At 43.5% G+C, this 144,179-nt stretch overlaps 1 protein-coding gene across 1 annotated transcript; it reads right to left on the bottom strand.

Annotated features, from left to right (window-relative positions):
- Positions 1-37,941: 37,941 nt before the first annotated feature.
- Positions 37,942-110,038, bottom strand: sdr16c5b (short chain dehydrogenase/reductase family 16C, member 5b). The gene is made up of 6 exons (XM_072570581.1): positions 109,638-110,038; positions 91,838-91,969; positions 68,397-68,496; positions 59,039-59,183; positions 46,367-46,492; positions 37,942-42,979 (listed from the first exon to the last, which is right to left on the bottom strand). Exons 1-6 carry the CDS (start codon positions 109,956-109,958, stop codon positions 42,886-42,888), a joined length of 918 nt encoding a protein of 305 aa, XP_072426682.1. The 5' UTR covers positions 109,959-110,038; the 3' UTR covers positions 37,942-42,885.
- Between the last annotated feature and the right edge of the window lie 34,141 nt (positions 110,039-144,179).

A 144,179-nucleotide genomic window follows, 5' to 3' on the forward strand; every position in this document is an offset into this window, starting at 1 on the left:
AAGGAGACCAGAGTTGCACGTTGAGCAGGGAAAATGAATGAACTTCAATCTTATTAATGGAATTTGAACAAATGTCTTATTAAGTAAAATAGTTAATGTAGAAATATTTAAATTAGGGTCAATAAATTTCATCTTAGAACCAATCTCCTGTTTAAAGCACACTTACAGACAGCATGTGAATAGAAGGAGTTATAATTGCAGCTATAAGATAGAGGAGCAGTGTTTGTTTGACATTCCAAGGTCAGGTGAGAAAGAAGCTGCTCACAACTCGTTAGCTAAAGAATTCTAACGTTAGGTGTAACCATATAACTTTATATATAAATAACTTAATATTAGAATTTAATATTATGAATTTAGTAGCAATTGGTAGGAATTAGCATCTTTTTCTTTGTCCTATAATAAGTGCAAGGATTGCAATGTAAAATAATCAGATATATTGTAAGATTCCAAGGACTGGGACTAGATTGGGTTGGGATATCTGGTCGGCATGGACGGGTTGGACCGAAGGGTCTGTTTCCATGCTGTACATCTCTATGACTCTATGACTAATGATAAAGCTGTATTGTAAACATTATGAGTTCATGGGAGAACCCAAGGCTGTCAATAGGAGTGTCCACCATTGATTGGGTATTTACAAGATTGGGTGCATTTATTAGGAGGATGGAATCATGACATCAATGTTGTATTTTATCATTGTAATGGTATATGTATAAATATCCTATACTTTATTGGGAAAGGTAGAGTGTCACTAACCTCTTCTTCGCCCTGAGGTGTAACTAATAGGGCACCTGGGCACCACGTGAAAGCTAGATTCAGAGCAGTCTCTGGCCTGAACTATATGTGTAGTAAAGGAGCTGTAAATAAAGATCAATTTACGCTAGTGAACACAGGACTCAAGAGTCCTCTTTGATATCTCTCCCCAACAGACTCCCTTCAAGGAACAAATACAATGAATATTTATTTTCTTTAATGCAAAAGGTAAGACAGACAAATCCAGATGTCCAAGAAGGTAGAAATTAACAATAGATACAATAGGTGTGCTTATGACAGATGCAAGGAATCTGTCCTTGCAGACAGATATATTGAGAATCAACTGAATGCAGAAGGTTTAGAAGGGAGATGGAAAAGCAAAAATGTGGAAAGGAGCTGTGAAAAAAGACTAGCAGACAACATCAAAAGAAATTGCAAAGTCTTACTGGCAAGTAAGAGCGAAGGGATCAAAATTAATGAGGAAGAAGTTTTGGATATATTGTTGACACTTGACAAGTTAACAAGGCACGGGGAACAGATAAATGCATCCAATGATTTTGAAGGAAGTGAGAGTAGAAATTGCAGATGCATTGGCAATAATATTTCAACCTTTCCATGGACTTTGAGGAGGTGTCAGAAGACTGGTCCAGAAACGATTGGAAGGCTTATACTGGCAATTACAGAGCAGTTAGTTTAATTTCAGTAGTGGGGAAAAGTTTGGAAACAGTTATTTGAGGTAGAATCAGAAGTGGAAAATAGTAGGTTCATAAGAATGAGTCAGTATGGTTTCCTAAAGGAATTATTGGAGTTTTGAAGAGGTAATGGAAAGGGTTGATGAGGGTAATGTTCATGATATAGTATACATGTATTTCCAGAAGCAATTAGATATAATGGCTCACAGCAGACTTGTGTGCAAAGTCATGGTATGAAAGGTACAGTGGCAACATGAATATAAAATTGGCTCAGTGATAGAAAGCAGAGTAATGGTCAATGGATATTTCTCAGGAGAGAAGGAAGTTTGTTATGGAGTTTGTCAGGGGTTGGAATGGAGACCCTTGCTTTTCCTGATCTATATTAATGATCTGGATTTTGTTGTGCAGGACAATTCCCAAGTTTGCAGATGACGCTAAACTTGATAAGAATTATAAATTGTAAGGAGAATAGTGTAGAATTCTAAAATGACATTGTCAAGTTGGTGGAGTCGGCCAATAAGGTTCAATGCAGAGACATGTGAGGTGATGAACTTTAACCAGAAGACAACATAATAGGTAGTACGATTCTAAAGAAGATTCCTACTTTTGCTCTTGGTTCCTATATCATAGAATCCCTAAAGTGTGGAAGCAGGCCCATTGAATCCACACCAACCTTCCAAAGAGCATCCCTAAATCCATCCCCCTATCTTATCCCTGTAACCCTGCATTTCCCACAGCTATTCCAGCTTACCTACACATCCCTGGACACTTTGGACGTTTGAGCATTGCCAATCCACTTAGATTACTTACAGTGTGGAAACAGGCCCTTCAGCCCAACAAGTCCACACCGACCTGCCGAAGCGCACCCACCCATACCCATTCCCCCACATTTACCCCTTCACCTAACACTACGGGCAATTTAGGGTGGCCAATTCACCTAACCTGCACATTTTTGGACTGTGGGAGGAAACCGGAGCACCCGGAGGAAACCCATGCAGACACGGGGAGAACGTGCAAACTCCACACAGTCAGTCGCCTGAGGCGGGAACTGAACCCGGGTCTCTGGTGCTGTGAGGCAGCAGTGCTAACCACTGTGCCACCGTGCCACCCACCAACCTGCAGACCTTTGGAATATGGGAGGAAACTCATGCAGACACGGGGAGAATATGCAAACTCCACACAGGTTGGAATCAAACCCAGGTCCCTGGTGGTGTGAGGTAGCCATGATAACCAATGAGCCACCATGCCGCCCTCATATATATGGCAGATAATATGAATAAGTATTTAGCTTCTTTCTTCACTTTAGAGAGACAAAAAAATCCATTCTATAAATAGCTATAAATGAGGACATGGAAAGAAAAGAGTATTGTGGTGAAATTGCCATCACTAAAGAAATGGTACTCAGAAAATTGATGGAGCATTTGTCCTGTGATTTTAAAGAAGTGGCTAATAATGATGTAGCAAATGCATTAGTGCATTTTTACAAGCTGTGCAAATTTCTGGAATGATTCCATCTAGAAATTAACAATCATAACTCCTTTAGTCAAGACAGGAGGGAGCAGAAAATAAGAATCCATAGATCAGTTATCTTTATTTCCATCATTGGAAAGATGTCAGCAATCATTAAAGAAGTTGTAACTAAGCACTTAGAAAAGCTTAAGATAATTGAGAATTGTCAGCATGGTTTTTGAAAGGGACATCATGTTTAACAAATTTATTAGAGTTCTTTGAGAAAGTAACAAGTGCTGTGGATAAAGAAGAGCCAGAAGGCATTTGAAAATATGCTATTAGAGCTGCACTCACCTAGGTAAGAGAACATTTCATCAGACTCCTGATTTATGCTGCAGAAATTCCTTGGAGAGTGAGTGGCACATTTGCCCTCTCTAGCCTACTTTGCTGTTCAATGAGATCATAGCTGATAATGTTGCCTAATGCCATATGCTTGCTTTTGTTGACAAAAATACATCAACCTCAGATGTAAACTTGCTCATTCTAGCATAAATTACAGTTTGTGAAAGAGAATTCAAACCACTAACATTGTTTGTGTATTTCCCAATTTCACTCCTGAAAAGTTTGGCTCTTGACTTGTGCGCAATGGTCCCTAGTCCTAAATGCTTCAAACAAAGGAATATCATTTCTCTCAAACTACTATATCTGTTCCTCTTTATATGTTGAAAGTTTTGATGAAGTTATCTTTTAACTTTCCACATTTCTTATGTGACTTTGATACATATACTCTTTTGTGATTAATTCTTGAAACTTAGATAACATTCTGGTAAATCTGCTTCATGATTTTCCAAGTCCAATGTATCTTTCCTTAAGGTGTAGTGCTCTGAACATCATAATACTCCATATTTAGCCTATTGCTGAAGTATGACATCTATTCCTTTGTATTCTAATGGTCTAGGTACAATCTACTGGCTTTTTTGATTATTTTCTGCAATGGCCTGTAACATTTTAAAGACCTATGTACCTGCACTACAAGTCTCATTAACCGATAGTGTTTCTATGCTTTGATAATTTAGGAAATCCCTATTGTCTCCTTATTAGATCCAAGGTAGATGTCTTCATGTTTGCTTTCATTTAAATCTATTTGGAGCAATTTTGTCCATTTGTTTATCAAATTTGTTTCTTTGTAATGTTTACCTTTTTAAATTTCTGCTTAACTTTCTATATTCTCCCTTCAAAATCTCATCCTTTTCCCTTCCTATGTCATTGATTCCATTGTGTACAACGATCTCCTGCTGGTTCCTCTCCCCTTTGAGAACATTCTGCACCCTCTCTGAGACATCCTTGATCCTGACACCAGCGAGGCAACACACCATTCTGATTTTTCGTTGCTGGCCACAGAAACATCTGTCTGTGCCTCTGACTAGAGAGTCCCCTGACACAATCGATCACTTGGAACCTGATGTACCCCTCATTACATTAGAGCCCATCTTGATACCAGAAACTTGGCTGTTCATGCTAAGGAGAAAGTGAGGACTGCAGATGCTGGAGATCAGAGCTGAAAATGAGTTGCTGGAAAAGCGCAGGTCAGGCAGCATCCAAGGAACAGGAGAATCAACGTTTCGGGCATGAGCCCTTCTTCAGGAATGAGGAAAGTGTGCCAAGCAGGCTAAGATAAAAGGTAGGGAGGAGGGACTTGGGGGAGGGGTGTTGGAAATGCGATAGGTGGAAGGAGGTTAAGGTGAGGGTGATAAGCCGGAGTGGGGGTGGGCGCGGAGAGGTCAGGAAGGAGATTGCAGGTTAGGAAGGTGGTGCTGAGTTTGAGGGATTTGACTGAGACAAGGTGGGGGGAGGGGAAATGAGGAAACTGGAGAAATCTGAGTTCATCCCTTGTGGTTGGAGGGTTCCTAGGCAGAAGATGAGGCGCTCTTCCTCCAGCCATCGTTCATGCTACATTTCCCTGAGAATCCATCACCCCCTACATTTTCAAAAACAGCACACTCGTTTGAAATGGGGATAGCCACAGAAGATTCCTGGTGGTAAAAACAATAACTGCAGATGCTGGAAACCAGATTCTGGATTAGTGGTGCTGGAAGTGGGCGGCACGGTGGCACAGTGGTTAGCACTGCTGCCTCACAGCGCCAGAGACCCGGGTTCAATTCCCGCCTCAGGCGACTGACTGTGTGGAGTTTGCACGTTCTCCCCGTATCTGCGTGAGTTTCCTCCGGGTGCTCCGGTTTCCTCCCACAGTCCAAAGATGTGCAGGTCAGGTGAATTGGTCATGCTAAATTGCCCGTAGTGTTAAGTAAGGGGTAGATGTAGATGTAGGGGTATGGGTGGGTTACGCTTCGGCGGGGCGGTGTGGACTTGTTGGGCCGAAGGGCCTGTTTCCACACTGTAAGTAATCTAAGCAGTTCAGGCAGCATCCAAGGAGCTTTGAAATCGACGTTTCGGGCAAAAGCCCTTCATCAGGAATAAAGCTGATTTGATTTCGAAGCTCCTTGGATGCTGCCTGAACTGCTGTGCTCTTCCAGCACCAGTAATACAGAAGATTCCTTCACTACCTGCCCAGTCTCTTACCTTTCCTGGTGTTAACCCATCTATGTGACTGTATCTGCAGTTTTTCCCCCTTCCTGTAACTGCCATCCATCACACCCCCTTGCTCTTGTAAATTCCTCATTGCCTCAAACTGTTGCTCCAACCGATGCATTTGATCTGGTAGGATTCACATCCAACAGCATTTATTGCAGATATGGTTCTCAGTAACACGTAAACTCTCCCCAAACTCCCAGATCCGACAAAAAGAGCATATAATTCTACTAAATGTCACTTTTGCTTCTTCCAGTCTACAGATCCAGAAAATAGCACTGTCTTATGCCTCTATAAAACACTGCTCAGGCTAACTTAATACTTATGACTTAAGAGACATACCTGAATAAACATATAATCACGAAAGAACCCACGCTTCCCACTATTGTAGATTTATAGCAAAGTTATAAAAGTATTCACTTATCAGTTTCTGTGCTGTGACAGGTTTCTCCAAGAGCAGTTTTGATTTTTGCTGTTTGTTAAGCTTTCATAGACAAACTCCGACGTCCAGCGACACACGAACTCTAATGGATGTCTAGGTAAATATACATGCAAAGCTTTGTGCATACGGTGACTTCTATTAACATCACTGCATATGAGGCTTGGCGTCTGTAAGTGTTTTATTTCCACTGCCCATGAACTCTCCTCAGAAAGCCCACATTCCGTGGATATCAAATATTTTCTTTTTCAATGTAAAGGCTTGGTGCTTAGCAGTATGTAAGAAAAAGAGATTTCTCTGTATAAACCTCCAGGTCATGATATTATGGTCATCTTGATGAAAGGATGGCTTTCATCTATGATACGAAGCTCTGCTGTCTTCTGTGCAGTATGAGTATATCCTGGCAGGACACAATCATGAATAAAACTTAATTTCAAAATGCTTCGATGCAAGACATAAAGATCCTATCCATCAATCATCCAGAACTTTCAAACAGTTTGGCTGATGGTGAGACGGTATGCATACCATGTCAGATTGTTCATGCACACCCAGACTCTGCACCACTGCACATTGCCTTCAAGATGGCTGCAGTGGTGAAGAGGCCATAGCACATCTCCTTCTGGAATGTGCATTTGTACAGGAAGTCTGGAGAGAGATCCATTAGTTATAGGTGAAGTACATCCTGTGCATCTCCATGAACCAGGGTTAATCTAAAGGGATGTGTATCGAGACAAGCATCAACTACAGCTACAGGACCATCAACTCAGCGAAATACACTCTTTAATCTATCTGAGTCACACTAGTCTTCTAGTGCTCTTCACTACTACTCTTCCTTGAATGAGTGTTGCAGACTGGTGCATGCCAGGATGATGTGCTAATAGACATACAAAAGCTTGGCATAGCTGCTAGCAAAGTGCAGTGGGGAAAGCCACTGTCTAAGGCATTTCAGTCACAGTGTGCTGAGGCGCTGGTAACTTATAGAACACCTTGGACTATGTCTGTCACTGAATATATACAGTGAGTGTTACATATATGGCAATTGTTTTGAGGCTCTTACTTGTCAACAAAGTTGTATACTGCACTTTCTGTAATTCCCATTGAAATGTTTTGGAATGTACTTTTCGATATTTTATGAATGAAGTATACTTTTACATGACAAACATTATGGTATCTGAGAGTCACCATCCGATAACAGAGGGATATGGCAACATCTTGTGTGAACTGGAGCACACCATCTTGATGACCACAAACTTGAGAACAGAAGTCAATTCTGAGAAAAACAAATCCATCAAAATTTGATTTCAATTTCATGTGCCACTTGAGGCAGAACCTACCTCTCAAGGATTGAACTTTTCAGTTATCAGCAAAGCTATACCATATGGAAATAGCTCACCTGAAATTGATTGCTTATTACGTGTTCAACAATAATACAAAGGAAGAGGAGCGAGTGGAGCTAAATTCATCTATTTAACTTCTTGTACCACCCCACAATCCTAACCATTGTAACAGCCAAACTGCTGAGTTCACACCTATTTTAGTTGGATCAGATTTCAGGATGAGAACAAATTAGAAAATTTGATTCGAGGCTGATAATGGTTTGCTTAAGTGGTACAACAAAGTAGATTCTTAGATTCTAGTGTGCCACAAATAGTCATTGAAGTCCAGACCTGCATCACCCTCTGGGAAAAAAAAATCTCCCCAGTTCCAATTCAGATCTTCTACTAATTATTTTAAATCAATATTCCCTGGTTTTTGACTTCTCTGCCCTCAAAGACAGGTCCTTTCTATCCATTTTTCCCTCATGAGTTTAGCCACCTCAATTCAATTTCCACTCCCAGCCTCAGGCTAGTATTTCATCATTCTTTCCAATATCTTCATAAAGATACATCCTCATAAACTGTCTCTCTGTTACATGACTCTATGCCCTTGTAATGCACTGCCCTGAAATGAAGCAATTATCTGACTGAAGTCTAACTTGTGTTTTGTATAGGTCTAGCACAATGTACTTGCTCTTATATTCTAGGGCCTCAAATCATAAAACAAAGTATTTCATATGCTGGCTTGACCACTTATGGAACATTGAACATAGAACAGTATGGCACAGAACAGGCCCTTCAGCCCACAATCTTGTGCCGACCATTGATCCTCATGTGAGGAAAACCTAATGTATGAACCCTCAAATTTCTGTGACCATATGCATGTCCAGCAGTCTCTTAATTATCCCCAATGACCTCGCTTCCACAACTGCTGCTAGCAATGCATTCCATGCTCTCACAACTCTCTGCGTAAAGAACCCGCTTCTGACATCCCCTCTATACTTTCTGCCAAACAGCTTAAAACTATGACCCCTCATGTTAACAATTTCTGCCCTGGGAAAAAGTCTCTGGCTATCAACTCTATCTGTGCCTCTCATTCTCTTGTACACCTCAATTAGATCCCCTCTCTTCCTTCTTTTTTCCAATGAGAAAAGTCCGAGCTCAGTCAACCTCTCTTCGTAAAATAAGCCCTCCATTCCAGATAGCATCCTGGTAAACCTCCTCTGAACCATCTCCAAAGCATCCACATCTTTCCTATAATAGGGCGACCAGAACTGGATACAGTATTCCAAGTGCGATCTAACCAAAGTTTTATAGAGCAGCAACAAAATCTCACGGCTCTTAAACTCAATCCCCCATTAATGTAAGCCAAAACACCATATGCTTTCTTAACGACCCTGTCCACTTGGGTGGCAATTTTAAGGGATCTATGTACCTGCACACCAAGATCCCGCTGTTCCTCCACACTGCCAAGAATCCTGTCTTTAATCCTGTACTCAACTTCCAAGTTCGACCTTCCAAAACACATCACTTCGCATTCATCCAGGTTGAACTCCATCTGCCACCTCTCAGCATCCTGTCAATGTCATGCTGCAGCCTACAACAGTCCTCTATACTGTCAACGACACCTCCAACCTTTGTGTCTTCTGCAAAATTGCTAAGCCATACTTCAATCTCCTCATCCAAGTCATTAATAAAAATTACAAAGAGTAGAGGCCCAAGAACAGAGCCCTGTGGAACACCACTGGCCACTGACTTCCAGGCAGAATACTTTCCTTCCACTACCTTCTGTCGCCCAGCCAATTCTGTATCCAGACAGCTAGATTTCCCTGTATCCCATTCTTCCTGACCTTCTGAATGAGCCTACCATGGGGAACCTTATCAACTGCCTTGTTGAAGTACATATACACCACATCCACCACTCGACCCTCATCAACTTGTCTAGTAACATCATCTAAGAACTCAAGAAGATTTGTGAGGCATGACCTGCCCCTTACAAAGCTGTGCTGACTGCATTTAATCAAGCCATGGTCATAAATCCTATCCCTCAGAATCCTTTCTAACACCTTGCAGACGATAGACATGAGACCGACAGGTCTGTAATTGCTGGGGATTTCCCTATTTCCTTTCTTGAAGAGAGGAATTACATTTGCCTCCCTCCAGTCCTCAGGTACGACTCCAGTGGAGAGCAAGGATGCAAAGATCTTCGCAAGCGGCGAAGCAATCACATTTCTCGCTTCCCAAAGCAGCCAAGGACAAATCTGGTCTGGCCCTGGCGACTTGTCAATCTTGATGTTTGTCAAAATTTTCAGCACATCAGCTTCCTCAATCTCTATCCATTCCAGCATGCTTATCTGCTCAATGGTTTCATTCATGACAAGGTCCTTTTCTTTAGTAAAGACAGAAGCAAAAAACTCATTTAGGGCTTCCCCTACCTCCTCAGACTCTATAAACAAGTTCCCAATGCTATCCCTGATCGGCCCCACTCTTTCTTTGATCATTCTCTTATTCCTCACATACGTGTAAAATGTCTTTGGATTCTCCCTAATCCTTCCTGCCAGCCGTTTTCGTGCCCCCTCCTGGCTCTCCTCAGACCATTTTTGAGCTCCTTCCTCGCCTGTCTGTAATCCTCTAGAGCTGAGCAAGACCCTTCCTCCACCTTACGTAAGCTGCCTTCTTTCTTTTGACGAGAAGCTCCTCCGCTCTCGTCATCCAAGGTTCCTTTATCTTACCCCTTCTTGCCTGTCTCAGAGGACCACATTTATGCATCACTCGCAACAACTGTTCCTTAGTCTCCACATGTCTGTAGTGCCCTTTCCATGGAACAATTGCTCCCAGTCCATGCTTCCCAACTCACGTCTGATAGCATCATAGTTTCCTTTTCCACAATTAAAAATCCTCCCATTGTGCCTGCTTCTCTCCTCCTCCGTACCTTTTAGAATGTGAGGCAGTTGCGGTCACTATCACCAAAATGCTCTCCCACCGCAAGATCTGACACCTGCCCCGGCTCATTGCCGAGCACCAAATCCAAAATGGCCTCTCCCCTTGTCAGCCTGTCAATGTACTGAGTTAGGAAACCCTCCTGAACACACCTTACAAATATAGCTCCTTCCAAACCATCTGCTTGAAAGAGGTTCTAATCAATATTGGGAAAGTTAAAGTCACCCATTACAACAACCCTACTACATTCACACTTTTCCAAAATCTGCCGACCTATGCTTTCTTCAATCTCCCTGTTGCTATTGGGGGGCCTGTAGTAAACCCCTAATAAGGTGACTGCTCACTTACTGTTCCTAATTTCCACCCATACTGACTCAGTAGGCAGACCTTCCTCGACAATGGTAATTTCCATAGCTGTGATACCCTCTCTGATTAGCAGTGCTACACCCCCTCCTCTTTCCCCCCCCACCCCCATTCTTTTTAAATGTTCTAAACCCTGGAACATCCAGCAACCATTCCTGCCCCTGAGAAACCCACGTCTCTGTTACGCCCACAACATCAGTGCACCAGGAACTGATCCATGCTCTAAGCTCATTACTTTTATTCCTGATCCTCCTTGTATTAAAGCAAATGCACTTTAATCGATCTCTTGGTTATTTCCCAGGAAATTCCTTCCCACTGGCTGCGCTACCTCTTGCTATTGCCTCATCTCCATCAACTCTCACCACCAGTATATAGCTCAGGTTCCCACCCCCCTGCCATACTAGTTTAAATCCTCCTGAACCACTCAAGCAAACCTTCCACCCAGGACATTGGTCCCCTTCCAGTTCAGGTGCAACCCGTCCTTCATGTACAGGTCCCACCTTCCCCAGAAGGCATCCCAATTATCTACATATCTGAAGCCCTCCATCCTACACCAGCTGTGCAGCCACGTATTAAGCTGCGCCCGCTCCCTGTTCCTTGCCTCGCTATCTCGTGGCACCGGTAGTAAACCCGAGAACACTACTCTGTTCGTCCTGCTCTGCAGCTTCCATCCTAACTCCCTGAAATCACTGTTTATATTCTCGATCCTTTTCCTGGCTATATCATTGGTGCCAATATGTAACACGATTTCTGGCTGTTCGCCCTCCCCTTTCAGAATCTTATACACCCGATCAGAGACGTCCCAGACCCTGGCACCAGGGAGGCAACATACCTTCCGGGAATCCCGATCCTGACCACAAAATCTCCTTTCGATTCCCCTAACTATTGAGTCCCCTACCACTAGCGCTTTTCTATTCTGCCCCCTTCCCTTCTGGGCCACAGTGTCAGACTCAGTGCCAGAGAACTGACCACTATGGCTTTCCTCTGGCAGGACATGCCCCCCAGCAGTATCCAAAACGATATACTTATTGCTGAGGGGAATGTCTCTCCCAAAACGAAACAAAGTAAAACAGACTCTCACATAGTAGACTGATAGCAAAGGTAAGAGCCCATGGAATCCGAGGAAATTTGATAAATTGAATCCACAATTGGCTGAGTGATAGGAAGCAGGATGTTGGCTGAGGGAAATTTTTCTAACTTGAAGTCTGTATCTAGTTAGGTCTTACAGGGGTCAGTGTTGGGGCCCTTCTGTTTGTGGTTTAGGTAAAATTATTTTTAAAAATATTTATTCGTTTGTGGAATGTGGGCATTGCTGGCTGGCCAGCATTTATTTGCCCATCCCTATTTGTCTTTGAGAAGGAATTGGTGAGCAGCCTTCATAAACCACTGCAATCCACCTAATGTGGATTGACCCACAATGCCACTGGGGAGAAAATTTCAGGATTTTACCAGTGACAGCGAAGAAATGATGATATATTTCCAAATCAGGATGGTGAGTGACTTCGAGGGGAACTTGAAAGTGGTTGTGTTTCCATATATCTGCTGCCTTTGCTCTTCTAGATAGAAGTGCTTATGGATTTGGAAGATGCTGTCTGAGAACCTTTAGTGAATTTCAGTAGTGCATCGTATACATAATACTCACTGCTGCTACTGAGCAGCAGTGGTGGAGGGAGTGGATGCTTGCAGATGCAGTACCAATCAAGCAGGCTTTGATTTTGTCCTGGATAGTGTCAGTCTACTGCAGTGTTTTTAGGCTGCACTCACCCAGGCAAATGGGGAGTATTCTGTCACACTCCTGACTTGTGCTTTGTAGATGGTGGACAGGCTTTGGAGACTCAGATGAGTTACACGTTGCAGTATTCCTAGCTTCTGATGTGCTTTTACAGCCACTGTGTTTATGTGGTGAGTCTAGTTGGGTTTCTGGTCATAGAGTCATAGAGATGTACAGCATGGAAACAGACCCTTTGGTACAACCCGTCCATGCTGACCAGATATCCCAACCCAATCTAGTCCCACCTGCCAGCATCTGGCCTATATCCCTCCAAACCCCTCCTATTCATATACCCATCCAAATGCCTCTTAAACTTTGCAATTGTACCAGCCTCCACCAATTCCTCTGGCAGCTCATTCCTTACTCGTACCACCCTCTGTGTGAAAAAGTTGCCTCTTAGGTCTCTTTTATATCTTTCCCCTTTCACCCTAAACCTATGCCCCCTAGTTCTGGACTCCCCAACCCCAGGGAAAAGACTTTGCCTATTTACCCTCTTCATGCCCCTCATACTTTTTTAAACCTCTATAAGGTCACCTCTCAGCCTCCGACGCTCCAGGGAAAATAGCCCCAGGGTGTTCAGCCTCGCCCGATAGCTCAAATCCTCCAACCCTGGCAATATCCTTGTAAATCTTTTCTGAACCCTTTCACAGGGTGATATTGGGGGATTCAGTGATGGCAATACTATTGAGTGTCAAGGGGAGGTGGTTAGAATGTCTCTTATTGGTGATGGTCATATATGTGGCATGAATGTTATTTGCCACCTGTAAGCTCAAGCCTGAATATTGTCCAGATCTCATTGCATTTGAACATTGTGCAATCATCAGCAAACATCCCCACTTCTGATCTTATGATGGAGGAAAGGTCATTGATGAAGCAGCTGAAGGACACTACCTTGAGGAACTCCTGCAGAGACATCCTGGAGCTGAGAAGACTGACCTCCACCAACCACCACCATCTTCCATTTTGACTTGATGTAGGAGGGTTGATGTTTAGGTTTGTAGATGATACAAAAATTGGTGCGGTGATAGATATTAAGATGGATAGACTTCGATTACAGGAGGATTTAGATAGGCTGATTAGTGGCAAATGGAACTCAATTTGGATAAATGTGATATATCTGTGATATATTTGCCTTTATTAGTCAAGCCATAGAGTTTAACAGCAGGGAGGTTATGCTGCCATTGTATAAAACATTGGTTAGGCAACAGCTAGATTACTGTATGTAGTTCTAGAACCACTTTATATGAAGTATGTGATAGCACCAGAAAGAGTGCAAAACAGATTTACGAAGATGCTGCCTGGGCTGCAGAGTTTCAGTTAATGGAGAGATTGGACAGACTAGGGCTGTTTTCCATAGGTCAGAGGAGATTGCTCAGGTGCATGATTGAGCTGTATAAATTAATGAAGGCCATAGACAGGAAGGGACTTTTCCCCCTTGGTGGAGGGATCAATAACCCTCTCTTCACTCTCTTCACAGAAAGAGCGGGAGCAGCAGGGGGAAGTGACGACGACCAGAGAGGCAGCCGAGACCCGGAAGCAGGTAGTGCGTAAGCTTACCTGGGTAGGTTTGTTTCCCCTTTAAAAGCGCGCAGCTGAAGAACCCGAGGCACTACGGAGGTAGTGCCTCCCACCCGCCCTCCTCCTCTAACCTAATAATAAGATCCGTTGTGGTAAGGAGGTAAGTGCCGAATTTTGCTTGTTGTATTCTTTAGACCCAGTTTTTTGTTTAAAATAAAAGTTAGCTTTAGAGGGATGGCAGTGAAGGCAGTGCAATGTTCCTCCTGCAACATGTATGAGGTGAGGGATGCCATGGACGTCCCTGCTGATTACACTTGCAGGAAGTGCACCCATCTCCAGCTCCTCCAAGACCGTGTTAGGGAACTGGAGCTGGAGTTGGATGAACTTCGGATCATTCGGGAGGCAGAGGGGGTCATAGATCGGAGCTTAGATCGGCGATTGAGAGTTATAAGGTAGCCCGGAAGGACCTGAAGAGAGAGCTAAGAGCAGCAAGGAGGGTACATGAAAGGTCCTTAGTTGGTAGGATTAGGGAAAACCCTAAGGCTTTCTATAGGTATGTTAGGAATAAAAGAATGACTAGGGAAGGAATAGGTCCAATCAAGGATAGTAATGGGAAGTTGCGTGTGGAGGCTGAAGAGATTGGGGAGGCGCTGAATGAATACTTTTCGTCAGTATTCACTCAGGAACAGGACATTGTTGTCGATATGAATACTGAGGCACGAATAAGTAGAATGGATGGCTTTGAGATATGTAGAGAAGAGGTGTTGGAAATTCTGGCAAGGGTGAAAATAGATAAGTCCCCTGGGCCTGATGGCATTTATCCTAGGATTCTCTGGGAAGCAAGGGAGGAGATTGCAGAGCCATTGGCCTTGATTTTTGTGTCCTCTTTGTCGACAGGAGTAGTGCCAGAGGACTGGAGGCTAGCAAACGTGGTTCCCTTGTTCAAGAAGGGGAGTAGGGATAATCCTAGTAACTATAGGCCAGTGAGTCTCACTTCTGTTGTGGGCAAAGTCTTAGAGAAAATTGTAAGGGATAGGATTTATGCACATCTGGATAAGAATGATGTGATCAAGGATAGTCAGCATGGTTTTGTGAAGGGCAGGTCGTGCCTCACAAACCTTATTGAATTCTTTGAGAAGGTGACTAAGGAGGTAGATGAGGGGAAAGCGGTAGATGTGGTATATATGGATTTTAGTAAGGCGTTTGATAAGGTCCCCCATGGTAGGCTACTGCAGAAAATAGAGATATGGCATTGAGGGTGAGTTGGAGGTTTGGATTAGGAATTGGCTCTCTGGAAGAAGACAGAGGGTAGTAGTTGATGGCAAAGGTTCATCTTGGAGTGCCGTCACTAGCGGTGTTCCGCAAGGATCTGTTTTGGGACCATTGCGGTTTGTCATTTTTATAAATGACCTGGAGGAAGGGTTAGAAGGTTGGGTGAGCAAGTTTGCGGATGATACGAAAGTCGGAGGAGTTGTAGACAGTGAGGAAGGATATGGCAGGTTACAGCGGGATATAGAGAAGCTGCAGAGCTGGGCAGAAAGGTGGCAAATGGAGTTCAATGTAGCTAAGTGTGAAGTGATTCACTTTGGTAAGAGTAATAAAAAGATGGATTACTGTGCTAATGGTAGACTACTTGGTAGTGTGGAAGAGCAGAGGGATCTTGGTGTCCATGTACACAGATCTCTGAAAGTTGCCACCCAGGTAAATAGTGCAGTGAAGAAGGCATATGGCGTACTGGCTTTTATTGGTAGAGGAATTGAGTTCCGGAGTCCTGAGGTCATGCTGCAGTTGTATAAGACTCTGGTGCGGCCGCATCTGGAATATTGTGTGCAGTTTTGGTCGCCATACTATAGGAAGGATGTGGAGGCACTGGAACGGGTGCAGAGGAAGTTTACCAGGATGTTGCCTGGTATGGTAGGAAAATCCTATGAGGAAAGGCTGAGGCACTTGGGGTTGTTTTCATTGGAGAAAAGAAGGTTTAGGGGTGATTTGATAGAGGTGTACAAGATGATTAGGGGGTTAGATAGGGTTGACAGTGAGAACCTTTTTCCACGTATGGAGTCAGCTATTAAGGGGGGGTAGATATAGGACTGATGTTAGGGGTAGGTTCTTCACTCAGCGAGTCGTAAGTTCATGGAATGCCCTGCCAGTAGCAGTAGTGGACTCTCCCTCTTTATGGGTATTTAAGCGGGCATTGGATAGGTATATGGAGGATAGTGGGTTAGTGTAGGTTAGGTGGGCTTTGATCGGCGCAACATCGAGGGCTGAAGGGCCTGTACTGCGCTGTATTCTTCTATGTTCTATGTTCTATGAAATAGATTTCAAGTAAGGGGCACCAGATTTAGAAGAAATGTAAGGAAGTACTCTTTCATCCAGAGGGCGATGGGAACCTGGAATTCACTGTCTGTAAGGATGGTAAAGGCAGAAATAATCATAATAATTAAGAAGCATTTAGAAATGCATTGGTGCTGACAAGACAGACAAGGCTGGAGGCCAAGTGCTGGGAAACAGGATTATAACGGTTAGGTGGTTGTTTTTGACCGATATGGACTTTTTCTTTCTGTAGCTCTCTATGACTTTAAAGAACTGCAGTTGCTGGAAATCTGAATCAAAAAACAGTAAGTGCTGCAGCAACTCAACAAAACTAGCAGCATCAGTAAAAAGAAAAACAGAGCTGTCTTTTCGAGTCCAAACTTTGCCAGAACCGAAATGGTGGTATTGATGATTTGGGATGTATGAATGAGGTGAGTTGAACAAATGGAGACGGTGTTAAGAGAGAAAGGAGTAAAAGGGAAGCAGACAAAGGGATTGCTGCTGGTAACTGGGGAAGAAGTAAATGATGAATGCTTAATATGGGAAGCATAAATATGTTGGCTGTGCTGGTAGCAACCTGTACAGAACAGGATCTGCGGACGAGTCATGAACATGAACTGTTTGTGCTGATAAACTCAATGTTCAGTCCTGAAGACTATAAGGAACCTAGGCAGAACATGAGATGTTGTTTCCCATTTTATTTTGCATTTCAATCATGCCTGGAAACCAATCCCATCCCATATCATTAGCATAAATACCACCATTTCTGAATTGTTTTCAGTTCTGACAAAGGATCATAGGACTCAAAACATTCTCTCCACTGATGCTGCTAGACCTGATGATATTTTCTGGCACTTCATTTTTATTTCAGTTCTCCAGCATTCGCTATTCTTTATTTTATTTTAAGGACTGAACACAACATAACTGTTGCTCTGAGGTGTGTGTACGTTAATGCAAGGAGAATGACAGATGACTTTATAACTATAATGTAGTTGTTTCAAAGAAGGACAAGATTGGCAGCTTAACATTCTGGGATTTAGATGTTTCGGACTAGATAAACAGGGATGTAAAAGAGGTGAGGGAGTCACATTACTAATAAGGGAGAATTGAGGGAGGACACCTTGTAGGGCTCATCCAGTGAAGTCATATGGATAGAGCTCAGGAACAGGAAGGGTACAATTTCTACCAGTACTTCAAAGGATACAAAAACAGGAACTAAATTAAACATTGGTCTATGCATATCATGTACCGAATTAAAGGTGTAAGTGTTGACAGGTAGCTTGTGTTTGTCATCTCTGTAGAAGATACATGACATGCCAGAAGTACTTGTAAAGCAAGAGATGACAGGGAGGAATTTAAAGCAATAACAATCACTGGGCAAAAGGACTGAGGAAACAATTAAAGTTAAAAGGTTGACATGTCCTTAGGATTGATGGCTTGTACTTTGGAGGCTTCAAAAGAAATAGTGGATGCATTGGTTGTAATATTGAAATTTTCCCTGCATATTGGAAAAGTCCGATCAGAGTGACAAATATAACATCATTATTTAAGATAGGAGGGGACAGAAAGCAGGAAACTATGAATCAATTAATGCAACATCTGTCATAGTGAAAATGCCTAATCTATTATTAAAATATTATAGCAGGGAACTTAGAAAATCATAATGTGGGCGGCACGGTGGCACAGTGGTTAGCACTGCTGCCTCACAGCGCCTGAGACCCGGGTTCATTTCCCGCCTCAGGCGACTGACTGTGTGGAGTTTGCACGTTCTCCCCGTGTCTGCGTGGGTTTCCTCCGGGTGCTCCGGTTTCCTCCCACAGTCCAAAGATGTGCAGGCCAGGTGAATTGGCCAAGCTAAATTGCCCATAGTGTTAGGTAAGGGGTAAATGCAGATGTAGATGTAGGGGTATGGGTGGGTTACGCTTCGGCGGGGCGGTGTGGACTTGTTGGGCCGAAGGGCCTGTTTCCACACTGTAAGTAATCTAATCTAATCTAATCTAATGTGACCAGATAGAGACAATACGATTTTGTGAAAACATGCTTAGAGTTTGAGGAGGAATATTTTTAAGGGAGAGGGGATTTAAAAAAAGACATGAGAGGCAACTATTAACTTTTACACAATGGTGTGGGGAATGAACTTCCGAAGAAGTGGTGGATGCTGGTACAGTTACAACGTTTAAATGACATTTAGATAGGTACATGAATAAGAAATGTTTGAAAGGATATGGGCCAAGTGCAGGCAGATTGGTCTAGTTTAGTTTGGGATTGTGGTTGGCATAGACTGATTGGACTGAAGGGTCTGTTTCTGTGCTGTATGACTCTGTGACTTTATAAGTAACAGGCAAGGTAGGTAAAAGGGGATATATAGTGCACTTGGATTTCTAAAAGGCATTTGATATTATGTCAAAAGTTACGGCACAAGATAAGAGATCAGAGCATATGGGTAATAAATGGGACAAGGAAAGAGGATTGGTTAACCAACAGGAAACAGAGTTTTGACACATCTGGTGGGAATCGACAAGAAGTAACTTAAAGTTACTCAGACACTGGACTGGGGTAACCCCTGATGTTTTTTAATACCCTACCTGATCCTGAATTAAGAAGGCAACTTTCTCATGTGATAGCCAGGAGTAAGTGGCTGCCATAAAGATGATGGTGGAAACTTGGTAGTGAGAAGGATGCAAAAAGAACAGTGGACACACTAAAAAAGTTAGTACTAACAGAGGCTGGTGGGTCCAGGGGACTTTGACTGGATAAGATTTCTCCAACAGTATGTGACTGACCATGGGAAATGGGCGAAGTACTGTGGGTATACCAGTAGGACTGGAGTGGAAACAGAATGCATGGAGATGCTCTCTGGAGCATGGTAAAAGATGATATTGGCAAAAGATGATACGGGAAAAAGGCACATTAAGAAACTGCAGAAAGCTGTAGCAATTGGCTGTACATTGGAAGAGCAGTGATGAGAGCTGCAGCTGCAAATAGAGGTAGCTCAGTTGAGAGATGAGATAGAGAGACTGACTGAGAAGGCCAGGAATTTACAAAACCACAGAGATGTAGATCTCATGCATACGAACCAGTATCAAATGCAGTGTGTGAAACTAATAAAGGAAAATGAGAAAAATGAAGAGGAAACTAAAGAGACACACACAGACAGAAGAGTTAAAGAGACAAGGTAGTGATTTGAAAACAGTTATGAATGTAATGCATAAGTCAGCGTTGGAGTGAAAGAGGTCCTCAGACAATTGTACAAAGTGTATGAAGCAGATAGTGAAGTTTCAGAGGCAGGTATCATCACAAGGAGGGATAATATGTGCATTTGCAACCCCACCCTTTGAGGAGGGATGGGAGGAAGATAATGACATTGACTGGGGAGGGCTAGTAGATGAGGTTGCCAGATAGAGAGAAGAACGCAGGGGAATGGGGCTCCCCTCTGGCGGGAGGGACAGGAGAAAGGCCCATTGCCTTTAAGGCCCACCTGACCATTAGGAGAGAAGAGCAAGAGCCAGCTCCCGACATCACAAATACCTTTAATTCAGGGTCAGGCAGGGTGTTGAAAAAACCAGAAGTTACCCAGTCTGGTGTCGGAGTAAATTAAAGTTACTTCTTGTCAATTCCCACCAGGGATGTTTACAGCTAAGAGTGTAAACCAAGTGTATAAGGGATTGTCAGCCTGGTGATGAGCCCTGGGAGCTGTTCCAAGCTACCCACAAGCAGCAAACCATATACGTTAGATAACAAGGATGAGAAAAAACTAATACTGGTGTGTCTACATCCCACTATACCTTCAGCTTTGCCCGAACCAGAAAATGCGGGAGAGAAAACATTAGATGAGTTAAAAGGGGCTGTACTGATGACCTTGGGAGCTAATAGAGGGGACCCAGAGGAAGCCCTATATTAGTGTTGATTGAGGAAAAGGCAGCACCCAACTGCATTTTCTGCAAGGCTATGGTTAGTGTTCCAGAGTGTATACAGCCCAGGGCTAGACCGAACAAATTTGGAAGCACCTTTTGACAAATCGGTGGGTCTGTATGCTGGTGTCCCACGGGAGACAATCAAGTATTAACCAAGGTTCTCAACTAAGGAGTATTGAATCAGATAAGGGACACATCTTACAGCGCAGGTCATGACACAGCTACGGATAAATCAAAGATTCCATATATTCTACAAGCTCTAATCCAGTGGGATAATCAAAAGGATGAATCCAACTTTGAAGAATATATTGGCCGAAATGGTGCAGCAGTGCAAGATCACTTGGCTGACAGAGCTTCCTTATAGCCTGATGATAATGAGGCACTGTAACTTTCTCTGCAGGATTTACCCCTTATAGGCTGATGAAGGGGCGAGAGATAAGTGGCCTGGAGCCACTGTGGGATTAGACCTACCTGAGCCAGAAGTAGATGCAATAATGAAAAATAAATGGGTACAAGAACTAGTTGAGAGTGTAAAGAAGCAAATTATCGGGTCTCAAATAATACGGGAAGGGAGAAACAACAAAGTAAAATCCCATTTTGACTTCAAGACAAAGCCAATGGAGCTGCAGGTAAGGCAACAGGCGATGATACCTGCACATATATCTAAAAAAAAACCTTCCTGGCCCCTTGTTTTTCAGGGACATATTGAGTGATAGACAAACCAAGTCCATCAGTACAAAAGGTACCAACAGCCCCTAACAAGAGTGGTTGGTATCATATTAACCAGCTAAAATCAGAGATGGGAGCAGGACAATTATCATCATTTTCATACCATATTGGGAGACTGTGAGGCCCCAAAGTTAGGAAACTTAGAGTGGAAGTATTTTGGAACCCATTCCAGGGGATTGCAGGACCAGAGCAACATGAGCAAAATGGAGATCTGGCAGATATACCACCATCTCCTAAAACCTTAGGGGTCACCTCAGGCACACTAATGGAAATGAAAATGAAAGAAAAAGAAAAAAAAAGGGAATAAAATGGATGAAACATCTACCATCTAACTGAAATGGATGAGGGGATGAGGAGATTAACAGTATAAATGTAATAAAAGAAATAAAATCAGATTAACTGCACATATGTGCAGAAGTTACATTTGTTTTTTTTGGAAGAAGAAACATGATCAGAATGTGGAGATCATTATCATTTTCTTTGGAATGAGGGTCCCATCTGTGGCGAACACGGATTTATTTTACATAAATGAGAGAAGTTAACGACACATATTACATGTCTGAGCAAATGTTACAGTAATGATCGCATGTTAGGAGGAAGTGTGGGCTTTTCTGTCATCATTGCCTGTCCTGGGCAGTTTCAACCCTATCTTTTAATCTATGCTCTAGTGGCCAAGAAAGGCATACTTCGAGAAGGATCCAGAAGTGGGGGTGGGATTTGTCCCAATGCCACCAAGAGGGTAACTGCTGTGTTTGTCTGTTCAAAATTATCAAAGAACTCCTCACTCAGTGTGGACTTGCCTCTTATGAGAACTACTGGTGGTCTATGCTGCTGGTGAACAACCAAACATTTAAATATGCCTTGGTGGGACATTTGGAGGTGCCAGTGTTGGACTGGGGTGCGCAAGTTAAAAAAAACACACACCAGGTATACACAACAGGTCTATTTGGAGGCACTAGCTTTCAAAGTGCTGCTTCTTCCTCAATGGGCTATGCATGAGAAGGAGATTAAAACTTACGCTCAGCAGGCAAACAGGAATTTGCAAGATCCAAGTTTTAGAACCAAAATTTGGAATTCAGGATTGAACACACAGGTCTACCTCATAGAGTCATAGAGATGTGCAGCATGGAAATAGACCCTTCAGTCCAACCCATCCATGCCAACCGGATATCCCAACCCAATCTAATCCCACCTGCCAGCACTCGCCCTTATCCCTCCAAACCCTTCCTATTCATAGAACATAGAACATAGAAAAATACAGCGCAGTACAGGCCCTTTGGCCCTCGATGTTGCGCCGATCCAAGCCCACCTAACCTACACTAGCCCACTATCCTTCATATGCCTATCCAATGCCCGGTTAAATGCCCATAAAGAGGGAGAGTCCACCACTGCTACTGGCAGGACATTCCATGAACTCACGACTCGCTGAGTAAAGAATCTACCCCTAACATCTGTCCTATACCTACCACCCCTTAATTTAAAGCTATGCCCCCTCGTAATAGCTGACTCCATACGTGGAAAAAGGTTCACATGGTCAACCCTATCTACCCCTAAACATCTTGTACACCTCTATCAAGTCACCCCTAAACCTTCTTTTCTCCAATGAAAACAGCCTCAAGTGCCTCAGCCTTTCCTCATACGATCTTCCTACCATACCTGGCCTCCACATCCTTCCTATAGTATGGCGACCAAAACTGCACACAATACTCCAGATGCGGCCACACCAGAGTCTTATACAACTGCAACATGACCTCAGGACTCCGGAACTCGATTCCTCGACCAATAAAAGCCAGTACACCATATGCCTTCTCCACAGCACTATTTACCTGGGTGGCAACTTTCAGAGATCTGTGTACATGGACACCAAGATCCCTCTGCTCATCCACACTACCAAGTATCCAACCATTAGCCCAGTACCCCATCTTCTTGTTACCCTTACCAAAGTGAAATACTCCACACTTACCCACATTGAAATTCATTTGCCACCTTTCTGCCCAGCTCTGCAGCTTATCTATATCCCGCTGTAACCTGACACATTCTTCCTCACTGTCAACAACTCCACCGACTTTCGTATCATCCGCAAACTTGCTCACCCAACCTTCTAGCCCCTCCTCCAGGTCATTTATAAAAATGACAAACAGCAATGGTCCCAAAACAGATCCTTGCGGAACACCGCTAGTAACTGCACTCCAAGATGAACCTTTACCATCAACCACTACCCTCTGTCTTCTTCCAGCCAGCCAATTCCTAATCCAAACCTCCAACTCACCCTCAATGCCATACCTCTGTATTTTCTGCAGTAGCCTACCGTGAGGAACCTTATCAAATGCCTTACTAAAATCCATATACACCACATCTACCGCTTTACCCTCGTCCACCTCCTTAGTCACCTTCTCAAAGAATTCAATAAGGTTTGTGAGGCACGACCTGCCCTTCACAAAACTATGCTGACTATCCTTGATCACATTATTCCTATCCAGATGTTCATAAATCCTATCCCTTACAATTCTCTCTAAGATTTTGCCCACAACAGAAGTTAGACTCACCGGCCTATAGTTACTAGGGTTACCCCTACTCCCATTCTTGAACAAGGGAACCACATTTGCTATCCTCCAGTCTTCTGGCACTATTCCTGTAGACAACGAGGACATAAAAATCAAGGCCAATGACTCTGCAATCTCCTCCCTTGTTTTCCAGAGAATCCTAGGATAAATGCCAACAGGCCTAGGGGACTTATCTATTTTCACCCTTTCCAGAATTTCCAACACCTCTTCCCTACATACCTCAAAGCCATCCATTCTAATTAATTGTGACTCAGTATTCACATCGGCAACCATGTCCTGTTCCTGAGTGAATACTGATGAAAAGTATTCATTCAGTGTCTCTCCAATCTCTTTAGCCTCCAGACGCAACTTCCCACTACTATCCTTGACTGGACCTATTCCTACCCTAGTCATTCTTTTATTCCTGACATACCTATAGAAAGCCTTTGGGTTTTCCCTAATCCTACCAACGAAGGACTTTTCATGTCCCCTCCTTGCTGCTCTTAGCTCTCTCTTCAGATCGTTCCTGGCTACCTTATAACTCTCAATCGCCTCAATTGAACCTTCACGCCTCATCTTTACATAGGCCGCCCTCTTTCCTTTAACAAGGGACTCCAATTCCTTATTAAACCACGGCTCCCTCACACGACCCTTTCCTCCCTGCCTGACAGGTACATACTTATCAAGGACACTCAATAGTTGCTCCTTGAACAAGCTCCACATATCAATTGCGCCCTTGCCTTGAAGCCTACTTTTCCAAGCCACTCATCCTAATCATGGCTCATCGCATCATAATTTCCCTGCCCCCAGCTATAACTCTTACCCTGCAGTGCACACTTATCCCTCTCCATCACTAGAGTAAAAGTCACTGAATTGTGGTCACTGTCCCCAAAGTGCTCACCTACCTCCCATTCTAACACCTGGCCTGGTTCATTACCTAGAACCAAATCCAGCATGGACTCACCTCTTGTTGACCTGTCTACATATTGTGTCAGGAAACCCTCCTGCACACATTGGACAAACACCGACCCATCTAACGAACTCAAACTATAGCTTTCCCAATCAATATCAGGAAAGTTAAAGCCCCCATAACAACCACCCTATTACTTTCACTCTTCTCCTGAATCATCCTCGCAATCCTTTCTTCTACATCTCTAGTACTATGAGGAGGCCTGTAGAAAACCCCTAACAGGGTGACCTCACCTTTCGTATTCCTAACCTCAGCCCAAACTACCTCAGATGGCGAGTCTTCATCCATCGTCCTTTTCACCGCTGTAATACTATCTTTGACAAGTAACGCCACACCTCCCCCTCTTTTACCCCCATCTCTGACCCTACTAAAACATTTAAACCCTGGAACCTGCAACAGCCAATCCTGTCCCTGTTCTATCCATGTCTCCGTAATAGCCACAACATCGAAATCCCAGGTACCAACCTACACTGCAAGTTCACCTACCTTATTTCGTATACTTCTTGCATTGAGGTATACACACTTCAAGCCACTTTCCTGTTTACAGGCACTCTCCTTTCAGATTGATGCCATGTTCCTAACCTCCCTACACTCCAGGTCCTGCACCCTAATGCTACAGTCTAGGTTCCCATGCCCCTGCTGAGTTATTTTAACCCCCCCCCCCCCCCAAAGAGCACTAGCAAACCTCCCCCCAAGGATACTAGTGCCCCTCAGGTTCAGGTGTAGACCGTCTTCAGGTGTAGACCATCATATACTTATCCAAATGCCTTTTAAATGTTGCAATTGTACCAGCCTCCACCACATCCTCTGGCAGCACATTCCATACCCGTACCACAATGTGTGTGAAAACATTGCCCCTTAGGTCTCTTTTATATCTTTCTCCTCTTGCCCTAAACCTATGCTCTCTGGTTCTGGACTCCCCCACCCCAGGGAAAAGACTTTGTCTATTTACTCTATCCATGCCCCTCATAATTTTGTAAACCTCGATAAGGTCATCCCTCAGCCTCCGACACTCCAAGGAAAACAGCCCCAGCCTGTTCGGCCTCTCCCTATAGCTCAAATCCTCCAACCCTGGCAACATCCTTGTAAGTCTTTTCTGAACCCTTTCAAGTTTCATAACATCTTTCCAATAGGAAGGAGACCAGAATTGCACGCAATATTCCAACAGCAGCCTAACCAATGTCCTGTACAGCCGCAACATGACTTCCCAACTCCTGTACTCAATACTCTGACCAATAAAGGAAAGCATACCAAACGCCTTCTTCACTATCCTATCTACCTGCGATTCCACTTTCAAAGGAGCTATGAACCTGCACTCCAAGGTCTCTTTGTTCAGCAACACTCCTGAGGACCTTACCATTAAATGTATAAGTCCTGCTAAGATTTGCTTTCCCAAAATGCAGCACCTTACATTAATCTGAATTAAACTCCATCGCCACTTCTCAGCCCATTGACCCATCTGGTCAAGATCCTGTTGTAATCCGAGGTAACCCTCTTCGCTGTCCACTACCCCTCCAATTGTGGTGTCATCTGCAAACTTACTAACTGTACCCCTTATGCTCACATCCAAATCATTTATGTAAATGACAAAAAGTAAAGGACCCAGCACCGATCCTTGTGGCACTCCACTGGTCACAGGCCTCCAGTCTGAAAAACAGCCCTCCACAACCACCCTCTGTCTTCTACCTTTGAGCCCATTCTGTATCCAAATGGCTAGTTCTCCCTGTATCCTTGTTAATCAGTCTCCCATGGGGAAACCTGTCGAACGCCTTACTGAAGTCCATATAGATCACATCGACCCTAATCAATCCTCTTTGTGACTTCTTCAAAAAACTCAATCAAGTTTGTGAGACATGATTTCTCATGCACGAAGCTATGTTGACTATCCCTAATCAGTCCCCGCCTTTCCAAATACATGTACATCCTGTCCCTCAGGATTCCCACCAACAACTTGCCCACCACCGATGTCAGGCTCACTGGTCTATAGTTCCCTGACTTGTCCTTACCGCCCTTCTTAAACAGTCGCACCTCACCTGTGACTATCGATGATACAAATATCTCAGCAAGAGGCCCAGCAATCACTTCTCTAGCTTCCCACAGAGCTCTCGTGTACACCTGATCAGGTACTGGGGATTTATCCACCTTTACCCATTTCAAGACATCCAGCACTTCCTCCTCTGTAATCTGGACATTTTGCAAAATGTCACCCTCTATTTCCCTACAGTCTATATCTTCCATATCCTTTTGCACAGTAAATACTGATACAAAATACTCATTTAGTATCTCCCCCATTTTCTGCGGCTCCACACAAAGGCCGCCTTGCTGATCTTTGAGGAGCCCATTCTCTCCCTAGTTACCTTTTTGTCCTTATTGTACTTGTAAAAATCCTTTGCATTCTCCTTAATTCTATTTGCCAAAGCTATCTCATTTCCCCTTTGTGTCCTCCTGATTTCCCTCTTAAGTATATTCCTACTTCCTTTATACTCTAAGGATTCACTCGATCTATCCTGTCTATATGTTTTTTTCTTTTTCTTAACCAAACCCTCAATTTCTTTAGTCATCCAGCATTCCCTACACCTACCAGTCTTTCCTTTCACCCTGACAGGAATATACTTTTTTCTGGATTCTCATTATCTCATTTCTGAAGGCTTCCCATTTTTCAGCCGTCCCTTTATCTGTGATTATCTGCCCCCAATCAGCTTTCGAGAGTTCTTGCCTAATACTGTCAAAATTGGCCTAATTTAAAACTTCAACTTTTTGATCTGGTCTATCCTTTTCCATCATTATTTTAAATCTAATGGAATTATGGTCGCTGGCCCCAAAGTGCTCCCTCACTGAAACCTCAGTCACCTGCCCTGCCTTATTTCGCATGAGTAGGTCAAGTTTTGCACCTTCTCTAGTAGAAACTATCCACATACAGAAAGTTGTCTTGTACACACTTTAGAAATCCCTCTCCATCTAAACCTTTAACACTATGGCAGTCTCAGTCTATGTTTGGAAAGTTAGAATCCCCCACTATAACCACCCTATTATTATTATAGATAGCAGAGATCTCCTTACAAGTTTGTTTCTCAATTTCCCTCTGACTATTAGGGGGTCTATAATACGATGCCAATAAGGTTATCATCCCTTTCTTATTTCTCAGTCCCACCCAAATAACTTCCCCTGGATGTATTTCCGGGAATATCTTCCCTCAGTACAGCTGTAATGCTATCTCTTATCAAAAATGCCACTCAGCCTCCTCTCTTGCCTCCCTTTCTATCCTTCCTGTAGCATTTTTATCCTGGAACATTAAGCTGCCAGTCCTGCCCATCCCTGAGCCATGTTTCTGTAATTACTATGATCCCAGTCCCATGTTCCTAACCGTGCCCTGAGTTCATCTGCCTTCCCTGTTAGGCCCCTTGCATTGAAATAAATGCAGTTTAATCGATTAGTCCTACTATGTCCCTGCCTGCCCTGACTGTTTGACTCGCTTCTGTTCTCAACTGTACCAGTCTCAGATTGATCTCTTTCCTCACTATCTCCCTGGGTCCCATCCCCCCACCTTACTAGTTTAAATCCTCCCGAGCAGCTCTAGCAAATTTCCCTGCCAGTATATTAGTCCCCTTGCAATTTAGGTGCAATCCGTCCTTCTTGTACAGGTCACTTCTACCCCAAAAGAGATTCCAATGATCCAAAAATGTGAATCCTTCTCCCATACACCAGATCCTCAGCCATGCATTCACCTGCTCTATCCTCCTATTCCTGCCCTCACTAGCACGTAACACTGGGAGTAATCCAGATATTACTACTCTCGAGGACCTCCTTTTTAAATTTCTGTTTAACTCGCTGTCATCTCCCTTCAGAATCTCAACCTTTTCCCTTCCGATGTCGTTGGTTCCAATGTGGACAATGACCTCTTGCTGGCCCCTCTCCACCTTGAGAACATTCTGCACCCTCTCTGAGACATCCTTGATCCTGGCACCAGGGAAACAACACACCATTCTGCTTTTTCGCTGCTGGCCACAGAAATGTCTGTCTGTACCTCAGACTACAGAATCCTGTAACACAATTGATCACTTGGAAGCCGACATGCCCCTCATTTCATTAGGGAGAGTCTCAATACCAGAAACCTGGCTGTTTTTTCTCTCTCTCTCCTGCACCATGTGCTTCCTTTGTCTGTTCTTCTCCCTTTTAAAACTGCTGTTGTTTTGACTTTTTTTTTCCAAAGTTCCAAAACAATGCAACAGCATTTGAAACAATAATTGCTGCTCCTGGAATTTGAGGAAATCACCTCCAGCATCTAAAATACCTAAAAAAAAGGGGCAGCTGTTACAGCCAGAAATTTTTCCCGTCCTCAATCTTGGATTACCCAGAATCCTGTGGATCAGAATTGTGTCTCGTCATTGCTGTACTATAATTTGTTATACTTATTGTTTTAATAGTCTTTTGTTTTGCTAAAGTGGTAAGTTTAAAAAGGGAAGGAACTGACAACAGAGATTGGTCTCAGATATCAATAGATAACTCATTTGGTAAAGGTTTTGTAAGGATCATACAGCACAGAAACAGACCCTTCGGTCCAATTAGTTCATACCGGACATATTCCAAACTAAACTAGTCCCACCTGCCTGCACCTGGCCCACATTCTCAAACCTTTCCTATTCATGTACTTTTTCAAATGTCTTTTAAGCATTGTAATTGTGCTATGTCCATAGGAAGTTTATTCTACAGGTGAACCACTGTCTGTAAACAAATTGCCCTTCATTTCGTTTTTAAATCTCTCTCTGTAAAAATATGTCCCCTAGTCTTGAAATCTCCATGCAAGGGAAAAGACACCTACCATTAACCCTATCTATACCCTCCTGATTTTATAATATTCTATGAAGTCTCCTCGCAACCTCCTATGCTCCTGTGAAAAAAAAATCCCAGCCTATGCAGCCTTTCCTTGTAACTCAAACCTTCCATAGTTGGCAACATTTTGGTAAATCTCTTCTGAACACTCTCCGGCTTTATAATATCCTTCCTATAACTGAGCAACCAGAACGAGACACATTACTCCAGAAGAAGCCTCACAAATGTCCTGTACAACCTCAGAAGTCACACGACACCAGATTATCATCCAACAGGTCTTTTTTAAAATCACAAGCTTTCACAGCACTCCAAAAACTTGTGGTTTCAAATAAACTTGTTGGGACTATAACCTGATATCGTGTGACTTCTGACTTTGTCCACACCTGTCCAACACTGGCACCTCGACATCACTGTAAACCTCAACATGACTTCCCAACTCCTATACTCAAAGGACTGAGCAATGAATGCAAGCGTACTAAATGCTCTTTTAACCACCCTGTCTGTGACACAAACTTCAACAAATTATGTACCTGAACCCCTAGGTCCCTTCACAACACTACCCAAAGCCCTACTATTAATTGTATAAGTCCTACCCCTGTTTTTTTGGTACCAAAATGCAATACCTCAGATTTATCCACATTTAATCGAACATTTTGCAGCCCATTGGCCCATTTGATCAAGGCCCCTTTGTAATCTTAGAAGCCTTCGTCTGATGGCCACCAATTTTGGGGTTGTCCTTTAACTTACTAACCATTAGATTAGATTAGATTCCCCAGTGTGGAAAGAGGCCCTTCGGCCCAACCAGTCTACACTGACCCTCCGAAGAGTAAACCACCCAGATCCATTTCCCTCTGACTAATGCACCTAATGGGCAATTTACCATGGCCAATTCACCAGACCAGAAAATCTTTGGACTGTAGGAGGAAATGGGAGGACCCAGAGAAAACCCACGCAGACACAGGGAGAATGTGCAAACTCCACACAGACAGACAGTCACCTGAGGCGGGAATTGAACCTGGGACCCTGGTGCTGTGAGGCAGCAGTGCAAACCACTAAGCCACCGTGCCGCCCTAAATTTCATCCGATTCATTTATTGAAACAAAAGATGATACAGTACACATCCCTGCAACAGGCCTCCCATCCAAAAAACAACCTCACCACTCATTTAAACGAAAGGTGTAAACAGAAAAATCCAAGACCCCCTGACACTGCCCCCATAAGACAATCTCGGGATGGAGACATTAGTGGTGAAACACAGAGCAAAGCCCACTCTCTCTTTCAAAACAGAAAATAAAGTTGCCTTGATGCCTTTAAACATACATTAAAACCCTACTACTCTGTTTATTTGTTTTGTTTTTCCCCAAAGAAAAAAGGACTTTCCCTCGACACCATCCCCACCAACCTCTTCGGGCAGGGATCACAAGGGGCCAAAAGAAACTCAAATCGAATCTAAGAAAACAAACAAGTAAACCAACAAAGTAAATAAATTCCTGCTGCTCCATCCTCATCCAACACTCCTGAGACAGGGTCAACCATGGGTTAAAAATGCAGAATAAGTTCCACAGCTCATTTCAACTAAAAATAAAATTCTCCTCTCACTGATCCCTATCAAGTATATCGGAAACAGGGACATTATGGGGCTGATATAAAAGTTGCCTTGATTCTTCCAAAGGGTTCAAACTCCAAACAAATGGAAAATAAAACAGCCTTCTTCTGGACGCACCAAACTGAAAACAAACTCAAATGGCAAAATGGAAACTTACATAACAGAAATAAATTAACTTTGGGGCGGCACGGTGGCACAGTGGTTAGCATTGCTGCCTCACAGTGCTTGAGACCTGGGTTCAATTCCTGCCTCAGGCAACTGTCTGTGTTGAGTTTGCACATTCTCCCAGTGTCTGTGCGGGTTTTCTCCAGGTGCTCCAGTTTCCTCCCACAGTCCAAAGATGTGCAGGTTAGGTGAATTGGCCATACTAAATTGCCCGTAGTGTTAGGGAAATGGGTCTGGGTGGGTCGCTCTTCGGAGGGTCAGTGTGGACTTGTTGGGCCGAAGGGCCTGTTTCCACACTGTAAGTAATCTAATCTAAGCCAGAATTTCATTAGTCAATCCCACGCAGCACTAGGTGTTCTCAAAAGGCCTTGACCAGACTAGTGAGCACTGTGTTCTCCTTGTCCAGGGATACCCAAGCACAGATGTAACTGTGAAAGTGGGACAGACAGACAGGAATGATGAGCCCATCTTTGGCCTACTACCTGGATGCGTTAATGGCCATCTTGGCCAGGCCCAGGAGCAAATCCATGAGAAGGCTCATAGACTTATCTGCCCTTCCCCATACTGGGTGCCCATAAATCAGGAGTGTGGGACTGAAGTGCAACCAGAACTTTAATAGAAGTCACTTCAAAAAACTAAAAAGAGATTGCAGACAAACACTTTGGTGGGAGGGCGGAAATCTATCTGCCAGGGACCAAGCAAAAGTCCCGAATACTTAATTCAGTTGATCTTTGCGGAGGGTGCTACAGAATTGACCTCCTTGCACATGTACATCCTCCGCAGGTCAGCTGGGTCTGTGAACATTACTGACAACATGCTCCCATATGCTGAAAGAATCAAATCCAGCCTTGGCCAGGGCAGAGCCAAACCCAAAAGCTGATGAAGCAAGAGATGCAGGAATGGCTCCACGCAGAAAGAATAAAGCTGCCCTGACAGGCTCATCTCCCAAAGTGTAGCAGTGGCTGTCAGGGATCTGTTAACCCTCACTCAGCACTCTGCAGTGGTGTACAGAGGTCAGATCCAGGCGACCAACTGTGTACTGAACCCGGAAGCTCAGAGTCCCAAGCAGATAATTGTGATTCACTCTGTTGAATACCTTTTCCTGATCAAGAGAGAGAAAGTTGGTCAATAGGCCAGCCCTTTGGGGATAATGGATCATATCCCAGGCCAGGTGGATGTTGTCGTGGAAGCTCCATCCTGGGACAGTGGAGGACTGGTTTGAGTGGATTATGTTGTCCAGCAGAGCCAAGGTGAGTTGGAAATGCCCTGGCAAAGACTTTGTAGTCAGTGTGGAGGAGGGAGACCAGATGCCAATTTCTTTAACAAACAGAGATTTCACTTGTTAGGCAGAGTGATGACAACCCTGTGCCAAGAAAGGGGTATCTCTCCGGTCACAATATATTTCTCCAGGATCCGCATAGTCACCCCAGGATGTTCCAGAACACCATGAAGAAGAACTCCATGGTCAGCCTGTCTGGCCCGGGAACTTGCCACTGGAAAGGTAGTTGAGGGCAATGGTCAGCTCCTCCAAGCTCAGAGGGGCGTCAAGCCTCTCGGCACCCTTGGGGATGACTTGCAGCAGGTCCTCCCACAGGACTTTGCACACTTCCTCGTTGTATGGATCCAAAGGGAAGACAGCCTGTAACAGTCTGTCAGTTGTGCCTTGAAGCGGGCCAGTTCCAAAGTGAGGTATCTTTTGCTGGCTAGCAGCGCAAGGAACTGCTGGTAGATCTGGTGCCTTTTTTCAAGCGAGTAGAGGGAGGACTTGCGGCCAAGCTCCCAACTGGACCCACAATCTCATGTATACAACCTCGGACCCAACAAGATGCAGATCCTGGAGCACTGCCTTATTCTCTTCGTACACCACCGCACAGCTGGGTTGACACTGTGCTTACCGAGATGAGACTGCAGGTAAAACACCTCCTTCTCCAACCCCTCGAATCTGGATTTACAACTCTTCATTCCCCACCCGCCACCCCAGCCCATGCAAATTGCTGACAGAAGACATAGTTGTGATTCTTGACCACATCGCACCATAGCCTCAAGGAGGGGAAGCTCCCCTACTTCCTTCTCCAGCCAGTCCAGAAATGACAAAAAAGTCCTGGAACAGCTTGTCCTCCAGGAGCAGGTTGTTAAGAGTGCTAGTACACCGACCTTGCTCTGATGCTAAACGAAATGAGCTCCACCCACACCATGTGGTGATTGAAGATTGGCACTTGCTGCATGGAGGCCTTCAGAACACTTGTGGTGTACCCCCTTGAAGTATTGAGGCAGTCAATCTTGGACGCTCTGACCCCAAGCCTCACAAAGGTAAAGGCAATGGAATTGGGATGGGGGTTTCGCTGGACATTTATCAAATCAAAAGTCTTAACCAAGTCTCTCAATTTTCCCACTGATGCTGACCTCTTCTGCGTACTGCCACGGTCCCACCTTTCAAGGGCGCAAATGAAATCTGCGCGAGAAGGATAAGTTCACCCTCACCAATGGAGTTAAGAGCAGACACTTCTTCGAAGAAGCATGTCTATTCAGATCCTATCCATAGCGCTTGTATGTCCACAAAGTGAAGCATCATGCCTTTGAAACAATAGCCTGGTACATGCTCTTTTACCCTCAAGATCTCCAGCTGAAAAAGGGGCGAACAGGATAGCCACCTTACCAGAATTGGAGGCCAGGTGACTTAAAGACCCTTCTCTATCACTCCAGGAGGCATGTAGCTTTGTCTCCTGAAATAGTATGGGATTCTTGCAGGAAGCTCAGCATGTACTTTCATTCCTTGAGGAACAAGAGAATATGAAATCTGTGCTGGGCCTTCCCACTGCTGTTGACATTGAGGCTAGCTATGGATGTCTTCATGACTGAAGTATATGTCATCACCACCAGTTAATACAATGAAACAGAACTTAGTGAGCTGGGGAGAGGGACTCTTCACCCCTTCCACTCACTGAAGATGATGCAAAGGAATCCCTGGCACTGCCAGTTTACATTCTTGTCCATTCCTAGGACCACCAATAGCTGCCAGGCAGACATGACTAGAAAAGGAGAGAATTCCACTGGCCCATAGCCAACTGGAGCCAAGCATCTTCAATGTCTGGGAAAAAATCCCCAGTAAGGGCAATGGTGCATGACATAAAGGCATTGGGGGGAAATCAAGGAGGTCTGCTCCTTCATTGCTATTATCCAGGGTGCCTTCAGGTTAGCTTTCCCTATGGCAGTCCCCAGCCAGTGCAGGCAGCATCTCGCAGCCTTCCAGTTCTTGAGGCATGTTCAAGACCTTAGTGTCCATGCCGACCTCAGCCTCTGAGGTGCCTGGCCCATTTGTGGAGGTCTGTGGGGGTGTTTCCCGTCCCCCGTCCTAGTGAGGGGGGAAAGAGGCTTCTGAGGCATGCTACTCCCTCACCAGTTGTAGAGATATTTTCAGTCGACTCTCCTGTCCCTGAGGAATTGTGCCCTTTTTGGGATAATGAGGGAACAACAAACACCTCCATTTCTCCACTGTCCTGCTGCCACCTTACCCCTAACAGTCCTCCCTTTTACTTTGTCCCTCATGGGTTTTGGGGCATGCGAGGAGGCAGGGGAATTGGGGGCACCACCGGCTGACTCTCACTTTCATCATCAGTTGGGCTCCAAATCTCATACATTCCCGATGGGCCGAAGACCATTTTACTGTGTGAGGAATCCTCCTCTCCATTGGCTGGGAGCCAATGATCTTAATGTAATCCAGAGAGTATTCTTGGGAGGCTGCACCCAAATGTTAGGTCTTCCTTGGGGCTTCTTCCCCTGCAGATGTTTTCAATCCATCTCATGTGTATGTAACCATGGTAGCTTCCTCCTACGAGGCCAAGGGGTGTTGTGAGGGGAGCGGCGCTGCTGCCAGTTGCAGCTGCTTGGGTGCTGGCAGCAGCCTTTGAGGCAGGGCAGCTCCTCCCGAGGTACCCCACATCCTTCTAGGCATGACATTGCACACCCTCCACTGACCAGAACACCCAGTAAGCAGCACCTTGTACTCAACTGAGAAAGTGCCCTCTGTGACCTCCTGCTGGGCGAGTCAGATGAAAACCTATTGCTAGACGTTTTTCAGGCAGACCTTCTTCAGATAGAGCAGTAGCAGCACCACACCTGACCTCACCTTCCCAAGCTGGCTGAGGTGGGAGGAGAAGGAACTCAAATGGAATCAACAGTGGATGTTAAAAAATTACCGTCTGAGCAACCACCTCCACAGAGATGAAAGGCAAGAACGTCCCACCTTCTCCAGAGTAAGCTCCTTCTCCAGAGCAAGATGCACCACCCACTCAGTCTTCAGGAAGAACACTGCCTTCTTGTACATCTTCGATGCTGTGACAATAGTGGGGGTGCCAACTACCCTTGCCAAAGTTGTACATGCCTCAATGGTCATATCAGAGTGAATACAGAGGATGCAACCACCTCTGCGTAGGAACGAATGGGCCCCACCACAATTGTTTTAGAGGATCCCGTGGTCACCAGCACTCATCCCTCACACAAATCACATAGTCTTTTTCAGCTTCACCAGCCAGCACAGTCCATTAGGCTGTCATGTTCTAACCCACAGATACCAAATAACAGTTTGCCCAAAGTCCAAAAGGCAACTACTGGCAGAGGATATAGGTCACAGTCAGCTAGTAGTAGCAGGGAGAGTGCCCATGCTCTGAACAGTTCTGAGTCCTAAACTCCAGGATGCAATCACTCACAAATAAATCTTCGGGCCTCAAGCAATTAATGTCCAGGCTGACTCCCCCAACTGAAGTAATAGCCCAGGCTCAAGGAACAAGCCTCCCTAGCAGAAGACACAACAGAGAAGTCCAGGCTTCAGGAACAGATGCTCCAAGGCACTGGTTGAGTAGAAATACAGGCCATGACTCTTCTCAGGGCAGCGGCAGCAGCAGCAGCCAGTCCCAGGTGCAAGTCTCGGCAGGCAGCAGAACCCAAGGCCCCAATTTGCAGCAGCTTCGTCACCACTGGTGTCATAACAGTAGTTTTCAATTCACCAGGTAGAAATACAAGCCACCAGTATTCAAAGGTAGCAGCAAAGAATCCCCGGTTCAAATGCCTCCAGGCAAACAAGTCGGCTACAGTACCCAAGGTTGCAGGTTCTCGTCCTCAATTAGCTTCAGCTGCCTTCAGTTGCAACAGGTGTTGTCACTTCAGCCTCAAAGTTACAATTACAACAAAGTGCAGACTCCTGATACACTGTCCTCTACAGGGAAAGCAACCACCACCAATCTGTTTCCTGCCATTAATCCCATTATGTATCCAATTGGCAAGCTCACTTTGAATCCCACGTGACCTAACTTTACTAATTAGTCTGCCATGTGCAACCTTGTTGAAGGCTTTACTAAAGTCCATGTAAACAAAGTCTACTGCTATGCCCTCATCAACCTTTTTTTGGTAACTTCCTCAGAAAACTCAGCCAAGTTTGTAAGATACGATTTTCCTCACATCTGACTATCCAGAATCAATTTTTGCCTGTCAATAAGGCCAATCTTTTAAAATCACCTTCAACAATTTACCCACAACCAAAGTCAGACTCACAGGTCTATAGTTTCCTGGTTTCTCCTTACAACCCTTCTGAAACAAAAGTAAAAAAATTAGCTACCATCCAGTCATCAGGCACTTCACCTGTAGTTATGGATGATGCAAATATTTCTGCAAGAGGTCTCACAATTTCCTCTTTTACTTCCCACAACATTCTCTGATCTGATTTAATGTTTCCCAGAGACTTAATCACCTCTATATTCTCTACGACCTCCAGAACTTCCTCTTCTGTAATGTGAACCATTTTTAAAACATCAAGATTTATTGCCCTGTATTCTCTAACCTCCATTTTTTTCTCCACAGTAAAACCTGACTGGAAATATTCAGTTAGTAAGTCTCCCATCTCCTGGGGTCCAACACGAAGATGATCTCCTTAATCTTTAAAGGGGATCTACCCTCCCTCGACTTACCCTTTTACTCTTGTAGAATCTTTGGATTATCTTTAACCTTATCTGTCAATGCTAACGCATATCCTCTCTTTGCCTTAATTTCTTTCTTAATGCTCCTACACTCTTTATATTGATTAAGAGATTCAACTGAACCATTTTGTCTATATCTTAAGTAAGACTCCTTTATTCTTGACTAGAACTCAATATCTTGAAATACATTGTTCCTTAAACTTACCAGCCTTATCTTTCATTCTACCAGGAACGTAATGCCTCTGAACTCCCGTCATCACACTCTTGCAAGTGTACCACTTGTCAGACATCCTTTTACCTATGGACAGTCTACTCCAATCACCTTTTGAAAGTTCTTGTCTCATCATTAAAATTTGCCTTACTTCAATTAAAAACTTTAATTTTTTTATGGAAAGCTTATTCTTTTCCATAACCATTTTGAAACTAATAGAATTATGATCACTAGACCCAAAGTGTTCCCACACTTTTACTTGTCACTTGCCCTGCCCTATTCCCCAAAAGAGGACCAAATTTTCCTCCTTCTCTTGTAGAAACATTCAAATATTGATAAAGAAAAATTTCTTAAACATATTTGACAAATTCTTCACCACTCAAACATTTCATACTATGCAAGCCCCTACATATTTGCTCTCAATTTCCTTCTGCCGTTGTCCAGGATGGGGGGGGGGGGGGGGGGGGGGGGGGGGGGTGATTGTAATTGTAATTGTACAATTATTGAACTTTCCTTTGTTATTTCTACCCATATATTTTCCCTGGATGACTTTCACACATATCTTCTCCAGTTACAGCAGCAATGTATTCTTTAATTAAAATGCCATTCCCGCTCCTTTATTGCCTTCTTTTCTATCCAATGTAAAACCCAGAATATTGAGCGCCCAGTCCTGTCCATCTCTTAGCCAAATTTCTGTAATAGCAATGATGTCCCAATCTCATCTTCCTAAAAGGCCCCGAGTTCATCAGTCTTACCTGCAAAACCACTTGCATTGAAATAAATGCAATTTAGCTCTTCAGTGTTACTACATAACTCTGACACTCTTGTTGCTTATTATATGGTAGGAATAATGTTAGTCCATCCTATGTTTTACTATTTGTTCATTTATTATTTGTATTGATATTATGCACATCTTACAAGATGTGGAAAACATCTAACAATGTATTTGCCGCAGAATAAAACAGATTTTAACTTTGTTTACATTTGTGACTTTGGCTTTGCTAAGTATGATGACATAAATGGCATTTCAAATAACACAAATAATGTTATGCTTTGCTGAGTAATACATTACTGTACAGAGGTAATGCCCACCACTGTCTGGAGTTGCTCTGAAGGATGCAGCAAATCCAATAGGGATGATCCTCAAATTGGATCAAAAGGCTGATAAACAGCTTTACAATAGGCTATTATGTGAATGGAATTATGCTGGGTTATGCAGGTCTGTCTAGAGTTAATACTGCAGGGAATCCGTAATTGCTGTCTCTTCCAAGTAAGGCATACATTTGGCCAAAACATTCAGAATTGGTGATGTGCACGGATAATTCCAAGTAAGGTATACACTTGCACAGAAACTTGTGGATAAAGAGTCTGAAGAAATTCCTTTGTTCAGCAGCACTTAGAAGATTTGCATTGTAAGAAGGTAAGATGTTGAGCAGAGTTTCATCTTGGTCAGCTGCCAACTCTCTTGGGTAAAATTGTTTCGGGTTAGTTACAGAAATCAGGGTAATGAAAGACAGTGATTGAGATATCAATAGATCTTAAAAAGCGAGTGTTATTTGTTGAACTACTTAATAAATTAATTGCGTTTTATCAAGCTCTAAGTGTCTCCGCTATATCTTCGTCTATACATGTACTTTGTCTCTCAGAGACGGGCAATACTAGAAGCAGTTTAGATAAGTTTAGTAAGCTGTGCCTGAATCAAGATATTCTGATGGGACTTGACAGTGTAGATGCTGATAACATTTTCTCCAGTGGAAGAGAGCAGAGATAGGGGACACAATTTAAAGTAAACGATCATCCATTGAAGACAAAGATAGAAGTACAATTTTTAATGTCCAAGGGTTGTTAAACTCTCATCGGAGGGCAGGAGGGAGGATCATTGAATATTTTTGAGACAGAGTTAGATTCTTCATTGACAGGGTAGTCAACAGCTATAAAGGATTCACATCAAAGTTAGAACAGAATTGGGCTACAATCAGATCAGCTATGACCTTAATAAAATGGTGGGGCACGCTCCAGGGACCAAATGGCTTATTCTTAACTTGTAAATATGGTTTACATGTTTTTTACAAACTGTGGTGTTGCTTAACTGTAAGTCATCTATGTCAACAAGCAGATGGATAATAGATGAATAGAATGTAGGGAGCATAAGGACGTAGAAAGAGTTTTAAATGATGTTAGAATTTTAAAGGGTAGAATGTGGGAGGTCAGTCTGGATTGTGTTGCTCTAATCAAGTCCTACAGTTTCAAGGTACCAATGAGGATTTCACCAGCAGAGCTGCTGAGACAAAGGCAGATTCAGATGAGATTACTCTTATGGAAATAGGCAGCCATAATAGTGGTGCCTATATGTGGTCAGTAACTCACCCTGGATCAAATATAATGCAGTTACACAATATATTTACCAATGCTGATCTTGCACATAATTTTAAAAGTTTTTCACCAAAACCTTTTAAATTTGCAAGCTCATTAATCACCATCTGAACATCTTTGTTGCAATGTGCAAAAATGCAATGCAGGAAAGATTCTTGTGCTTTCAACTTTATCCTCTGCTTTCTCCTAAATTTAACATGTATCCTTGCAAACTTCATTGTTAAAAATGGTGAACTATCTTCACACCAGTCTACCATCCAACAATCTAAACAGTTACAATTGCAGATTTTACATTTGATTTTCTCAACATGTCATTATTTAAAAAGTATTGAAAAGTTTATTTAAGAAGTTTCAAAGATTATTAGAATTAACATGTCACACCTTCTCCTGACTTCAATACTATCTCTAGATAATTACACTCTTTATTGCCTGGAATAAAAGCATGAATAGTGTGCACTGCTGTGAAGCAATGGAGGAGGATTCTGGGAGGAGTCAGCTGACTCACCAGTGACTGCCCAGGAGCAAATAAAAGTGAGGTAAGCTATAGTGGAGTGGTCATTTTGAGAAGGATTGCTTTGTGGTTGAAGTGCTACTGGAGGTTTAAGTTTGGGCTTTGGTGAATACCAAGCTTCAGTGAGGACAGCGATCAGCAATGAAGTAAGGTAGTTGGAGCAGGAGCAAACTACTGCTGCTGTTAACCCTACACAACAGCACTAGCAAACACTCCCCCAGGACACTGGTTCCAGTTCTGCCTCATGCAGACCATCCAGTTTGTACTGGCACCACCTCCCCCAGAATCAGGTTCCAATGTCCCAGGAATGTGAATCCCTCCCTCTTGTACCATCCCACATATTCATCTCAGCTATCCTGCCATTCCTACTCTGACTAGCACAAAGCACTGGTAGCAATCCTGAGATTACTGCCTAACTCCTTAAATTCAGCTTGTAGGACCTCATCCCATTTTTTGTACCGATAAGCATATGATGTAATTGGGATCATGGAGAACTGGCTACAGGGTGACCAAAGATGGGAACTCAGTATCCAGAGGTAATCAATTTTCAGGAAAGATAGATCGAAAGGAAAGGGAGGTGGGGAAGTGTTGCTGGTTAAGGAGGAGATTAATACAACAGTAGGGAAGCACATTAGCCTGAATGATGTGGAATCTATATGGTGGAATTGTGGAACACAAAGGGAAAAAAAAATTCATGGGAGCTCTGTGTAGACCACCGAATAGTAGTTGTGATTTTGGGGATGGCATCAGACTAGAAATTAGAGGTGCGTGCGGGAAGGGTACAACAGTTATTATGGGTGACTTCAATCTACATATTGATTGGACTAACCAAACTGGTAGCAATGTGACAGAGGATGATTTTCTGGATTGTATGAGAGATACCTTTCTCGACCAATATGTCAAGGAACCAACTAGTGAGCAGGTCATCCAGACTGGGTATTGTGTAATGAGAGAGGATTAATTAGCAACCTTGTGAGAGATCCTTTGGGGAAGTCACCATAATATGGTTGAATTCTTCATTAAGTTGGAGAGTGGCAAGTTAAATCTGAGACTTGGGTCATGAACTTAAAGAATGCTAACTTTGATGGTATGAGGCATGCATTGGCCAATATAAGGTGACCAAAGATACTTAGGAGGTTGATGCTGAACAGGCAATGGCGGACATTTAAAGAACATATGGATGAACTTCAACAATTGTATATCCCTATCTGGTGCGACAGTAAAATGGGGAAAGGTGGCTCATCCCTGGCTAACAAGGGAAGTCAGGGCTAGTGTTAAAGCCAAGAGGAGGTATATAAATTGGTCAGAAAATGCAGCAAACTGAGAGAAGTTTGAAATTTAGCAGAGGACAAAGGGTTTAATTCGGAAGGTGAAAATAGAATAAGCTTGCAGAAAACATAAAAACTGACTGCAAAAGCTTCAAATCGATATGTGAAGAGAAAAAGACTGGTGAAGACAAATGTAGGTCCCTTACCGTTATAATCAGTGAATTCATAATGGACAAAGAGTTGGCAGACCAATTGGATAAATAACCCTTCATAAATGCTAAGGGACAGGGGGTCAAGCATGAAGGAGAACTGAAGGAAATCATTATTAGGTAGGAAATAGTATTAGGGAAATTAATAGGATTAAAACCCAGTAAGTTCTCTGGGCCTGATGCTCTGCATCCCAAAGTACGAAGGAAGTAGTGTTCAGTGTTGGGAAAAATGCTGGAGTCAATTATTAAAGATGTAATAACTGAGTATTTGGAAAGCAGTGACTGGATTTGTCCAGGTCAGCATGGATTCACTAAAGGAAAACCATGTTTGACAAATCTGGAATTTTTCAGGATGTGATCAGTAGAGTGGACAAAAGTGAATCAGTGGATGTGTGTGTATCTGGACTTTCAAAAGGCTTTTGCCAAGTTCCCACATAAGAAATGAGTAAGCAAAACTAAAGTTCATGGTATCAGAGATAATGTATTGACATGATGGAGAACTGTTGGCAGATAGGAAGCACAGAGTTGCAATAACTGAGTCCTTTCCAGAGTGGCAAGGAGTGATAAGTTGGGTACCGCAGAGTTCAGTATTGGAACCCCAGCTGTTCAAAGTATACATTAATGATTTGCACCAAGAAACTGAATGCAGTATCTCCAAATTTGCAGATGATACTAAGTTAAGCCAGCAATGTGTCCTATGAGGAGGATGCTAAGAGGCTGCAGCCTGTCTTGGATAGGCTGGTTGAGTAATCAAATGTATGGCAAATGTAATATAATTTGGATAACTGTGAGGTTATTCACTTTGTTGGCAAACACAGAAAGGCAGATCATTATATGAATGATGACAGTTTTAGAAAAGGTGAGCTACAATGAGACCTAGGTGTCATGGTAGAACAGTCGCTGAAGGTTGTCATGCAGATGTAGCTGACAGTGAGGGAAGCTGATGGCATGCTGACCTTCATAGCGAGAGGATTTGACCTTCGGAGTAGGGACGTCTTGCTGAAGTTATACTAGGGATCACAGTCTAAGAATAAGGGGTAAACCATTCAGGACTGAGATCATGAAGAATTTCTTCACTTAGAGTTATAAATCTGTGGAATTCCTTACCATTGAAGGCTGTTGGCACCAATTTGTTAGACAGAGCCCTCGTGGATAAAGGCATCAAGGTGTATGAAAAGAAGGTAGGAGTGGGATACTGAAATTGCATAATCAGTTAAGATCATTATTGAATGATGGTGCAGACTAAAAGGCCAAATGGCCTGTTCCTGCACCTGTTTTTTTATGTTTCTATCACATTTCCGCAAGCTTGAACTTATGTTTAGAAAGTAAACATGGAATGCAAATATTGCAATCTGATAGACATCCTGATCACAGAGTTAGACCAATTACTGTATATTATAACACATGTACTTTCACAAATTTCACTTTATTGATTCTGCAGATCATCTCAATCCTTTTTAACTCGACCTTTGAAGTGATCCATAACGTTGAAAACACCAAAGTAGTGTCCAAGTAGAATTCCCAGTTTCACAGGAAGCAAACTATTTTAGAGGAAAAAAGATAGATTGATGATTATATGATTTTGTTATGGCAACATTTAACGAAGAAAAAAAGGTGTAAAAAAAAAGTCCATGATTAGTTTGCCATACATTTTACCAAAACAAGAATTAAAACAGTGCATAAAAATGATTAGATAAGATCGTTTCAGCACAATCACTTGTTTCAATTGCAGCCAGTTCTTTAAACTTGACTTTAGTCTGATAAACATATTGGAGTTAGAACCAAATTTCTTTTGGCCTTATCAGCTCTGGCCAGAGACCTCACTCTTTTTAAAAAGATTTTAGATGACATCAATGCCAATTTTTAGAGTCATAGAGATGTACAGCATGAATCAGACCCTTCGGTCCAACTTGTTCATGCCGACCAGATATCCCAACCCAATCTAGTCCCACCTGCCAGCACCCGGCCCATATCCCTCCAAACCCATCCAAATGCCTTTCAAATGTTGCAAGTGTACTAGCCTCCTCTGGCAGCTCATTCCATACACGTACTAGTCTCTGAGTGTAAACGTTGCCTCTTAGGACTCTTTTTTTTATCTTTCCCCCCTCACCCTAAACCTATGCTCTCTAGTTCTGGACTCCCCCACCCTAGGGAAGAGACTTTGTCTATTTACCCTATCCATGCCCCGCATGATTTTCTAAACCTCTGTAAGGTCATCTCTCAGCCTCCGACACTCCAGGGAAAACAGCCCTAGCCTAATCAACCTCTCTCTATAGTTCAAATTCTCCAACCCTGGCAACATCCTTGTAAATCTTTTCTGAACCCTTTCAAGTTTCACAATATCTTTCCAATAGAAAGGGAGACCAGAAATGCACACAATATTCTAACAATGGCCTAACCAATGTCCTGTACAGTCGCAACATGACCACCCAACCCCTGTACTCAAAACTCTGATCAATAAAGGAAAGCATACCAAACATCCTCTTCACTATCCTATCTACCTGTGACTCTACTTTCAAGGAGCTATGAACCTGCACCTGCACCAAGGTCTCTTTGTTCAGCAAATGCTCCCTAGGACCTTACCATTAAGTGAATAAGTCCTGCTAAGATTTGCTTTCCCAAAATGTAGCACCTCACATTTATCTAAGTTAAAGTCCATCTGTCATTTCTCAGCCCATTGGCCCATCTGATCAAGATCCTGTTGTAATCTGAGGTAACTCTCTTTGTTGTCCACTACACCTCCAATTTTGGTGTCATCAGCGAACTTACTAACTTTACCTCTTATGCTCACATCCAAACGATTTATATAAATGAAGAAAAGTAGTGGACCCAGGACCGATCCTTGTGGCACTCCACTGGTCACAGGCCTCCAGTCTGAAAAACAACCCTCCACTACCACCCTCTGTCTTCTACCTTTGAGCCAGTTCTGTATCCAAATGGTGAGTTCTCCCTGTATTCCACGAGATCTAACCTTGCTCAGCAGTCTCCCATGGGCAACCTTGTCAAATGCCTCAGTTTGCAAAACAACACAATTATCTGTTTGCAAAAGATTTTACAGAGTCAAAGAAGGTGGCACTGGAAAAGCGCAGGTCAGGCAGCAACTGCGGAGGACAGTTGACGTTTTGGGCATATATCCTGTTGAAAAGCTTATGCCTAAAACGTCGACTGTCCTGCTCCTCAGATGCTGTCGGATCTGCTATGCTTCGCCAGCGCCACCCTTTTTGACTCTGACTTAGAGTCACAGAGATAAATAGTTTCGGGCATGAGCTCTTCATCAGGAAAGCTGGTGGTGGGGGGGGGGGGGCAAGCGACAACCTTGGTAATTATAGACCGGTGAGCCTTACATCAGTTGTGTAAAATGTTGGAAAGGATTATAAGAGACAGGATTTATAATCATCTAGAAAGGAATAATTTGATTAGGTATAGTCAACAAGGTTTTGTGAAGGATAGGTCGTGCCCCACAAACCTTAGAGTTCTTCGAGTAGGTGACCAAACAGGTGGATGAGAGTAAAGCGGTTGATGTGGTATATATAGAATTCAGTAAAGCATTTGATAAGGTTTCCCATGGTAAGCTATTGCAGAAAATACGGAGGCATGGGATTGAGGGTGACTTGGCGGTTTGGATCAGAAATTAGCTAGCTGAAAGACGACGGAGAGGGGTGCTTGATGAGAAATGTTAATTCTGGTGTCCAGTTACTAGTGGTGTACCACAAGGATCTGCTTTGAGTCCACTGCTTTTTGTCATTTCTATAAATAACCTCGATGAGGGCGCAGAAGGGTGGGTTAGTAAATTTGCGGATGACATTAAAGTCGGCGGAGTTGAGAACAGTATGGTAGGACGTTGTAGGTTACAGAGGGACATAGATAAGCCGCAGAGCTGGGCTGAGAGGAGGCAAATGAGTTAATGTGGAAAAGTGTGAGGTGATTCACTTTGGAAGGAGTAACAGGAATACAGTGTACTGGGCTAATGGTAGGATTCTTGGTAGTGTGGACGTACATAGATCTCTGAAAATAGCCACCCAGGTTGATGCAGCATGACCTCGTGGCTCCAAAACTCAGGGTTGTTAAGAAGGGAGTTGAGGCTGTTTTCATTAGAGAATAGTTTCAGAGGTGACTTCATAGAGACATTCAAGATGGTCAGAGAATTAGATAGAGTGGACCATGAGAGCCTTTTTCCTCGGGTTGTGATGGCTAGCATGAGGGGACATAGTGTTAAATTGAGGGGTGATAGATATATGACGGATGTCAGAGGTAGATTCTTTACTCAGTAGTAAAGGCATGGAATGCCCTGCCTGCAACAGTAGTAGACTCACCAACTTTAAAGGCATTTAAATAGTCATTGGATAAATATATGGATGATAATGGAATTGTGTAAGTTAGATGGGCTTCAGATTAGTTTGGTAAAAACAGATCAGTTCAGGTCAGTGCAACATCGAAGGCCGAAGGGCCTGTAGTCTGCTGCATTGTTCCATGTTCCACCATGGACTCTAACAATTCTCTAAGGGACAGTAAATTCCAAAGCTAGTGATCTGTACTGTAGAAGGTTAGGTGTCGCTGATGCATGGGAATTACACCACCTGCAAGTCACACACTATCCTGCTTTGGAAATACATTCCCACAATTTGAATATTGCTTGGTCAAAATTCTATTGCCTGTGTATGTATCTACACAACACTAACCGTAGCAGTTAAATAAGAGGCTTAACACCATCTTCATTGGCAATTAATAATAACATTGAAAGCTGGTCTTCCTTTCCATGAGGAAATTAAAAAATAATTATTTTTATTTAGTTATTAGGTTTGAAATCTTTAAGAGATACTACTATTTCTTTGTATTAATGAACATTTTTACTGAATAGAAGTGTATATAACAGAAAGAAAATGAACTTTTATTCCTTGTCTATAAAATGCATGATAAATTATACTTACTTCTTAATAGCAAACATAAAATATAGACTTCGTGGCATCACAAGTAGTACTTGATCCCGTAAAATGGCATCTGTAATCTTTTTAGCAGCATAATTCACATCCAATATAGGAAGGAGGTGTGGCCACCTGTATAGAAATTAAGTATAAATTGAGGTTAAAAACCTGAGTTTGATTGCTTGCAATGTGTCCAAAAATAAATTACATGTGTTTTGAACAGTAAGAAATGTTGTCAGCCTCTTAAAATCGCTAACACAAGTTTTCTCCAAATTTTTTCTTCAGGTCCTCCCTGTTAACAGTTAGACTTAAAAATAATCATAACAGCAACTGTCTGCTGTTTGCAATATCTGTAATAAATATCTGATTGTACTAGATCATAAATTTTCATTCAATGCAATGAAGGCTTCTCAGCACTTTCATTGGAATTGTGTCAGCCATGGCTTAGGTGATGACACATTCACCGCTAAAAGACAAGGCTCTGGCTTCAAGTACCAATCCAAGAACTGAAACTAAAAAATAAAACAAGGCTGATCCCCATGTGCAGTACTAAACATGCACCAGACTGTCAGAGTCTTTTAACGAAACATTAAACTGAAGCCACATCTGCCTGCACAGATGGATCTGACAAAATAAACCCATGGTGCTATTTTGAAGAGGAGCAAGGAAGTTATCTTCAGTGTCCTAACACTTAGCCCTCAAACCACATTTAAAATTTTTTTCTTATAATAAGCATTTACTGTTTATGGGAGTTTGCTCTGTGCCAACTTTATAGCAATAATTAAACTTTTTAAAAGAGCCTAGAACAGGAAGCTGAACTAATTCTTGACAAGATTTTCAATCAAATCATCGAATCCTTACAGTGCATACAGAGGCCATTTGACTCTGAATCTGCACTGACCCTCCAAATTACATCCTACTCAATCCTCCTAAACCCATATTTATCACGGCCAATCCATCTTTGGACTGCGTGAAGCAATTGGGAGAAAGTGAGGACGACAGATGCTGATGATCAGTCAAAATGTGTGGTGCTGGAAAAGCACAGCCAGTCTGGCAGCATTCAAGGAATAGGAGAGTCAACGTTTCAAGCTTAAGCTCTTCATCAAGAGCTGACCAGCTGTACTTTTCCAGCACCACACATTTTGACGGTGGGAAGCAATTGGGACACCTGGTGGAAACCCATGCAAACATGAGTTGAATGTGCAAGCTCCACACAGATTGGAAGTTTGGAATTGAATCCAGGTCCCTGGTACTGAGGCAGCAGCGTTAACCACAATGCCACTGTAGGAGCACCATTGAGGCAAGCGAATTTACAGTAAACAAAAAACTTGTCTATATGTTGTTTTGGACTGTTTCAAATATAAAGTCAGAAAAGGATTTTCCGAATGTTTTACCATCCTTGGTCTAGTTTTTGTCTGCTTTGGCATCTCTCTTGTGTAGGCAAGAGAGACACAGGGGTTTGGGGGACAGTCATAATGCACCAGGAGTGTGTGAAGCAGGGTTGATGGAAGATTGGATTATTTTCTGACTGTAATTTTCATTTGATAACCATTTTTAAACTTTCAATTGCATATAAGAATGAACATTTTGTTGACTGCCTTTAGAATCTGGAAAACCTCAAACTCATCTTCATGCCAAACCTCCTTTTCTTTCACCTTACTCAAGGACAATAAATCATTCTAGCACGCTGTATTCCACTCATCAACACACCTGATGTTCTTGGTATTCCCTCAAAAGGCCAAAGTTCCTCTAGACCTATAGATGGACAGCGAAGTGGGTTATCTCAGATTACAACAGGATCTTGACCAGATGGGCCAATGGGCAAAGAAGTGGCAGGTGGAGTTAAATTCAGATAAATGTGAGGTGCTGCATTTTGGGAAAGCAAATCTTAGCAGGACTTATACACTTAATGGTAAGGTCCTAGGGAGTGTTGCTGAACAAAGAGACCTTGGAGTGCAGGTTCATAGCTCCTTGAAAGTGGGTTGCAGGTAGGTAGGATAGTGAAGGCAGCGTTTGATATGCTGACCAATAAAGGAAAGATTATTGAGTACAGGAGTTGGGAGGTCATGTTGCGGCTGTACAGGACATTGGCTAGGCCACTGTTGGAATATTGTGTGCAGTTCTGGCCTCCTTGTTATCGGAAAGATGTTGTGAAACTTGAAAGGGTTCAGAAAAGATTTACAAGGATGTTGCCAGGATTGGAGGATTTGAGCTACAGGGAGAGGTTGAACAAGCTGGGGCTATTTTCCCTACAGCTTCGGAGGCTGAAAGGTGGCCTTATAGAGGTTTATAAAATTATGAGGGGCACGGATAGGGTAAATAGATAAATAGATGGGTTCAGGGAGTCCAGAAATAGAAAGGGTGAGAGGGGAAAGATATAAAAAAGACCAAAGGGGCAACGTTTTCACACAGAGGGTGGTATGTGTATGGAATGAGCTGCCAAAGGAAGTGGTGGAGGCTGGTACAATTGCAACATTTAAGAAGCATATGGATGGGTATATGATTTGGAGGGATATGGGCCGGGTGCTGGCAGGTGGGACTAGATTGAGTTGGGATATCTTGTCGGCATGGGTGGGTTGGACCAAAAGGTCTGTTTCCATGCTGTACATCTCTGACCATCTCTGCGCACTCTACCTTACTCCAATTTTGACCCTACGTACATTCCAATTTCCTTCACCTCTCTACTGATGACTCTGTATTTAGTTGCTAATGGCACACATTCTTGGAACTCCCTCCCTAAAGCTCCACATTTAATTCCTCTCAAAATTTCTTCCTTAAAATCTACCATTGCCAAACATTTGGTCACTTGTCCTTATGTCTCCTTATGTGCTTCAGTGCCAAACTTTGTCTGATAACATTCATTTGAAGTATCTTGGGATGTTTCAAAGAGTTGAAAGTTGATATATCAAACGCAAGCTGTTGTAATGCTCCTATTGTGAAGGCACTGGGTTGAACTTTTCAAGATTGGGGGAAAAAAAGCAATAATGTTTTTATTGATAAGGATATCAAAGAATAGACAAAGAATTGTAAATACATTTGACATAAATTAATTACTTACAGTGTGGAAACAGGCCCTTCAGCCCAACAAATCCACACCGACCCTCCGAAGAGCAACCCACCCAGACCCATTCCCCTACATTTACCCCTTCACCTAACACTACGGGCAATTTAGCACGGCCAGTTCACCTAGCCTGCCCATCTTTAGTGCTGTGGGAGGAAACCGGAGCACCTAGAGGAAACCCACACAGACACGGGGAGAATGTGCAAACTCCACACAGACAGTTGCCAGAGGTGGGATTTGAACCCGGGTCTCTGGCGCTGGGAGGCAGCAGTGCTAACCACCCGGCCCATATTCCTCCAAACCCTTCCTATTCATATACCCATCCAACGCCTCTTAAAGTTCAACTATTATCTGATTTATTGGCATACTCCTGTTCCTGTAACTGGGATGTAAATATTAATTTGAATATGAAGTTTAAATACTATTACAGCAGCCCTTTCTCCATGGATCTATAGAACACTCATTTAAACAGAAAAAAAGTAGTGCAATCTTAATCTTATGACTGCGGCTCTTAGTTGTTGGAGCTAATTTCCTGGAAGTCCAGGAGTAATTCCTGCTTTATAAGCTGTTACATTGTTTTGGAACTTTGGGGAGAAAAAAAATCAAAACAAGAGCATCTTTAAAAGGAGGAAGAGAGACCAAGGCAGAGACCACATGGTCAGTGTAGGAGAGAGACAAAGAAACTTGCATTGCTGTCTGACTCTGCACAGAGTGAGTGAATCTGCACAGCTACTGCCTTTGCTCTTTGAGTTCAAGTATTTCTACACATCAGAGCGTCTCTAAGAAAAATTAACAAACAGCGAAAATCACAGCTGACCTTGAGGAAACCTTTATGGGAGAGCTCACAGCACAGGAACACATAATTGCATGGTTTTTAAGTGTAACTTGGCTTTTTTGTTGTATGTCTACAATCGTGAGTAGAGTGGGTTATTTTTGATTTTATTGAGATCAGTCTCTGGATTAAAATTTAAAAATGGAAAACTCAGGTACTAAGTTAACCTCGAACAGTGTATTTTTAAATTTCAGGGTGTGTAGATTGTTAAGGTGCAAATATGGCTTTTAGTACAGTGACGTACTCTTCCACTCAGATATGGGACATTAGAGAGAGTTTCCAGGTTATTGACTATTATGTAGGCTTATGCGGAAAGTCAGGAGGCATGGGATAGAGAGAAATTTGGCCAATTGGATAGAAAACTGGCTAACCGGTCGAAGTCAGAGAGTGGTGGTAGATGGTAAATATTCAGCCTGGAGCCCAGTTACAAGTGGAGTTCCGCAGGGATCAGTTCTGGGTCCTCTGCTGTTTGTAATTTTTATTAATGACTTGGATGAGGGAGTCGAAGGGTGGGTCAGTAAATTTGCAGATGATACGAAGATAGGTGGAGTTGTGGACAGTGAGGAGGGCATTTGTCGTTTGCAAAGGGACTTAGATATGATGCAGAGCTGGGCTGAGGAGTGGCAGATGGAGTTCAACCCTGCCAAGTGTGAGGTTGTCCATTTTGGAAGAACAAATAAGAATGCGGAATACAGGGTTAATGGTAGGGTTCTTAGTCAGGTGGAGGAACAGAGGGATCTTGGGGTCTATGTACATAGATCTTTGAAAGTTGCCACTCAGGTTGATAGAGTTTGTAAGAAGGCCTATGGAGTATTTTCGTTCATTAGCAGAGGGATTGAATTCAAGAGTCATGAAGTGATGTTGCAGCTGTACAGGACTTTGGTTAGGCCACATTTGAAGTACTGTGTGCAGTTCTGGTTGCCTCACTTTAGGAAAGATGTGGAAGCTTTGGAGAGGGTGCAGAGAAGATTTACCAGGATGTTGCCTGGAATGGAGAATAGGTCGTACGAGGATAGGTTGAGAGTTCTCGGCCTTTTCTCGTTGGAACGGCGAAGGATGAGGGGTGACTTGATAGAGGTTTATAAGATGATCAGAGGAATAGATAGAGTAGACAGTCAGAAACTTTTCCCCCGGGTACAACAGAGTGTTACAAGGGGACATAAATTTAAGGTGAAGGGTGGAAGGTATAGAGGAGATGTCAGGGGTGGGTTCTTTACCCAGAGTGTGGTGGGGGCATGGAATGCGCTGCCCGTGGGAGTGGTAGAGTCAGAATCATTGGCGACCTTTAAGCGGCATTTGATTAGATTAGATTACATTAGATTAGATTACATTACAGTGTGGAAACAGGCCCTTCGGCCCAACAAGTCCACACTGACCCGCCGAAGCACAACCCACCCATACCCCTACATTTACCCCTTACCTAACACTACGGGCAATTTAGCATGGCCAATTCACCTGACCTGCACATCTTTGGACTTGTGGGAGGAAACCGGAGCACCCGGAGGAAACCCACGCAGACACGGGGAGAATGTGCAAACTCCACACAGTCAGTCGTCTGAGGCGGGAATTGAACCCGGGTCTCAGGCGCTGTGAGGCAGCAGTGCTAACCACTGTGCCACCATGCCGCCCATTTGGATAGGTACATGGATGGGTGCTTAATCTAGGATAGAAGTTCGGCACAACATCGTGGGCCGAAGGGCCTGTTCTGTGCTGTATTGTTCTATTGTTATGTCTGCAGTAAGTGTGCTTGGTTGCAAATTCTATCAGATTTCATGGATCGGTTGGAGCAAAGCAATGAGGAATTTACAGGAGGTATGATGGATGGCAGTTAAAGGAAGGGGGGAAAGCCTCAGGTAGATGGGTTGCCTCCAGGAAAGGTAGGCGAGGCAGGCAGGTCATGCAGAAGTCTCCCGTGGCTATCTCCACCTCAAACAAGTACAGAGGAACCTCAATTATCCAAAGGACACAGACGTGGAGTATTTTGCTTGGTTAATCGCATTCCGGACAACATAGTTTAGCGGAGCATTGGGATATTGCGATCTTACTGGACAATTCGATAATCAGATAATCAAATTCCCGATAATCGAGGTTCCTCTGTATGCTGTTTTGGAAAATCTACGGCATGTTGGACTTTCATGGAAATAGAGCACGAACAGTCAAGTATTTGGTACCGAGACTGGCTCTAATGTAAAAAGAGGTACGTCATGTTCCAAGCGATCGATTGTGATAGGGGATTTTCTAGTCAGAGGCACAGACGGACGTTTCTGTGGCCCACAGTAAAAAATCAGAATGGTGTGTTGGCCCCCTGGTGCCAGGACCAAGGATATCTCGGAAAGGGTGCAGAATATTCTCAAAGGGTAGTGGGACCAGCAAGAGTTCATTTTACACATTGGAACTAACAATGTTGGAAGGAAAAAGGATGAGAATCTCAAGGGAGAACACAGCAAGTTAGGCAGGAATTTAAAATTAGGTCCTCGAGGGTTGTAATAACTGGGTTATTCGCAGTGCCATGTGCTAGTGAGGGTAGGAATAAGAGGATACAGCAGATGAATGCGTGGCTGAGGAGCTGGCGCAGAGAAGGGTTCACATGTTTGGATCATTGGAATCTCTTCTGGGGTAGAAGTGACTTGTACAAAAAGGACAGATTCCACCGAATTGGAAGGGGACTAAAGTATTGGCAGGGAGATTTGCTAGAGCTGCTTGGGATGATTTAAACTAATAAGGTGGGGCAGGGTTATCAGTGAGATAGTGAGGAAAGAGATCGGTCTGAAACTGGTGAAATTGGGAAAAGGGACAAATTAGTCAGCCAGGGGAGGCAGGAACAAAGCAGAGAACAAGGCAGGACTGACAAATTAAACAGCATTTATTTCAATGTAACAGCCCCAATAAGGAAAGCAGATGAACTCAGGGCATGGTGTGGAACATGGGACAGGGATATTGACTGGCAGCTGAAGGTTCCAGGATACAAATGTTACACAAAGGATAGAAAGGTGCAAAAATGGATGGGGAATGGCATTTCTGATTACGGCTGCACCTAAGGAGGATAGTCTTAGGAATATGTCCAGGCAAGTAATTTGTGTGGAACTGAAAGATAAGAAAGAGACGATCACCTTATTTGAATTGGGTAATAGACATTACCCCCCCCCCTCCCCAAATAGGCAGCAGGGAATTGAGAAACAAATTTGTAAGGAGATCTCAGTTATCTGCAAGAATAATAGGGTTGTTAATGTAGGGGATTTTAACTTGTCAAATATGGTGTTAAGGGTTTACTTTTAGATTCCCTACAGTGTGGAAACAGGCCCTTCTGCCCAACAAGTCCACACCAACCCTCCGAAGAGCAACCCACCCAGACCCATTCCCCTACATTTACCCCTTCACCTAACACTACAGGCAATTTAGCCAATTCACCTAACCTGCACATTTTTGGACTGTGGGAGGAAACCGGAGCATCCGGAGGAAACCTCATGCAGACATGGGGAGAATGTGCAAACTCCACACAGACAGTTGCCTGAAGCGGGAACTGAACCCAGGTCTCTGGCGCTGTGAGGCAGCAGTGCTAACCACTGTGCCCATTAGATGGAGAGGAATTTGTTAAGTCTGTACAAGAAATTTTCTGATTCAGTGTATGGATGTACCTACTAGAGAAGGTGCAAAACTTGACCTCCTTTTGGGAAATAAGGCAGGGCAGGTGACTGAGGTAACAGTAGGGGAGCACTTTGGAGCCAGCAACCATAATTCTGGTTTTAAAATAGTGATGAAAAAGGATAGATCGGTTCTAAAAGTTAAAGTTGTAAATTGGAGGAAGGCCAATTTTGATGGTATAAGGCAAGAACTTTCAAAAGTTGATTTGAGGCTGATGGGAAAGGGACGACAGGAAAATAGGAAGCCTTCAAAAATGAGGTAATGAAAGCCCAGGGACAGTATGTTCCTGTTAGGGTGAAAGGCAAGCTTGGTAGGAATAGGAAACGCTGGATGACGAAAGAAATTCAGGTTTTGGTTAAGAGAAAGAAGGAAGCATATGTCAGGTATAGACAGCAGAAGTGAATCCTCAGAAGAGTATAAAGGCAGTAGGAGTATACTTAAGAGGGAGGTCAGCAGAGCAAAAAGGGGACATGAGACAGTTTTGGCCAATAGGGTTTTAAGGAGAATCCAAATGGATTTTATAAATACATTTAGGACAAAAAGGTAACTAGGGAGAAAATTCAACCCCTCAAAGATCAGCAAGGCAGCCTGTGTGGAACAGCAGGAGGAGGAGGATATACAAACGGATATTTTGCATCAGTGCTTACTGTGGAGAAGGACATGGAAGATATAAGATGTGAGGAAATAAATGGTGACATCTTGAAAAATTACACCACATTACACAGGCAGTGGTGCTGGATGTCTTAAAACACAAAGATGCATAAATTCCCAGGATCTGATCAGGTGTACCCTAGAATTCTGTGGGAAGCTAGGGAAGTGATTGGTGGGCCCTTTGCTGAGATATTTGGATCATCGATAGTCACAGGTGAGGTGCCTGAAGACTGGAGGTTGGGTAACATGGTGCCACTATTTAAGAAAGGTGCTAAGGACAAGCTAGGGAACTATAGACTGGTAAGCCTCCCATCAGTGATGGGCAAGTTGTTGGAGGGGATCCTGAGGGACAAAATTTACATCTATTTGGATAGACAAGAAATGATTAGGGATCATCAACGTGGCTTTCTTCATGGGAAATCATGTCTCACTAACTTGATTAAGTTTTTTGAAGAAGTAATGAATTGGATAGAGCAGTGCAAGTGATCTATATATGACGTTCAATAAGATTCGTCAGGGTAGACTAGTTAGCAAGGTTAGATAACATGGATACAGGGAAACTAGCCATTTGCATGCAGAACTGGCTCAAAGGTAGAAAAGAGGGCGTTGGTGGTGGAGGGTTGCTTTTCAGACTGGAGACCTGTGACCAGTGGTGTGCTACAAGGATCAATGCTGGGTCCACTGCTTTTCATTATTTATACAAATATAACATGAAAGAAGGAGGTGTAGTTAGTAAGTTTGCATATGACACCAACATTGGCAGTGTAGTGGACAGCAAAGAAAATCACCTCACAACAGGATCGTGGTCAGATGAGCCAATGGGCCAAGGAGCAGCTGATGGAGTTGAGTTTAGATAAATTGAGGTACTGCATTTTGGAAAGCCAAATCAAGGCAGACCTTATACACTTAATAGTAAGGTCCTTGGGAGTATTGCTAAACAAAGGGACCTTGGAGTGCAGCTTCATAGTTCCTTGAAAGTGGAGTCACAAGTAGATAGAATTGTGAAGAGGGCTTTCCTTTATTGGTCAGAGCACTGAGTATATGAGTTGGTGTGGTCATGTTGGGGCTGTACAGGACATTGGCTAGACCACTTTTGGAATATTGTGTGCAATTCTGGACTCTCTGCTATAGGAAGGATGTTGCGAAACTTGAAAGGGTTCAGAAATGATTTACAAAGAAATTGCCAGGACTGGAAGATTTGAGCTATCGGGGAAGACTGAATAAGTTGGGGCAGTTTTTTCGCTGGAACACGAATGCGAAGGGGTGACCGTATAGAGGTTTATAAAATCATGAGAGGAATGGATAGGGTAAATAGACAAGGTCTTTTCCCTGGGTTGAGGGAGTCCAGAACTAGAGGGCATAGGTTTAGGGTGAGGGGGGAAATATTTTAAAGGGACCTAAGAGGCAGCTTTTTCATACAAACGGTGGTGTGTGTATGAAATGAGTTGCCAGAGGAAGTGGTGGAGGCTGTTACAATTATAACATTTAAAAGACATCTGGATGGGTGTGTGAATAGGAAGAATTTAGAGGGAAATGGGCCAAGTGTTGGGAAATAGGGTTCGATTAATTTAGAATATCTGACCAGCATGGATGAGTTGGATTGAAGGTTCTGTTTCCATTCTGTACATCTCTATTTATTATCATTATTTTGACATGCTAATTTCTCTTTCTTTCATGTATAATTTTAATCAATGCAACTTTTAAAGTCCTTCTATCGGCATTTGTTATGGACTAAGCCAGACCCCTCAAAACATATTTAAGCAGATAGCCTAGATTGCAGTTTTGCCGTTTGTTCAGCTTTCCTGATGAAGGGCTTATGCCCATAATGTCAATTCACCTGCTCCTCAGATGCTCCCTGACCCACTGTGCTTTTTCAGCAACACACTCAACTCTGATCTCCAGCATCTGCAGTACTTACTTTCTCCTATTTGTTTAGCTCAGTGTAAAGTGGATAACCCCAGAGTAAATTAGCTGACTCAACTGCTAAGTTTCACACAAACAAAATTTATTTACAAAATTATGTAATGAAACACCAAGAACAGAAAACAGAATACCAGATAACTTATCTTCTTCAAACCCAACTTAATGATGCTGTTCTGAAAATACTTGCAACAATCCCAATACACATATCCCTGAGCACAAACAGTAAAACAAAAATTAACAAACTAGAGCTTACAGGCTTGAAGTTAGGAGAGAGAAAAGCTTCCAGTTTCCCCAGTCACTCTGACTTAACACACTCCCACACTGAATCGAACTGCGCAAGTAGAGAGCTGGCCACACTCCCTTGACTATACCAGTTTTTGGAAAAGCGCAGGTCAGACAGCATCCAAGGAGCAGGAGAATCGACGTTTCGGGCACGAGCCCTTCTTCAGGAATGAGGAAAGTGTGCCAAGCAGGCTAAGATAAAAGGTAGGGAGGAGGGACTTGGGGGAGGGGCGTTGGAAATGCGATGGGCGGAAGAAGGTTACGGTGAGGGTGATAGGCTGGAGTGGGGGCGGGGGCGGAGAGGTCAGGAAGAAGATTGCAGGTTAGGAAGGTGGTGCTGAGTTCGAGGGTTGGGACTAAGGCAAGGTGAGGGAGGGGAAATGAGGAAACTGGAGAAGTCTGAGTTCATCCCTTGTGGTTAGAGGGTTCATAGGCGGAAGATGAGGTGCTCATCCTCCAGCCGTCGTGTTGCTATGGTCTGGCGATGGAGGAGTCCCAGGACCTGCATGTCCTTGGTGGAGTGGGAGGGGGAGTTGAAGTGTTGAGCCACGGGGTGGTTGGGTTGGTTGGTCCGGGTGTCCCAGAGGTGTTCTCTGAAATGTTCCGCAAGTAGGCGGCCTGTCTCCCCAATATAGAGGAGGCCACATCGGGTGCAGCGGATGCAGTAAATGATGTGTGTGGAGGTGCAGGTGAATTTGTGGTGGATATGGAAGGATCCCTTGGGGCCTTGGACTGAAGTAAGGGGGGAGGTGTGGGAGCAAGTTTTGCATTTCTTGTGGTTGCAGGGGAAGGTGCCGGGAGTGGAGGTTGGGTTGGTGGGGGGTGTGGACCTGACGAGGGAGTCACGGAGGGAGTGGTCTTTTCGGAACGCTGATAGGGGAGGGGAGGGAAATATATCCCTGGTGGTGGGGACCGTGCCCACCTCCAAACGGACACCACCACCAGGGATATATTTCTCTCCCCTCCCCTATCAACGTTCCGAAAAGACCACTCCCTCCGTGACTCCCTAGTCAGGTCCACACCCCCCACCAACCCAACCTCCACTCCTGGCACCTTCCCCTCAACCACAAGAAATGCAAAACTTGCGCCCACACCTCCCTCCCTTCCTTCCCTCCAAGGCCCCAAGGGATCCTTCCATATCTGCCACAAATTCACCTGCACCTCCACACACACCATTTACTGCATCCACTGCACCCGATGTGGCCTCCTCTATATTGGGGAGACAGGCCGCCTACTTGCGGAACGTTTCAGAGAACACTTCTGGGACACCCGGACCAAACAATCCAACCACCCCGTGGCTCAACACTTCAACTCCCCCTCCCACTCCACCAAGGACACGCAGGTCCTTGGACTCCTCCATCGCCAGACCATAGCAACATGACGGTTGGAGGATGAGCACCTCATCTTCCGCCTAGGAACCCTCCAACCACAAGGGATGAACTCAGACTTCTCCAGTTTCCTCATTTCTCCTCCCCTCACCTTGCCTCAGTCCCAACCCTCGAACTCAGCACCGCCTTCCTAACCTGCAATCTTCTTCCTGACCTCTCCACCCCCACCCCCACTCCGGCCTATCACCCTCCTTCCACCTATCGCATTTCCAATGCCCCTCCCCCAAGTCCCTCCTCCCTACCTTTTATCTTAGCCTGCTGGACACACTTTCCTCATTCCTGAAGAAGGGCTCATGCCTGAAACGTCGATTCTCCTGCTCCTTGGATGCTGCCTGACCTGCTGCGCTTTTCCAGCAACACATTTTCAGCTCTGATCTCAGCATCTGCAGTCCTCACTTTCTCCTATACCAGTTTTTCAAAAGACCTTTCAAGCTTTTGGTTTGAAGCATTATCTCTTAGCGTAAACAAGACCCCAATGAACCATTCAATCTTCAGACACGTTGGAGCCTGGCCAATTGCCCCAACTCTCTGAAAAAAACCTCAAGGTCAAAGTAACCTTGTATAAGACCAGCACTGTGACACATTATTGACTTTATTGATGACACTGGTTTCTTAGCTTTTTTGCCATACTTGCTACGAATATCTTCAGTTTGCAATCTCCTGGAAATGATTCTTGGCTTGAGCATTTAGAATCGTCATATGCATCAGTAGTCAGTATACTTTTACTTGGCAGAATTCAGACTCATTAGTTAAGCTGACAAATACTAAATTATCTTGTAAAGAACATTTATTAGAATGCTACAACAATACCTATTTGAAATCATGACATGCTGTTCAAGCTTAAATAAATAAATTTGCACATATACCATAGTAAATTTAGTGAATTAATGTGTACATACTTAGTTTTACAGCCATCAAACATTCCAGTGTTTATGAAGTATGGGCAAACGATCGTAGTCCTTATACCGTTTTTCCCTGAAACTAACAATTCTAGTGCAACAGACTCTGCAAAACCAACTGCTGCAAATTTGCTTGCACAATAATCTGTAAAAGAAGAACAACGTCCAATCACCAAAAATACGTGAGAGCTGGTTTGACAGAAGTCAACAGTGTTAGAACAGGGGGACAATTTAATGAAATTTGCTGTAAACAGCTTAGCATTTAGTTTCCCTGGCTGAATTGGTTGAACATAGAGTGCATAAATACTTTTAAACGCAAAATACATGTTTTTTTTTTTAAATAAACAACTCTTCCCTCAGGTTTAATATCTCAGACAAAGCAGATGACAATTATAGTAACTAACTTTGCTTGCAAGTCAATATGCATAATATGTAATGAAAATTACCCTCATCAGACTTTCCTGTTATCTCAGCAAAACAAAAATTAAAAGATGCTTAAAGGGAGGTAGTGGCCTGGCGGAAGTGTTACTAGACACCGTGGGCGGCACGGTGGCACAGTGGTTAGCACTGCTGCCTCACAGCGCCAGAGATCCGGGTTCAATTCCCGCCTCAGGCGACTGACTGTGTGGAGTTTGCACGTTCTCCCAGTGTCTGCGTGGGTTTCCTCCGGGTGCTCCGGTTTCCTCCCACAGTCACAAAGATGTGCAGGTCAGGTGAATTGGTCATGCTAAATTGCCCGTAGTGTTAGGTAAGGGGTAGATGTAGATGTAGGGGTATGGGTGGGTTACGCTTCGGCGGGGCGGTGTGGACTTGTTGGGCCGAAGGGCCTGTTTCCACACTATAAGTAATCTAATCTAATCTAATCTAATCTAATCTAACCCAGAAACTTGGGTTAAGACCTGAGGGTGCATGGACTTAATTCCCATTATGATGGTGTGTGGAATTTAAATTCAGTTCATAAATCTGGACCCAACCATTGTTGATTGTCAGGTACACTAATATTCTTTAAAGGGAAGAAGTTGGTTCACTAATATCTTTGAAAGGAAGAAGCTGTGACTCCAGATTCTCAATGATTTGGACTGTCTAGGTGTACCTAACACTTTGTGGAAACCTAGGCAAGTGATTGCCAAACCCCTTGCTGAGATATTTGTATCATCGATAGGCACGGGTGATGTGAAGGAAGACTGGATGTTAGGTAACATGGTGCCATTACTTTAGAAAGGTGATAAGAAGTAGTCAGAGAACTATAGACTGGGGAGCCTAACTGGAGGGGATTCTAAGGGACAGGATTTACATGTATTTGGAAAGGCAAGGGCTGATTAGACATAGTCAACATGACTTTGTGCATGGGAAATAGCATCTCACTAACTTGATTTGAGTTTTTGCAAGAGGTGATGAATAGGATTGATGAAAAAAAGAGTGGTGGATATTGTCTATATGGACTTCAGTAAGGCATTCGACAAGGTTCCGCCTGGTAGACTCTTTAACCAGGTTAGATCACATGGAATACAGGGAGAACTATGCAATTTTCTATCCAAGTGACTCTAAGGTGGGAGATAGAGTGTGGTGGTGAAGGATTGTTTTCTGGATTGCGGGTCTGTGACCAGTAGTCTGCCGCAAAAACCAGTGTTAGGTCATCTTCTTTTGGTCATTTATATAAATTATTTGGATGCGAATGTAGGAGGTATGGTTAGTAATTTTGCAGATGACATCAAAATTGGTGGTATAGTGGACAGCAAAGAAAGTTACCTCAGATTACAAGGGACCTTGATCAGATGGGCTGAGGAGTTTAATCTAGATAAAGGTGGGGTGCTACATTTTGGTAGGGCAAATTAAGACAGATCATATACACTTAATGGTAAAGTCGTGGAGAGTGAAGCTGAACAAAGAGACTTTGGAGTGCAAGTTCATTGTTCCTTGGAAGTGGAGTCACAAGTAGATAGGGTCGTGAAGGTGGCATGTGGTATGTTTGCCTTTATTGGTCAGTGCACTGAGTATAGGAGTTGGGAAGTCACGTTGTGGCTTTATGGGACTTTTGGAATATTGCATTCAATTCTGGTCTCTCTGCTATATGAAAGATGTTGTGAAACTCGAAAGGGTTCAGAAAAGCTTTGCAAAAACGTTGCCAGGATTGGAGGGTATGAGCTTTAGGGAGAGGCCGAATAGGTTGGGGCTGTTTTCCCTGGAGGCTAAGGGATGACCTGATAGAATTTTATAAAATCATGAGGGGCATGGATAGGATGAATAGTCACAGTCTTTTCCCCAGGGTAAGGGAGCCCAATTTCAATTCCAGACTCAGGCGACTGACTGTGTGGAGTTTGCACATTCTCCCCATGTCTGCGTGGGTTTCCTCCGGGTGCTCTGGTTTCCTCCCACAGTTCAAAGATGTGCAGGTCAGGTGATTTGGCCATGCTAAATTGCCCGTGGTGTTAGGTAAAAAGGGGTATGGGTGGGTTGCGGGTCGGTGTGGACTTGTTGGGCCAAAGGGCCTGTTTCCACACTGTAAGTAATGTAATCTTAAAAAAAAACTAGAGGGCACAGGTTTAAGGTGAGAGGGGAAAGATTTATAAGGACCTAAGGGGCAACTTTATCATGCAGGGAGTGGTGTGTGTAGAGAATGAACTACCAGAGTAAGCTGTGGAGGCTGGTACAATTCCAACATTAAAAAGGCATCTGGATGGGGGTATGAATCGGAAGGGTTTAGAGGGATATGGGCCAAATGCTGGCAAATGGGACTAGATTACGTTAGGATATGTGGTCAGCATGGATGAGTTGGACCAAAGGGTCTGTTTCCACATTGTACCTCTCTAAGACTCCTTGACTCTATTACCCAATGATATGATCGAGCAAGGCACTCAGCTGTGTCAAACCAATATAACATCGAAAAAGGAGGAATAAAAGCAGGCATTGACCTAGACACCACAAATTTCAACTGCTAACCCTGCAAACATCTTCCTCACATGTGGTGAACTGTCAAAACTGACAGAGCCATCCCACAAGCTCATTAACCAACATCATGATATTGCCTATAAAGTATGATTCTGTAAATAATAATTTTCCAAATACCAGCATTACCATCATTGTCCCACTGGCAGAACAGACCCACCAGAAGTAGTGGCGCAGTGATATACATTTGGGAGGGAGTTGCCCTGCAAGTCCTCAATGTTGACTCTGGACCCAATGATATCTCATGCCATCAGGTCAAACATGGATCAGCTAACCTTCTGTTAGCTGTCATCTCTCTCTCTCTCACTTATGAGGAAAGGCTGAGGGACTTGAGGCTGTTTTCGTTGGAGAGAAGGAGGTTGAGAAGTGACTTAATAGACATAAAAGATAATCAGAGGGTTAGATAGGGTGGACAGGGAGACCCCTTTTCCAAGTATGGTGATGGCAAGCATGAGGGGGCATAGCTTTAAATTGAGGGGTGATAGATATAGGACAGATGTCAGAGGTAGTTTTTTTACTCAGAGTAGTAAAGGTATGGAATGCTTCGCCTGCAACAGTAGTAGATTCGCCAACTTTTAAGTACATTTAAGTCGTCATTGGATAAGCATATGGACGTACATGGAATAGTGTAGGTTAGATGGGCTTCATCGCAAGACAGGTCAGCGCAACATCGAGGGCCGAAGGGCCTGTACTGCGCTGTAATGTTCTATTTCCCCTCCCCAAACTAATGAATCAGTATTCCTCCAGATTGAACAGAAATCCGAGGATGTATCAAGGGTGGCAAGGACACAGAATGTTCTCTTGGGGGAGACTTACAAGTCCATCCCCAGGAGTGACTCAGTTGCAGCACTAGTGACTAAATTGGCTGAATCTTAACAAAAATAGCTGCTAGCATGGTTCTGCAGCAGTTGGCGAGGGATCCTGTAAGAGGTAAATTCTATTTGACTTCGTTCCCACCAAATCATCTACTAAGATCTGTCCGTGATAGTACGCACAGGAGTGACTGCTGCATAATTATGAAGATCTCACAATCTTAAGACCATAAGACATAGGAGTGGAAGTAAGGCCATTCGGCCCATCGCGTCCACTCAGCCGTTCAATCATGGCTGATGAGCATTTCAACTCCACTTGCCTGCATTCTCCCCGTAGCCCTTAATTCCTTGTGACATCAAGAATTTATCAATCTCTGCCTTGAAGACATTTAGCATCCCGGCCTCCACTGCACTCTGTGGCAATGAATTCCACAGTCTTGTTGAATTCTTTGAGGTTGTGACAAAATACATTGATGAAGGTAGAGCAGTGGATGTGGTTTACATGGATTTTAGCAAGCGTTTGATAAGGTTGATAAAGTAACAATGCATGGGATATAGGGAACTTTGGCTGTCTGGATACAGAATTGTCTGGCCCATAGAAGACAGAGGGTGGTAGTTGATGGAAAGTATTCACAGCCTGGAGCTTGGTGACCAGTGGTGTTTCACAGCAATCTGTTCTGGGACCTCTGCTCTTTGTGATTTTTATAAATAACTTGGATGAGGAAATGGAAGAGTGGGTTAGTAATTTTGCCGATGACAAAGGTTGGAGGAGCGGGGGATCGTGGGGTTGGCTGTTGTAGGTTGCAACGGGACACTGACCAGATGCAGAGCTGGGTTGAGAAGTGGCAAATCGAGTTCAACCTGGAGATGTGTGAAGTGGTTCATTTTGGAAGATCGAATTTGAGTGCAAATTACAGAGTTAAAGGCAGGATTCTTGGCAGTGTGAAAGAACAGAGGGATCGTGGGGTCCATATCATTAGATCCCTCAAAACTGCCACACAAATTGATGGGTTAAGAAGGCATATAGTGTGTTGGCTTCCATCGGCAGGGGGAATTAAGTGTAAGAGCTGCAAGGTTATGCTGCAGCTCTATAAAGCCCTGGTTAGACTACACTTGGAATGTTGTGTTCAGTTCTGATCGCCTCATTATAGGAAGGATGTGGAAGCTTTAGAGAGGGTCAGAAGAGATTTACAAGGATGCTGCGTGGACTGGAGGGCTTGTCTTATGAAGAAAGGTTGAGGAAGCTAGGCTTTTCTCATTGGAATGAAGAAGCTTGAGAGGTGACTTGATAGAGGTGGACAAGATGATGAAAGGCAGAGATATAGTGGATAGCTAGAGATGTTTTCCCAGGGTTATTACAAGCAGGCATGATTTTAAGGTGATTGGAGGAAGATTTAGGGGAAGTGTCAGAGGTGGGTTCTTTACACAGTATGGTGGGTGCATGGAATGCACGGTCAGCAGTGGTAGTGGAGTCAGATACATTAGGGACGTTTAAGCGATTCTTGGATAGGCGCATGGATAATAGTAAAATGTGGGGTATGTAGGTTAGTTTGATGTTAGTGTAGGATAAAAGGTCAGCACAACATTGAGGGCTGAAGGGCCCTTACTGTGATGTACTGTTCTATGTTCTATAAAAGCCCTGTCTTATACGGAGTTGCCGGACGGCATCTTCAAAACTGGACATCCATGAGGCATAGGGCATACCTACACTAGGTACGCCATCCAGGAACAACGCTAGACATCCCTTCAAATCCTTACAAAATGAGGTTTCAATGTGGTGAAGTAATATGAAACATTTTGAATAGTGGACACAGCATGCATGCAACAAAGAATTAAGTGATCCCACAACTAACATATTAGACACCAAAATTCTGCAGTCCTGTTACTCGGCTCCTCATCACATTACAGCCTAGTGAAAACTTGGACAAAAGATTTGAACACCAGAACTGTGGTAAGTGTGACTGCCTTGGTGTTTCCTACATATCTACTGCCATGATAGAGAAAATTGGTTCAGAATGAGGTGTCAAAGGAGCCTTGGTGAGTCGCTGCAGTGCATCTTAGGAGAGGGTACACACTGCAGCCACCTTGTGCATTGATGATGAAAGGAGCCAATGTTAAAGGTAATGGATGGATGCCAGTCAATTGGATTGCTTTGCTTGGAGTGTTGATGGAGCTGTGCTCATTCAGCCAGCAGATTACTCCATCACACTCATGACTTGTCATTGTAACTGTGGACAGGATTTGGAGAGCTGCTCCCACATAATTCCAGTCTGTGACATCCTCTTGAGCTACTGTTTTTAAGATGGTTAGTCCAAATCAGCTTCTGGTCAATGGTAACTATTCCAAATGATGATAGTGATGTTTCCGCAAATGGAAATGGCACTGAATGTCAAGATGGCTGTGGTTAGACTCTCTCTTATTGGAAATTGTTATTTCCAAGCACTTGTTCATCATAAATGCCTCTTGTCACTTATCAACCCAAGACCTGTTGTTCAGGTCTTGCTGCACAGGGACAACAGCATCAGTCTATGGGGAGTCATGAATAGTTCTGGACATTTTGCAATAATCATCAAGCATCCCCATTTGTGACTTTACGATGGAAGATTATTGATGAAGTAACTCAAGATGGTTGAGCCTAGGACACTACTCAAAAGCAATGATGTCCCAATAATCATAAACGACTTCCTCCCTGTTGGATATGACTCAAACTAATGGAGAGTTGTCCTCTAATTCCCTTTAAATCCAGTTTTGATAGAACTCTTGGATGTCACACCTGGTCAAATACTGTCTTGATGAAAACGGCAGTCATTCTTTCCTCAGTTCTAGTGTTCAATTCTTTTGTCCAAGTTTTCACTAGACTGTGATGACATGAGGAGCTGAGTGACTGGACTGCAGAGCTTAAATATCTGATATGTTAGTTGTGGGATCACTTAACTGTTTGTAGAACACCAGTCCCTCAAGGCAATAGAGATAAGTGGATAAAATGGTTAAGGGTGGTATATGATTTATTAGCCTTGATTAGCTGAGGCAGAGAATTTAAGAGCAGAGAGGTTATGCTGGAACTTTTTATTTGTTTGTGAGATGTAGACGTTGTTAATTGGCTAGGATTTATTGCCTGTCCCTAGTTGCCTTGATAAGGTGGTGACAAGTTTTCTTGAATTGCTGTAACCCACCCACTGTGGGTTGATTCACAAGGCTATAAGGGTAGGAATTTCAGAATTCTGGCCTAGCAACATGATGGAAAGGGGATATATTTCGAAGTCAGGATGGTGACCATCTTGGAGGGGAACTTGCAGGTGTTGGTGCTCCCATGTATCTGCTACTGTTGTCCTACTAGATGGAAGTGGTCTTGGGTTTAAAGGTGGTATCTGAGGATCTTTGGTGAATTTCTACTATGCATCTTGTAGATTGTACACATTGCTACTACTCAGCATCAATGGTGAAAGGATCAAACTGGCTGCTTTGTCCTAAATGGTATCAAGTTTCTGTGCTGCACCATCCAGGCAAATGGGGAGCATTCCATCACACTCCTGACTTGTGCCCTGCAGATGGTGGACAAGGTTTGGGGAGTCAGGGAGTTAAATTACTCCATGTTGAATTTCTAGCGTCTGACCTACTCTTGTAGCTGCTGTATTTATATGGCAAATCCAGTTGAATTTCTGGTCAATGGCAATCCCAAGGATGTTGATAGTGAGGGAGCCCATGATAGGAACACCATTGAATGTCAAAGGGCGGTTGTTAGACTGTCTCTTACTGTTGATGTTCACCACCTGGCTTTAGTGTGACACTTAGCCCAAATCTAGATATTGTCCAGAAAGTGTTATGAACATGAACTGCTTCAGTATGAGGAGCCAGAAATGATATTGTGCATTGCACAGTGAACATCTCCACTTCTGACCTTGATGGATGGAAGGTTACTTATGAAGCAGCTGAAGGTTATTAGGCCTTAGATACCTGCAGAAATGACCTGGAGCTGAGATAACTTATCTCCAACAATCATGATCATCTTCCTCTGTGCCAGATATGACTTCAACTAGGGGAGAGTTTGCTCCCGAATAATGAATGATTCCAGTTCTGCTTGGGCTCCTCGATGTCAACACTCATTCGAATGCAGCCTTGATGTCAAGGACTACCACTCTTATCTCTCTTCTGGAATTCAGTTTTAGATTAGATTAGATTAGATTACTTACAGTGTGGAAACAAACCCTTCGGCCCAACAAGTCCACACCGCCCCGCCAAAGCGCAACCCACCCATACCCCTACATCTACCCCTTACCTAACACTATGGGCAATTTAGCATGGCCAATTCACCTGACCTGCACACCTTTGGACTGTGGGAGGAAACCGGAGCACCCGGAGGAAACCCACGCAGACACAGGGAGAACGTGCAAACTCCACACAGTCAGTCGCCTGAGGCAGGAATTGAACCCGGGTCTCTGGTGCTGTGAGGCAGCAGTGCTAACCACTGTGCCACCGTGCTGCCCTGGGATGGGATGTGTAAAATTATGATTGTGTATAGATAGGCTAGACAGGAAGAGATTCTCCCCTTGATGGAAGGATCAATAACCAACAAAATAGATTTAAAGGTAAGATATAGAAGATTTAGAGGTGGTGATGTGAGGAAAACCTTTTAGCTAGAGGATGTTAGGAATCTGGAACTCATTGCCTGTAAAGGTGGTAGAGGAAAAAACACTCATAACATTTAATATTTAGATGTGCGCTTTCAATACCAAGGTATACAAGGCTATGGGCAAAATGCTGGCAAATGGGATCAGAATAGTTAGGCAGTTAGTTTTGGCCAATATTGATGTAATGAAAGGGCCTCTTTCTGTGATACAGATCTCTAATGACTCGGACTTGCATCAAGCATTTGTGAAAAATACCTGTACACAGTGCATGTTTTTGGATTTAAAAATGTTTCTCTTTATTAACATATGCAGTAGTTTTTTGTAGAGCAATTAGAATTGTTAGATGCCACCTAAAGAAAATCTCCACCAATGTCTAGGCAGTTATGATTAGATTAGATTAAATTCCCTACAGTATGGAAACAGGCACTTCGGCCCAACAAGTCCACACTGACCCTCCGAAGAGTAATCCACCCAGACCCATTCCCCATATTTATCCCTGACTAATGCACCTAACACTATGGGCATTTTAGCATGGCCAATTCACCTGACCTGCACATCTTTGGACTGTGGGAGGAAACCGGAGCACCCGGAGGAAACCCACACAGACACGGGGAGAATGTGCAAACTCCACACAGACAGTCGCCCAAGGTGGGAATCGAACCAGGGTCCCTGACGCTGCGAGGCAGCAGTGCTAACCACTGAGCCATGATCCCCGTGAGGTAAAGAGTGAATGTTAATTCCTTACTGTTGATAGCAAAACCTAGCCCTGTGTACATTGCATAATGCATGTATAAATTCCATATACATTCAAGGAAAGAGCTTTTTGTGCATTTTTTTAACAACTTAATATAAAACTAACATAGAAAACAACAGCAATTTGTAGCGAAGTATAGCCTGAAGCATTGTACACCATACTTCATCTAAATATTATGAGCATTGAAAATTTCTAGAAACCACAGAAGCTATTCTTACCCGCCAATCCATTGACAGGGAACAGTCCTGCTGTGCTGGCAATGCTAACCAGATGGCCGTGGTTGCTGGCTATCATGGCAGGCAGGAAAGCTTTATAGGTCTAAAAACAGTTAATCCACAGAATTACCAATTTGACTGTAACTGATGGCATGTTATTTTTCACTTGAAACCGCAAGTACTACTACTAAAGAATAAGACAACATTTTTAACAATTTCACTGGCAATTCAATTCTCTCCCTCACCACTCCCTCCCTGTATAGCAAATTTTCCCTGATTACTCACATTCATTGCTTGTAAATGAAATAAACCAAAGATCATTAATGAAAATAAAGGAATACAAATTGTTGACAGATACCGAATGCAAGAATCCACTAAAAACATGAATAAAATTTGAAAGCCAGCAATTACATCTCAGACATTTTGTATCAGTTTTTAAGCATACCGTACTCATAATACATCGAAGGTAAAACAATGCAATAGATCCAGTACTAATTTTATTGCCATTTTTGCACTGACAATGTTCAATGTTATTCAGGTCAAAAATCTGAATTTCAGAAGGCATTCAATAAGGTGACAAGAGGTTATTAAATGCAATTAGGGCTGATGGTATTGGATACAACATTTCGCATGGTTTGGAGATCAGTTAATGAATAGAAAATGGAATCGGAATAATTGGAACATTTGTGGGATGCCAGGTTGTAAACACAGGTTTACATTGCATTTCAGCGTGCCAGAAGAACTAGTACTTGGCCTTCAGCTGCAAAACATTAACCAATGACTTCGATTTGGGAAGCAAGTGAATAAAGCTCAGCAAGTCTGACAGCTTCTGTAGAGAGAAATCAGAGTTAAAATTTCGAGTTCATCAGAACATCTGATGTGTAGTGAGGAACAGACAGTGATCTAGAATAGGTAGGTGGTTATTTTTGACCGATACAGACAACAGACCAAAGGGCTTTTTCTATATTACAGATAGGTCAAGTGGTAGCAGATGGAATATGATGTGGAGACGCCTTGATAGAAAGGATGTTGTACATGTACAACGTACACCTATAATTAATACTCTACAATTCTGACTTACATCAAGGCATAAGGTTATGGGCCATGTGCTGAAAAATGGGATTGGAATAGCTGTATATCTTTGGACTGTGGAAATAAACCAGAGCATATGTAGGAAACCCATACAGACATGGGGAAATATGCAAACTCCATACACAGTTGCCAGAGGGTGGAATCAAACACAGGTCCCTGTACTGTGGGGTAGCAGCGCTAACCACTGAGATACCGTGCTGCTCCATTTGAATGGCAACACTGGCACAGTTGTAAACACAGCTTTTAGATTGTTAAATGCTTTCTGACACTTTTCTGTCCCCTGAAATTTCAGCATTTCAACAGGTCAGTCAGTGCAGCAGTTACATTGCTAAACTTTCGTACAAATTTTCAATAAAAACACTCAGTCCCAGGAACCATGGTACTTCCCTCTTCATCAATGGAATGGGAAGTTCCCTAATAACCTGCTTTCACATCCCATCAAGCCATTAGTTCACGTTCAAAGACATGGCCCAGGAATGTGATGTAGGTTTTTGTGAACTCACCTTTAGCTGGGTCTATCACCAAGCCTGCCTCCTGAAGTGGATTGAATAATTCAGCTAGATGCACCAAATGACCCTTTCACATTTGACTAAAAACCACCAGATCGTCTAAGTACACCACATAATTTGGAAATCCTGACATGACCTTATTTTGAAATGTGCCTGGCGCATTTTTCAAATGGCATGACTTTAAACTGGTACAGTCCATTTGGTGTTACAAAGATGGAAATTTCCTTTGCTCTTTCTGCCATGATTCTCTGAGTAAGTTCAACATGGAAATATAAGTTGTTTGTGCCACCATCTTAACACAGTCTTCCAATGTGGAATAGGATATAAATCAGTTTTTAAAACTGCATTGACTTTGTGGTTGCCCACACATAATCACTGGATACCATCGAGTTTTAGCACCATTCGCTGCAACTCACTTCAATAATTACATCTTGGAATATGCTTTCAATTTTTTTTTAACCTGTGCTGATTTTAAAAGATGAAGTCCAAAAGAAGATTGCTTAATTGGAATAGCATTTCCTAAATGTACATCATGCATAATCAAATTAGTATTTCCTCGATATTTCCCACATAACCTCATGTGATTATATTAACTCTTTCAGTTCCTTGATTTTCTTCTGGAATGTAACTCAATAATTTATCCCAATTTTTGATAAATTCCTCATTGGACAATTTAATTTGAGGAATGTCCCATTTAGGATCATTTGAACTTGGTTTTTCACTGTGTTGTAACCAGTAACACAGTCTCCTTTTGCTTTCTTTCCTATCAAAATACTTTTTAAGCATACTCACATTACACAGACAGTTTATTTCTATCTAGTATTCCATTAAATAATTCAGCTTGCTTAACTTCCTTTTGATTTAATAAGGCCCACTAAACCTTCCTTTTAAAGTGGCGGCATGGTGGCACAGTAGTTAGTCCTGCTGCCTCACAGTGCCAGGGATCCAGATTCGATTCCAATCTCGGGTGAGTGTCTGTGTGGTGTTTGCACATTCTCCCAGTGTCTGCGTGGGTTTCCTCCCAGTGTTCCGGTTTCCTCCCACAGTCCAAAGATGTGCCGATCAGGTGAATTATCCATACTAAATTGCCCATAAGTGTTAGGTGTATTAGTCAGACAGAAATGGGTCTGGGTGGGTTACTCTTCAGAGGGTTGGTGTGGACTTGTTGGGCAGAAGGGCCTGTTTCCACTTTGTAGGGAATCTAATCTAATCTAAGTCACCTACTACAGGAAGTAATACTCATACTTTATCTCCACACACAAAATCATAAAATTTTGATTTCTTGTCTGCTTCCTGTTACATCACATGCTGTGCTCCTTCAAATATGATCTAGCCAACTCACCCACTCTATTTAAACTTTCCCTCAAATTTGACACATAGTCCAAACACGTGGTCTCTCAACTCACCAAGTTCTCCTTAATTTCAATGGTCTTCTCAACTCAAGGCTTATGCAGGTCCGGCAGCATCCTGTTCCTCGGATGTTGCCTGACCGGCTGTGCTTTTCCAGTACAACACTTTGATTAGAACATAGAACAATACAGCGCAGTACAGGCCCTTTGGCCCTCGATGTTGCGCCGATCCAAGCCCACCTAACCTACACTAGCCCACTATCCTCCATATGCCTATCCAATGCCCACTTAAATGCCTATAAAGAGGGAGAGTCCACCACTGCTACTGGCAGGGCATTCCATGAACTCACGACTCGCTGAGAAAAGAATCTACCCCTAACATCTGTCCTATACCTACCACCCCTTAATTTAAAGTGATGCCCCCTCGTAATAGCTGACTCCATACGTGGAAAAAGGTTCTCATGGTCAACCCTATCTAAACCCCTAATCATCTTGTACACCTCTATCAAGTCACCCCTAAACCTTCTTTTCTCCAATGAAAACAGCCCCAAGTGCCTCAGCCTTTCCTCATACGATCTTCCTACCATACCAGGCAACATCCTGGTAAACCTCCTTTGCACCAGTTCCATTGCCTCCACATTCTTCCTATAGTATGGTGACCAAAACTGCACACAATTGTCCAGATGCGGCTGCACCAGTCTTGTACAACTGCAACATGACCTCAGGACTCCAGAACTCAATTCCTCTACCAATAAAAGCCAGTACGCCATATGCCTTCTTCACAGCACTATTTACCTGGGTGGCAACTGTCAGAGATCTGTGTACATGGACACCAAGATCCCTCTGCTCATCCACACTACCAAGTATCTGACCATTAGCCCAGTACCCCATCTTTTTGTTTCTCCCTCACACTTACCCACATTGAACTCCATTTGCCACCTTTCTGCCCAGCTCTGCAGCTTATCTATATCCCGCTGTAACCTGACACATCCTTCCTCAGTGTCAACAACTCCACCGACTTTCGTATCATCCGCAAACTTGCTCACCAAACCTCCAGGTCATTTATAAAAATGACAAACAGCAATGGTCCCAAAACAGATCCTTGCGGAACACCGCTAGTAACTGCACTCCAAGATGAACCTTTACCATCAACTACTACCCTCTGTCTTCTTCCAGCCAGCCAATTCCCAATCCAAACCTCCAACTCACCCTCAATGCCATACCTCCGTATTTTTTGCAGTAGCCTACCATGGGGAACCTTATCAAACGCCTTACTAAAATCCATATACACCACATCTACCGCTTTACCCTCGTCCACCTCCTTAGTCACCTTCTCAAAGAATTCAATAAGGTTTGTGAGGCACGACCTGCACTTCACAAAACTATGCTGACTATCCTTGATCACATTATTCCTATCCAGATTTCATAAATCCTATCCCTTACAATTCTCTCTCAGACTTTGCCCACAACAGAAGTGAGACTCACTGGCCTATAGTTACTCGGGTTATCGCCACTCCCCTTCTTGAACAAGGGAACCACATTTGCTGTCCTCCAGTCTTCTGGCACTATTCCTGTAGACAACGAGGACATAAAAATCAAGGCCAATGGCTCTGCAATCTCCTCCCTTGCTTCCCAGAGAATCCTAGGATAAATGCCATCAGGCCCAGGGGACTTATCTATTTTCACCCTTTCCAGAATTTCCAACACCTCTTCCCTACATACCTCAAAGCCGTCCATTCTAATTAATTGTGACTCAGTATTCACATCGGCAACCATGTCCTGTTCCTGAGTAAATACTGACGAAAAGTATTCATTCAGTGTCTCCCTAATCTCTTCAGACTCCACACGCAACTTCCAACTACTATCCTTGACTGGACCTATTCCTACCCTAGTCATCCTTTTATTCCTGATATACCTATAGAAAGCCTTTGGGTTTTCCCTAATCCTACCAACTAAGGACTTTTCATGTCCCCTCCTTGCTGCTCTTAACTCTCTCTTCAGATCCTTCCTGGCTACCTTATAACTCTCAATCGCCCCAATTGAACCTTCACGCCTCATCTTTACACAGGCCGCCCTCATCCTTTTAACAAGGGATTCCAATTCCTTATTAAACCACGGCTCCCTCACACGACCCTTTCCTCCCTGCCTGACGGGTACGTACTTATCAAGGACACTCAATAGTTGCTCCTTGAACAATTGCGCCCTTGCCTTGAAGCCTACTTTTCCAAGCCACACATCCGAAGTCATGCCTCACGGCATCATATTTTCCCTGCCCCCAGCTATAACTCTTGCCCTGCAGTGCACACTTATCCCTCTCCATCACTAGAATAAAAGTCACCGAATTGTGGTCACTGTCCCCAAAGTGCTCACCTACCTCCAATTCTAACACCTGGCCTGGTTCATTACCCAGAACCAAATCCAGTATGGACTAACCTCTTGTTGACCTGTCTACATATTGTGTCAGGAAACCCTCCTGCACACATTGGACAAACACCGAACCATCTAACGAACTCGAGCTATAGCTTTCCTAATCAATATCAGGAAAGTTAAAGTCCCCCATAACAACCACCCTATTTCTTTCACTCTTCTCCTGAATCATCCTCGCAATCCTTTCTTCTACGTCTCTTGGACTATTAGGAGGCCTGTAGAAAACTCCTAACAGGGTGACCTCACCTTTCGTATTCCTAACCTCAGCCCAAACTACCTCAGATGGCAAGTCTTCATCCATCGTCCTTTCCACCGCTGTAATACTATCTAAGACAAGCAATACCACACTTCCCCCTCTTTTACCCCCACCTCTGACCCTACTAAAACATTTAAACCCTGGAACCTGCAACAGCCAATCCTGTCCCTGTTCTACCCATGTCTCCGTAATAGCCACAATATCGAAATCCCAGGTACCAACCCACGCTGCAAGTTCACTTACCTTATTTCATATACTTCTTGCATTGAAGTAAACACATTTCAAGCCACTTTCCTGTTTACAGGCACCCTCCTTTGAGATTGATGCCATGTTCCTAACCTCCCTACACTCCAGGTCCTGCACCCTAAAGCAGGTTCCCATGCCCCAGCAGAGTTAGTTTAAACCTCTCCCCAAGAGCACTAGCAAACCTCCCCCCAAGTGTACTGGTTCCCTCAGGTTCAGGTGTAGACCATCCTGTTTGTAGAGGTCACACCTTCCCCAGAAAGAACCCCAGTTATCCAGATACCGGAATCCCTCCCTCCTGCACCATTCTCTCCACATGCCCAGAAACGAATTCAAATGGACTGAATGTAGCGGATTCATTTAGTGCATCCTTAATTGCATAAAGTACAAGTGGAATTTCTTTATCCCAATCCTCTGGATAGTCTTGACTATATACCCTCAACAATGTCTTTAAATTTTGATGTCATTGTTCTATCACTGTCTTTGTTTCTGAATGAACTTGAATGCTTTTATTCCCAAGCTATCCATAAATTCCTTGAATAGATTTGATGTTAAATTTGATTCTTTAGTCAATTGTATTGCTGTTAGTCCATTTACTAGAATTTGGTAAAAGAAATGTTGATTAACTCTTCCACGATCCTTTTAGCCATGACACTGCGCAATGGTATGGCCTCTGGAAATCTGGTAGACATATTCATTATGATCAACAGATACTGTTTCCCACTTTTTGGTCTAGGTAGGGGTCCTACACAATAATTTAAGAATCTTGTAAAAGTTTCTTCAAATGCGGGAATAGGTATTAAGGGTGCTGGTTTCATCACTGCCTCAGGTTTTTTAATTATCTGACATATAAGACATGTCTGGCAAAATTCAACCATATTCAGTCCAAGCCTAAAAAGTATTTTTCTGTAATTGGTCTTGAGCTTTCCCTACTCCCAAATAACTCCTACTGGTACTTCATATGCTACTCACAATACCTCCTTTCTATTACTCACCATATATATAACTTGATGAACTTCTGCCCTATTTTCATTTGCTTATGTGATGGTCTCCATTTCCTCGTCAAGACTTCATTTAATATTCTGGGTTGCACTCAGATTCTTATTCTGTGTAAGCTGTTTGATAAAACTGCTTCAGTTTTTCGTCCTTCTGTTATAGTCCAGCCAGTTTCTCGGAAATAAAAATATCCACTTTGTCTTCCACCTGTTCTGGTTTTCCTCCAAACATTTGATCAAATGTAGTCTCTGATAATTGAACTTCAACATCCTTATCTTTGTTCCTTAATTTTTCTTCCTGCTTCAACCCATGGCTTTGTGACCTTATTACCATATAGTCCCGAAAACCTCCGGGATATATTTCCTGTAACACATCAATTACCCAAGTTTCCACTAGCTTTTCAACCACAGTAGGCATCACTCCCACCTGTGATCTACTTGTGATATTGTTACGAAGGAAAAACTGTATTACCAGAAATGAGAATTTCTCTATTACTCCGACCATCACTTCACAACTTTTCACCGAACTCTCGAATCTCACTTAGAACATAGAACATAGAACAGTACAGCACAGAACAGGCCCTTCAGCCCATGATGTTGTGCCGACCACGGATCCTCATGTATGCACCCTCAAATTTCTGTGACCATATGCATGTCCAGTAGTTGCATAAATGTCCCTAATAACCTTGCTTCCACAAGTGCTGCTGGCAACGCATTCCATGCTCTCAACTCTCTGTGTGAAGAACCCGCCTCTGACATCCCCTCTATACTTTCCTCCAAGCAGCTTAAAACTATGACCCCTCGTGTTAGTCATTTCTGCCCTGGGAAATAGTCTCTGGCTAGCGACTCTATCTATGCCTCTCATTATCTTGTATACCTCAATTAGGTCTCCTCTTCTCCTCCTTTTCTCCAATGAAAAATGTTCGAGCGCAGTCAACCTCTCTTCATAAGATAAGCCCTCCAGTCTCGGCAGCATCCTGGTAAACCTCCTCTGAACCCTCTCCAAAGCATCCACATCTTCCCTATAATAGGGCGAGCAGAACTGGACGCAGTATTCCAAGTGCAGTCTAACCAAAGTTTTATAGAGCTGCAACAAGATCTCACGACTCTCAAACTCAATTCCCCCTGTTAATGAAAGCCAAAACACCATATGCTTTCTTAACAACCCTGTCCACTTGGGTAGCCATTTTAAGGGATCGATGTACCTGCACACCAAGATCCCTCTGTTCCTCTACACTGCCAAGAATCCTATCCTTAATCCTGTACTCAGCTTTCAAATTCGACCTTCCAAAATGCATCACCTCGCATTTATCCAGGTTGAACTCCATCTGCCACCTCTCAGCCCATCTCTGCATCCTGTCAATGTCCTGCTGCAGTCTACAACAGCCCTCTATACTGTCAACGACACCTCCAACCTTTGTGTCATCTGCAAATTTGCTGACCCATCCTTCAATCCCCTCATCCAAGTCATTAATAAAAATTACAAACAGTAGAGGCCCAAGGACAGAGCTGTGTGGAACACCACTCACCACAGACTTCCAGGCAGAATATTTTCCTTCTACTACCACTCGCAGTCTTCTATTGGCCAGCCAATTCTGTATCCAGACAGTTAAGTTCCCAGTATCCCATTCCTCCTGACCTTCTGAATGAGCCTACCATGGGGAACCTTATCAAATGCCTTGTTGAAGTCCATATACACCACATCTACAGCTCGACCCTCATCAACTTTTCTAGTCACATCCTCAAAGAACTTGATAAGGTTTGTGAGGCATGACCTGCCCTCACAAAGCCGTGTTGACTGCATTTAATCAAGCCATGCTCTTCCAGGTGGTCATAAATCCTATCCCTCAGAATCCTCTCTAACACCTTGCAGATGACAGACGTGAGACTTACTGGTCTGTAAGTGCCAGGGATTTTCCCTATTTCCTTTCTTGAAGAGAGGAATTACATTTGCCTCTCTCCAGTCCTCAGGTACGACTCCAGTGGAGAGCTAGGATGCAAAGATCTTCGCAAGTGGCGAAGCAATCGCATTTCTCATTTCCCAAAGCAGCCGAGGACAAATCTGGTCCAGGCCTGGCGACTTGTCAATCTTAATGTTGACAAAATTTTCAGCACATCAGCTTCCTCTATCACTATCCATTCCAGCATGCACACCTGCTCTTCAAAGGTTTCATTCACTACAAAGTTCATTTCTTTCATAAAGACAGAAGCAAAAAACTCATTTAGAGCTTCGTCTACCTCCTCAGACTCCACACACAAATTACCTATGCTATCCCTGATCGGCCCTACACTTTCTTTGACCATTCTCTTATTCCTCACATAAGTGTAAAATGCCTTTGTGTTCTCCCTAATCCGTTCTGCCAAGCCTTTCTTGTGCCCCCTCCTGGCTCTCCTCAGTCCACTTTTGAGCTCCTTCCTCGCCTGCCCGTAATTCTCTAGAGCTGAGCTTGACCCTAGCTTCCTCCACCGCTACCTTTTTCCTTTTGACAAGAAGCTCCACCGCTCTCGTCATCCAAGGTTCCTTTATCTTACCACTTCTTGCCTGTCTCAGAGGGACATATTTATTCATCTCTCGCAACAACTGTTCCTTAAACAGTCTCCACATGTCTATGGAACAATTGCTCCCAGTCCATGCTTCCTAACTCTTGTCTAATCACATCATAATTTCCTCTTCCCCAATTAAATATCCTCCCATTTTGCCTAACCCTCTCCTTCTCCATAGCTATGTAGAATGTGAGGCAGTTGTGGTCACTATCACTAAAATGCTCTCCCACCACAAGATCTGATACCTGCCCCGGCTCGTTTCCGAGCACCAAGTCTAGAACGGCCTCGCCCCTCATTGGCCTGTCAACGTACTGAGTTAGGAAACTTAATATAATGGAACACTCCTCTTCTCACCACTTATTACCATTGTTTCTGGTAATTAGCCTTCTGAATCACACATCTCTTCATTTCTCACCAAAGGCTGACTTGTTCCCGAATCTCTTAAAATTTTAACTTTTTCAACTTTTCCTCCCGGCATATACAAGTAAACCATAACCACATAAGTTATTTAAAAGAGATCTTGCACTTCCTCCTTCACCAACCCCTGATCAAGCTGTACATTGTTTTGCAGCTCTTTAGCTTCCACTGTGCTTTCCTTTACCACCAACAAAATTTACTGGCTTATCCTGTTATCCCAATCCATCTTCCCAGTGCTTTTTTTCTAAACTACCAGCACTGTGACTTCAAACGGCTTACTTTACTACAGTGAAAACACCTGAGCTTTTTTACTTCTGTTTTTCCATCACGCATTTCCTTTTTAACTCGGGGCAAACCATCTTTACTATCATCACTGAGATCTCCTTTTCCCTTACCACGTGAAGATGTCTCTTTTCCACGATTTCTATCCCTCACAGATTGAAACTGCCATTGGAAGCCAAACTTTGATTTATGAACCAACCCAATCATCCACCATCTCCGCTGCTCATCTTGCAATCTTAACTCTCTGCTCTCCCACACTCACTACTTCAGGAAGTGAATTTTTTGAACTCCTTCAAAATAGTAGCCTCTCTCAGAGCATCATATGTTTGATCCATGTTAAATGCTTTTATCCAACTGTCAAAGTTACTTTGTTTGATTCTTTCCAATTCTATGTACATCTGACCAGGTCCCCTCCGTAGATTTTGAAAGCATCGTCTGTAGGCTTCTGGCATTAGTTCATATGTGAGGTGTTGCATTTTGGAAAGGCAATTCAGGGCAGGACTTATCCAATTAACGGTAAGATCCTGGGGGCAGTTGCTGAACAGAGAACTTGGAGTGCAGGTTCATAGTTTCTTGAAAGTGGAGTCGTTGGTAGATATTCTAGTAAAGGCAGCATTTGGTATGCTTTCATTTATTGGTCAGAGCATTGAGTATAGGAGTTGGGAGGTCATGTTGCGGCTGTACTGGACATTGATTAGACCACTCTTGGAATATTGTGTGCAATTCTGGTCTCCCTCCCATAGGAAGGATGTTGCGAAACTCGAAAGGACTAAGTAAAGATTTACAAGGATGTTGCCTTTGTTGGAGAGTTTGAGCTGTAGGGAGGGGCTGAATATGCTGGGATTGTTTTCCCTGGAGCTTTGGAGGCAGAGGTGTGACCTTAGAGGTTTATAAAATCATGAGGGCTATGGATAGAGTAAATAGACATGGTCTTTTCCCTGGAATGGGGGAGTCCAGAACTAGTGGGCATAGAGGGGGAAGATGTGAAAGGTGCCTTAGGGGCAACGTTTTCACACAGAGGGTGGTGCATGTATGGAATGAGCTGCCAGAGGAAATGGTGGAGGCTAGTGCAATCGCAACATTTAAAAGGCATCTGAATGGGAAGGCATATGAATAGGAAGGATTTAGAGGGATATGGGCTTGCAAATGGGACTAGATTCATCTAGGATATCTGGTCAGCATGGATGAGTTGGACCAAAAGGTCTCTTTCTGTGCTGTACATCTCTATGACTCAATATGTACGCATGATGGCTTTTTTCATCTCATCATACTCTTCTGATAGTGATGCAAACACCTCACTAGCTCTGGATCAACAATACCCACATGGTCAGTGGCCATTTCATTTGTTTAGCCACTTTCTCAAATCAAATGAAAAAGGTTTCTTCGTCTTTTTTGAACTTAGGTAACACTTGGATATATTTAAACAGATTCCCACGAGGCCTTTGGCTACAATGGGATTGTTCGCCCTCAGTGCGATCATCAGTACTCCTAACTTTCATCTCTCCCTCCACAATTTTAAGGCAACTTTGAGTTTTCAGTTCTAGTCTCCCAAATTCAAAAATTCTCTTTCTCTCTTTCTTTTGCAAGCGCCTTCTTTTTCTTTTATCCCCCCACTGGCTAGTGCTATTCTGTCTTTCTACTTTTCTTCTGCTATCAATCGCAATTCAAACTTTCTCACCTCAGTTTCTCTTTTTCTTTTGCCTCTAATTCAAGCTGCTTCATTTGCAATTGAATTTTAGCCATTTCTGGCAATCATGTCGAGCCATATTAGCACTCAAAGGCAACCAAAACTCCAGCTAATGTCAATTCCTAAAGTTATGTCTTGTTTCTGTAAAACTCCCAATGTGACTTCAACTCCAAGGAAACTCTTAGTGACTGAAAGAGCCACTTCTACACAAGGCACACCCTATTTCAACTAATTGAATTAATTGAAAGAGAACTCAAGTGTTTTGCTGTAGCAGGGAGGCATGTATAGCAGCTTCCAAACCAAAACAGCTACTGAAAGTTAAACTAAAATCTTTGATTGGTGGGAACTTGCCTTCACCCTTTCAAGCTGCTTCTTTGGCTCTAACTTTGAAAACAAAACCTCAAGGCCTCACAAGCTGTTTATTTTATTATGTACCTTTTAAAGCCATAGTGTCCTCACATTATATTCTTAGGCTAGTATCACCATCATCAAAGAAGTAAGGTTAATATAACCAAAGACTAATTAATAATTAGCCATACATTCAACATGACAAACAGCTTCCAAAAATTAGTACAAACTGCCAGGTTACCAACCTTGAAATGTGCATAGGATACATGAATTAGAGCTGGAAATAGCAACCTTGAATTTAATCCTTCTGTTAAGCACATGTGAAAAAGAAAATCAACTATCAAATAACACACATTAACTGCAGAATTTAACATTGATTAATTAACTCAAAGTTAAGAAAGATCTGGATTCTTAGGCACAAATATGCTTTTGTCCAGTGTGTAGAATCTAAGTATTTTGAAAATAATTGGGCTTGGCGGAATAAAAATTCTTAATAGACTTTAAGAAAGCAGTTAATAAGATTGTCAATAATTATAATACAGAGTGACTGAAAATGTAATAAGGAGCCACTGTGGGATTGATGGACTGAATATCTTCTGCCTGAAATTGCTTCCATGTAACTAAGAACATTTATACTAAAACATCTAAGGAAAAACACAACTCATTCATTTTTCTTATGTCCCTCTTTTTGGGGGAGATGGAATGTATTTTTAATATCGCTGAATAGTAATACTGAGGAGAAAGTGAGGACTGCAGATGCTGGAGATCAGAGTTGAAAATGTGTTACGGGAAAAGCGCAGCAGGTCAGGCAGCATCCAAGGAGCAGGAGAATCGACGATTCGGTCATGAGCCCTTCTTCAGGAATGACGGAAGTGTGTCCAGCAGGCTAAGATAAAAGGTAGGGAGGAGGGACTTAGGGGAGGGGCGATGGAAATGCGATAGGTGGAAGGAGGTTAAGGTGAGGGTGATAGGCCGGAGTGGGGGTGGGGGCGGGGCAGAGAGGTCAGGAAGAAGATTGCAGGTTAGGAAGGTGGTGCTGAGTTCGAGGGTTGAGACTGAGACAAGGTGGGGGACGGGAAGTGAGGAAACTGGAGAAATCGGAGTTCATCCTTTGTGGTTGGAGGGCTCCGAGCCGAAAGATGAGGCGCTGTTCCTCCAGCCATCGTGTTGCTATGGTCTGGCGATGGAGTCATCCAAGGACTTGCATGTCCTTGGTGGAGTGGGAGGGGGAGTTGAAGTGTTGAGCCACAGGGTGGTTGGATTGGTTGGTCCGGGTGTTCCAGAGGTGTTCTCTGAAATGTTCCGCAAGTAGGTGGCCTGTCTCCCCAATATAGAGGAGACCACATCGGGTGCAGCGGATGCAGGAAATGATGTGTGTGGAGGTGAAGGTGAATTTGTGGCGGATATGGAAGGATCCCTTGGGGCCTTGAAGGGAAGTAAGGGGGAGGTGTGGGCGCAAGTTTTGCATTTCTTGCGGTTGCAGGGGAAGGTGCCAGGAGTGGAGGTTGAGCTGGTGGGGGGTGTGGACCTGACGAGGGAGTCACGGAGGGAGTGGTCTTTTCGGAACGTTGATAGGGGAGGGGAGGGAAATATATCCTTGGTGGTGGGGGCCGTTTGGAGGTGGCGGAAATGACGACAGATGATACGATGCATATGGAGGTTGGTGGGATGGTAGGTGAGGACCAGTGGGGTTCCGACCTGGTGGCGATGGGAGGGGCGGGGCTCAAGGGCGGAGGAGCGGGAAGTGGAGGAGATGTGGTGGAGAGCATAGTCGATCACATCTGGGGGGAAATTGCGGTCTTTGAAGAAGGAGGCCATCTGGGTTGTACGGTATTGGAATTGGTCCTCCTGGGAGCAGATGCGGCGGAGACGAAGGAATTGGGATTATGGGATTGCGTTTTTACAGGGGGCAGGGTGAGAGGAGGTCTAGTCTAGGTAGCTGTGGGAGTCGGTCGGTTTATAATAAATGTCCGTGTTGATTTGGTTGCCTGAGACAGAAATGGAGAGGTCTCCGTAGGGGAGGGAGGAGTCTGAGACGGCCCAGGTAAATTTGAGGTCGGGGTGGAAGGTGTTAGTAAAGTGGATGAACTGTTCAACCTCCTTGCGGGAGTACGAGGCAGTGCCGATACAGTGTAGCTGCGGAGGATGGACTGTTCCACATATCCTACGAAGAGGCAGGCATAGCTGGGGCCCATGTGTGTGCCCATGGCTACTCCTTTGGTTCGGAGGAAGTGGGAGGATTGGAAAGAGAAGTTGTTCAGAGTGAGGACCAGTTCAGTCAGTCGAAGGAGGGTGTCAGTGGAAAGGTACTGGTTGGTACGGCGGGAAGGAAGAAGCGGAGGACTTTGAGTCCTTCGTGATGGGGGATAGAGGTGTACAGGGACTGGATGTCCATGGTGAACATAAGGCGTTGGGGACTGGGGAAGCGAAAATCATGAAGGAGGTGGAGGGAGTGGGTGGTGTCCCGAACGTAGGTGGGGAGTTCTTGGACTAAGGGGGACAGGACCGTGTCGAGGTATGCAGAGATGAGTTCGGTGGGGCAGGAGCAGGCTAAGACAATGGGTCGGCCGGGCAGTCAGGTTTGTGGATTTTGGGCAGGAGGTAGAAACAGGCGGCGTGGGGTTGTGGGACTATGAGGTTGGAGGCAGTGGATGGGAGATCCCCTGAGGACATGAGGTTATGGATGGTCTGGGAGATGATGGTTTGGTGGTGGGAGGTGGGGTCATGGTCAAGGGGGCAGAAGGAGGAGGTGTCCACGAGCTGGCGTTTAGCCTCAGCGGTGTAAAGGTCGGTGCGCCAAACTACCACTGCGCCTCCGTTGTCTGCCGGTTTGATAGTGAGGTTGGGCTTAGAATGGAGGGAGTGAAGGGCTGCACGTTCCGAGGGTGAGAGGTTGAAGTGGGTGAGAGGGGTGGAGAGGTTGAGGCGGTTAATGTCACGGCAGCAGTTGGCTATGAAGAGATCCAGGGCAGGTAAGAGGCCAGCACAGGGTGTCCAGGTGGATGGGGTGTGTTGGAGGCGGGAGAAGGGCTCGTCAGAGGGTGGGCGAGAGTCCTGGTTGAAGTAGTAGGCGCTGAGGCGAAGGCGGCGGAAGAATTGTTCGATGTCTCGCCACGTGTTGAACTCGTTAATCCGAGAGCGTAGGGGAATGAAGGTGAGGCCTCTGCCGAGGACTGATCTTTCATCCTCAAAGAGGGGTAGTTCTGGAGGGTTGTTGAAAACTCGGCAGGGCTGGTGTGGGGTTGGAGCTGGGAGTGATACGGAGTAGTAATACTGTGGCCCATTCTAGTATTCTGGTGTCATGGATTCAAATCCCATCACAGCTGATGGAATTTAAATCCAAATAAATATAAATCTAAAATCAAAATTAATGGTCACCATAAAACTTTTATCGATTGGATAGAAATCCATTGCAATGTACTTCAGGAAAGAAAATCTGCAATCCTTACCCAGTCTAAACAACATGTGACTCAGACCCTCAGCAATGTGGTTGATATTTAAGTGCCTTCTGAAATAGTCTACTCAGTCCAAGGGTAAATAAGACAGGAACGAATGCTGATCCTGTCGGTGAGGTTCAGGTCCTCATGAAAAAAAAATCCCTTCATCAAGAGGCTAGATTCTATTTAGACAAATTATTTTTGACAATGTAAATTACAATTCCACACCTGGAATGTCAAATCCAAAATTGTTACTCATAGTTAGGAAATGTGTAGGCAAATTAAAATGACTCGTTAAAAACTAGCTGATTTGGAATCCAACATGGCGGTGATCTAGAAAGATCATGTTGCAGAGCTCGGCACCACAGTGTAAGTGGGACAAAGTTTTAACTCGCTCTACCCAGACCAGTGAGATATCCTGGGACTCCAGAAAGGTTGTGGAGTCCCAGGAAACTGTCAGAGAGCAACTTACCTTGGTTTTCGCCATCCGGGGATGCCGAAGAAGGGAGGAGATACATCCGAGGCTGGGTCCGTGGCCCAGCCTGCAGGATCCTCGGACTCTATTTCCTACCAGGTCCTGGTAAAGGAGTTCGCGAAATCTCGCGAGATGTTGGGCAAGCAGATAGAGGAGAAGCTGGCTCCGATCTCTATCATGTTGCAGAAGCATAGAGAAAAGGACGGATGAGATAGAACACAGGGTCGCACTGGTAGAAGCTGATACCGACTCATCCAAGGATAGGATCTAGGCCCTGGAGACGCAGGTCTGTAATTTGCTTGACCAGGTTGATGACCTTGAGAACAGTGGCAGAAGAAAAAATATTCGGATTGTTGGTCTGCCGGAGGGTAAGGAAGCTGAACCACTGGTGGAATTTATTGAGGACTGGTTGCTGAAATTCCTTAACTTGGAGACTGGAATGAGAAATTTGAAAATTGAGAGGGCTCACCAGGTCATGGTGCGGAGGTCAGGTCTAGACCAACAGCCTCATCCTATCTTGGTGCAGTTTCGTCACTATAAAGATAAGGATAGAATCATGGAAGCTTCCAGAATCCAGGGGAAGGATCCAAAGGATCCAAAGAGTAGTGGATCCAAAGTTTACAAGGGCTCTAAGATCATGTTCTTCCAGGACTTCTCAGCAGCAGTGATCCGGAAAAGAAAATCCTGTGATGGCATCAAAAGACTGAGGGAGCTCGGGATCCACTACTCTCTGAGGTATCAGACGGTGTTTTGGATCACCTTTGGTGGATTTGTCCTTCTCTTTGACACATCGGAGAAAGCAAGAGATCAATTTTGAATCCCAGCATATCATTATAGGGATAGATTTTAATTATCTTATGGATCCCACATAGACAGGTTGCCCAAAGGCTCCGCGACACCCTCTGTGCAAACTAAACAATGAGTGAATCTGTGTGTGGAGTTAGGGTTGGTGGACGTGTAGAGGCAGCTCCACCATACAGGCAGGGATTTTATGTTTTTTTCTAATGCCACACAGATGTCACACCAGGATTGATTTTTTTTTCTGACTCCAATGGCAGCCCTGGAATTGGTGGCATTCTGTATGATTGGTAATATTAATATTACCATCTCCGATCATGCTCCTGTGTACCTGTTAGTTAACATTAAGGACGCTATAGTAGGCCTATAAGAGGTGCAAGAGGCTGTGAAACAGCTTCAGAGTGGAAAGGCACCCGGTCCTGATGGATTTCCCAGTAAATTCTATAAGGAATTCATATGCATTTTGTTAGGCCTGATGCGCAACATGTTCAATGACACATACATCTCTCACCATCTGTAAGAGTGCCCAATATTTCACTTATTCTTAGAAAAGGGAAGGTCCCGGAGAACTGTGCTTCTTTTAGGCCTATTTCACTCTTAAATGTTGATTTTAAAATCCTCTCTAAGACTCTTGCGTTAAGGCTGGAGGCTAAATTACCTTCTATTGTTAAAGAGGACCAGGCAGGCTTCATAAAGGGCCACAGATCCTCCAATAACGTTAGAAGGCTGTTTAACAACAGTCAATACAGGGATTGATCATTTCTCTATATGTAGAGAAGGCATTTGACGGAGTGGAGTGGCTGTAACTTTGTTATACTCTAGAGTGGTTTGGCTTGGGCGAAGCCTTTATAACATGGGTAAAGGTTCTCTACAGTGACCCTCTCGTTGCAGTCATCACCAATGGGGTACGATCAAGCAATTTTAGTATTTAGTATTTTAACGAGCAGCTGACAGGGCTGTCCCCTTTCGCCATTGCTTTTTACATTGGTGATTGAACCGTTGGTGGAGGCCATTCGTGGGGATTCCAATGTATCAGCTCCAGATTTGGGGACAAATTACATAAGATTTCATTGTATGTGGACAATGTCCTTTTTTTGTCAAATACAGCTGTTTCTCTGCCTCACCTGATACAATGCATCAACTCATTTGGCACCTTTTCAGGGTACAAGATTAATTTTGCAAAACCGAGGCTATGCCTATGGGTGCATACGAAGGTGCTAGGTCTTAAGTGGTTACGGGGTGGGGGGGGTTTATATATTTGGGCATAGTGATCACTTGCTTAAAACTACTTTTATTCAATTATTCGACAAAATCAAACAAGACCTTCAAAGATGGAAGGCGCTTCTGGTCTCATGGTTAGGCCTTATTAAGATGAACATTTTCCCCCGTTTGTTGTACCCTATATGGATGCTTCCCCAGTTTTCGATAAGCAAATGTTCAGGAGACTGAACGACTGGTTCAGTTCTTTTATTTAGCATCATAAGTGGGCTCTTATTACATTAGTTAAACTGCAATTGCCTCACAGACTTGTGGGCGTGGATCCCCCAGACATTAAAAACTACCAACCAGGCTCGCTTTTATCTTACGCGAGTAATGGGGCTCGTGGGGACCCTTTTCCAATATGGCTAGATATCGAAACCTCTCAGGTAAAGTGTCCCCTTACTAGTTTTTTGTTTTTGGACAAAATGAGTGCAGTTAACTATTGGGCTATGGCAATATTCCTTATCAGTACTGTTAAAGCATGGAGGGAAGTTTGGTCGAGGGAGCAATATTGGCAAAACACCTTTTCTTACACCTATAGTAGGTATGCCAGGTTTTCAAGCGGGATTCAGGATTCAAACATTGGGCGGCTAGGGCTGTGTCGCGCATGGGTGATTTATCTAAGGGGGACACAATGATGTCTTTTGATCAGTTAGCGCGGAAATACGAGCTATCTAGCAGGGATCCCTAGTTTTTTTTTCAAGTTAGGGATTTTATTCAAAAAGAGACTACAGTTTTGACTGATCCCTACAAATCTGACAGAGAGGAGGGTGCTCAGTGCTAATCACGCACTTTCTGTCAGCAGTTTATATCATCAGTTGGGGGGGGGGGGGGAAGGGGGGGGGAAAGATGTGGGGGGGAAAGATGTGGGGGGGGGGGGGGGGGGGGAGGGGGGGAGGGGGGGGGGGGGAGGGGGGGAGGGGGGGCGGGGACAGCCCCTCAGATGAGCTCCATCCACTTTGCAGGGTGTGGGAGAGCGACCTAGGCATGGGAAGGTATTTGGGAAAACGCAAGAAAGATATAAATTTGCAATAGGACCCATGCTTTACAGTTGAAGATTCTCCACAGGGTCCACTTGGCTCCGGATCATTTGTTAAAGTTTAAATAAGGGGTATCTTTAACATGCCCCAAGTGTAAAGTTAGTACGGGCACGCTTATCCATTGTCTCTGGTCCTGTGGTAGGCTTCAAACATACTGTAGTGCTGTGGCAGGTGCAAAGGAGGGGATGTTGGGTGTAAGGGTGGCCTGCCCGGTGTATTGTCTGGATTAGTGGTGCTGGAAAAGCACAGCAGTTCAGGCAGCATCCGAGAAGCAGTAAAATCGACTATTCCTGATGAAGGGCTTTTGCCCAAAATGTCAATTTCACTGCTCCTCGGATGCTGCCTGAACTGCTGTGCTTTTCCAGCACCACTAATCCAGTATCTGGTTTCCGCATCTGCGGTCATTGTTTTTACCCAGTGTATTGTCTGTAGATGCGCATAAGAAAAGCTTTTCAACATCTTCATTTTCTGAGCAAGAAAAATATCTTGTTAAGTTGGATGCCCAAAAATCCCCCGGGCCTGTCGGGTTGGTGTAAGATTGCTATGGAGCACATTCCCCATAGATTTGTTTTACAAGTATGGTACACCACAAAACCGAGAATTTCTATAAGACATGGTGGTCCTTTTTGGAATACCTGGACACAGATTTGTCTGCCACAACAATAAGAGCTTTTATATAACTGTCATGATTGTGTTTTACGAGTCCAATATCGAGAGAGGGGGAATTGCAAAAGTGTGAGAAAATTGATGTTCTCAACATTCAGAAGTTAGTGTTTTATTTTGCTGAGCTAATATTATTTATTAGTTTGTTAGTTATTATTTATTTAACTAAGTAGTTAGTTGGGTATTTTTTTACATTTTTTAATATATTTATACATTTGTACATGAGGGCAGTTTGAATTTGAAAATTTTTTTTGGTGTTCTTTCTTTGTATTGTTTTGATTGTTTTGTATTTGTTGTAATAGTAAAAAATCTACTTTTCAATAAAAACGTAGTTTAAAAAACTAGCTGAATTAAAAATAACTTGCTGGAATATTTTCAATATTTGGTGTTGAAATTGCTAAGTTATTAGTTGCTCTAGTTCTGCTAAAGCATTTCCTTAAATATGACACGTCCCATCTTATTTAGGATTAGAAACAGGAACCAATGTGGATTTGCAGATATACTTAAAACTGCTGAGCTCCTATTCAGTTATTCAGTGCAAAGGACAAAATGAAAAGTCATAAACCTCCAACAAAATGAGAAAGGAGGAGGAAAACTAAACAGGGCTTTTTGTTGATTTATTTTAGGATTATACATTTAAAGAAAATATATTTTTAAAAAAGGAATACCTTAAAAGTTATTTGACACTAAAATAATCCAAATTATTCACATTTGCAAAATGTAATCTCAGTAATAATTATACTTTAATATTGTAAAATGCTTTCTCTTCCGAAGCAGTGCTTTCATAATTTTCATAAGTTAAAGTATGCAATGAACATCGAGCAGAACCTTTACAAAAGACTTAACAGTTTTCTGTATGTTCTTTAAGTTCAGAACATAACCTATAAAACAGGAAGTAATACAGAAGTAAAATACTGAAGGTAGCGGAAATTTCAAATTCAAAAAACAGAATATGCTGGAAATATCTTATGGGTCTACAGACAGAGAGAGAGAGAGAGAGAGACAGAGAGAGACAGAGAGAGAGAGAGAGAGAGAGAGAGAGAGAGAGAGAGAGAGAAAACCATTTGAAAGGTCCTGCCAAATATTCAAGTAGATTGGATACATATTTGGTGACATCGACATTTACCAAGTCATGTTTTGCTTTATTATTCTATACGTAATTCAATTCTAGCGAAAAATCTAAAAAAAAATCATTGGCCATTTACAACAAAGGTTGAAAATGAGAGAAATCACAGCTAAGCATCGTGAACAATCATTGGTTACTTTTTACTGATAATTGAAGTATAATTTGCTAGATATTTATATAACTATAAAGAAGCCTGTGTACTGTAGATTTCCTTGGTTCTGCGATGGCACTGATTTTGTAGATTCAAAGGGCTATGGTGTTTACTGACATCTACAAGCTGCAGACTTGAACATTATGAAGTGGATATTGCAATATGTAGTGCATTGGCTACTGAATCTGTGTCTTCGAAAAAAGTAACAGATGTTAACATATGACACGAGCCTTCATATTGTTGCTTCTTGTGCATGGTCTTGAAGGTGACTTTGGGTGGGGGGCTAAGACCCAGTAATGCAACATACATTTAAAAGTGGTCTGAAAGGAGATCATTGTCAATTATCTTGAGTACAGAGGTGCTCATCACTGCTGAGGGAAGACATGACTGTTTGAAACAGAAACTATTGACTTACATCTGCTGTTTTATTGTTTTTCAGCAGACAAACTGTTTTAATTGATAGATTTTGCTTTGAACTGAAGTCTATCTACATTTATTTTGGTCACTTGGGGTTGTCTACTGGAAATGAAAAGGAAGGGCACTCTAAAGGGTACTGATGGCAGTATGCAGGGGCAAATGAAATTACAAAGGACCGCAACTCATAACAAGAAATATGGCTTTTACTGTGCCCCACTAAGAGAAACTAAGGTGTGCAAGAATGCACTCTTCCTTTTGAAGGAGATATACATGTTCAATCGGGTATTTGTTATTGCCTCTTACTATGCTAGTACCAGAACGGGTTTATTAATAGTACCAGGGTAAAAAGAGAGAGAGAAGGGTGCCATGGCTCATGGTCTGACAAAAATGATACAAGATCTTCAGAAAATATTGTCTGTGCTGCAACCCTCTTTGGGAATTATTACATTGGGAGAAAGGCCAATTTGTAACTGAGTGTTCAGAAAGAAACAATGGCATTATCAAGAATACATATTAAATCATTTTTGTTTAATTGACATATTTGAAATCATTATTGCTAAACAAATTTCTAATAACAATAGTTGAAACACAGCAGATGCTAGAAATCGTGAACTCTGGCAGGATTTGGGGAGACAAAAACCATTCTAAAGAGTCATACTAGACTTTTGTTTCTCTCTCCACAGATGCTGCTAGACCTGCCGAGTTTCTCCAGCATTTTCCTTTGGTTTTAAAACATTTCACTTTGGTCACACCATGTGAAGAGGGATTTCCTAATAACATGAAAAATTTTAATGTCAGAAACAGCTCAAACAAATTCAAGGATTTTCAAAGGAGGTTAGACAGCTGAATATGTAAAGAAAATAAAGAGAAGTTTCTGGGAGTTTCAACAAAGATATCAGAAACAGTATAGATGACTTAGATCCAAACAAAGATCTTTTTATTCCAATGTCGTATCAAGCCAAATATTAAAAATGCTTAGGAGTGTGATGGCAGTGGAAACTGCTTTGTATCTGCAAACAACTGGCAACATACGCTTGCATATAACATAACCAGAGCCTCAACTGAGGGGACAGATGTGAAAATCACTGTTGCAAGCTTGGGGATCTATTCCATTTTCAGTAACGTCTGCTATGTCCTTGCTCCACTCCTTTCTTTACTAATCTGGCCAAAGAATGAAATGAAAGGACAGGGATGTATTTTTTAATCTCACTTTATTGAAATCCACTATCGGTAGTTCTCCTATAACACATTTATTAAATGGGATTTAGCTGTAACATGATATGCGAATTGCAGCCTTTTTGTTTTGTAAAGCAAATACCCATTCGCTGTTACGTGATTCCATGCCTGGCACTACCTGAACAGCAAAACCTAGCCTCAAGATCTTCTGTCTGCAAAATGCAAATTCCGTATGTTCAGCTGAAACAGGAATGTAGCCAGCCCTGCAAGCCTTAAAACTTAGTGTGAAAATGGGAGGTGTAATCTACACTTAGAAAGAACTTTATTTCAAACCCAGGGAGAATCTTGAGGAAGACTGGCCACCCGCATTGGAACACTGGTCAGTCGGCTTGCACGCTTTCTGGTGACGAGCTTCATGAAAGGTTCAGTGCTGCAGTCAGTGATTTTGGTGTTAAAGTGTTAAATTTACTGTTTTATTTCATTAAAATATATGATTTAAAGATTTACTTAGACTGTGCTATCATTTATGTTAGGCTAACTACTATTTTAATCTAGACTTTTACTAATAGCAGTTTGCCATCACCCAGTTTTTCCCATTGGTCTCATTACTTTTATTGCGCAATTTTCTAAACACTGCACCACACGGGTCCACAACTATTATAGGAGAGCTACCTGTAGTATTAGTGTTTACAAGCTTGCTGAGTTCGGATTCAAATCGTCCATTAATAAGTTAACAGTACTGAAATGCTTACCCAAAAATGTGCAAGACTGTTCACTTCCATAGTTTTCTCCAGCAAGGCATCTGGTGATTCCATAAATTTTTTTCCAGTAACAATACCTGCATTGTTTATCAAGATGCTGACATCTCCAACCTCTTTTTTCACCTGACAAAAGACAAACACATTAAATAGCAACACATACACCAACTCTTCACCTTCATTGGTATTACATAAATGAGCATTGCCTTCTACATTTTAGAATTATTCCACTGTCCATTTATATTCTAATTTGTGAAGCTGTAAGTAGATTACATTACCTTATATACTCTAAATCAGAAATATAAAATAGGAAATAAAACCCTTCCTCAACAGCCTATCATCTTGGATGCATGTAACATAGAACATAGAACAAAACAGCATAGGAACTGGCCCTTCCGCCCACGATATTGTGCCAAACAAGACACCAAATTAAATTAATCCCTTCGGTCCATATCCCTCCTTTCCTTGCATATTCAATGCGCTTATCTAAAAATCCCTTAAAAAGATACACCACCACCCTTGGCATTCCACACTCCTACCACTGTGTTAATAAAACATACACCCTCTCAGTGTAATGCATGCTCTCTAGTTTTAGACATTAGAAGTCTGGGAAAAAGTTTCTGATTGTTAACTCTATCTATGCATCTCATAATCTTAGAGACTTCTTTAGAGTCTCCTCTCAGCCTCTGCCACTTCAGAGAAAACAACCTGAGTTATTCTAGCATTGGTGTAATCTGAATGCACACCAATTTGAACTGATCGATTGAGCTTCATAACTACTGTTTCATCTTGAAACATCATCTTTTGGGGATGATGTAGCACAATTCTCCAGAACAGTAGTATCACTTAGTAGTATTGTGGATTCAAAATTATTCCAGATTTACCCAGATTAATATCTAACCCTAGCTTTGAAACCCTACTCCTAGTTTTATTTTCTACACGAACCTTAATAACTGGATTTGTTAAAATTCCATAAAACCTTTCATTCCATATAACTAAACCAGACCCACAGCAATGTTAACAGCCTCCTATGCAATTTGGAATGAGCAATGAATGCGGTTTAGTCAATTACACACACACATCACAAGAATAAAAAAAAACTAATCAGCAATGAATAGTCCATTCCTATTAATACCTTGATAACATTGATCAAATCACCTCCATTGTCTGAACTGCACGGAACACAATCCCAGTTTATGCAATCATTCTTCATCATTTACCCTTGAAATTTAGGTATCTGTTAAACTTAAGTTGCACCATCTTGAAGACTAATATATCTTTAAAGTGTGGTGCCCAGAACTGTGCTCAGAATTAAAGATGACATTTAACTAAAGTTTTGTATAACTAATGGACAGGTTCCACCCTCGGCGGCACAGTGGCTCAGTGGTTAGCATTGCTGCCTCAGAACACCAGGGTCCCAGGTTCGATTCCAGTCTTGGGTGACTGTCTGTGTGGAGTTTGCACATTCTCCCTGAGTCTGTGCAGTTTTCCTCCGGATGTTCCGGTTTCCTCCCACAGTCCAAAGATGTGCAGGTCAGGTGAATTGGCCATGTTAAATTGCCCATAGTGTTAGGTGCTTTAGTCAGAGGGAAAATCGGTCTGGGTGGGTTTCTCTTCGGAGGGTCGGTGTGGATTTGTTGGGCCGATGGGCCTGTTTCCACGCTGTAGGTAATCTAATCTAACAGACCAGTATGCCAGTGATTATTTTCTGAATATTTTCTGTACCTATTCACGGCACATTAATCACCTGTGACCCCAAGTCCCTTTGGACTACTACGCTTTCTAGATTATAATTTAGAAAGGATCCTCCTCTACATTTCTTTAAGTTCAAAGTGGATGACTTTACATTCAACTATTTTGAAATTCACTTGACACACTCTTGTCCATTCACTTCATCTATCATTGTCATTTTGTGTTTCGTCACCTCCTCAAAGAACTCAGTAAGATTTGCCTCTCACAAAGGCATGCTGACTGCCTTTAATTACACTATGCTTTTGCAAATAGTCATAAACCTATCCCTCAGTTCCTTCCAAAACCTTGCTGACCACAGACGTAAGACTGACTGGTCTGTCATTGCCAGGGATTTCCCTATTCCCCTTTTTGAAAAGAGGGACAACATTCGCTTCCCTCTAATCCTTCAGTATGACTCCCATGCAGAGTGAGGAAGCAAAGATCTTTGCCAGCAGCTTAGCAACCTCCTTTCTCACTTCCCAGAACAACCTAAAATAAATCTGTCTGGCTTTGGGGACATATCAATCTGAATGTCTGATTAGCAATGCTATACCCTCTCCTCTTTCTCTCCCCTCCTTGTTCTTTTTAAATGTTGAACTGTAGTATTTCTCTCTTTGGAGACAGTATAGGAAATTCCCCATACTCTTCAGGACTTGAAGAAAGGTTACACCAGAAGCATTGACTTCTCCATCTCCTCATGCTGACTGGCTTACTGTGTTCTCCCAGTTTCCTGCTTGTCTACCTTATTACTCAGCCCATGTCCCAAAGTCAGTCAAACAATTCCTATAGATTCTCCAACTGTTCCCTCCATGTGGGAGTAAAAATCACTAGATTGTTGATGTACACCACCCAATTAGGAAATCCCAAAATGATTTTATTGGAAATGTGACTGGCACATTTTGCATACCAAAAAGCAGGAGTTATAACTTGTGTAGTCCACTTGGTGTCACAAAATTTCCTTCCCTCTTCTGGATAAAACTACCTGCCAGTACCATTGAGTAAGCTCAACTCATAAGGAACGTACGATTTGGTTCAAACACCTTCTCAAAATAGCCTTCCAAACGTGGAACAGGATATAAATCAGATTTTGTAATTGCATTGACTGTGATAATCCACACATAATTCTTGGATACCATCTGGTTTTGGCACCATTATTATGGATGAGCTCCATTCACTGCAACTCACTACAATTATATGATCTTTGAACATGCGATCAACCTCTTTTTGAACCTGTGCCAACTTTAAGAGTTAAGTCTATATGGATGTTGCTTAAGTGGAACAGCATTCTGTATATCTGCATCATGCATAATCAGATTAATACTTTTCAGATATTTCTCACATATGATTTCTCACATGTGATTTTCATAACTCTTTCAGGTCATTTCAATTTTCCTCTGCAAGATAACTCAGGAATATATCCCAATTTTTGATAACCTTTTCATAGACAATTTAAATAGAAAGTCCGATGCAGAATCATCTGAACTTAGTTCTTCACACTGTGTCGTAACGAGTCACACATTCTCCTTTAGTTTTACTTTCCTTTCCTATCAAAACACCTTTTTGAGCATATACACATGACACACCCCGAGAGATTTTGGTTCTATCTGGCATTCTTAATAAATAGTGTTTAGATCAGAGTGGTGCTGCAAAAACACAGCAGGTCAGGCAGCATCCGAGAAGCAGGAAAATTGTGTTTTGGGCAAAAGCCCTTCATCAGGAATAGAGGCAGGGAGCCTCCAGGGTGGAGAGATAAATGGCAGGGTTGGGGGGGCGGTGTGGGACTGGGGAGAAGGTAGCAATGAGTACAATAGGTGAATGGGGGTGGGGATGGAGATGATAGGTCAGAGGAGAGGGTAGTGCGGATAGGTGGGAAGGGAGATTGGCAGGTAGGACAGGTCAGGAGGACAGTGCTGAGCGAGAAGGTTGGAACTGGGGTAAGGTGGAGGGAGGGGAAATTAGTAAACTGGTGAAGTCCACATTGATGCCCTGGGGTTGAAGTGTTCCAAGGCAGAAAGATGAGGTGTTCTTCCTCCAGGCATCAGGTGGTGAGGGAGCAGCGGTGGAGGAAGCCCAGGACTTGCATGTCCTTAGCAGAGTGGGAGGGGGAGTTGAAATGTTGTGTCACGGGGCGGTGGGGTTGATTGGTGCGGGTGTCCCAGAGATGTTCCTAAAGTGCTCTGCAAGGAGGCGTCCAGTCTCCCCAATGTAGAGGGGACCGCATTGGGAGCAACGGATACAATAAATGACATTTTTGGATGTTCAGGTAAAACTTTGATGGATGTGGAAGGCTCCTTTGGGGTCATGGATGGTGGTGAGGGAGGTTTTGCAATTCCTGCGTGGCAGGGGAGGGTGCCAGGACGGGAGGGTGGGTTGTTGGGGGGGCGTGGACCTGACCAGGTAGTCAAGGAGGGAACGGTCTTTGCAGAAAGCGATGGAGAGGGAAATATATCTCTGGTGGTGGGGTCAGTTTGGAGGTGGTGAAAATGTCAGCGGATGATGCGGTTAATGCAAAGGTTGGTAGGGTGGATAGTGAGGACCGGGGTGGGGGGGGGGAAAGGGTTCAGTCCTTGTTACGGTTGGAGGGGTGGGGTTTGAGTGCGGAGATGTGGGATGTGGATGGGATGACTACCTGGTTAGTTCCACGCCCCCAACAACCCACCCTCCTGTCCTGGTACCCTGCCCTGCCACTGCAGGAACTGCAAAACCTGTGCCCACACCTCCTCCCTCCCCACCATCCAAGGCCTCAAAAGAGCCTTCCACTTCCATCAAAGTTTCACCTGCACATCCACCAATGTCATTTATTGTATCCGTTGCTCCCAATGCGGTCTCCTCTACATTGGGGAGACTGGACGCCTCCTCGCAAAGCACTTCAGGGAACATTTCCGGGACACCCGCACCAATCAACCCCACCGACTTGTGGCCCAACATTTCAACTCCCCCTCCCACTCTACCGAGGACATGCAGGTCCTGGGCCTCCTCCATCCCCGATCCCTCACCACCCGATGCCTGGAGGATGAACACCTCATCCACCACTGGTAGTAATACTAACACTTTATTCCCGCTTGTGAAACTATGAATTTTTTATCTTTTGTCTGCTTCCTGTTGCATCGCATTCTGTGCTACTTTCAAATATTGTCCTACCTCACCTGCTCTATTAGATCTTTCCCAAAAATGTGACACTGTTTGAACTCCGACTCATCAATTGCTCCTTAATTTCAGTGGTCCTCTCACTTCATATACAAAAATTAATTCAAATGGACTGAATGTAGCTTAGAGGGTGGAGGGCGTTTGGAACGCGTTGCCAGCAGAAGTGGTAGAGGCAGGCACGGTAGATTCATTTAAGATGCGTCTGGACAGATGCATGAGTAGGTGGGGAGCAGAGGGATACAGATGCTTAGGAATTGACCGACAGGTTTAGACAGTGGATTTGGATCGGCTCAGGCTTGGAAGGCCGAAGGGCCTGTTCCTGGGCTGCAAATTTTCTTTGTTCTTATTCATTAGGTGCATCCTTAATAGCAAAAGTACAAATAGACATGGTCTTTCAAATTTGACACCACTATTTGACATCACCGCTCCCTGTGATTCTGGATGGTATGCAATGGATTTGAATTGTTTTGTTCCTAAGCTATTTATAACATCCTTGAATAACTGATGTAAAATCTGATCCGTAATCTGATTATTTCTGAGGGCAGTCTGTATCGAGTAAAGTAATTTGTCTAACTCTTCCACAATCCTTTTAGCTATGATCCTGAGTAATGTGAAAATCAAGTCGACACATCCATTATGCTCAACAAAAATTGTTTCCTACTTTTAGTTTTAGATAGGCATCCTGCAATAATTTAAGACTCTTGTAAATGGTTCTTTAAAGCTGAAATGGATAATAACGGTGTTGGTTTTATTGCTACCGGGAATTTCCAGCTCCTGATACACAAGCTATGTCCGGCAAAACTCAACCACATCTTTTTGCAGTCCAAACCAATAAAAATATTTTTGCATTTTGGCTTGAGATTGCTTTACTCCCAAGTGACCTCCTTTTGGTAATTCACACATTATCCGCAACACCACCTTTCTATAACCCATGAATGAACATCTGCCCATTCTTCATCAACCGGGTGCTCCGGTTTCCTCCCACAGTCCAAAGATGTGCAGGTCAGGTGAATTGGCCATGCTAAATTGCCCGTAGTGTTAGGTAAGGGGTAAAATGTGGGTGCGTTGCGGGTCGGTGTGGACTTGTTGGGCCGAAGGGCCTGTTTCCACACTGTAATGTAATCTAAATCTAATCTGAACATCTGACGGTCTCCATTTCCTTATCAAGACTTCACTTTAAGAGAGTAATATACTGGGGTATATTCAGATTCTTCTTCTGTATGATTTTGGATATAACTGCTGTAATTTTTCATCTGTTATAATTCAGCTGATTCCTCTGAACTAAAAACATCCACTTTATTCTCCACTTGTTCTTATTCTTTTTTACTCAACCATTTGATCAAACACAATTCCTTACTTTTGTTTTTTGATTTTCCCCCTGTTTCCAAAGTGGCTTTGTGACCTTGTTACTACACAGTGCAGAAGAGTCCCAGGATATACTTTCTTCAACATTTTGGTTGCCTGATTTTCCACTAGCGTTTCAACCACAGTAGGCACTATCCCCAAGTGTGACCCACCTATGTTATTACCATGGATAAACTATATTTCCAGAAACAAGAATTTCTCTATTATCCCTACCAGCACGTCACCACTTTTCACTGGATTGTTCAACCTTATTATATAATGGAACACTGTTCTTCTTCCTAGGAATTCTGTATTCCCACTCTTTATGGCAATACTCCTTTTGAACTACACATCACCTCATCTCTCACCAAAAGAATGATTTGTTCCCATATGTTTTAAAATCTTAATTTTGTTACCTGCTCCTCCTGGCATACATAAATAAACCTTAGCCACACAAGTACATTCTTTAAAGAGATCTAGCACTCCCTCTCAACCAACCACTGACCAGGTTGCAAATGAATTTTTAAACTTTCACTGTGCTTTCCTTTACCACTTCAACAAACCTAACTGACCTATCTTGTTTTCCCACATCTATCTTCCCAATGTTTTTTCCAAACCACCAACATTGCAACTATAAGATTAGATTAGATTAGATTACTTTTTAAGTGGCCCATTTTATTCTCAGCTCCATACTTCAGTCAGCTCTTCAAAAAAAATTATGAAAGTATGAAATACTTCTTTGAATGAAACATTGTTAAAGACTTCATAGTTGATCTGTCACTCCAATCTTAATGACAGGCACTTTCCCACCAACGCGGAGGATAATTGCTCAATAATTGACTGATTTAAATGTTACCCTATTGTTTAAAAAAAGTGGAGTGACATAAGCAAATTGTTTAATACAAAAGAACAGATTTCAAATCAAATTAAATTTGGATCCATATGGTTAGGGCAGATCACATCCATGCCGAAAGAGTGACCAACAAAGCAGCAGACAGCAGTGTGGTAGACATTATCTACAAAGAATTTAGCAAGACCTTTCTCAAGGTACCACTTGGTAGGTTGGTTGAATAAGGTTAAATCTCACAGGATTCCAAGGAGGACTAGCCAATTGGATGCAAAATTGGCTTGACGGTAGAGGGTTGTTTTTCAGACTGGAGGCCTGTGACCAACAATGTGCCACAGGGATCGGTGCTATTCATCATTTATATAAATGACTCGAATGAGAATTTAGAAGGTAAGTTTTTGGATTACATCAAGATTGATGGTATAGTGGACAGTGAAGAAGATTATCTGGGAATGCAGCAAGATCTTGAGCAATTGGGTCAGTGGGCTGAAGAATGGCCGGTGGAGATTAATTTAGATAAATGCAAGGTTTTATATTTTGGTCAGGCAAAGCAGGGCAGAAAATCAGACTTCCACAATCAATGGTAGGGCCCTGGTTGGTGTTATAGAACAAAGAGATCAAGGTACAGATTCATATCTGCTTGAAAATTAAGTAGACTGGGTGGCGAAGGCAGCTTTCAGCATGCTTGCCTTCATTGGTCAGAGCACGGAGTATAAGAGTTGGGACATCTTAATGCAGCTGTACGAGATACTGGTGAGGCCACATTTGGAATACTGCATGCACCCCACTATAGAAAGAATATTACTAAACTAGAAAGGGCACAGAAAAGATTTACTATGAGGCTAGCTAGACTGAAAGGTTTGAGTTATAAGGAGAGGTTAGATAGGCTGGGCATTTTTTTCCTGGTGCATAGGAGACTAAGGGGTGATCTTATAGACACAAGAGGCATACATAAAAGTAGATAGCTGACAGCTTTTCACTCCAAGGGCCAGGTTGGAGGAGGACATTCGTGTTGCAGATGTAGGGGAGTCTCAAAACAAACAAGCATGGCCCATAGGTTTAAAGGTAGGGAGGGGACAAATACAAATGCGTATAAAGGGCAATTTTTTCACACCAAGTCTGAGTGTCTGGAACAGACTGCCAGAGGTAGTGGTGGAGGGAAGTACAATTTTATTATTTAAACATTTAGAGGTAATGGATGGGATAGATATGGAGGGACATGAACCAAAAACAGGCAAATGAGACTAGTTTAAATTGTGAAAAGTGGGCAATATGGGTAAATTGGGCCAAAAGGTTCAGTTTCCCTGCTGTAAACCTTTCTGAGTGGTATGTTGTACCAGCAAAGACAAACATGGGAAAGTGGTTTAGTCAACTTGATTTAGCCAGTTTCAGTGACTTTATGCAAAAAATAATGGGCATTTCAGGAGCCTGAGGTAAATCGAATTTTTGATTTGATTATATCCTAATTTGTTAATCCTTATGCAATTTTATCCATCTGAACATCTGACGGTCTCCATTTCCTTATCAAGAACTGTTTTGCAAATACACACTGCTGCGACTGAGCATCGGTGTGGAGGGAGTGGATGCTTGTGGAGGTGGTGCTAATCAATAAGTTGCTTTGTCCTGGATGGCATTGAGTTCCTTGACTGTTGTTGGGACTACACTCATTCAGGCAAGTGGGGAGTAATTCATCACACCCCTGACTTGTGCCTTGTAGATAGTGAACACGCTTTGAGGAGTCAGGAGGTGAGTTACTTGCCACAGTATTCCTAACTTCTGACATACCCTTGTAGCCAATGTGTTTATGCAGTGAGTACAATTGAGTTTCTGGTCAATGATAACACCCAGAGTGTTGATAATGGGGGATTCAGTGATGGTAACACCGTTAAACGCCAAGGAATGGCGGTTAGATGGTCTTTTATTCGTGATAGTCATAGCCTGGTATTAGTGTGGCGCAAATGTTACTTGTCACTTGTCAGCCCAAGCCTGGGTATTGTCCTAGTCTTGTTGCATTTAAACATTGACTACTTCAGTATCTGAGGAGTTCAGAATGGTGCTGAACATTGCGCAATCAGCGAACATCCTTAGTTCTGACCTTATGATAGAGCAGAGGTCATTGATGAAACAGCTGAAGATGGTTGGGCCAACGACACAACTCTGAGGAACTTTTCCAAGGATGTTCTGTAACGGAGATGACTGACCTCCAACAACCATGACCATCTACCTATGTGTCAGTTACGACTCCAACCACCTCAAACTTTGCAAAAAATTATCAAGTGATTCCAGTTTTGCTAGGGCTCCCTGATGCCATACTCGATCGAATGCAGCCTTGATGTCAAGGGCTATCATTCTCATCTCACCTCTGGAATTCAGCTCTTTTGTCAGTGTTTGGACCAAACCTGTACTGAGCTGAGTAGCCCTGGCAGAATCCAAACTGGGCATCACTGAGCAGGTGATTGCTGAGCAGGTGCTGCTTGATAGCTCTGTCGATGACACCTTTGATCACTTTACTGACGATCGAGAGTAGACTGATGAGGCAGTAATTGACCAGGTTGGATTTGTCCTGCTTTTTATATACAGGAAATACTTGAACAATTTTCAATTGCCAGGTAGATGCCAGTGTTGTAACTGTACTGGAACAACTTGGCTAGGGGAATGGCAGATTCTGGAGCACAAGTCTTCAGTACTATTGTCAGAATGACCCATAGCCTTTGCACTATCCAGTGTCTCCAACTGTTTCATGATATCACATGCAGTGAATCAAAATGGCTGAAGACTGGTATCTATAATGCTGGAGTAGACAGGTGGATCATCCAAATTGGCACTTCTGGCTGAAATTTGTTGTGCTCAGCCATATCTTGTGCACTGATGTGCTGGGCTCTTCCATCATTGAAGATGGGGATAGCTATGGAGCCTCCTCCTCCAGTGAGTTGTTTAATCATCCACCACCATTCGCGACTATATGTAGCACGATTACAGATTTTAGATCTGATTCGTTGGTTATGGGATCACTTAGCCTATCACTTGCTGCTTATGCTGTTTGGCATGCAAGGCATCCTGTTTGGTGGCTTCACCAGGTTGATACCTAATCTTCAGGTATGCCTGGTCCAATCTTGCACTCTCCTTTGAACCAGGGTTGATCCCCTGGCTTGATGATAATGATAGTGGGGGATAGGCTGGGCCATGAGTGCAATTCTGCTGCTGTTGATGATCCACAGCACCTCAAGGATGCCCAGTTTTGAGTTGCTAGATCTGATCAACGTTACCATTTAGAGATCTGTCCCATTTAGCACAGTGAAGGTGCCACTCAACATGATGGATGTTATTCTCAACGTGAAAGTGGGACTCCATCTCCACAAGAACTGTGCAGTGGTGACTCTTCTCGAATCTGCCACAAGCATATGCATCTGCAGCTGGCAGATCGGTAAGACTGAGGTCAAGTATGTTTTTCTCTCTATTGGTTCCCTCGCCACCTGCAGCAGACCCAGTCTCGCAGTTATGTCTTTTAGGACCCGAACAGCTCAATCTGTAGCACTTCTGCTGAGCCACTCTTGGTGGTGGACATCAAAATACCCCTTGAAATACTTCCTTGAAGAAGCTCTCCTCCTCCCTCTACAAGGATTTCAGTGAGTCCCTCTCTCACTACATCCCCCAGGAATCCTCTTGCATTGAAATACCCCACCCAGAATATATTTTGTGCCCTTGCCATCCTCAGTGCTTCCTCCCAAGTGTTGTTCAACATGGAGGAGTAGCAATTCATCAGCTGAGGGAGGAAAGTATGTGGTAATCAACAGGAGGTTTCCTTGCCCATATTTAACCTGGACCCAGAGTCAATGTTGATGACTCCCAGAGCAACTCCCTCCTGACTGTATACCACTCTGCCAACACCTCTGCTGGTGAGATAGGACATGTCAGAGTCAAAACGTGTGGCACTGGAAAAGCTCAGCAGATCAGACAGCATCCAAGGAGCAGGGCAGTCGATGTTACGGGCATAAGCTCTTCATCAGGAATGTGGAAGAGGAAGGGCGCTGAGAGATAAGGGGGGGTGAGGGGGAAGGTGGGAAGATGATAGGTGGATGCAAGTGGGAGATATCTGTGATAGGTCGGTTAGGAGGGTGGAGTGGGTAAGTAGGAAGGAAGATGGACAGGTAGGGCAGTGCCGATTTGGAGGGCTGAATCCAGTGAGACTGGATATATCCAGGGATAGCGATAGGGATGGGGACGTCTGGGACACTGTAAGGTATGATTCCTTAAGTATGAATATGTCAGGCTGTAGTTTGACTAGTTTGTGAGACAGCTCTTCCTATTGCGGCAGCGACCCCCAGACATCAGTGAGGAGGACTTGACAGGGTCAACAGGACTGCTTCTGCCATTGTCTTTTCCAGTGCCTAGGTCGATAGGAAGTGATCAGTTTGGGTTAACTTCTTTGAGACTTTGTAGCGATTAGTACAACTGAATAGCTTGCTAGGCCATTTCAGAGGGCAATTGAGAGCCAACCACTTTGCTGTGGATGTGCAATCACATATAGGCCAGACAGGTGAGGATGGCAGATTTCCCTCCCTTGAAGAACAACAGTGAACCAGATGAGTTTTTCCAACAATTGATAATTATTTCAAGGTGATCAGTAGATTCTTAATTTTTTTTAATTGAATTCAAATCCCACCATCTGTCATGGTGGGATTAAAACCCTGGTCCCCAGGATATTAGCTGAGTTTCTGGCTTAATAATAGAGCTATAGTACCACTAGGCCATCACCTACCCATACAGTTTCTTGATGAAAGAGTAGACTGATGAGTAGTAATTGCCTGGGTTGAACTTGTCTGGATTAGAGTGGTGCTGGAAAAGCACAGCAGATCAGGCAGCATCCGAGGAACAGAAAAATCAACGTTTCGGGCAATTTGGAGGACCTTTTCAGATTACTTATTTACAGTGTGGAAACAGGCCCTTCGGCCCAACAAGTCCACACCGATCCATTTCCCTACATTTACCCCTTCACCTAACACTACGGGTAATTTAGGAAAAAGTGAGGACTGCAGATGCTGGAGATCAGAGCTGAAAAATGTGTTGCTGGGAAAGTGCAGTAGGTCAGGCAGCATCCAAGGAGCAGGAGAATCGAGGTTTCGGGCATAAGCTCTTCTTTAGGAATGAGGAAGGTGCACCAAGCAGGCTAAGATAAAAGATAGGGAGGAGGGACTAAGGGGCGGGGCATTGGAATGTGATAGGTGGAAGGAGGTTAAGGTGAGGGTGATCGGCCGGAGAGGGAGTGGGGGCGGCGAGGTCGGGGAGAAGATTGCAGGTCAAGAAGGTGGTGCTGAGTTCGAGGGTTGGGACTGAGACAACATTGGGGGGGGGGGGCAAAAATGAGGAAGCTGGAAAAATTAGATTACTTACAGTGTGGAAACAGGCCCTTCGGCCCAACAAGTCCACACCGACCCGCCGAAGCGCACCCACCCATACCCCTTCCCCTACATCTAACACTACGGGCAATTTAGCATGGCCAATTCACCTAACCTGCACATTTTTGGACTGTGGGAGGAAACAGGAGCACCCGGAGGAAACCCACGCAGACACGGGGAGAGTGTGCAAACTCCACACAGTCAGTTGCCTGAGGCGGGAATTGAACCCAGGTCTCTGGCGCTATGAGGCAGCAGTGCTAACCACTGTGCCACCGTGCCGCCCAGGGAAATCTGAGTTCATCCCTTGTGGTTGGAGGGCTCCTCAGCGGAAGATGAGGCGCTCTTCCTCCAGGCGTCATGTTGCCATGGTCTGGCGATGGAGGAGGCCAAGGACCTGCATGTCCTTGGCGGAGTGGGAGAGGGAGTTAAAGTGTTCAGCCACGGGACGGTTGGATTGGTTGGTGTGGGTGTCCCAGAGGTGTTCTCTGAAACGTTCCGCAAGTAGGCGGCCGTCTCCCCAATGTAGAGGAGGCCACATCGGGTGCAGCGGATGCAGTAAATGTGTGTGGAGGTGCAGGTGAATTTGTGACGGATATGGAAGGATCTTGGAGGGAAGTCAGGGGGGAGGTGTGGGCGCAAGTTTTGCATTTCTTGCAGTTGCAGGGGGAGGTGCCAGGAGTGGAGGTTGGGTTGGCGGGGGGGGGGGGGGGGGGGGGGGGGTGGACCTGACGAGGGAATCGCAGAGGGAGTGGTCTTTCCACAACGCTGATAGGGGAGGGGAGGGAAATATATCTTGGTGGTGGGGTCTGTTTGGAGGTGGCGGAAATGACGAAAAATGATACGATGTATCTGGAAGTTGGTGCGGTGGTAGGTTCTGTCCTGGTGGCGATTGGAGGAACGGGGTTCAAGGGCGGAGGAGCGGGAAGTGGAGGAAATGCGGCAGAGAGCATAGTCAACCACATCTGAGGGAACATTGCTGTCTTTGAAGAAGGAGGCCATCTGGGTTGCTCGGTATTGGAATTGGTCCTCCTGGGAGCAGATGCGGCAGAGCTGAAGGAATTGGGAATATGGGATGGCATTTTTACAGGGGGCAGGGTGGGAGGAGGTGTAATCTCAGTAGCTGTGGGAGTCGGTTGGTTTATAGTAAATGTCCGTGTTGAGTCGGTTGCCTGATATAGAAATGGAGGTGTCTAGGAAGGGGAGGGAGGAGTCCAGGTAAATTTGAGGTCAGGGTGGAAGGTGTTAGTAAAGTGGGTGAACTGTTCAACCTCCTCGTGGGAGCACGAGGCAGTGCCGATACAGTCATCAATGTAGCGGAGGAAAAGGTGGGGGGTGGGGAAAATGTAGCTGCGGAAAATGGACTGTTCCACATATCCTACGAAGAGGCAGGCATAGCTGGGGCCCATGCGGGTGCCCATGGCTACTCCTTTGGTTTGGAGGAAGTGGGAGGATTGGAAAGAGAAGTTGTTCAAAGTGAGGACCAGTTCAGTCAGTCGAAGGAGGGTGTCAGTGGAAGGGTACTGGTTGGGTTGACGGGAAAGGAAGAAGCGGAGGGCTTTGAGGCCTTTGTGATGGGGGATAGAGGTGTATAAGGACTGGATGTTCATGGTGAAGATAAGGCATTGGGGGCCAGGGAAACGAAAATCATGGAGGAGGTGGAGGGCGTGGGTGGTGTCCCGAACGTAGGTGGGGAGTTCTTGGACTAAGGGGGACAGGACCGTGTCGAGGTATGCAGAGATGAGTTCGGTGGGGCAGAAACAGGCTGAGACAATGGGTCGGCCAGGGCAGTCAGGTTTGTGGATTTTGGGCAGGAGGTAGAAACAGGCGGTGTGGGGTTGTGGGACTATGAGGTTGGAGGCGGTGGATGGGAGATCCCCTGAGGTGATGAGGTTATAGATGGTCTGGGAGATGATGGTTTGGTGGTGGGAGGTGGGGTCATGGTCAAGGGGGCAGAAGGAGGAGGTGTCTGCGAGCTGGCGTTTAGCCTCAGCAATGTAAAGATCGGTGCGACAAACTACAACCACACCTCCCTTGTCTGCCGGTTTGATAGTGAGGTTGGGGTTGGAGTGCTGCACTCTGCAAAGGTGAGAGGTTGGAGTGAGTAAGAGGGGTGGACAGGTTGAGGTGGTTAATGTCGCGACGGCAGTTGGCTATGAAGAGATCGAGGGTGGGTAAGAGGCCAGCACGGGGTGTCCAGGTAGATGTGGTATGTTGTAGGCGGGAGAAGGGGTCAGAGGGTGGGCGAGAATCCTGGTTGAAGAAGTAGGCACAGAGGCGAAGGCAGCAGAGGAACTGTTCGATGTCTCGCCGCGTGTTGAACTTGTTAATCCGGGAGCGTAGAGGGATGAAGGTGAGGCCTCTGCTGAGGATTGATCTTTCATCCTCAGAGAGGGGAAGGTCTGGTGAAAATACAACAGGGCTGGGAGCTAGGACCTGGTGTGGGGCTGGAGTTGGGAGTGGGGGCGGAGTTAATTTACAGGTTATTTAGCATAGCCAATTCACCTAACCTGCACACCTTTGGCCTGTGGGAGAAAACCAGAGCACCCGGAGGAAACCCACGCAGACACGGGGAGAATGTGCAAACTCCACACAGACAGTTGCCCGAGGCGGGAACTGAACCCGCATCTCTGGCGCTGTAAGGCAGCAGTGCCATCCTCACCTGTCTGGCCTACATGTGATTGCACATTCACAGCAAAGTGGTTGGCTGTCAATTGCCCTGAAATGGCCTAGTGAGTTATTCAGTTGTACCAATCGCAATTTTGCCCGAAATGTCGATTTTCCTATTCCTCGGATGCTGCCTGACCTGCTGTGCTTTTCCAGCACCACTCTAATCTAGACTCTGATCTCCAGCATCTGCAAACCTCACATTTGCCTGGGTTGAATTTGTCCCAGTTTTGTGTGAACAAGACATAGCTCAGCAATTTTTCAGATGATCAGGCAGATGTCAGTTGTTCTAGGTGTACTTTAACAGCTTGGCTAGGGATATACTAAGTTCTGGAGGACAGTGCTTCTAGACAATGCTCTTGAAGAATTTGAATTTTTACGTAAATTAGAATTGAGAATTATGTATAAAAAGGACCTAAAGTATTTCTTAATCAAAATTTTAAATACAAAAAGGTGAAACTTAGATTTCAGAATTATCCAAAAGTCACCTTAACTGACCTTTCACCTCCTCACTCGACAATCACAGAATCCTTACATTCCAGATAAAAGCCATTTGGCCCATCGTATCTGCACCAACCCTCCAAATTACATCCCACACAGTCCCCGTAATCCGTTATTTACCTTGACTAATAAACCTAGCCTATATATTGCTGGACACGACACAGCAATGTAGCATGGCAAATGCACCTAATCTTTGGACTATGAGAAGAAACCAGAGGACATGGAGTAAACCCACACAGACACAGGGAGAACATGCAAACTCCACACAGGAAATCAGTCAAGGCGAGAATAGAACCCAGTACCCTGACACTGTGAGGTAGAAGTGCTAACCACCATACCATCATGCAGCCAATGAGTTCATGATAGCACTACACTTTTCCCTCCAGGCCTATTTACCTAAATAATGCAGCCTATCCAAACTATAACACATACGCAGAGACTGGTGGGTTGGTTAACTCAGTTGTCATTGATGACTACATTGGCGCCACCTCGTGCTCCCACGAGGAGGTTGAGCAATTCATCAACTTCACCAACACATTCCACCCCGACCTTAAGTTCACCTGGACAAACTCTGACACCTCCCTCCACTTCCTGGACCTCTCCATCTCCATTAACGATGACCGACTTGACACTGACATTTTTTACAAACCCACCGACTCCCATAGCTACCTGGATTACACTTCTTCCCATCCTACGTCCTGCAAAAATGCCATCCCGTATTCTCAATTCCTCCGCCTCTGCCGTATCTGCTCCCAGGAGGACCAGATCCACCACAGAACACACCAGATGGCCTCCTTCTTTAGACACAATTTCCCTTCTCACGTGGTTAAAGGTGCCCTCCAACGCATCTCGTCCACATCCCGCACCTCTGCCCTCAAACCCCACCCCTCCAACTGTAACAAGGACAGAACCCCCCTGGTGTTCACCTTCCACCCCACCACATAAACCACATCATCCGACGACATTTCTGCCACCTCCAAACGGACCCCATCACCAGGGATATTTTTCCCTCCCCACCCATTTGCGCTTTCGGCAAGACTGTTCCTTCCGTGACTACCTGGTCAGGTCCACGCCCCCCCCAACAACCCACCCTCCCGTCCTGGCACCCTCCCCTGCCACCGCAGGAATTGCAAAACCTGCACCCACACCTCCTCCCTCACCTCCATCCAAGGCCCCAAAGGAGCCTTCTACATCCATCAAAGTTTTACCTGCACATCCAGCAATTTCATTTATTGTATCCGTTGCGGTCTACTCTACATCGGGGAGACTGGGTGCCTCCTAGCAGAGCGCTTTAGGGAACATCTCCGGAACACCCGCACCAATCAACCACACCGCCCCGTGGCCCAACATTTCAACTCCCCCTCCCACTCTGCCGAGGACATGGAGGTCCTGGGCCTCCTTCACCGCCGCTCCCTCACCACCAGACGCCTGGAGGAAGAACGCCTCATCTTCTGCCTCGGAACACTTCAACCCCAGGGCATCAATGTGGACTTCACCAGTTTCCTCATTTCCCCTTCCCCCACCTCACCCCAGTTCCAACCTTCCAGCTCAGCACCGTCCCCATGACTTGTCCGACCTGTCTAACTTCCTTTCCTACCTATCCACTCCACCCTCTCATCTCTGGCCTATCACCTTCATCCCCACCCCTATTCAACAAAGTACTCTTTGCTACCTTCCCCCACCCTCCTCTGTGACCTATCACCTCCATCCACACCCCTATTCACCTACTGTACTCTTTGCTAGTTTCTCCCCACCCTACCCCCCTCTCATTTATCTCTCCACTCTACAGGCACCCTGCCTCTATTCCTGATGAAGGGCTTTTGCCCGAAACATCGATTTTCCTGCTCCTCGGATGCTGCCTGACCTGCTGTGCTTTTCTATCACCACTCTAATCTAGTCCTTATTTTTACCCTGTTTTAGAGCAGTTTTCTAATGCAGTGAGATAATTTGAGGTCAATATTTGTGGTTGCCTTTTTCAACTGCACCATTCTCCTGCAGTTAAATTCATCACCAGTGGCCTTTAATGAGAGGGGGGAAATCTAGCGTCCGCCTCTTGACAAAAGAAAAATCAGACCCCACGTTTGGTATTTAATTCCTCGTCCTCCCAACCCTTCAGCAAACAATATAAGTTTTCACTGCTAGAGAAGCAATGTTTGGTCGTTACCTTGTCAGCTACTTCATACACCGATGTTTGTTTGCTGCAGTCACAAATGTAGGTGTGCACCCTGGAGGCTCCTTTCTCTCGGGCCTGTCGGGCAGTCTCCTTGTTGCCTTCCTCACTGATATCCCAGAGTACAAGTGTGGCGTGCAGGCGGGCGAATTCGAGAGCCAGGTGCCGCCCGATGCCACTGCCAGCTCCGCTCACAAGCACAATCTCCCCGCTCACATTCTTCCTGCGCACCGGCACCACTAACAGCACCAGTGCTTCCAAAGTGTAGTACAGCGACAGAAACAACGTGACAAGCGATTCCAGAAAGAAATTCATCTTTGTGTTCTCGTCTGCTCGCAACCTGTTGCAACAGAAAGTCCAACGACCTTTGCCCGACACCACCCAAAACTGACTCCGCAATTGGGCGGATTAGGATCACGTTCCTGTTTTGACGATAAATTTCATTATCGGCACCCCAATACTGCCATCTTCAGGTTTATGTGGACTGAAATCTCACATTGTGGTGTGAAGTGTCATAAGTTAACCATTTCATAAAAAATATCTTTGCTGATATGATGTGATCGAAAACTGAAATATCGGAATAAAAATTGCTTTGTATCAATTTTTTGAACTGTGGATGCTTGAAATCAAAAACAAGAACAGAAAATAGAAATGTTGGAAAAACACATCAGCTCTGCCAGATTCTGTGAATACCAAGCAGAGTTAACACTTCGGGTCCAGCTTAAGTCTGCTTGGTTTACTCAGAGCTGCTGAATTTTTTTTTCAGCAATTTGATTTGAGTCCGATCTCAGCATTTGCTACAAAAAGTCCAACACATATATATGAAGAATTGGCATGCATCAACAAAATAAGAGCAAATCACCGGATATTCCCTCTGATCTTTCCTACCTGATCTGCCATATTTAGCCTGCCACCAAAATGTTAATAGTTACCCCTAACCAGTTGTGTTGAGGAAGTTCATGCGTATGACTGATCATTTCAGATCTCGGACTAGTTTCTCATTCATGCAAGGCCCTCAAACTTCACACAGGAACCACTACATTCCAATGTACGTTGTCTCAAAGGAATTAATTGCATAGTCCATCAAAATAATTAAATAACGAATTGCACTATTTGCATTTCAATGGTGGTATATCATCATAACACATTCGAAGTTGCTTCATAGCAGCATAATCAGACAAAAAGTGCCATCAAGTCAAAGATAGAAATATGACTGATGACTAAAGCATTAATCAATAAGAAAAAATTTAAAAAGCATTTTGAAGGAGGAGAGTATAAAAGTTGGCAAGTCATGTTACAGCAGCAGCCTCAGAGGTTGGGGACATTGTATTAGAAGTACGTAAAATCATGAGAAGCATGGATAGGTGAGTGGTCAGTCATTTTTCGCTGGGTTGCTACATCAAATAATAGGGGACATAGGTTTAAGTTGAGAAGGGGGAAAGTTTGAAGGAGATGTGCAAGGCATGTTTTTTCTACGCAGAGGGATGTAAGTGCCTGGAACACATTGCCAGGGGAGGCGACAGAAGCAGATTCAATAGCAAAGTTTTAGAAGTATTTAGGCAGACACATCAACAGGCAGTGAAAAGAAGGATATGGTCCATATGCAGGCAGACGGATTACTTTAGAATGACAACATGGTTGGCACAGTCACAGTAGGCCGACGGGCATGTTCCTGTACTGCATTGTTCAGTGAAGTATGAGAGTGAGTTGAAGAGTCAGAAAAGGTACAGTTGTGAATTCCAGATCTTAGGTCATAGCTAGCTAAAGATTTGTCTTTTGATTGTATGCTGGCATGTCATCAAGGAGCAAGAGTTGTCTACCACAGAAATGGAGGATACCCAGGAGGTTATGTTGATGGAATGCAGGGTTTTGGAGAATGTAGGGCCAATGGAGCTTATCGAAATAAGGAGGAGGCAAAGCCATGGGTGAATTTAAACACATGATTGAGAGCTTTACAGTTGTTGTTGGACTGGGAACCAATGTGTATTAGCAAGTACAGGGATGATAATAGGTAAACAGGACTTGGGGTGAGTTAAGTTTTGGATGAGCTCATGTTTCTGGATGGTGCAAGATGATAGACTGGCCAGGAAAACATTGGAATAATCAAATTTAAACCTGGGTCATCTTATTTTTCTTTTAATTTGCTTGGAATGAATTAGGTAAATTTTAGAAGCAATCCCTTAACAGGGACAGTTGTAGTTCTGATTTTGCTTCATTGACACAGGAGGCACAGACATACATCAACATGTTGGGCGCCATATCAAGAGAATTCTATGAGCTACATTTTCTTTTCCCAGTCATTTTAAGCTTCAATGACTTCAATAGAAAAAACCATGATAAAGACATAGGTTCTTCAAGGATTGCTGTCAGTTCGTGTTTTAAGCATTTATTTTTGGGAATTTTTGCAGCAGTAGCTTTGGTCTTTCACACTTTAGTGTCAAACTTGATCTGTTGGTGTTTCTTTTTGAGTTGGGTTTTATTCCCTATTCATATAAAATTGATCATTCTGTGCAGTGACTTCAACATGTGTATTATACAGCTGTGTGATCCTGAAGCACTGTCAGAAAACTGTGTGCCGATGTCCTCACTCCCAATTAAAAAAAGACACTACGTTCATAACTGTCATTAGCAACTCTACAGATCAAATAGATACACCTGGTTAAGAACTGTTAAGGTGGAGCTTGAACTCAGGCCTCCTGCCTCAGAGATGGGTCACTACCTCTGCACAGAACAGCCATTATCTTGAGAATGTATATTTTCCCAAAAAGCTAGAAAATTTCCATCAAATAAGTGGGGCTGTAGAACAAAAATCTTAAAATTCAATCCAGTACTCATGACCATAGTAATGACTGTATTTCTGTGCAAAGAAAGTCACTGTTTTCTAACACAATCTGCAATAGCTGTCCAATTTGGGTGAAATGTGACTGGTGAGAATAAACAGCTCAGTTGTCATTAGCTTCAAGATTAATATTGTGTCCAAATTTTGCATAGAGCTGGACATTAAGATCTGATAACACCTGTTGAATTGGCTTCATGCTACCAGTGCCCTCCACCTTGTAGATGTTTTTCTTATCAGTGTGTTCAGAGACATAATTACATGCTTTTGTAGCAAGTGGGACTTGAACCCAGCCCTCCTGCCTCAGAGATAGGATCAGTATCATTTACCAGAAGAGCCGAATCTTTATAATGTATATTATGAAGAAAACCCATTCAGAGATGTTATTACAGTAGGTGGAATTTGAGCTCACATCTCCAGGCCCAAAGTTAAGGATACCACAATGGCCTGTCATCTTGAGAAGCTATTTCATTTTGATCACCAGCAGCCTGCCATAGGGCTCTCCCATGTGGCTCAGGCATCAGTTTCACATTGATATTTTCCAATCAACGTTTTAGATGTTTTGACACATCTCTGGATCAGATGACACCTGAACCCAGGCCTTCTGTTACACAGGGAGAAAGTGAGGACTGCACATGCTGGAGATCAGAATCACACAGTGTGGTGCGGGAAAAGCACAGTCAGTCAGGCAACATCCAAGGAACAGGAGAGTCAATGTTTCAAGAATGACGTGGAGCACATGGGACTTGAATCCAGGTGTCGCAGTCCAGGAGAAAGGACAGTATCACTGTGCCACAAGAGCCCTTTGCTTGATCCTTCTGTTTTGTTTGTACCTGTTCAGAGATGTTATTACACCCCACTGGAGCATGTGGGACTTAAACCTGTGCCTCTCAGACCATGGATAGGAACTCTACCTCTACCGCACATGAGCTCTCATCTTAGAATTTCTCCAGGAAAAGCTTTATGTGATCTGAAGAAAAACCAGAGAACATTTTATTATCTCTCAAACAGGTGGGGCTTGAACCCAAATCTCCTGACTCAGAGGTAGGGACACTACTATTGTACCCCAAGAACCCCTAACCTAGAAAGTAATGCAGAATGCATAATGAAAACATGTGATGGCCATTGATAGACTGCCAGGATGTTAATTCTTGTGATTAAGCAAATGAAAAAAGACAGAGAACCTGGGTTTTGGTCTTCTCATCTTGGAAGGTAAGTGATTGAGTGGTGATTTAATAGAAACATGTGAAATAGTAAATTAGCTAGAAAGGTAGATCAGTAAGCTTACATGAATGTTAGATGTAGAAAAACTAAGAACACTTGCATTGGCATGATATCTTCACCAAAGTAAAACACTCAGAGAAGTGTTACCATAAGAAAACAAATTGACACCAAGATATTTAAAGAGCATATTAGGAGGCAGAAGAAGAACTGGGCTGAAAAATGTGTTGCTGGAAAAACGCAGCAGGTCAGGCAGCATCCAAGGAGCAGGAGAATTGACGTTTCGGGCATAAGCCCTTGAAGAAGAAAAACTGGCACAAAGAGATAGGCTATATGAAGCATATTAAAGCAGCAGAAAGAGATAGTTAGGAACCTAATTACAGAGCCTAGCACAGAGGCAATTGAAAACCTGGCCATCAATGATATTGTGGAGTGGCACAGTGGCTCAGTGGTTAGCACTGCTGCCTCACAGCACCAGGTTCCCAAGTTCGATTCCAGACTCGGGCGGCTGTCTGTGTGGAGTTTGCACATTCTCCCCGTGTCTGCGCTGGTTTCCTCCCATAGTCCGAAGATGTGCAGGTCAGTTGAATTGGCCATGCTAAATCACCCATAGTGTTAGGTGCATTAGTCAGAGGGAAATGGGTCTGGGTGGGTTACTCTTCGGAGGGTCGGTGTGGACTGGTTGGGCCAAAGGGCCTGTTTTGACAGCTTTGGGAATCTAATCTAAAATCGTGTCAAAATTAGAGGAGTACAGAGAGTGGTAGGACTGGAGAATGTTACAGCTTTATGATGGGTGAAGCCATAGATGGATTTGAAAGTTAGAATGAAAAATGTAAATCTGAGGCACAATGTAAGTCGGTAAGCTGAGCAGTAAGGGTAAACAGGATGTATCGCCAATTATGAAATGAATCATTTTATGAGGGTTGAACAATGAATGGCCTGGTATGAGAGCACTGGAGTAGTCAAGTGTAGATGTAACAAAAGCATTGGTGATTATTTTGACAGCAGATGAGCTGAGGTATGGTTAAAGTCAGGTGATGTAACAAAAGTAGGATATAGATATGTATAGATATATGTTTGTAAGCTCAGGGTCAAGGCAACAAGGCCAAGCAAGAAAAAGTTTGGACTCACATAAAGTGTATTGAACAGATGGGATGAATTTAAAAATAAATGTGTATGAGATAAATCTCTGGAATAATTTAGTATGATAGTGGTTACTGTAATAGTGAAACTGTAAGATCTTTATGGATAGATGGGCTAGGATTAATCTTACTATCTAAATCTGCTGTGTCTGGTGATGTGGTTTATGGGATGATATGAAAATTTAGATGGTGAAACCGTGTTTTAAGTTGAAATGTATCTGTTGGTTAGTTGCAGATGACCTTACAAAGTTAAATAAATGCCACTGCCTTTGAAAGAAAGCTATCAACATATCTGCGCAAGTAACTGTTATAAAATATATTAATGATTTGCAACTGGAGCTTATAGAACTTCAAAACGTAAGTAATGGCACCAAGCAAAACATGATGAAGTTAATTTAAGTATGAATATGAGTGATGGGCATATGGAAATTGACCTGTAGACCAATGAATTTTTTAAATTGCATGCAACATCTTTGATCTAGCATGGACTTCAATCCTTACGATTATCCACAATTGTATCTCTGACTCAATTCGCTGCCACATGATACTACTGTGATAAAAAATAAACGCAAACATTGCCAAACTGTTTAAACATCGAGCAAGGTTCACTGTTAATATTCATAGCAATTTCAAAATATATATTCAACTTTTCGAGTTCTTCTGAACACTTTTGATGTTGAATGAAGTACTTTTAAATATGGCAATGACTGGTCCTGCTATGTAAACAATTTGTAAAAGAAAGCACATTATAGGATATAGAGTGATTCATTGTGATCCATTTGACAGATTCTGAAGTTCACAGATATTATGTAATACATTCTAAGATATGCTGAACACGTAAGAATTGAACATAAATGTATTGCCTGATGGCACAGTGGTTAGCACTGCTGCCTCACAGCGCCAGACACCCAGGTTCAATTCCTGCCTCGGGCAACTGACTGTGTGGAGTTTGCACGTTCTCCCCGTGTCTGCGTGGGTTTCCTCCAGGTGCTCCGGTTTCCTCCCACAGTCCAAAGATGTGCAGGTCAGGTGAATTGGCCACGCTAAATTGTCCGTAGTGTTAGGTAAGGGGTAGATGTAGGGGTATGGGTGGGTTGCGCTTCGGCGGGGCGGTGTGGACTTGTTGGGCCGAAGGGCCTGTTTCCACACTGTAAGTAATCTAATCTAATCTAATCTAATTTGTATGCCCATTCCAGGTTGAATAAGATCTTTTAGATTCTCAACATAATTTGTCTTTATTTATATTATCTTTTAAAATTGTTGTTGGCTTACTAATCATTTTTAGTGCTGACTGTTAAGAATGTGTACTAATTTTATTCTTATTGTAGAATTGCTACTTTTTAAAGTAAAATATGAAGCGAAAATGTTTTTGGCTGTATTTCAGGAATTATTTCAAACTTTAAATACATAAATACGCTGCTGGAACAGTTGTTTGAGGCATATATATGTCAAATAAAAGCTTTGAAATGAGTTCTTTTCTGCCTTATAATATATGTTTAACCAAAGGGTTCTACGTTTTTCAGTAGGAGCAATAACGTGACTGTACTAGTAACTAATGTTCACCAGACATGGATTCAAAGTCCATTCTGGCACTTGGAAACATTTGAATTCAATAAAATCTGAAATTTAAAGCAACCAGGTTATCACTGTCAATTGATTTAAAACAGATCTAGTTCATTAATGTCCTTCAGGGAAGGAAATCTGCTGTCTGTATTCGGTCTGGTTTACTTGTGACCCCAAGCCCCAGCAATGTGGTTGAGTCTTAACTGCCCTCTGAATGTCTTAGCAAGCCATTTAATTGGATCAACTGGTAAATTGCCACACCAAAGGAGTAGAACTAGATGGACCACTTGGAATTAATCTAGGCATTAGAAACAACAATGACAACATGACCTGTCAGCCCTGCAAAGCCCACTTATCAAAATCCAGGGCTTGTGCCAAAGTTGCGACAGCTTCATGCAGACTAGCCAAGCAACTAGTCAGAATCATACCTTACAATGTCCCAAACACCACATAACTGTCATCTGGATATTTGTTGTCCCAGCAGCAGGACAGACCCACCAGAGGTGGTGGCACAGTGGTATACAATGTATTATAAAGCGAAATATACTTGTAGAATTAGCAAACAGGTAAAATAGTTTAACTAGGATAATAAGAAAGTTCAGTCCCCTTTCAAACTCCAATTACCTTATTTGCAATTTCATTTTTTTTCTAACTCCACAGCACTTGACTGTTTCTGGACGCTGTTACAATTTCAGTTTTCTTATTAAATAAATCTTTCATGCACTGAATCTGTCCAAATGCCAACAAGAGCCCCCAATCTCTTATAAAGTGGAAGTTGAGCACCCCGGAAGTAAAACACCAAAGTGTTGTCCTTGCCTTGCTCTTTAATCTATGAAAAGTATGGTAACCTGCCTTTCAGGAACTTCTAGTGTTTAAGTGAAAACAAACTCATGAATTCACTTTAAAATCAACAAGTAGCAGTTTATTTATCTAACAGTGAACAAATTAACTAAACGATTAACAAACCAAATAAATCACTTATAACTAATAACTATTCCCAAATGAAACAAGATTCTAATGGCATGCTGTTCCAATAAACACAAGTCCCACTCATATAACAAAAATAGAACTTAGTGTCTCAAAATTACATTCAGGTTCTGTGTCTTTCAAAATGTTCTGTGCCTTTTCCATCGATTCTTCCGTCATTGGTAATATTGTTATTTAAATGGCGCTTTCTCTTAGACATTGATGAGCCTATGAGAGCCAGTGATTCTTCTTAAGAACCAAGGGCCTTTAGCTCTGGTGGACGGCAGCTTGCTCTGGCTTACAAAGGTCTTACTGCTCTCTTTTTTTATACCAGTGATGACATATCAATATTTCTTACATTAAGATTTATTATACATTATTAATTCATGGGGTGCGGGTGTTGCTGGCTAGGCAGCATTTTATTGCCTATCCCTAATTGCTCAGAGGGTAGTTAAGAGTCAACCACATTGCTGTGGGTCTGGAGTCACATATAGGCTAGACCAAATAAGGATGGCAGCTTCCTTTCCTGAAGGACATTAGTGATCTAGATGGATTTTTCCAACAATCATCCTATGTTGTCAAAGCCATCAAAATCAAATTTAATAGTTTTTTGAAATCTAAGTGCCTAGTTCAAATTGATTGGCTAAATTCAAAGCCTGTTGTCTTGCTAAAAACTGCTGCTTGGCCTGATAGCTGTATGGCCTTTCAATACAATGTTTTAGTTCAGGCTGTCTTTGTATCTGCAAACTTTGAAGCTGCTTCTCACAACCATCCATTTTAAATCTCTAAGCATCGAAAAAGCACCATCATTTAAAGGGACCGTGCAATGCTTTCTCCCTAGCATTTTATAATTTTACAAATACCAAGTTCTCTACCCAACTTTGCAACACCTGAAGAAAAAAATGAACCATCATTTGAAAAAGATTGCTTCTTTTTTTAAATTCTTTTAAAACGTTAACTCCATTATATTACTAAATCCATAGCTCATTAATCTAGTTACACATTTTATACTATTTCTCTTTATATATAACATTGAACATTACCATTTCTATCTTACATAAGCATTTTTCTTTAAACTCATGACAAAACATCCATGATATTATTTTCATGACTTGCCAAATGTACAATCTGTAAATGAAATGCTTGTAATATGAGACTCCATGAAATAATCTGGTGGTCTTGTCCTTAAATCTTTTCAGAAATGGTAACGGATTGTGATCAGTATACACAATCGTCTCTGATGCTTTGTTTGCAACGTAAACATTAAAATGTTGTAAGGCAAACTCGATAACTGTTTTTCAATGGTTGAATATTTTTTCTGGTAGATATTGAATTTTTTGAAAAATAACCAATTGGTCTTTCAATTCTACAATCATCGTCCTGTAACAGCAAAGCTTTAAACCTACATCGCTTGCATCGATGACAACTTTGAAGGATTTCAAAAATATTTGTTATGGCTAAACCTAGTGCATTGGTTATCACTGCTTTTAAATTCTCAAATGCCTCCTGGCATTGTTCCGTCCATTGAAATTTTATGTTCCTTTTTAACAAATCATCAACGGTGCCACTAAACCATCAAAGTTTGGTACAAATTTCCTGTAGAATTTGCTCAATTTAAGATGCTCAAATCTTAAAAATCGTAACACTTCCTTCTTAGAGGATCCCATGATGTGGAGGTGCCCGTGTTGGACTAGGGTGGACAAAGTCAAAAATCACGCAACACAGAACATAGAACATTACAGCGCAGTACAGGCCCTTTGGCCCTCGATGTTGCACCGCCCTGTCATACTAATCTAAAGTCCATCCCACTTACACTATTCCATGTACGTCCATATGCCTGTCCAATGACGACTTAAATGCACTTAAACTTGGCAAATCTACTAACATTGCAGGCAAAGCATTCCATACCCTTACTACTCTCTGAGTAAAGAAACTACCTCTGACATCTGTCTTATACCTATCTCCCCTCACTTTAAAGTTGTGTCCCCTCATACTTGGAAAAAGGCTCTCCCTGTCCACCCTATCTAACCCTCTGATTACAACACCAGGTTATAATCCAACAGGTTTATTTGGAAGCACTAGGTTTCAGAGTGCTGCTCCTCCTTCATCAGGTAGCTCATGGGGCAGGAACATAGAACACAGAATTTACACTAAAATATCAAAGTGTCATACAACTGATGTGGTGTATTGAACAAGCTCGAATGCTGTTAAGTCTTTAATCACTTAAAGGGTTGCAGGTTTCAATTCATTAATATGCAAATCCAGAATTTCTCTCAAGTCACATTCCCAAAATAACTTAAGGTTTAGTATAAAAAAAGGTGACAGCTCATCTCAGACAGTGAATTAAACTGGCTTGTCTGACTTTGTCAATATAGTCCTTTAATCTAGGAATTGGACATGAGTCATATATGAGTTCGATTTTGTAACAGCGTTGACCTTCCAATAATCCATGCAGAATCATGGAGGTCCCATCTAGTTTGGGAACTAAGACGATCAGCAAACTCCACTCACTCTGGCTTGGTTAGATGATGTCGAGCCTGGCCTTCACCTCCATCTGGACCTGCCTGGCTTTGAAAGGATTAAGCTAGTATGGGAGTTGTTTTGTCAGAACAGTGTTCCCTACATCTATTTCATGTACAATAGCCTTAGTGCCCCTCATCTGATTCTTATATATGTCCTTATAATGCAGTAACAAATCTTTCAACTGCGCTCTATGCTCCTGAGACAGATAGTTTACTAATCTTTCCCACTCCTCAAGGACTTCTTCATGTATTAATCTATTTTGAGGCACATCAAAAACTGCATCATCTGGATTTGATTCCTCATTCTGTGGAGCAGTAAGTAACACCTGTTTCTCCAGTTCTTTCTCTCTAGCATAATACGGTTTCAATGTGTTCATATGACATACTCGACACCTTTTTTTCTATCTGGCATCTTTACTAAATAGTCCACCTGACTCAACTTTTTCTCAATATGATAGGGACCACAAAACCTGGCTTTAAAGGGATCTCCTATCATTAGTGACAGTACTAACACATCATTCCCTCAGGAAAATGTCTGAGTCTCTGCTTCACTCTACACTGTGCCCTCTATAGGTGCTGTTTAGTTAACTCACCCACTCTATTTAGTCTCTCCCTCACGTCTGATACATAATCTAAGAGTGAGATGTCTGACTCTGGTCCTGTCTAATTTTCTTCAATTAATTTCAAGGGGCCTCTCACTTCATGCTCAAATATTAAGTTGAAGGGAGTCAACTGAGTAAATTAGTTTGGAGCATCTGTAATGGCAAACAATACGAATGGGATACCTTTATCCTGATCATTCAGGTAATCTTGACAGTGTGTTCTCAACATGGTCTTCAAGGTCTGATACCACCTTGCTAAAGCTCCCTAGGATTCAGGATGATATGCACTGGATTTAAAGTGTGGTATACCTAAGCATTCCATAACCTACTTAAAAGCATAGCAGTAAAATTTGACCCTTGGTCTGACTGAATCTCTCTGGGTAGCACATACCATGTGAAGAAAGCTACTAACTCCTATACCACCTTTTTTGCCTTGATTTTCCTTAATGGAATTGCCTCCAAAAATCTGTTCGACACATCCATTATGGTTAACAAGTATTAGTTTCCACTTTTAGTTATCGGGAGGGGACCTACACAATCAATTATAACTCGCATGAAGGGTTTGTCAAATTGGCAACAAAGGTGCTGCTTTTATTACCGCATATGGCTTAACTATCATTTGGTATGTATGACATGTACGGCAAAAGTCAACCACATCCTTGTGCCTTCCAGGCCAATGAAAATGTTTTTGTACCTTAGCCTGAGTCTTTCATACTCAGAGGTGACCTCCTATAGGTAATTCATGTGCTACCCATAACACCTCCTGTGTGCACGCTCCCGGCAACACAATCTGGTGCACTTCAGCTCATTTCTCCTCTGCACTAACCTGCCGTGGTCTCCATTTCCATCTCAGGATTTTATCTTTCAGATAATAATCCTCAAGAATTTTCTCTGCCTTCTTTTCTGAGTATGTGTCCATATATATATCTTTTATCATAGAACATAGAAAAGTACAGCACAGAACAGGCCCATCAGCCTCCAAGCCTGAGCCGATCCAAATGTACTGTCGAAACCTGTCGGTTAATTCCTGAGCATCTGTATCCCTCTACTCCCCACCTACTCATGCATTTATCCAGACACATCTTAAATGAATCTACCGTGCTTGCCACTACCACCTCTGCTGGCAATGCGTTCCAAACAACAACCACCCTCTGTGTGAAGTACTTGCCACGTGTATCCCCCTTAAACTTTCCACCGCTCACCTTGAAAGCATCACCTCTCATTACTGGATCCTCTACCCTTGGAAAAAGCTTGTTTCTATCCATCCTGTCTATATCCTTCATGATTTTAAAAATCTCAATCAGGTCCCCCCTCAAACTCCTTTTCTCTAATGAAAATAAACCTAACCTACTCAACCTTTCTTCATAGCTAACACATTCCATACCAGGCAACATCCTCGTAAACCTTCTCTGCACCCTCTCCAAAGCATCCTTATCCTTTTGATAATGTGGCGACCAGAACTATACACAATATTCTAAATGCGGCTGAACCAATGTCTTGTACAATGTTAACATGACTTGCCAGCTCTTATACTCAATACCCCATCCAATGAAGGCAAGCATACTATATGCCTTCTTGACCCCGCTATCCACCTGTGCAGCAATCTTCAGGGTACAATGGACCTGCATTCCTAGATCTCTCTGCCCATCAACTTTTCCAAAGGCTCTTCTGTTCATTGTATAATTCGCTCTAGAATTAATCTTGCCTAAATGCATCACCTCACATTTGTCTGGATTGAAAGCCATCTGCCACTTTTCCGCCCAACTCTCCAGTCTACCTATATCCTCCTGTATTCTCTGACAGTCTCTTTTGCTTCCTGCTACTCCACCAATCTTCATGTCATCTGCAAACTTGCTGATCATACCAATAGTGCCCTCTTCCAGATCATTTATGTATATTACAAACAACAGTGGCCCCAACACTGATCCCAGTGGAACACCACTGGTCACCTTTCCCCATTTCGAGAAACTTCCCTCAACTACTACTCTCTGTCTCCTATTGCTCAACCAGTTCTTTATCCACCTAGCTAGAATACCCTGCATACTATATGACTTCATTTTCTCCATTAGTCTACCATGGGGAACCTTATCAAATACCTTACTAAAGTCCATATATATGACATCAACAGCCCTTCCTTCATCTATCAACTTGGCCACTCCTCGAAGAACTCTATTGTTGGTAAGGCATGATCTCCCCCGCACAAATCCATATTGCCTAAGACCATGTTCCTTTCTACATATAAATAGATCCTATCCCTCAGTACCTTCTCCAGCAACTTTCCCACCACCGACATCAGACATTGAAAGCCATCTGCCACTTTTCCGCCCAACTGTCCAGTTTACCTATATCCTCCTGTATTCTCTGACAGTCTCTTTTGCTTCCTGCTACTCCACCAATCTTCATGTCATCTGCAAACTTGCTGATCATACCAATAGTGCCCTCTTCCAGATCGTTTATGTATATTACAAACAACAGTGGCCCCAACACTGATCCCAGTGGAACACCACTGGTCACCTTTCCCCATTTCGAGAAACTTCCCTCAACTACTACTCTCTGTCTCCTATTGCTCAACCAGTTCTTTATCCACCTAGCTAGAATACCCTGCATACTATATGACTTCATTTTCTCCATTAGTCTACCATGGGGAACCTTATCAAATACCTTACTAAAGTCCATATATATGACATCAACAGCCCTTCCTTCATCTATCAACTTGGTCACTCCTCGAAGAACTCTATTGTTGGTAAGGCATGATCTCCCCCGCACAAATCCATATTGCCTAAGACCATGTTCCTTTCTACATATAAATAGATCCTATCCCTCAGTACCTTCTCCAGCAACTTTCCCACCACTGACATCAGACATTGAAAGCCATCTGCCACTTTTCCGCCCAACTGTCCAGTCTACCTATATCCTCCTGTATTCTCTGACAGTCTCTTTTGCTTCCTGCTACTCCACCAATCTTCATGTCATCTGCAAACTTGCTGATCATACCAATAGTGCCCTCTTCCAGATCGTTACCCAGAATTTAGTCTGTAGTTACCCGGAATCCCAACTACCCTTCTCGTACAGGGGGACAACATGAGCAATCTTCCAGTCCTCCGGCACTTCACCTGTATTTAAGGATGCCATAAAGATATCTGTCCAGGCCCCAGCTATTTCCTCTCTCACCTCCCTCATCAACCTGGGATAGATCCCATCCGGTCCTGGGGATTTGTCCACCTTAATAACCTCTAGCCTACTCAAAACATCTTCCCTACTTATGTCAATGTGATCCAGACTAATCAAACTTCTATCTCTAATCTCAACATTCATCATGTTCCTCTCCTCAGTGAACACTGATGCAAAGTAATCATTCAGAATCTCACCCATTCTCTCAGGTTTGACACACAGCCTTCCTTTGTTATCCTTTAGTGGACCAATCATTTCTCTAGTTACCCGCTTGCTTCTTATATAAGAATAAAATGCTTTGTGATTCTCCTTAATTCTGCTCGCTGAAGCTAGTTCATGACCCCTTTTAGCCCATTTGATTCCTCGTTTAAGACTTGTCCTACTCTTCTGATATTCTTCCACGGCCCGTTCTGTTTTTAGCTGCCTAGACCTTATGTATGCTTCCCTTTTCCTCTTGGCAAGTCGTACAATTTCTCCTGTCATCCATGGTTCATGAATCTTGCCCTTCTTATCCTTTGCCTTCAACGGGACATGCCTATCCTGCACTGTCTTTAACCTAACTTTGATAGCCTTCCATGTCTCAAATATGGACTTCCCTTCAAATAGCTGTGTCCAATCCACATTTCCCAGTTCCTGCCTAGTCTTGATATAATTAGCCTTTGCCCAGTTTAGTACTCTTCCCTTAGGACCACTCTCTTCTTTATCTACTTGTATTCTAAAACTTACAAAATTGTGGTCACTGTTCCCAAAGAAATCCCCCACCACATCTTCTACCACCTGTCCTGGCTCATTCCCCAGTACCAGGTCCAATATGGCCCTTCCCTTGTTGGTCTATTTACATACTGCTCTAGAAAACTCTCCTGGACACTTCTTGCAAATTCTACCCATCCAGACCTCTGACATTAAGTGTATCCCAGTCAATGTTGGGAAAATTAAAATCTCCCATCACCACTATCCTATTGCCTCTACATCTTTCCATAATCTGTTTACCTATTTGTTCTTCTACCTCCCGTTCACTGTTGGGAGGCCTGTAATACAGCCCCAACAGTGAGACTGCACCCTTCTTATTTCTCAGCTCCTTTAGCACAACCGTGGTATCATCCTTAACTAGCAATGCAACTCCACCCCGCACCCCCACCCCCACCCCCACCCCCACCCCCACACCCCTTTGCTTCCCTCCCTGTCCCGTCTGAAGCATCTATATCCTGGAATATGTAATTGCCAATCATCATACCCTTCCTTCAACCAAGTCTCTATGATTGCAATAACATCATATTCCCAGGTACCAATTCAAGACCTAAGTTCATCTGCCTTATCCACTGTACTCCTTGCATTAAAGTAGATGCATTTCATGCCACCAGTTTTTTTGCGCTCATCTGCTCTCTGCCTACTCTTCCCTTTATTAATGCTTTCTTCATAATTCGTACAGTCTCCAGTCTCCACCTCGCTGCCTACTTGTTTTCTCTTCTGGTTCCCAGCCCCCTGCCGCATTAGTTTAAAAACTCTCCAACAGTAGTAGCAAAAGCTCCCCCAAGAACATTGGTTCCGGTCAGGTTCAGATGTAGACCATCCATTTTGTAATAGTCCCACCTTCCCCAGAACCAGTCCCAATGTCCAGCAAATCTGAACCCCCTCCCTCCTGCACCATCTCTCAAGCTACGTGTTCATCCTGACTATTTTTTCATTTCTACACTGGCTAGCACGTGGCACTGATAATAATCCCGAGATCACTTCCTTTGAGGTCCTTCTTTTTAACTTCTCTCCTAGCTCCCTGAATTCTTCTTTCATCTTGTTTTCTACTTATATCGTTGGTGCCTATATGCACCAAGACAACTGGCTGTTCACCCTCCCCTTTTAGAATGCTTTGCAGTCGATCGATGACATCCTTGATCCGAGCACCTGGGAGGCAACATACCATCCAGGAGTCCCATTTTCGGCCACAGAATCGCCTATCTACTCCCCTCACAGTAGAATCCCCTATGACTATGGCCCTACATGTCTTTTTCCCGCCCTTCTGAACCGCAGTGCCCGCCACGGTGCCATGATGCTGACAACTGCTGCCCTCCCCTGGTGAGCCATCTCCCCCAACAGTATCCAAAACAGTATACCTGTTTTGGAGGGAGATGACCTCAGGGATACCTGCACTGCTGTCCTACTCTTTTTCTGTCTTTTGGTCACCCATTCACTATCTCCCTCAGCAACTCTAACCTGCGGTGTGACCAGTTCACTATCCACGACCTCCTCAGCATCGTGGATGCTCCACAGTGTATCCATCCGCAGCTCCAGAGCTGCCATGCGGTCAAACAAGAGCTGCAGCTGGACACACTTCTTACAAGTGAAAGAGTCAGGAATGTCAGACATGTTCCTAAGCTCCCACATCAAGCAAGAGGCACAAGCCACGGGTATGAGGTCCCTGCCATTGTAAGTTTAGCTTTCTATGAACTAACTAAACACTAACACTTAAATATATGAAAATATATGAAAAAGAAAATATATGAAAAAGAAAGATAAAGAAAAAAATAAAAGCCTTACCTTACTGAGTCTTTTCGTTCCGGTTGGGGGAGGGGGGTGGGAGGGAGATACTACACGTGTAGTATCTTGGGTTTAGCCACTCCTCGCTGCTCTGTCAAAATATCATTTTGTCTTGCTGTTTCAAGTCTCTTAGCCTTTCAGGGGTAAACACCTCTGCCTGTTCAGAATTTTCCTGCACCATCACGTCAAACAGCGTGTCCGCTAACTGAGCCTCAGCTCCTTCATCTTTCTCGTTACTTTACGCTTTGTGCAGTGACTTGTGATAGCAGGATCCGGTTACCACACAGTCTGGGAAAATACCAGGATATTTCTGTTTTTACTCCTCAGTTTCCTGGTCTTTCTTGGGCTTCTCCACAACAAGGGTGTCACTCCCACATTGGATCCTGTCAAATCGTCCCTGGGGCGGCACAATGGTTCAGTGGGTAGCATTGCTGCCTCACCATGCCAGGGACCCGGGTTCGATTCCTGCCTCAGGCAACTGTCTGTGTGTAGTTTGCATATTCTCCCCGTGTCTACGTGGGTTTCTTCTGGGTGCTGTCGTTCCCTCCCACAGTCCAAAGATGTTAGGTCAATTGGTCATGCTAAATTGCCTGTAGTGTTAGGTGCATTGGTCAGGGGTAAATGTAGTGGATTGCTCTTTGGAGGGTCGATGTGGACTTGTTGGGCTGAAGGGCCTGTTTCCACACGTAGGGAATCTAATCTATTCCCAAGAACAAACTGAATTCCTGGAATTTCTTTTCCCACAGTACCTTTCTTTAACAACCAGCACTGTGACTTTACATGTCCCACTTTCTGACAGTGAAAATACCTTCTCCCAGTGCCCTTCTGAAACTCCTGGCACTGCAATTTTCTGTGTCCCACTCCATTATTTTGAAAACACCTGAGGCCTTTCATCTCCTTTTCACCATCCTGGGCTTCTTTCACCATCCTGGGCATCCTGGGTGGCACGGTGGCACAGTGGTTAGCACTGCTGCCTCACAGCGCCAGAGAGCCGGGTTCAATTCCTGCCTCAGGCGACTCTCTGTGTGGAGTTTGCACATTCTCCCCGTGTCTGCGTGGGTTTCCTCCGGGTGCTCCAGTTTCCTCCCACAGTCCAAAGATGTGCAGGTCAGGTGAATTGGCCATCCTAAATTGCCCGTAGTGTTAGGTAAGGGGTAGATGTAGGGGTATGGGTGGGTTGCGCTTCAGCGGGGCGGTGTGGACTTGTTGGACCGAAGGGCCTGTTTCCACACTGTAAGTAATCTAATCTAATCTAATCAAATCTAAAAAACATGTGGTAAATACTTCACTAGTTCACCAGTTTAGTCTGAGCTAGTATTACCCATAAATCGTTAGACAACTCCATCTGCCTCGTCAATTTTTCAGATCAAATAAAGAAGGCTTCATCACCTTTCTCATTAAAATGTGGCAGAGTTTTAACATATTTGTACACATCACTATCTTCTCTTTTAATCTCCATCCTATTAACTTGACTTGGCTGACTAAGTCTCAACTTCTCAAGTTCAAATTCTCTCTCTTTTTGCTCAGCTTCGAACCTTCTCTCTTTTTCTTTTTCCCTTTCTTCTCTCTCTTTTTGCTCAGCTAAGAACCTTCTCTCTCTTTCTCCTTTTCCTCAGTCTCTCTCCTCTTCCTCTCTCTCTTTCTCTCTCTGTCTCTCTTTTCCCTCCCTTTCTCTTTCCTCTCTCTCTATTTATCTTTCAACTCCATTTTCCTCAGTTGTAATTTACATTTTTCTGCCTCTATTGCACTTGTCTGTTTCTCTCACACACCTGAGTGTTTGAGTGATTCCCTTATAATTTCAGCTTTACTTTTGTCCTTGGTTAAACCCAAATCTCGTTTCTTTGCTAATTGTAAAAGTATAACCTTTTCCTTTGCTTCAAAGCTTCCATGGCAAATTTGAGAATTACCTTCAAATCCCAGAATCACTTTAGCAATTTTAAGAGCCATTTCTCTCACTTTTAATTAACCACAAGTCACCGAAAGTAAGCAAATTGTCTCACCTACATTTTATTTAAAGGTCTAGGACACTAACCAGCAAGTTTTTAAATCTACTGGGATTTTTCATACTCCAAATCTATTCAAATCTTTCTAAATCTGTTCAAATCATACATCCAAGATCCAAACTTTCAAATCACTAACAAAAGCCCTCCAAACCATTCAAATCCTAACAATGAGCCCCTAAACTGTTACGACAGAGGATAAGCCCCCTCTGTTAATTTAAATAAGCAACACAGAAAAGATTTATCCCGTGAAAAGCGTTGTTTTGTGTGCTGTACAGGCAGATCATACCGTGCAACCATGTATCAGGTAGCAGAATAGAATGCAGTATACAGTGTTACAGCTACAGAGAAGGTGCAGAGAAAGAGAGATCAACATTAATATTAACATTTGAGAGATCTGTTTAAACTTTTACATCCTCTGCCCGATAGAAGACGGTGGAAGGGGGTATAGGTGGAGCTGGGAGGGTTCTTTCATTATGTTGGTTGCTTTCCTGAGGCAGCAAGAAGTGTAGACAGAGTCAATCGATAAAAGGTTCGTTTGAGTCATGGACTGGGCTGTGTTCATGACTGTCTGTAGTTTCTTGTGGCCTTGGGAAGAGCAGTTGCCACAGCACACTGTGATGCATCCAGATAACAAGCTTTCATGGTGCATCTAGAAAAATTGTTAAGAGTCTTCGTGGACATACCAAATTTCCTTCGCCTCCTTTACCTCCTGAGGAAGTAAAGGCATTGTTGTGCTTTCTTGACTGTCGACTGTGTGGACCAGGATTGACTGTTAGTGATGATCACTCCCAGGAATTCGATATCTTTACCATTTCCACCTCTGCACCATTGATGCAGACAGGGGCGTGTCCTCCACTCCTCTTTCTGAAGTCAGTGACTAATTCCTTCATTTTGCTGATGTTGATGGAGAGATTTACACCATGCCACTAAGCACATTTTCCTATTCTCTGTCTCTTCATTGTTTAAGATCTGACCTACAACCGTGGCATTGTCAGCAAACATAGACACTTCCATAATTATATTTTACATTGTCATAGTTCTACTGCTAAATATAACTTTTATAGTGTTCACAAATGCTATAATTTAATAGACATCCTTTGGATATAGACAATGTCATTAATCAAGGCAACACATCTTTAAACCTTAAGCTATGGCCTTTAATGAGTCACAAATGTTTACCAACAGATGTCTTTTTCCTTTTTAAAGTTATATCATTCAGCTGACTTTGAATAGGCCTCTAACATTCTCATTACTGAAAACATTCTGTTGCATGTAGATACAAGAATAAGTTTCCAACTAGTGCAGACGTTAGTAAAGTTTCAATAATTTAAAAACATCAAGCAAAATCGTAACTCTTGTGATTTACTCAGATATTTTTCAGCATCCTGTTAAAGTCTAGTGACGTATATTTGAAACTAATACAGGCACATGGTAGAAGCACTGTAGTTCCAGAAAATTCCAGGATGGAGAAAGAAATAATAATTATTGTAACAAGTGTTTTTTTTTATTTGCAAACCCAGTACAAATAGTTTCCACTCAAATAGAAGTACAACTGTCAACTGGGTGATGAGGTTCTGTTGCTTATGTTACTTTTAATTTTTTTTTCCCAATTTCCCTAACTTATGCCCACATACCTGTGATTTAAAACTTTTTGTATGTAAATTAGGGTCTAATCTGATATCAGTCTGTACCACAGGGATAGAGATTCAATATGAATATTCAATAAATGTAATACAGCATCATCCGTGAGAATTCAGAAAAATAATACTTGACACAATCTCAAAGGATGTCTTTGTCTTTGTTTTTCGTCAAATTACAGATTTCATATCCCACTCTGTTTCTTACATAATAGAACCATGAATGTCAAATTTTGCATCTCTTTTGTGAATCCTGTCAAGTGACAGTGAGGCAATTCATACAGTCAATATGAAAGAACTTTATTTTAAAAAAAGCTAACTTGTTGATACAAAGCGACTAAAACATAAATTGATAACTGACATAATATAAAAATTACATCACTCTATGATCGAAATAAGGTTGCTGCAACCTTCACTTTCTGTCATAAGAAATAACTATCATTCTTGTTAATGGATGGTGGCCTTGAATCTTTATCTGTCATTCTGGTGTTAGTCCCAGTGCCAACAAAAAGTTTGAATCCCTGTTATTGGTGGAGATCTCAGTTGCAGCACAATGTCAAACAGCAAAGATTGTTGTCACAACTGGGTAGTAACAAAAATAATCTGTGACCTATAAAACGTCTGGGCTGAAAATCAACTAAATGTCAATTTTGAGAAGTTTGATTAAGAGTCTTTTTCTGTGACCTGTAGAGATTTCATATAATTTAATACTGTTCACCTCATGTACAAGAATCTGTCTAACTCTATGGAGATACAATTCCAGCACACTAAGTGATTGCCAGATATACATACAGATTCACACTCTGTTGCTTGTGACTGAGACATGAGGGATCTTCACCTCATTCCAGCTGCTCTTTCCTCTCAAGGAAGACATGCATTACTCTCAGGCTATCTTGTGCTCACCTTGTTGAAAGTACTTGCCACTTCTAGTGACTACTTTGGGATTCTCAGTACTCGTGTCATTTCAAACACAAAATAATCACTGCCAGCTAGGAACTGCCCTTCACAGTTACTGTGTAGGATGAATTGCCCGAGAGGTAACTGACAGGTTGGCAACTCTATTTGCTGACACCTGGAGCTCCTAGTGGACAGGGCAATGAAAAAACACTCCACTGACCAGCAGAGTGCCACAAGGATCAGTGCTGGGCCCTCTACTTTTTGTCATTTACATAAATGATTTGGATGTGAGCATAAGAGGCACAGTTAGTAAGTTTGCAGATGACACCAAAATTGGAGGGGTAGTGAACAGCGAAGAAGGTCACCTCAGATTACAAAGGATCTTGACCAGCTGGGCAAATGGGCTGAGAAGTGGCAGATGGAGTTTAATTCAGATAAATGCGAGGTACTACATTTTGGGAAAGCAAATCTTAGCATGACTTACACACATAATGGTAAGGTCCTAGGGAGTGTTGCTGAACAAAGAAATTTTGGAGTGCAGGGTCATAGATCCTTAAAAGTGGAGTCACAAGTAGCTAGGATAGTGAAGACGGCATTTGGTATGATTTCTTTTAGTGATCAGAGTATTGAGTACAGGAGTTGGGAGGTCATGTTGCGGCTGTCTAGGACATTGGTTAGACCACTGTTGGAAAATTGCGTGCAATTCTATTCTCTTTCCTATCGGAAAGATGTTGTGAAACTTGAAAGGGTTCAGAAAAGATTTACAAGGATTGGAGGATTAAAGGATTTGAGCTATAGGGAGAGGCTGAACAGGCTGGCGCTGTTTTCCCTAGAGCGACGGAGGTTTAAACCTTATGGAGGTTTAAAAAATCATGAGGGGCATGGATAATTAGACAAAGTATTTTCCCTGGGGTCGGGAAGTCCAGCACTAGAGGGCATAGGTTTAGGGTGAGAGGGGAAAGATATAAAAGAGACCTATGGGGCAACGTTTTCACATGGAGGGTGGTATGTGTATGGAATGAGCTGCCAGAGGAAGTGGTGGAGACTGGTACATTTAAGAGGCATTTGGATAGGTATATGAATTGGAAGGGTTTGGAGAGATATGGGCCAGGTGCTGGCAGGTGGGACTAGATTGGGTTGGGATATCTGGTCAGCATGGACAGGTTGGACCGAAGGGTCTGTTTCCATGCTGTACATCTCTATGACTCATTAAAGAGCAACCCACCCAGACCCATCCCCCCACCCTATTTTTCCTATATTTAACTCTGACTAATGCAACTAACCTACACATCCCTGAACACTATGGTCAATTCACCGAACTTGCACATCTTTGGATTGTCGGACGAAACCCATGCAGACACGGGGAGAATGTGCAAACTTCACACAGACAGTGAAGACTGGGATTGAACCCGGGTCCCTGGCACTATGACACAGCAGTGCTAACCACTGAGCCACTGTGCCACCCCCAGTTCAAATCACTGCCTGACAAGTATATTCCTGTCAGGCAGTGATCAAGTAAGGAAACCGTGGTTTACTAAGGAAGTTGAATCGTTTGTCAAGAAGAAGAAAGAGGCTTATGTAAAGATGAGACGGGAAGGCTCAGTTATGGCTCGAGTGTTACAAGTTCGGCAGGAAGGACCTAAAGAGAGAGCAAGGAGGGCACATAGAAGTCTTTGGAAGATAGGATCAAGGAAAACCCTAAATCTTTCTGTAGGTATGTCAGGAGTAAAAGAAGGACTAGACTGAGGTTAAGGCCAGTCAAGGACAGTAGTGGGAAGTTGTGTGTGAAGTCTGAGGAGATAGGAGAGGCACTAAATGAATTTTTTTTGTCAGTATTCACACAGGAAAAAGACAATGTAGTTGATGAGAATACTAACTTACAGGCTATTAGAATAGATGGGATTGAGGTTCATTAGGGTGGAGATGTTAGCAATTCTGGAAAGTGTGAAAATAGATAAGTCACCTGAGTTGTACAGGATTTGTCTTAGGATTCTCTGGGAAGCTAGGGAGGAGATTGCAGAGCCTTTGGCTTTGATCTTTATGTCGTCATTGTCTACAGAAATAGTGCCACAAGACTGGAGGATAGCAAATATTGTCCCTTTGTTCAAGAAGGGGAGTAGAGACAACCCTGGTAATTATAGGCCAGTGAGCCTACTTTAGTTCTGGGTAAAATGTTGGAAACGATAGGGTTTATAATAATTGAGAAAGGAATAATTTGTTTAGGGATAGTCAACATGGTTTTGTGAAAGGTAGGTTGTGCCTCACAAAGTTCCTTGAGAAAGTGACCAAACAGGTATATGAGGGTAAAGTGGTTGATGTGGCGTATATGGATTTCAGTAAGGCGTTTGATTAATGTTTCCCACAGTGGGCTATTACAGAAAATACAAAGGCATGGGATTGTGGCTGATTTGGTGGTTTGGATCAGAAATTGGCTAGCTATAACAAGACAGAGGGTGGTGGTTGATGGGAAATGTTCATCCTGGAGTTCAATTACTAGTGGTGTTTTGAGTCCACTGCTGTTCGTCATTTTTCTCAACAACCTCAATGGGGTCATAGATGGATTGGTTAGAAAATTTGCAGATGGAGTTGTGGACAATGAGGAAGGATATTGCAGCTTACAGAGAGACATAGATAAGCTGCAGAACTGGGCTGAGAGGTAGCAAATGGAGTTCAATGAAGAAAAGTCTGAGTTGATTCACTTTGGAAGGAGTAACTGGAATACAGAGTATTGGGTTAATTGTAAGGTTCTTGGTAGTGTGGATGAGCAGAGAGATCTTGGTGTCCAGGTACATAGATTCCTGAAAGTTGCCACCCAGGTTGATAGGGTTATTAAGAAGGTGTGCGGTGTGTTAACTTTTATTGGTGGAGGTTTTGAGTTGCAGCTGTACAAATTTCTGCAGTATTGCGTACAGTTCTGGCCACCACATTGTAGGAACGATGTGGAAGCTTTGGAAAGGGTTCAGAGGAGATTTACCAGGATATTGCCTGATATGGAGTGAAGGTCTTATTATGAAAGGCTGAGGGATTTGAGACTGTATGCATTGGAGAGAGGTTAAGAGGTAACTTAATAGAAACATACAACAGGATGAGATAGGGTGGACATTGAGAGCCTTTTGCCTCAGATGTTGATGCCTAACATGAGGGGACATAGCTTTAAATTGAGGGGGTGATAGATATAGGACAGAAGTCAGAAGTAGTTTCTTTACTCAGAGAGTAATAGCGGTATGGAATGCCCTACCTGCAACAGTAGTAGTCTCTTTAAACTTTAAGGACATTTAAATATTCATTGGATAGGCATATGGATAATAATGGAATTGTGTAGGTTAGAAGGGCTTCAGATTGGTTTCACAGGTCGGTGCAACATTGAGGGCCGAAGGGCCTGTACTGCACTGTCGTGTTCTATGTTCTACGTTCTGTTTATTTTGACTACTGTGAATGTATTCTGAACCTGCCCATGCTTGAGTCCCTGTTTCACTAATCATTCCCTGTCTTGTCTCATGAAGGCACTTGTGGCATCCACCCATTTGCTGCCATGAAGGACCAGCCTCTTCAGACCAATGTTCTTTCATATCTTCCTGCCATTGCATAGACCTTCAAGTTTCTTGTTTGCAGCAGCTTCCATTGATGGCAGCTATGCATCGGCACACCATAGAGTCATAGAGTCATAGAGATGTACAACCACCCGCCTACACCCGGCCCATATTCCTCCAAACCCTTCCTATTCATATATCCATCCAAATGCCTCTTAAATGTTGCAATTGTACCAGCCTCCACCACATCCTCTGGCAGCTCATTCCATACACAGTTGGCATATTGAACACTTCCCAGCATCTGCGCAACCCTGTAGCTTAGAGAGAACAGACATCTTCGAGGAAGTTACAGCAAGTATTTTTCTTGTAATTTCCACCAGTTGGGGGCATATTATGGTGAGCATATCACATATCTCTGCTGCTGGTTAAGGAGGAAATGCTCCTCAGTCACTGGCACTCAGAGGGCCATGCACAAACACAGTCCCAGGCAGGAGAGGACCCCATGGTGTCAGCCATTCATAACTTTATCCAAATGGGCAAGCAGACACAGGAGCAGCAGGCTCGTTTGTCAACAGCATTTGGGAAATTGGCTTGAAAATCGGTAGACATCACCAGTGTTAACTATTCCCTGCTGCCTCTGGTGTACAAGAGGCTGGCTGACTCTGTGGAAATCCAAATCCGGCACACTAAGTGTCTGCCAGGTTTACATACAGATTTGCACTTCCTTGCTCCTGACTGAGACATGAGGAACCTTGACCTCATTCTAGCTACTCTTTCATCTCAAGGAAGACAAGATGATGTCAGCAGGCACCCAGCTAGAGGAAGAATCATGTACAGACACGGCAGAAGTAATCTCTCAGGACATTACAGCAGTGCCAGCCTCTCCATCTTCACCCTGCACTCCACAATCCTGTGGGATTTCAAACTAGACAGAACACACTCTCACCAGGTTTGCCCAATCAAATCTCTAATGTGTACAGACTCCATGATAGACAGGTTCCCATCACAATAGTTGCATAGAACATAGAACATTACAGCGCAGTACAGGCTCTGCGGCCCATCGATGTTGTGCCACCCTGTCATACTAATCTGAAGCTCATCCCACCTACACTATTCCATGTACGTCCATTTGCCTGTCCAATGACGACTTCAATGCACTTAAACTTGGCGAATCTACTACCGATGCAGGCAAAGCATTCCATACTCTTACTACTCTCTGAGTAAAGAAACTACCTCTGACACCTGTCTTATACCCCTCACTTTAAAGTTGTGTCCCCTTGTGTTTGCCATCCCCATAAGGCTCTCCCTGTCCACCCTATCTAACCCTCTGATTATCTTATATGTCTCTATTAAGTCACCTCTCAACCTTCTTGTCTCTAATGAGAACAGCCTCAAGGCCCTGAGCTTTCCTCATAAGACATTCCTTCCATACCAGGCAACATCCTAGTAAATCTCCTCTGCACCTTTCCAAAGCTTCCACATCCTTCTTATAATGCGGTGACCAGAACTGTACACAATACTCCAAGTGTGGCCGTTCCAGAGCTTTGTACAGCTGCAGCATAACCTCCTGGTTCCGGAACTCAACCTCTCTATTAATAAAGGCCAAAACACTGTATGCCTTCTTAACAGCCCTGTCAATCTGGGTGGCAACTTTCAGGGATCTGTGTACATGGAAACCGAGATCTCCCAAGAATCCTATCATTAGCCCAGTACTTTGCATTCCGATTACTCCGGCCAAAGTGTATCACCTCACAATTGTCCACATTAAACTCCATTTGCCACCTCTCAGCCCAGCTCTGCTTCCTATCTATGTCTCTCTGCAACCTTTGTCACTATCCACAACTCCACCGACCTTAGTGTCGTCCGCACGTTTACTAACCCACCCTTCTAAGCCCTCATCCAGGTCATTTATAAAAATGACTAACAGTAGTGAACCCAACACTGACCCTTGCGGTATGCCACTAGTAACAACACCAAGATGAACATGTTCCATCAACTACAACCCTCTGTTTTCTTTCAGTAAGCCAATTACTGATCCAAACTGCTATGTCTCCCACAATCCCATTCTTCCGCATTTTGTATAATAGCCTACTGTGGGGAACCTTGTCGAATGCCTTGCTGAAATCCATATACAACACATCAACTGATTTGCTCTCATCTACCTGTTTGGTCACTTTGTCAAAAAACTCAATCAGATTCGTTAGGCACGACCTACCCTTCACAAAATCATGCTGACTGTCCCTGATCAGATTATTCTTTTCTAGATGGTTATAAATCCTATCTCTTACAACCTTTTCCAACACTTTACCAACAACTGAAGTGAGACTCATTGGTCTGTAATTACCAGGGTTGTCTCTACTACCCTTTTTGAACAAGGGAACCACATTTGCTACCTTCCAGTCCTCAGGCACTATTCCTTTATATAGTTGCAGACCCTAAAATTTCACCAAGAGATAGTGGGATATTTCCATTCTCTGGCCCCAACCTGAATCATTGAATTTAACGCACGATTTTATTGCAATAAAAGTCAGCTTTCTTTTCCTGTCCGGGAGCAGCGGGAGACAAAGAGGAGGTGACATTGGAGACAAGGAGGTTGTTAGGAAGGTAAGAGGACAGTATAAATTCTTACCTTCAAAGCCCTTGGCCTTTTTCCTGTCTGCGAGCAGTGGGAGGCAGAATGGAGGTGACATGGGAGACGAGGAGGTTGCCGGGAAGATGAGGACTTAGGATAAATTTGGGCAGCAGCTAAACCCGAGATACTACACGTGTAGTATCTCCCTCCCGCCCACCCTCCTCTAACCAGAAGAAAAAGGACTCTGTAAAGTATTATTTTTTCTTTTCTTTCATATATTTAAGTGCATTGTTTGGTTTTAGTTAGTTGACATAAAGCTAAGGCTTACAATGGAAGGGGACCTCAGACCCGTGGCTTGTGCCTCTTGCTTGATGTGGGAGCTTAGGAACGTGTCTGACATTCCTGACTCTTACACTTGTAAGAAGTGTGTCCAGCTGCAGCTCTTGTTTGACCACATGATGGCTCTGGAGCTGCGGATGGATTCGATGATGAAGAGGTCGTGGATAGCACGTTTAGTGAATTGGTCACACCACAGATTAGGATCACTGAGGGAGACAGTGAATCAGTGACCAAAAGGCAGAGAAAGAGTAGGAAGGCAATGCAGGTGTCCCCTGAGGTCATCTCCCTCCAAAGCAGGTATACCGTTTTGGATACTGTTATGGGAGATGGCTCACCAGGAGAGGGCAGCAGTTGTCAAGATCATGGCATCGTGGCAGCCACTGCTGTTCAGAAGGGCGGGAAAAAGAAAGAGTAGGAAGGCAATGCAGGTGTCCCCTGAGGTCATCTCCCTCCAAAGCAGGTATACCGTTTTGGATACTGTTATGGGAGATGGCTCACCAGGAGAGGGCAGCAGTTGTCAAGATCATGGCATCGTGGCAGCCACTGCTGTTCAGAAGGGCGGGAAAAAGAGTCATAGGGTATTCTATTGTGGAGGGAGTAGATAGGCGGTTCTGTGGCCGAAAATGGGACTTCCGGATGGTATGTTGCCTCCCAGTGCTCGGGTCAGGGATGTCACGGATCGGCTGCAGAGCATTCTGAAAGGGGAGGGTGAACAGCCAGTTGTCATGGTGCACATTGGCACCAATAATGTAAATAAAAAAAATGAAATGAGGTCCTGAAAGCAGATTTCAAGGAACTAGGAGAGAAGTTAAAGAGGAGGACCTCAAATGCTAGCCAGGGTAGAAATGAAAGAATAGGAGGATGAACACGTGGCTTGAGGGATGAAGTTGGAGATTTGTGGGACATTGGGACCAGTTCTGGGGAAGGTGGGACTATTACAAATTGGACGGTCTACACCTGAACCAGACTGGAACTAATCCAGACTGTCCTTGGGGCAGTTTTTGCTATTGCCTTTGGGGAGGTTTTAAACTAATGTGGCAGGGGGCTGGAAACCAGAAGAGAAGACTCCTAGACAGTGAGGAAGAAACTGGAGACTGTAAGGATCACAAAGTTAGCATTACCAAGGGGAAGAGTAGGCAGAGAGCAGATGAACACAGAAGAACTGATGGCCTGAAGTGCATATACTTTAATGCAAGGAGTATAGTGGATAAGGCAGATGAACTTAGGGCTTGGATTGGTGCCTGGGAGTGTATACAACCTTATTGCGATCACAGAGACTTGGTTGAAGGAAGAGTGTGATTGACAACTAAATGTCCCAGGACATAGATGCTTAAGACAGGACAGGGAGGGAAGTAAAAGGGGGGAAGGAGTTGCATTGCTGGTCAGGGATGATATCACGGCTGTGCTAAAGGAGGACACTCTGCAGGGCTTGAGCAGTGAGGCATTATGGGTGGAACTGAGAAATTGGAAGGGTGCAGTTACATTGGTGGGGTTGTATTACAGGCCTCCCAACAGTGAATGTGAGGTAGAAGAACAAATAGGTAAACAGATTATGGAAAGATGTAGAGGCAACAGGGTTTGGTGATAGGAGATTTTAATTTTCCCAACGTTGACTTAGGTCTGGATGGGACAGAATTTGCAAAGAGGATGCAGGAAAGTTTTCCAGAGCAGTGTGTCAATAGTCTGACAAAGGAAGGGGCCATATTGGACCTGGTGTTGGGGAATGAGCCAGGCCAGGTAGTAGAAGTTGCAGTGGGGGATTTCTTTGAGAATAGTGACCACAATTCTCTTAAGTTTTAGAATACTCGTAGACAAAGATGAGAGTGGTCCTAAGGGATGAATACAAAACTGGGCCAAAGCTAATTATATAAAAATTAGGCAGGAGCTGGGAAATGTGGATTGGACACAGCTATTTGAAGGAAAGTCCACATTTGATGTGTGGAAGGCTTTCAAAGATATGTTGAAGATACCGTAGGACAGGCATGCCCCTTTGAAAAGAAGGGATAGGAAAGGCAAGATTCATGAATTGTGGATGACAGGAGAAATCATGTGACTAGCCAAGAGAAAAAGGGAAGCGTACATGAAGTCCAGGCAGCTAAGAACAGAATGGGTCCTGGAGGAATATTGGGAGAGTAGGACCATTCTTAAATGAGGAATCAAACAGGCTAAAAGGGGTCATGAAATAGCTTTGGCGAGCAGAATTAGGGAGAATTCCAAGGCCTTTTATTCTAAAATAAGAAGCAAGAGGGTAACCAGAGAAAGGGTTGGTTCACTAAAGGATAAAGAAGGAAGGTTGTGTATCCAACCTGAGAAAATGGTTGAGATTATCGATGCTTACTATGCATGAGTGTTCACTAAGGAATGGGAGGTGATGAACTGGAGGGTTGCTCATGTCGTCCCTTGAATAGAAGGGTAGTGGGGATATTCCAGGTAACTACAGACCTGTGAGCCTGATGTCAGTGGTGGGAAAGTTGCTGGAGCAGGTACTGAGGGATATAATCTACTTATATTTGGAAAAGAATGGGCTTATCGGTAATGGACAACATGGTTCTGTGTGGGGGAGATCGTGCCTTACCAACTTAAGAGAGCTCTTTGAAGAAGTTAAAAATCACACAACACCAGGTTATAGTCCAACAGGTTTAATTGGAAGCACACTAGCTTTTGGAGCAACGCTCCTTCATCAGGTGATAGTGGAGGGCTCAATCCTAGCACAGAATTTATAGCAAAAATTTACAGTGTAATGTAACTGAAATTGTACATTGAAAAATTGATTGTCTGTTAAGCCTTTCATCTGTGAGAATACAGTGATAGTTTCACTTCTTTCATGAGTAAATCACAAAACCTTTTTTTTAAAAAGTTGCATTCACGGGTTAGCTGTTAGTAATGGTGATAGCTCGACAATATGTTGAAGGTGTTGGCCCCCTGTGTTCTCTGTCTATGACCTGATGTTTAGATTGATTCTAATCTAAAAAGTGAGATAACGGAGTTTTACATGAATTCATGCAGTTTTTGAGCTCAGAGTTCTACATGAATGCATGCAGTTTTTGAGCAAAGTACAATGTAACCCTGAAAGTACAAATTCACCCCACAAAATATATGTGTGCATGTGGGTCTTTGTCTGTCTGTGTGTGTGTGTCTGCCTGGGGTGGGGGTTGTGAGTGTGAGAAAGTGTATGTGTATGTGTGTAGTGAGTGCAGAGTGTCTTAAGGCTGTGAGGGGGTGCATGTGTGAGTGTTTGGGTGTGTGTGGGGGTCTGTGTGTATGTGTGTATAGGAGTGCCTGTGTGTGTGTGTGAGAGTGTGTGTGTGTAGGAGTATCTGTGTGTGTGTACAGTACAATGGTGGTCACCTGTAATCTGACATGAACCCAAGGTCCCGGTTGAGGCCCTCCCTATGGGTGCTGAACTTAGCTATCAGCCTCTGCTCAGCCACTTTTCTCTGCTGTCTGTCCCAAAGTCCACCTTGGAGGATGGTCACCCGAAGGTCCGAGGCTGAATGTCCTGGACCACTGAAGTGTTCCCCAACTGGGAGGGGACCCTCCTGTCTGTTGATTGTTGTGCGGTGCCCATTCATCCGTTGTTGTGGCCTTTGCTCGGTTTCCCCAATGTACCCTCTGGGCATCCTTGCCTGCAACGTATAAGATAGACAACATTGGCTGAGTCACATGAGTACCTGCCATGTACAAGATGGGAGGTGTCCCCATGCGTAATGGTGGTATCTATGTCCACACTCTGACACGTCTTGTAGCGTCTACCATGACAGGGTTGTATGAAGTTGTCCTGAGAGCCGGTCAGCTTGCTACGAACAACGATCTGTTTGAGGTTTGGCGGTTGTTTAAAGGCAAGTAGTGGAGGTGTGGGGAAGGTCTTGGTGAGGTGCTCATCCTCATTGATAATGTGTTGCAGGTCATGAAGAACATGGCATAGCTTTTCAGCCCATGGGAAGTACTGAGCAACGAAGGGTACCCTGTCAGTTGCAGCACGTGTCTGTCTCCTGAGGAGGTCATTACGGTTCCTTGCTGTGGCACGTCAGAACTGGCGGTCGATCATACCCTGTTCTTGTGAGGGCATCCTTGAGTACATCCAGGTGTCCGTCACGTTCCTCCTTATCTGAGCAGATGCGCTGTGTGCGTAGGGCTAGTCCATAGGGAATGGCTGTTTTAATATGTTTTGGGTGGAGGCTGGAGAAGTGTAGCATTGTGAGGTTGTCTGTGGGTTTGTGGTAGAGTGTGTTGCTCAGGTGTCCATCCTTGTTGGAGACGCATGTGTCCAAGAATGAGACAGATAGTCGAGAGTAGTCCATGGTGAGTTTGATGGTGGGATGAAACTTGCTGATGTCACTGTGTAGTTTTATCAGTGACTCCTCGCCAAGGGTCCAGAGGAAGAAAATGTCATCAATGTACCTGGTGTACAATGTTGGTTGGAGATCCTGCATAGAGAAGAAGTCTTGTTCGAACCTGTGCATAAAAATGTTGGCATATTGGGGTGCGAATTTGGTCCCCATGGCTGTTCCATGTGTCTGGGTGAAGAACTGGTTGTCAAGGGTGAAGACGTTGTGATCAAGGATAAAGCGGATGAGTTGTAGGATGGTGTTTGGAGATTGGCAGTTGTTGGTGTTGCGTACTGAGGCTGTTGCCACGATGCCATCATTGTGGGGGATGCTGGTGTAGAGTGCAGAAATGTCCATTATGACGAGGAATGTTCCCAGTTCGACTGGTCCATGGGTGCTGGGTTTCTGTAAGAAATCCGTAGTGTCGCGACAGAAGCTGGAGATCCCCTGTACAATAGGTTTCAAGATGCCTTCCACATAGCCGGAGAGATTCTCACATAGGGTCCCATTGCCCGACATGATGGGATGTCCCGGTATGTTGAGACCCCTACTCAGGACTTCAATCTCTTCCGGTCAAAGGGTGTGGTCCCACGTACCTCTCGTGTAGGTGACTTCTACTGCCTTCCAAAGGTACATTAAGCCAATGCACTCTACACCAGCATCCCCCGCAAAGATGACATTGTGGCAACAGCCTCAGTACTCAACACCAACAACTGCCAATCTCCAAACACCATCCTACAACTCATCCGCTTTATCCTTGATCACAACGTCTTCATCTTTGACTGCATGAATTTATGTAAAACTCCGTTATCTCACTTTTTAGATTAAAATCAATCTAAACATCAGGTCATAGACAGAGAACACAGGGGGCCAACACCTTCAACATATTGTCTAGCTATCACCATTGTAAACAGCTAACCTGAGAATGCAACTTTTTTAAAAAAAGGTTTTGTGATTTGCACATGAAAGAAGTGAAACTATCACTGTATTCTAACAGATGAAAGGCTTAACAATCAATTTTTCAATGTATAATTTCAGTTACATCGCACTGTAAATTTTTGCTATAAACTCTGTGTTAGGATTGAGCCCTCCGCTATCACCTGATGAAGGAGCGTCGCTCCGAAAGCTAGTGTGCTTCCAATTAAACCTGTTGGACTATAACCTGGTGTTGTGTGATTTTTAACTTTGTACACCCCAGTCCAACACCGGCATCTCCAAACTTTGAAGAAGTGACCAGATTGATAGATGAAGGAAGCGCTGTAGACGTCATATACGTGGACTTTATTAAGGCATTTGATAAGGTTCCCCAAGGTAAACTAATGGAGAAAGTTAAGTCACATGGTGTGCAGAGTGTTCTAGCTAGGTGGATAAAGAACTGGTTGAGCAACAGGAGACAGAGAGTAGTACATGAAGGGAGTTTCTTGAAATGGAGAAAGATGACCAGTGGTATTCCACAGGGATTAGTGATGGGGCCGCTGTTATTTGTGATATACATAAATGATCTGGAAGAGGGTATTGTTGGTCTGATCAGTAAGTTTGCAGATGACACGAGGATTGGAGTAGCAGGAAGCATAGGGGACTGTCAAAGAATACAGGAAATTATAGATAGATTGAAGAGTTGGGCGGAGAAGTGGCAGATGGAGTTCTATCCAGGCAAATGTGGGGCGATGCATTTTGGGAAGTATAATTCTAGAGTGAATTATATTGTAAATGGAAGAGCCTTGGGAAAAGTTGTTGAGCAGAGAGACCTGGGAGTACAGGTCATATTGTACCCTGAAGGTGGCTGCACAGGTGGATAGAGTGGTCAAGAAGGCATATGGTATGCTTGCCTTCATTGGACAGGGTATTGAGTATAAGAGCTGGCAGGTCATGTTAAAATTGTATGAGACTTTGGTTCGGTCACATTTTAAATACTGTGTACTGTTCGACCGCCACATCACCAAAAGGGTGTGGACGCTTTGGAGAGGGTGCAGAGAAGGTTTATGAGGATGTTGCCTGTTATGGTAGGTGCTAGCTATGAAGAGAGGTTGATTATGTTAGGATTGTTTTCATTAGAAAAAAGGAGATTGAGGGAGGACCTGTTTGAGGTGTACAAAATCATGAAAAGTATATACAGGGTAGATAGAGATAAGATTTTTCCCAGGGTGCGAGATTCAATAATGAGAGGTCATGTGTTCAAGGTGAGAGGTGAAAATTTTAAGGGGGATATATGCAGCAAGTAACTACACGGAGGGTGGTAAGTGCATGGAACACGTTGCCAGCAGAGGTGGTAGAGGCAAGTACAGTAAATTCATTTAAGGTGCATCTGGACAGATGCATGAGTAGGTGGGGAGCTGAGGGATTCAGGTGCTTAGGAATTGGGCAATAAGTTTAGACATTGGTTTGGATCGGCTTAGACTTGGTGGCCGAAGGGCCTGTTCCTGGGCTGTAAATTTTCTTTGTTCTTTGTTCTTTCACTCTTTCTCTTGATACCTTCCACTACTTCTCTGTTCATTGCTTGACATGGGCTCTGGAGCCTCAGCTGTGGGCCTGTCCCCACTATTGCTGCCACTCCAGCAAAGGCCGTATCCATGTTGGAGCCATGGGCCTGATCCTATACCTCCTGTTCCCTCTCTGACGCTCCTCCAGTCACCTGAGTCCTGGCTTTCTGGGATCTTCTCTGCCATTGCTAAAGA

This window comes from Chiloscyllium punctatum, chromosome 5 (assembly GCF_047496795.1).
Source record: "Chiloscyllium punctatum isolate Juve2018m chromosome 5, sChiPun1.3, whole genome shotgun sequence".
Classification (NCBI taxonomy): domain Eukaryota; kingdom Metazoa; phylum Chordata; class Chondrichthyes; order Orectolobiformes; family Hemiscylliidae; genus Chiloscyllium; species Chiloscyllium punctatum.

Coding starts and splice junctions, on each gene's coding strand:
- sdr16c5b (XM_072570581.1), bottom strand. CDS start 109,958: ATGAATTTCTTTCTGGAATCGCTTGTCACGTTGTTTCTGTCGCTGTAC. Junction 59,184..68,396: donor CCCTGTCAATGGATTGGCGG/GTAAGAATAGCT, acceptor CTTCTTTTACAG/ATTATTGTGCAAGCAAATTT. Junction 46,493..59,038: donor TTTGATGGCTGTAAAACTAA/GTATGTACACAT, acceptor ATTTCTATACAG/GTGGCCACACCTCCTTCCTA.